We start from the raw sequence: 141,388 nt of genomic DNA on the forward strand, positions 1-141,388 counted from the left end.
GTTAAAAGAAGAAGAATTGAAGAAGCTACAGTGTGGACTGTTTAACAGCGTGGTCTTGGTCTAGCCAGTATTGTCTCAGAATGACACCTAGTGAGCAGAATAAACAGTTGAAATATTGGTTGAGTTTTTCCTGACCCAATGAATGCCATAGTAGCCTTTTAATCCACCCAGTGGTAGACGTGTGCTGACACACTGCACTCATATAAAAATAGGCGTGTTTTTTTTATTTTTTATTGTATTTATTTATCCTTTATTTAACTAGACAAGTCAGTTAAGCACAAGTTCTTATTTACAACGACAGCCTACTGTGTGTTAGAGAGCATCAAAGCTGTAATGTATCATGGGTAAATTGTGACTGACTGATCTACAAATAATAATGAGCAGTTATTTATGATGCAAGGTTCTTTGTAGATCTGTCAGTCGGCTGTCGCCTGCACTTTCGGCTGCAATGTCGAACAAACCCAATATTTAACATTTAAATAGGCCTGTGTGACGTGTGTTGAAGAGTGCCCATTACCTCAGACAGTTCACTCCTTTATTTTCATGGAACAACAAAAATATGAGGGCGCGTTGGAGCGGATCACTTTTGTCAAGTCAGTGACCATCATTGATCACCGCTTGTCAGTGTGTTGCATTATGGGGATTTATACTTGAAAAAAAAAAAAAAAGAATGGTCCCACATATCGATTGCATGAACTTTGCAACAACCATGTGATTAAAGGTCATGACGTTTTGACTGTAGTCGATTTACATTTTCTGCAGTATGTTGCGTTTCATATGGCATGTATTAATTTGTCATAGGTTACAAATTTCCAAAACGTATATGTTACGAATTCTAGCTAGCTTGCTAACGTTAGCTAGGCTAGGGGTTAGGGATTAGGGTTAAGTTTAGGCGTTAGGTTAAAGGGTTATGGTTAGGGGTATTTTTCTAATGTCTATTTGTTGAATGTTTATGTGATATGTTGAAGGGTAGGCCTATTACTGTACATACAGTTCTGGCCAGTAATATGATAACTATTTAGAAATATTGATTATAGAGGGGGGATATTCATATTAATTAAATACCTGTTTATGTTCATTTTTGGGCTGTTCATGTTGTTCATGAACGCTGAACTCAGACCCCTTCAAAGGAGCCCCGAACTGAGACCATCTCCAGAGGTGGTCTGAGTTCGGTTTGCTTGAATTCCGCCGGTCCAGTTCCCTTTTTTTAAGGGCAATGTTCAAGTGGATTTTTCCCCAGTCGTATGTGATAAATTCCCACTTGGTTACGAACGTAGCATTACATGTGGTCCCAGAGCTCTCTTTAAATGAAATAAACTGTGTGAATTGTTCAAAGTTAGGAGCCCATTGAATCGTCAGTTATTGGCTATTTGGATGAATGTTTTTGAAGTGTAAATCAGCTGTGTAGTAGTGTTAGGGAAAAAACCAAAACGTGCAGCATTACACAGCTGATTCCAATAACCAACTCTTTATGAAGCTTTGTTTCAGCTGTGGGGTGCTAGGGCAAAACGTGCAGAATTACACAGCTGATTCCAATAACCAACTCAGTATGAAGCTTTTATTCAGCTGTGGGGTGCTAGGGAAAACCGTGCAGAATTACACAGCTGATTCAAATAACCAACTCAGTATGAAGCTTTTATTCAGCTGTGGGGTGCTAGGGAAAACCGTGCAGAATTACACAGCTGATTCCAATAACCAATTCATTATCAAGCGTTGATGATTTGATTCCGCTGTGGGGTGCTAGGGAAAAACGTGCGGGGCTCCAGGACAGAGTTTGTTTACGTATCTTAATAATTAGAGAAATTGCTCAGAAAACCAGGTGTTTTAATCAGCATATGCTTACTTCGATTTTGACCTTACACCGATTAAGATAATGTATTTAAATGACTATTTCCATAAATCAGTTTAATATTTAATAATATTGTTTCATTATTAGTGTTCGTGTAAACGTACTCACTAAAGCATGGTTACATCTATTGCCACTTGCGGTATCAGTTCGAGTCGCAAAACAAATCTTTGAAATGTGGACTCACATTTATTGCGGTATTCTGTTGGGAAGTAAAGTGCAATCATCACCTTAAATTAAGATTAGAGGCTCAAATCCATCCAACCCTCATTAGTGTGTACGCAGTAGGTATTTTTTTCCCCCCAATGATCAAATGAACACAGATTGGTATTGAGTAGCCTACTGAATGTAAACGTACAAATACAACCAGCGCGACCCCTCTCACAGGTAAATTTATCCGCATGTGGGATTAGAATTATTGAACTAAAAATTAAACTGTTTTAGCGGACTGCGCCGCCAATCAGTCGTAACAGATAAACAATACAAGTAGTTGACATGATCATCATAGTTATCTAATGCTTGTTACGATGGATGTAGCTATACAAATACATGAGTCACACTAAAATATATATATATATATATATATATCCCAGTAATGTATTGGGTAAACATTCAGGGTGACCCTGAAGAAAGCACAGTGATGCGAAAACGTAGTCTACATGTTTTTTTTCTTCTTCGTAAAAACACATAGATGTGAAGCAAATAAACGGTAAGCAAATACGATACATTTGGTCATATGCAGAAATGTGCCTTACTTTTGAATGTAGGGGTCGGTAAGGAGTCTAGTAAGCATCACGCAAAATATACTGAGTGTACAAAACATTAAGAACACCTTCCTAATATTGAGTTTGCCTCAGGACAGCCAATTCGTCGGAGCGTGGACTGACTACATGGTCTCAAAAGCGTTCCACAGGTATACTTGGCCCATGTTGACTCCAATAGTTCCCACAGTTGGGTCAAATTGGCTGGATGTCCTTTGGGTGGTGGTGGAGCATTCTTGATAAACACGGGAAACTGTTGAACGTGGGGGGAAAAAATCCAGCAGCGTTGCAGTTCTTGACACAAACCGGTCCGCCTGGCACCTACCATACCCTGTTCAAAGGCACTTAAATATTTTGTCTTCCCCATTCACCCTCTGAATGACACACACACAATCCATGTCTGAAGTCTTTAAAAAAAATCCTTATTTAACCTGTCTCCTCCCTTTCATCTACACTGAATAAAGTGGATTTATTAACAAGTGACATCAATAAGGGATAATAGTTTTCACCTGGTCAAGTCTGTCATGGAAAGAGCACGTGTTCCTAATGTTTTGTTAAACTCAGTTTATATTGGCACACTCCACTTAGCAAAACCATTGTGAAATAATAAACCGTGCAGTAATCTTTGAGATGGTACCACGCACCAGCACATCTAGAGGTGAGTGTACTGTATACCGAACCCCGTCCTAGAGATGACGTAGCAGCAGGCACCCCATATCACGATTTCAATGGTGGAGTTGAACCACTTGGGGCAAAAATAGCTCGATTTACTACTGAATGACCAAAATCACTCTTGTAACGGAGCTGTCAAAATGAAGACGAGACTTGACGTGTTTCACTATAACTAAGCCTAAAATTATGGTTTACGATAAATAAAATAAAAAAACATGTTTCTCCATGAAAGTGACTCTTTCGTTCTCCAAAGGGTAGGCTAGAGAGACCAATAACCCAACCAATCCAGAAAAAAAAGTGTTTTCTGTGGATGATTTTCGGCGATATGTCATGCCATTGTTTATTTCTATGTCCTTGCTATAACCGAGCCTATATCAAAGGAGCACTCCCACTTGCAATACAGCTTGTTCATTTTAATATCGTCATGTCATATAATTATCCATGGGTTTTAGAATAGGCTACATAGCCGGGATAAAGGGATTATTCTGAGGTGTTCTGCATTTTTCTAAGCCATAGCAGTTATTTGAACCATCCCCTCTATCCTACTAACCTATGCTCCCACTCGTCCGCGGTGAGGGACTCCTCTCATTTGTTCCCTTCCCACTACCCAGCATGCTAGTCGGTGCGTGGTGAGGGACTCCTCTCATTTGTTCCCTTCCCACTACCCAGCATGCTAGTCGGTGCGCGGTGAGGGACTCCTCTCATTTGTTCCCTTCCCACTACCCAGCATGCTAGTCGGTGCGCGGTGAGGGACTCCTCTCATTTGTTCCCTTCACACTACCCAGCATGCTAGTCGGTGCGCACTTGGTCCACTGATACTGTAGGTAATATGGCGGCGGTCAGTAAATACTTGACAGCTAAAAACTCTTCGATAGCTGGTGGAGTCCTACTCGTTTTATACATCCTGAAGCAACGAAGAAGAGGCAAGTCAAGCGGGTATGTTGCTGAAAACAAAACTGGAATCGAGTCTCTGTTGTACTTTAATTATGCGTAGCTAGACTGCCCATGCTATGGGTTACTGTTTCACAGAACTTGTGGCCAGCAAGCCAAGAAACCTTGTCCCATTTGACGGGTGTAAAGTCTGAAAGTCAGTGAGATATTGTAGTTGTTTTATATCGCAGGTATCTATAAGAAACAGGAGTTGATGGCTGTGCATATCGCATGTTGTAACAATAAGTTTGTGTTGTTATATCTCTGTCAATGTAAATTTCCAGCCTCATTAGCAAACAATAGAGGTCTTTATGCCCCGGTGCAGCGGGAATAGTCGCAATGATGTGTATAAACCCTGAATAGCTAGTTTTACTTCATATTAATGAGGCGTTGATGCCACCTGCAGCCATATTGGTACTCCTCAGAAGGAGCAGTCCTTCCAATGAGCTCTGTCTTATATCAGAGTTAGACGTTCATCCATCTTTCTCAAACGTCGAAGTGTTTTATGGGTAAGTTTAGGTAGGCATTAACTCTGAAATCGTACAGTTAGGCATTAACTCTGAATGGTTAATGTTTGGGATAGGCTTAAAACAAAAATCTCAAAAACAACTTTCTAACACTGGATTTGAACTTGCAGCCTTTGGAGTCAGAGACAGATGCTTACTCCCATCCCCATATCGAATACTGCCTTGTATCACAGGTGACCTGGCTGGTCCTCCATTGGATAATTTTTTTTTGAATTCTACAGTATTTCAATGAAAATGTTTTAAGAACAAAATTACATGCATTTAAGTATGTCTTTGTTGTAGTGTGGATAGTAACATAGTACTTTAACAAATGTTTTTATATATATTTTTGTATGTTCTGTTCACATAATATAACTTAAGTATGTAATAAGATGTAATATATAACTGTAATATATAATATACTTTTCAAAAATGAATATAGATGTTGATAAATGCATTTCTATAATTTTCAGATTTTTTTTTTTTACAAAGGAGGGAGGAGTACCAAAATGGCTGTGTGGCGGTTTCAATACCGCCCCCCCAGTCAGTCATCTAGGGTTAAACCTCGATATATCATTGGCTAATCAGGGCTAATATTGCAACAATGTAACAGACGTCACTATTTCTTATTAGCAGCTTGCTGCCCTTTTGATGCAATTTTTGAAAAGGTTCTTGGGACAGTTTAAAAATAGCACATTCCTTAGAAGTGAAATGCTATGCCAAGACTACATGTGATCTCTTTTTACATTCAACCTACACACCATACACTCGATTTTATGACGATAATGAAACTAAATCAATTTTGCCTTTGGTATTGTGTTCATTGCATGACGTTGCACTTGTTCTAATTGGAACATTGTACCTGACTATGTGCCGTTTGTATATCGTTTACAGTAAAAAAGGGGGCTCTGAACTGGTGTTGAGAAATGACGTAAGTATACAAGCACATACATCCAACAAATGTATAAAATGTCCAACTACATGCCACATTTATCCCCTGACGCCTGCATTTGGCTCTGTTATTTGTGCAGGACAAAGCAGCTAAGAAAGACCGTGCGGCGGTGGACTATGTCTTCTTCCTCAGAATCAGCAAGATCATCCGGATCATGGTGCCTCGATGGTTCTGCAAAGAGGTGGGCCTTGTGGTTGGGTTGTTGTTGTTGTTTACAGACCAATATTGTCACATATTGAGCAAAAAAAAACAAAACAAAAAAACAAGCTCAGAGTAGTTCCCAGTGGCATTTTATAAGTCTGTTATTATGTAATGTGAATAATATTATTAAAGGGGAAGTTCCCCTATTTTTACATGTGGCCTTATTTTCATTCTGTGCTCGTAGCAGATCCCCCCCCACCCATTTAGAATTTTTTTTAATGTATGTTTTGTTACATCGGAAATTGGTTGTCACATTTTGCTGAGTCATCAGTTGCGATTGACTACAATGCATTATGAAAATGTGTCTAAGCATGTTATAAAACACTCTAAACCAACTCCTATTACATCAGAATCTCATTCTGGATAATGTCTCTGCACAAAATGTTAGAATTTTTTTTTTTTTCCCCCTCCTGTGCCATAAATCCATGTTTGAATGATGCTGTTTACAACAACAACAAAAAAATCTGGATTTATGAGACAGAGGAATTTCTTTTCAAGAATTGAGTGCAGAGACATTATCCAGAATGAGATTCTGATGTAATATAAGTTGGTTTGGAGTGTTTTATAACATGCTTAGATACATTTTCATAATGCATTGCAGTCAATCGCAAGTGAGGACTCTAACAAAACAAAATATATTTATAAAATAATAACGGTTTGGGGATCAACTACATGCACAGAAAGAGTGCAAATAAGGCCACATGTAAAACTGGATGAACTTCCCTGGTAAGTAGATGTCTAGGACGATAAGTTGTGTTCTGTAGCACCACATGATAAGCATTAAACCTTGAAGTAATTAGTCTCTGTGGTAATCGGCCATGGCCTTTGTGTTCCTTCATTGCGTCACTTTTATGGCCACAACTTATCTCTTCCTCTATGCACGTGTGTGTCTCTCAACAGATATTTAGTTCGTTAAGTGTGATCATTGACAATTTTAATTTGCGAAGGTTGTTCTAGTTTACATGTTCTATAATATTGCCTGAGTTTGTGTGTTGTATAAAAACCAAACCAGCCACAGAGCCCAAGCAGACCTGTCATACTGATCAGTTTGTTTGATAAGCCAAGGTCTCGATGACATGAAGTCTGTTGGTGTAACAGAGTTCATCCTCTACTGAATTAACTCTAAAATGACTGAATTAACTCTAAAATGACGAGTTGTTAGTTAAGGACAGGTCTATTCTACTGGTCATGTTGTTAGTTAAGGACAGGTCTATTCTACCGGTCATGTTGTTAGTTATTAAGGACAGGTCTATTCTACTGGTCATGTTGTTAGTTATTAAGGACAGGTCTATTCTACTGGTCATGTTGTTAGTTAAGGACAGGTCTATTCTACCGGTCATGTTGTTAGTTAAGGACAGGTCTATTCTACCGGTCATGTTGTTGGTTATTAAGGACAGGTCTATTCTACCGGTCATGTTGTTAGTTAAGGACAGGTCTATTCTACCGGTCATGTTGTTAGTTATTAAGGACAGGTCTATTCTACCGGTCATGTTGTTAGTTATTAAGGACAGGTCTATTCTACCGGTCATGTTAGTTAAGGACAGGTCTATTCTACCGGTCATGTTGTTAGTTATTAAGGACAGGTCTATTCTACCGGTCATGTTAGTTAAGGACAGGTCTATTCTACCGGTCATGTTGTTGGTTATTAAGGACAGGTCTATTCTACCGGTCATGTTGTTAGTTATTAAGGACAGGTCTATTCTACCGGTCATGTTGTTAGTTATTAAGGACATGTCTATTCTACCGGTCATGTTGTTAGTTAAGGACAGGTCTATTCTACCGGTCATGTTAGTTAAGGACAGGTCTATTCTACCGGTCATGTTGTTAGTTATTAAGGACAGGTCTATTCTACCGGTCATGTTAGTTAAGGACAGGTCTATTCTACCGGTCATGTTAGTTAAGGACAGGTCTATTCTACCGGTCATGTTAGTTAAGGACAGGTCTATTCTACCGGTCATGTTGCTAGTTAAGGACAGGTCTATTCTACCGGTCATGTTGTTAGTTATTAAGGACAGGTCTATTCTACCGGTCATGTTGTTAGTTATTAAGGACAGGTCTATTCTACCGGTCATGTTGCTAGTTAAGGACAGGTCTATTCTACCGGTCATGTTGTTAGTTAAGGACAGGTATATTCTACCGGTCATGTTGTTAGTTAAGGACAGGTCTATTCTACTGTTCATGTTGTTAGTTATTAAGGACAGGTCTATTCTACCGGTCATGTTGTTAGTTATTAAGGACAGGTCTATTCTACCGGTCATGTTGTTAGTTATTAAGGACAGGTCTATTCTACCGGTCATGTTGTTAGTTATTAAGGACAGGTCTATTCTACCGGTCATGTTGCTAGTTAAGGACAGGTCTATTCTACCGGTCATGTTAGTTAAGGACAGGTCTATTCTACCGGTCATGTTAGTTAAGGACAGGTCTATTCTACCGGTCATGTTGTTAGTTATTAAGGACAGGTCTATTCTACCGGTCATGTTGTTAGTTATTAAGGACAGGTCTATTCTACCGGTCATGTTGTTAGTTATTAAGGACAGGTCTATTCTACCGGTCATGTTGTTAGTTATTAAGGACAGGTCTATTCTACCGGTCATGTTGTTAGTTAAGGACAGGTCTATTCTACCGGTCATGTTGTTAGTTATTAAGGACAGGTCTATTCTACCGGTCATGTTAGTTAGTTAAGGACAGGTCTATTCTACCGGTCATGTTAGTTATTAAGGACAGGTCTATTCTACCGGTCATGTTAGTTAAGGACAGGTCTATTCTACCGGTCATGTTGTTAGTTAAGGACAGGTCTATTCTACCGGTCATGTTAGTTAAGGACAGGTCTATTCTACCGGTCATGTGTAGTTAAGGACAGGTCTATTCTACCGGTCATGTTGCTAGTTAAGGACAGGTCTATTCTACCGGTCATGTTGTTAGTTAAGGACAGGTCTATTCTACCGGTCATGTTGTTGGTTATTAAGGACAGGTCTATTCTACCGGTCATGTCGTTAGTTATTAAGGACATGTCTATTCTACTGGTCATGTTGTTAGTTATTAAGGACAGGTCTATTCTACCGGTCATGTTAGTTAAGGACAGGTCTATTCTACCGGTCATGTTGTTGGTTATTAAGGACAGGTCTATTCTACCGGTCATGTTGTTAGTTATTAAGGACAGGTCTATTCTACCGGTCATGTTGTTAGTTAAGGACAGGTCTATTCTACCGGTCATGTTGTTGGTTATTAAGGACAGGTCTATTCTACCGGTCATGTTAGTTAAGGACAGGTCTATTCTACCGGTCATGTTGTTGGTTATTAAGGACAGGTCTATTCTACCGGTCATGTTAGTTAAGGACAGGTCTATTCTACCGGTCATGTTGTTAGTTATTAAGGACAGGTCTATTCTACCGGTCATGTTGTTAGTTATTAAGGACATGTCTATTCTACTGGTCATGTTGTTAGTTAAGGACAGGTCTATTCTACCGGTCATGTTAGTTAAGGACAGGTCTATTCTACCGGTCATGTTAGTTAAGGACAGGTCTATTCTACCGGTCATGTTGTTAGTTAAGGACAGGTCTATTCTACCGGTCATGTTGTTAGTTATTAAGGACAGGTCTATTCTACTGGTCATGTTGTTAGTTATTAAGGACAGGTCTATTCTACCGGTCATGTTGTTAGTTATTAAGGACAGGTCTATTCTACTGGTCATGTTGTTAGTTATTAAGGACAGGTCTATTCTACCGGTCATGTTAGTTAAGGACAGATCTATTCTACCGGTCATGTTGTTAGTTATTAAGGACAGGTCTATTCTACCGGTCATGTTAGTTAAGGACAGGTCTATTCTACCGGTCATGTTGTTAGTTAAGGACAGGTCTATTCTACTGGTCATGTTGTTAGTTAAGGACAGGTCTATTCTACCGGTCATGTTGTTAGTCAAGGACAGGTCTATTCTACCGGTCATGTTGTTAGTTAAGGACAGGTCTATTCTACCGGTCATGTTGTTAGTTAAGGACAGGTCTATTCTACCGGTCATGTTGTTAGTTAAGGACAGGTCTATTCTACCGGTCATGTTGTTAGTTAAGGACAGGTCTATTCTACCGGTCATGTTGTTAGTTAAGGACAGGTCTATTCTACCGGTCATGTTGTTAGTTAAGGACAGGTCTATTCTACCGGTCATGTTGTTGGTTATTAAGGACAGGTCTTTTCTACCGGTCATGTTGTTAGTTATTAAGGACATGTCTATTCTACCGGTCATGTTAGTTAAGGACAGGTCTATTCTACCGGTCATGTTGTTAGTTAAGGACAGGTCTATTCTACCGGTCATGTTGTTGGTTATTAAGGACAGGTCTATTCTACCGGTCATGTTAGTTAAGGACAGGTCTATTCTACCGGTCATGTTGTTGGTTATTAAGGACAGGTCTATTCTACCGGTCATGTTAGTTAAGGACAGGTCTATTCTACCGGTCATGTTGTTAGTTATTAAGGACAGGTCTATTCTACCGGTCATGTTGTTAGTTATTAAGGACATGTCTATTCTACTGGTCATGTTGTTAGTTAAGGACAGGTCTATTCTACTGGTCATGTTGTTAGTTATTAAGGACAGGTCTATTCTACCGGTCATGTTAGTTAAGGACAGATCTATTCTACCGGTCATGTTGTTAGTTATTAAGGACAGGTCTATTCTACCGGTCATGTTAGTTAAGGACAGGTCTATTCTACCGGTCATGTTGTTAGTTAAGGACAGGTCTATTCTACTGGTCATGTTGTTAGTTAAGGACAGGTCTATTCTACCGGTCATGTTGTTAGTTAAGGACAGGTCTATTCTACCGGTCATGTTGTTACTTAAGGACAGGTCTATTCTACCGGTCATGTTGTTAGTTAAGGACAGGTCTATTCTACCGGTCATGTTGTTAGTTAAGGACAGGTCTATTCTACCGGTCATGTTGTTAGTTATTAAGGACAGGTCTATTCTACCGGTCATGTTGTTAGTTATTAAGGACAGGTCTATTCTACCGGTCATGTTGTTAGTTATTAAGGACAGGTCTATTCTACCGGTCATGTTGTTAGTTATTAAGGACAGGTCTATTCTACCGGTCATGTTGTTAGTTAAGGACAGGTCTATTCTACCGGTCAGTGTTAGTTATTAAGGACAGGTCTATTCTACCGGTCATGTTGTTAGTTAAGGACAGGTCTTTTCTACCGGTCATGTTGTTAGTTATTAAGGACATGTCTATTCTACTGGTCATGTTGTTAGTTAAGGACAGGTCTATTCTACCGGTCATGTTGTTAGTTATTAAGGACAGGTCTATTCTACCGGTCATGTTGTTAGTTAAGGACAGGTCTATTCTACCGGTCATGTTGTTAGTTATTAAGGACAGGTCTATTCTACCGGTCATGTTGTTAGTTAAGGACAGGTCTATTCTACCGGTCATGTTAGTTAAGGACAGGTCTATTCTACCGGTCATGTTAGTTAAGGACAGGTCTATTCTACCGGTCAGTGTTAGTTAAGGACAGGTCTATTCTACCGGTCATGTTGCTAGTTAAGGACAGGTCTATTCTACCGGTCATGTTGTTAGTTATTAAGGACAGGTCTATTCTACCGGTCATGTTGTTAGTTATTAAGGACAGGTCTATTCTACCGGTCATGTTGTTAGTTAAGGACAGGTCTATTCTACCGGTCATGTTGTTAGTTATTAAGGACAGGTCTATTCTACCGGTCATGTTAGTTAGTTAAGGACAGGTCTATTCTACCGGTCATGTTAGTTATTAAGGACAGGTCTATTCTACCGGTCATGTTAGTTAAGGACAGGTCTATTCTACCGGTCATGTTGTTAGTTAAGGACAGGTCTATTCTACCGGTCATGTTAGTTAAGGACAGGTCTATTCTACCGGTCATGTTAGTTAAGGACAGGTCTATTCTACCGGTCATGTTGCTAGTTAAGGACAGGTCTATTCTACCGGTCATGTTGTTAGTTAAGGACAGGTCTATTCTACCGGTCATGTTGTTGGTTATTAAGGACAGGTCTATTCTACCGGTCATGTTAGTTAAGGACAGGTCTATTCTACCGGTCATGTTGTTAGTTATTAAGGACAGGTCTATTCTACCGGTCATGTCGTTAGTTATTAAGGACAGGTCTATTCTACTGGTCATGTTGTTAGTTAAGGACAGGTCTATTCTACTGGTCATGTTGTTAGTTATTAAGGACAGGTCTATTCTACCGGTCATGTTAGTTAAGGACAGGTCTATTCTACCGGTCATGTTGTTAGTTATTAAGGACAGGTCTATTCTACCGGTCATGTTGTTAGTTAAGGACAGGTCTATTCTACCGGTCATGTTGTTAGTTATTAAGGACAGGTCTATTCTACCGGTCATGTTGTTAGTTATTAAGGACAGGTCTATTCTACCGGTCATGTTGTTAGTTATTAAGGACAGGTCTATTCTACCGGTCATGTTGTTAGTTATTAAGGACAGGTCTATTCTACCGGTCATGTTGTTAGTTACGGACAGGTCTATTCTACCGGTCATGTTAGTTAAGGACAGGTCTATTCTACCGGTCATGTTGTTAGTTATTAAGGACAGGTCTATTCTACCGGTCATGTTAGTGAAGGACAGGTCTATTCTAACGGTCATGTTGTTAGTTATTAAGGACAGGTCTATTCTACCGGTCATGTTGCTAGTTAAGGACAGGTCTATTCTACCGGTCATGTTGTTAGTTAAGGACAGGTCTATTCTACCGGTCATGTCGTTAGTTAAGGACAGGTCTATTCTACCGGTCATGTTAGTTAAGGACAGGTCTGTTCTACCGGTCATGTTAGTTAAGGACAGGTCTGTTCTACCGGTCATGTTAGTTAAGGACAGGTCTGTTCTACCGGTCATGTTAGTTAAGGACAGGTCTATTCTACCGGTCATGTTGTTAGTTAAGGACAGGTCTATTCTACCGGTCATGTTGTTAGTTAAGGACAGGTCTATTCTACCGGTCATGTTGTTAGTTAAGGACAGGTCTGTTCTACCGGTCATGTTAGTTAAGGACAGGTCTATTCTACCGGTCATGTTGTTAGTTAAGGACAGGTCTATTCTACCGGTCATGTTGTTAGTTAAGGACAGGTCTATTCTACCGGTCATGTTGTTAGTTAAGGACAGGTCTATTCTACCGGTCATGTTGTTAGTTAAGGACAGGTCTATTCTACCGGTCATGTTGTTAGTTAAGGACAGGTCTATTCTACCGGTCATGTTAGTTAAGGACAGGTCTATTCTACCGGTCATGTTGTTAGTTAAGGACAGGTCTATTCTACCGGTCATGTTAGTTAAGGACAGGTCTATTCTACCGGTCATGTTAGTTAAGGACAGGTCTATTCTACCGGTCATGTTGTTACTTAAGGACAGGTCTATTCTACCGGTCATGTTGTTAGTTAAGGACAGGTCTATTCTACCGGTCATGTTGTTAGTTAAGGACAGGTCTATTCTACCGGTCATGTTGTTAGTTATTAAGGACAGGTCTATTCTACCGGTCATGTTGTTAGTTAAGGACAGGTCTATTCTACCGGTCATGTTGTTAGTTATTAAGGACAGGTCTATTCTACCGGTCATGTTAGTTAGTTAAGGACAGGTCTATTCTACCGGTCATGTTAGTTAAGGACAGGTCTATTCTACCGGTCATGTTGTTAGTTAAGGACAGGTCTATTCTACCGGTCATGTTAGTTAAGGACAGGTCTATTCTACCGGTCATGTTGTTACTTAAGGACAGGTCTATTCTACCGGTCATGTTGTTAGTTAAGGACAGGTCTATTCTACCGGTCATGTTGTTAGTTAAGGACAGGTCTATTCTACCGGTCATGTTGTTAGTTAAGGACAGGTCTATTCTACCGGTCATGTTGTTAGTTATTAAGGACAGGTCTATTCTACCGGTCATGTTGTTAGTTATTAAGGACAGGTCTATTCTACCGGTCATGTTAGTTAGTTAAGGACAGGTCTATTCTACCGGTCATGTTAGTTAAGGACAGGTCTATTCTACCGGTCATGTTGTTAGTTAAGGACAGGTCTATTCTACCGGTCATGTTAGTTAAGGACAGGTCTATTCTACCGGTCATGTTAGTTAAGGACAGGTCTATTCTACCGGTCATGTTGTTAGTTATTAAGGACAGGTCTATTCTACCGGTCATGTGTTAGTTAAGGACAGGTCTATTCTACCGGTCATGTCGTTAGTTATTAAGGACAGGTCTATTCTACCGGTCATGTTGTTAGTTAAGGACAGGTCTATTCTACCGGTCATGTTGTTAGTTATTAAGGACAGGTCTATTCTACCGGTCATGTTGTTAGTTAAGGACAGGTCTATTCTACCGGTCATGTTGTTAGTTATTAAGGACAGGTCTATTCTACCGGTCATGTTGTTAGCTTAAGGACAGGTCTATTCTACCGGTCATGTTGTTAGTTAAGGACAGGTCTATTCTACCGGTCATGTTGTTAGTTAAGGACAGGTCTATTCTACCGGTCATGTTGTTAGTTAAGGACAGGTCTATTCTACCGGTCATGTTGTTAGTTAAGGACAGGTCTATTCTACCGGTCATGTTGTTGGTTATTAAGGACAGGTCTATTCTACCGGTCATGTTGTTAGTTAAGGACAGGTCTATTCTACCGGTCATGTTGTTAGTTATTAAGGACAGGTCTATTCTACCGGTCATGTTGTTAGTTAAGGACAGGTCTATTCTACCGGTCATGTTGTTAGTTATTAAGGACAGGTCTATTCTACCGGTCATGTTGTTAGTTAAGGACAGGTCTATTCTACCGGTCATGTCGTTAGTTAAGGACAGGTCTATTCTACCGGTCATGTTAGTTAAGGACAGGTCTGTTCTACCGGTCATGTTAGTTAAGGACAGGTCTGTTCTACCGGTCATGTTAGTTAAGGACAGGTCTGTTCTACCGGTCATGTTGTTAGTTATTAAGGACAGGTCTATTCTACCGGTCATGTTAGTTAAGGACAGGTCTATTCTACCGGTCATGTTGTTAGTTATTAAGGACAGGTCTATTCTACCGGTCATGTTAGTTAAGGACAGGTCTATTCTACCGGTCATGTTGTTGGTTATTAAGGACAGGTCTATTCTACCGGTCATGTTGTTAGTTATTAAGGACAGGTCTATTCTACCGGTCATGTTGTTAGTTATTAAGGACATGTCTATTCTACCGGTCATGTTGTTAGTTAAGGACAGGTCTATTCTACCGGTCATGTTAGTTAAGGACAGGTCTATTCTACCGGTCATGTTGTTAGTTATTAAGGACAGGTCTATTCTACCGGTCATGTTAGTTAAGGACAGGTCTATTCTACCGGTCATGTTGTTAGTTAAGGACAGGTCTATTCTACCGGTCATGTTGTTACTTAAGGACAGGTCTATTCTACCGGTCATGTTGTTAGTTAAGGACAGGTCTATTCTACCGGTCATGTTGTTAGTTAAGGACAGGTCTATTCTACCGGTCATGTTGTTAGTTAAGGACAGGTCTATTCTACCGGTCATGTTGTTAGTTAAGGACAGGTCTATTCTACCGGTCATGTTGTTAGTTATTAAGGACAGGTCTATTCTACCGGTCATGTTAGTTAGTTAAGGACAGGTCTATTCTACCGGTCATGTTAGTTAAGGACAGGTCTATTCTACCGGTCATGTTGTTAGTTAAGGACAGGTCTATTCTACCGGTCATGTTAGTTAAGGACAGGTCTATTCTACCGGTCATGTTAGTTAAGGACAGGTCTATTCTACCGGTCATGTTGTTGGTTATTAAGGACAGGTCTATTCTACCGGTCATGTTAGTTAAGGACAGGTCTATTCTACCGGTCATGTCGTTAGTTATTAAGGACAGGTCTATTCTACTGGTCATGTTGTTAGTTAAGGACAGGTCTATTCTACTGGTCATGTTGTTAGTTATTAAGGACAGGTCTATTCTACCGGTCATGTGTTAGTTAAGGACAGGTCTATTCTACCGGTCATGTTGTTAGTTATTAAGGACAGGTCTATTCTACCGGTCATGTTGTTAGTTAAGGACAGGTCTATTCTACCGGTCATGTTGTTAGTTATTAAGGACAGGTCTATTCTACCGGTCATGTTGTTAGTTATTAAGGACAGGTCTATTCTACCGGTCATGTTGTTAGTTACGGACAGGTCTATTCTACCGGTCATGTTAGTTAAGGACAGGTCTATTCTACCGGTCATGTTGTTAGTTATTAAGGACAGGTCTATTCTACCGGTCATGTTAGTGAAGGACAGGTCTATTCTAACGGTCATGTTGTTAGTTATTAAGGACAGGTCTATTCTACCGGTCATGTTAGTTAAGGACAGGTCTATTCTACTGGTCATGTTGTTAGTTACGGACAGGTCTATTCTACCGGTCATGTTAGTTAAGGACAGGTCTATTCTACCGGTCATGTTGCTAGTTAAGGACAGGTCTATTCTACTGGTCATGTTGTTAGTTATTAAGGACAGGTCTATTCTACCGGTCATGTTGTTAGTTATTAAGGACAGGTCTATTCTACTGGTCATGTTGTTAGTTATTAAGGACAGGTCTATTCTACCGGTCATGTTGTTAGTTATTAAGGACAGGTCTATTCTACCGGTCATGTTGCTAGTTAAGGACAGGTCTATTCTACCGGTCATGTTGTTAGTTAAGGACAGGTCTATTCTACCGGTCATGTCGTTAGTTAAGGACAGGTCTATTCTACCGGTCATGTTAGTTAAGGACAGGTCTGTTCTACCGGTCATGTTAGTTAAGGACAGGTCTGTTCTACCGGTCATGTTAGTTAAGGACAGGTCTGTTCTACCGGTCATGTTAGTTAAGGACAGGTCTATTCTACCGGTCATGTTGTTAGTTATTAAGGACAGGTCTATTCTACCGGTCATGTTAGTTAAGGACAGGTCTATTCTACCGGTCATGTTGTTGGTTATTAAGGACAGGTCTATTCTACCGGTCATGTTGTTAGTTATTAAGGACAGGTCTATTCTACCGGTCATGTTGTTAGTTATTAAGGACATGTCTATTCTACCGGTCATGTTGTTAGTTAAGGACAGGTCTATTCTACCGGTCATGTTAGTTAAGGACAGGTCTATTCTACCGGTCATGTTGTTAGTTATTAAGGACAGGTCTATTCTACCGGTCATGTTAGTTAAGGACAGGTCTATTCTACCGGTCATGTTAGTTAAGGACAGGTCTATTCTACCGGTCATGTTAGTTAAGGACAGGTCTATTCTACCGGTCATGTTGCTAGTTAAGGACAGGTCTATTCTACCGGTCATGTTGTTAGTTATTAAGGACAGGTCTATTCTACCGGTCATGTTGTTAGTTATTAAGGACAGGTCTATTCTACCGGTCATGTTGCTAGTTAAGGACAGGTCTATTCTACCGGTCATGTTGTTAGTTAAGGACAGGTCTATTCTACCGGTCATGTTGTTAGTTAAGGACAGGTCTATTCTACCGGTCATGTTGTTAGTTAAGGACAGGTCTATTCTACCGGTCATGTTGTTAGTTAAGGACAGGTCTATTCTACCGGTCATGTTGTTACTTAAGGACAGGTCTATTCTACCGGTCATGTTGTTACTTAAGGACAGGTCTATTCTACCGGTCATGTTGTTAGTTAAGGACAGGTCTATTCTACCGGTCATGTTGTTGGTTATTAAGGACAGGTCTATTCTACCGGTCATGTTGTTAGTTAAGGACAGGTCTATTCTACCGGCCATGTTGTTAGTTATTAAGGACAGGTCTATTCTACCGGTCATGTTGTTAGTTAAGGACAGGTCTATTCTACTGGTCATGTTGTTAGTTATTAAGGACAGGTCTATTCTACCGGTCATGTTGTTAGTTAAGGACAGGTCTATTCTACCGGTCATGTCGTTAGTTAAGGACAGGTCTATTCTACCGGTCATGTTGTTAGTTATTAAGGACAGGTCTGTTCTACCGGTCATGTTGTTAGTTAAGGACAGGTCTATTCTACCGGTCAGTGTTAGTTAAGGACAGGTCTATTCTACCGGTCATGTTGTTAGTTAAGGACAGGTCTATTCTACCGGTCATGTTAGTTAAGGACAGGTCTATTCTACCGGTCATGTTGTTAGTTATTAAGGACAGGTCTATTCTACCGGTCATGTTAGTTAAGGACAGGTCTATTCTACCGGTCATGTTGTTAGTTATTAAGGACAGGTCTATTCTACCGGTCATGTTGTTAGTTATTAAGGACAGGTCTATTCTACCGGTCATGTTGTTGGTTATTAAGGACAGGTCTATTCTACCGGTCATGTTAGTTAAGGACAGGTCTATTCTACCGGTCATGTTGTTAGTTAAGGACAGGTCTATTCTACCGGTCATGTTAGTTAAGGACAGGTCTATTCTACCGGTCATGTTGTTAGTTATTAAGGACAGGTCTATTCTACCGGTCATGTTGTAGTTAAGGACAGGTCTATTCTACCGGTCATGTTGTTAGTTAAGGACAGGTCTATTCTACCGGTCATGTTGTTAGTTATTAAGGACAGGTCTATTCTACCGGTCATGTTGCTAGTTAAGGACAGGTCTATTCTACCGGTCATGTTGTTAGTTAAGGACAGGTCTATTCTACCGGTCATGTTGTTAGTTAAGGACAGGTCTATTCTACCGGTCATGTTGTTAGTTAAGGACAGGTCTATTCTACCGGTCATGTTGTTAGTTATTAAGGACAGGTCTATTCTACCGGTCATGTTGTTAGTTATTAAGGACAGGTCTATTCTACCGGTCATGTTGTTAGTTAAGGACAGGTCTATTCTACCGGTCATGTTGTTAGTTAAGGACAGGTCTATTCTACCGGTCATGTTGTTACTTAAGGACAGGTCTATTCTACCGGTCATGTTGTTACTTAAGGACAGGTCTATTCTACCGGTCATGTTGTTAGTTAAGGACAGGTCTATTCTACCGGTCATGTTGTTAGTTAAGGACAGGTCTATTCTACCGGTCATGTTGTTAGTTAAGGACAGGTCTATTCTACCGGCCATGTTGTTAGTTATTAAGGACAGGTCTATTCTACCGGTCATGTTGTTAGTTAAGGACAGGTCTATTCTACCGGTCATGTTGTTAGTTATTAAGGACAGGTCTATTCTACCGGTCATGTTGTTAGTTATTAAGGACAGGTCTATTCTACCGGTCATGTTGTTAGTTAAGGACAGGTCTATTCTACCGGTCATGTTGTTAGTTATTAAGGACAGGTCTATTCTACCGGTCATGTTGTTAGTTAAGGACAGGTCTATTCTACCGGTCATGTTGTTAGTTAAGGACAGGTCTATTCTACCGGTCATGTTGTTAGTTAAGGACAGGTCTATTCTACCGGTCATGTTGTTAGTTAAGGACAGGTCTATTCTACCGGTCATGTTGTTAGATTAAGGACAGGTCTATTCTACCGGTCATGTTGTTAGTTATTAAGGACAGGTCTTTTCTACCGGTCATGTTGTTAGTTATTAAGGACAGGTCTATTCTACCGGTCATGTTGTTAGTTATTAAGGACAGGTCTATTCTACCGGTCATGTTGTTAGTTAAGGACAGGTCTATTCTACCGGTCATGTTGTTAGTTAAGGACAGGTCTATTCTACCGGTCATGTTGTTAGTTATTAAGGACAGGTCTATTCTACCGGTCATGTTGTTAGTTAAGGACAGGTATATTCTACCGGTCATGTTGTTAGTTAAGGACAGGTCTATTCTACCGGTCATGTTAGTTAAGGACAGGTCTATTCTACCGGTCATGTTGTTAGTTATTAAGGACAGGTCTATTCTACCGGTGATGTTGCTAGTTAAGGACAGGTCTATTCTACCGGTCATGTTAGTTAAGGACAGGTCTATTCTACCGGTCATGTTGTTAGTTATTAAGGACAGGTCTATTCTACTGGTCATGTTAGTTAAGGACAGGTCTATTCTACCGGTCATGTTAGTTAAGGACAGGTCTATTCTACCGGTCATGTTAGTTAAGGACAGGTCTATTCTACCGGTCATGTTGTTAGTTATTAAGGACAGGTCTATTCTACCGGTCATGTTGTTAGTTATTAAGGACAGGTCTATTCTACCGGTCATGTTAGTTAAGGACAGGTCTATTCTACTGGTCATGTTGTTAGTTAAGGACAGGTCTATTCTACCGGTCATGTTGTTAGTTATTAAGGACAGGTCTATTTTACCGGTCATGTTGTTAGTTAAGGACAGGTCTATTCTACCGGTCATGTTGTTAGTTAAGGACAGGTCTATTCTACCGGTCATGTTGTTACTTAAGGACAGGTCTATTCTACCGGTCATGTTGTTAGTTAAGGACAGGTCTATTCTACCGGTCATGTTGTTAGTTAAGGACAGGTCTATTCTACCGGTCATGTTGTTAGTTATTAAGGACAGGTCTTTTCTACCGGTCATGTTGTTAGTTATTAAGGACAGGTCTATTCTACCGGTCATGTTGTTAGTTATTAAGGACAGGTCTATTCTACCGGTCATGTTGTTAGTTAAGGACAGGTCTATTCTACCGGTCATGTTGTTAGTTATTAAGGACATGTCTATTCTACCGGTCATGTTGTTAGTTAAGGACAGGTCTATTCTACCGGTCATGTTGTTAGTTAAGGACAGGTCTATTCTACCGGTCATGTTGTTAGTTAAGGACAGGTCTATTCTACCGGTCATGTTGTTAGTTAAGGACAGGTCTATTCTACCGGTCATGTTGTTAGTTAAGGACAGGTCTATTCTACCGGTCATGTTGTTAGTTAAGGACAGGTCTATTCTACCGGTCATGTTGTTAGTTAAGGACAGGTCTATTCTACCGGTCATGTTGTTGGTTATTAAGGACAGGTCTTTTCTACCGGTCATGTTGTTAGTTATTAAGGACAGGTCTATTCTACCGGTCATGTTGTTAGTTATTAAGGACATGTCTATTCTACCGGTCATGTTGTTAGTTAAGGACAGGTCTATTCTACCGGTCATGTTGTTAGTTATTAAGGACAGGTCTATTCTACCGGTCATGTTGTTAGTTATTAAGGACAGGTCTATTCTACCGGTCATGTTAGTTAAGGACAGGTCTATTCTACCGGTCATGTTAGTTAAGGACAGGTCTATTCTACCGGTCATGTTGTTAGTTAAGGACAGGTCTATTCTACCGGTCATGTTAGTTATTAAGGACAGGTCTATTCTACCGGTCATGTTAGTTAAGGACAGGTCTATTCTACCGGTCATGTTGTTAGTTAAGGACAGGTCTATTCTACCGGTCATGTTAGTTAAGGACAGGTCTATTCTACCGGTCATGTTAGTTAAGGACAGGTCTATTCTACCGGTCATGTTGCTAGTTAAGGACAGGTCTATTCTACCGGTCATGTTGTTACTTAAGGACAGGTCTATTCTACCGGTCATGTTGTTAGTTGTTAAGGACAGGTCTATTCTACCGGTCATGTCGTTAGTTATTAAGGACAGGTCTATTCTACTGGTCATGTTGTTAGTTAAGGACAGGTCTATTCTACTGGTCATGTTGTTAGTTATTAAGGACAGGTCTATTCTACCGGTCATGTTGTTAGTTATTAAGGACAGGTCTATTCTACCGGTCATGTTGCTAGTTAAGGACAGGTCTATTCTACTGGTCATGTTGTAAATTAAGGACAGGTCTATTCTACCGGTCATGTTGTTAGTTAAGGACAGGTCTATTCTACCGGTCATGTTAGTTAAGGACAGGTCTATTCTACCGGTCATGTTGTTAGTTATTAAGGACAGGTCTATTCTACCGGTGATGTTAGTTAAGGACAGGTCTATTCTACCGGTCATGTTGTTAGTTAAGGACAGGTCTATTCTACCGGTCATGTTGTTAGTTAAGGACAGGTCTATTCTACCGGTCATGTTAGTTATTAAGGACAGGTCTATTCTACCGGTGATGTTAGTTAAGGACAGGTCTATTCTACCGGTCATGTTGTTAGTTAAGGACAGGTCTATTCTACCGGTCATGTTAGTTAAGGACAGGTCTATTCTACCGGTCATGTTGTTAGTTATTAAGGACAGGTCTATTCTACCGGTCATGTTAGTTAAGGACAGGTCTATTCTACCGGTCATGTTGTTACTTAAGGACAGGTCTATTCTACCGGTCATGTTGTTAGTTAAGGACAGGTCTATTCTACCGGTCATGTCGTTAGTTATTAAGGACATGTCTATTCTACTGGTCATGTTGTTAGTTAAGGACAGGTCTATTCTACTGGTCATGTTGTTAGTTATTAAGGACAGGTCTATTCTACCGGTCATGTTGTTAGTTATTAAGGACAGGTCTATTCTACCGGTCATGTTGTTAGTTATTAAGGACAGGTCTATTCTACCGGTCATGTTAGTGAAGGACAGGTCTATTCTACCGGTCATGTTGTTAGTTATTAAGGACAGGTCTATTCTACCGGTCATGTTGCTAGTTAAGGACAGGTCTATTCTACTGGTCATGTTGTTAGTTAAGGACAGGTCTATTCTACCGGTCATGTTGTTAGTTAAGGACAGGTCTATTCTACCGGTCATGTTGTTAGTTAAGGACAGGTCTATTCTACCGGTCATGTTGTTAGTTAAGGACAGGTCTATTCTACCGGTCATGTTGTTAGTTAAGGACAGGTCTATTCTACCGGTCATGTTGTTAGTTAAGGACAGGTCTATTCTACCGGTCATGTTGTTAGATTAAGGACAGGTCTATTCTACCGGTCATGTTGTTAGTTATTAAGGACAGGTCTATTCTACCGGTCATGTTGTTAGTTAAGGACAGGTCTATTCTACCGGTCATGTTGTTAGTTATTAAGGACAGGTCTATTCTACCGGTCATGTTAGTTAAGGACAGGTCTATTCTACCGGTCATGTTAGTTAAGGACAGGTCTATTCTACCGGTCATGTTGTTAGTTAAGGACAGGTCTATTCTACCGGTCATGTTGTTAGTTATTAAGGACAGGTCTATTCTACCGGTCATGTTGTTAGTTATTAAGGACAGGTCTATTCTACCGGTCATGTTAGTTAAGGACAGGTCTATTCTACCGGTCATGTTGTTAGTTAAGGACAGGTCTATTCTACCGGTCATGTTGTTAGTTAAGGACAGGTCTATTCTACCGGTCATGTTAGTTATTAAGGACAGGTCTATTCTACCGGTCATGTTGTTAGTTAAGGACAGGTCTATTCTACCGGTCATGTTGTTAGTTAAGGACAGGTCTATTCTACCGGTCATGTTGTTAGTTAAGGACAGGTCTATTCTACCGGTCATGTTGTTAGTTAAGGACAGGTCTATTCTACCGGTCATGTGTAGTTAAGGACAGGTCTATTCTACCGGTCATGTTGTTAGTTAAGGACAGGTCTATTCTACCGGTCATGTTGTTAGTTAAGGACAGGTCTATTCTACCGGTCATGTTGTTAGTTATTAAGGACAGGTCTATTCTACCGGTCATGTTGTTAGTTATTAAGGACAGGTCTATTCTACCGGTCATGTTGTTAGTTAAGGACAGGTCTATTCTACCGGTCATGTTGTTAGTTAAGGACAGGTCTATTCTACCGGTCATGTTGTTAGTTAAGGACAGGTCTATTCTACCGGTCATGTTGTTAGTTAAGGACAGGTCTATTCTACCGGTCATGTTGTTAGTTAAGGACAGGTCTATTCTACCGGTCATGTTGTTAGTTAAGGACAGGTCTATTCTACCGGTCATGTTGTTAGTTAAGGACAGGTCTATTCTACCGGTCATGTTGTTAGTTAAGGACAGGTCTATTCTACCGGTCATGTTGTTAGTTATTAAGGACAGGTCTATTCTACCGGTCATGTTGTTAGTTATTAAGGACAGGTCTATTCTACCGGTCATGTTGTTAGTTAAGGACAGGTCTATTCTACCGGTCATGTTGTTAGTTAAGGACAGGTCTATTCTACCGGTCATGTTGTTAGTTAAGGACAGGTCTATTCTACCGGTCATGTTGTTAGTTAAGGACAGGTCTATTCTACCGGTCATGTTGTTAGTTATTAAGGACAGGTCTATTCTACCGGTCATGTTGTTAGTTAAGGACAGGTCTATTCTACCGGTCATGTTGTTAGTTATTAAGGACAGGTCTATTCTACCGGTCATGTTGTTAGTTATTAAGGACAGGTCTATTCTACCGGTCATGTTGTTAGTTAAGGACAGGTCTATTCTACCGGTCATGTTGTTAGTTATTAAGGACAGGTCTATTCTACCGGTCATGTTGTTAGTTAAGGACAGGTCTATTCTACCGGTCATGTTGTTAGTTAAGGACAGGTCTATTCTACCGGTCATGTTGTTAGTTAAGGACAGGTCTATTCTACCGGTCATGTTGTTAGTTAAGGACAGGTCTATTCTACCGGTCATGTTGTTAGTTAAGGACAGGTCTATTCTACCGGTCATGTTGTTAGTTATTAAGGACAGGTCTATTCTACCGGTCATGTTGTTAGTTAAGGACAGGTCTATTCTACCGGTCATGTTGTTAGTTATTAAGGACAGGTCTATTCTACCGGTCATGTTGTTAGTTAAGGACAGGTCTATTCTACCGGTCATGTTGTTAGTTAAGGACAGGTCTATTCTACCGGTCATGTTGTTAGTTAAGGACAGGTCTATTCTACCGGTCATGTTGTTAGTTAAGGACAGGTCTATTCTACCGGTCATGTTGTTAGTTAAGGACAGGTCTATTCTACCGGTCATGTTGTTAGTTAAGGACAGGTCTATTCTACCGGTCATGTTGTTAGTTAAGGACAGGTCTATTCTACCGGTCATGTTGTTAGTTAAGGACAGGTCTATTCTACCGGTCATGTTGTTAGTTAAGGACAGGTCTATTCTACCGGTCATGTTGTTAGTTAAGGACAGGTCTATTCTACCGGTCATGTTGTTAGTTATTAAGGACAGGTCTATTCTACCGGTCATGTTGTTAGTTAAGGACAGGTCTATTCTACCGGTCATGTTGTTAGTTATTAAGGACAGGTCTATTCTACCGGTCATGTTGTTAGTTAAGGACAGGTCTATTCTACCGGTCATGTTGTTAGTTATTAAGGACAGGTCTATTCTACCGGTCATGTTGTTAGTTAAGGACAGGTCTATTCTACCGGTCATGTTGTTAGTTAAGGACAGGTCTATTCTACCGGTCATGTTGTTAGTTAAGGACAGGTCTATTCTACCGGTCATGTTGTTAGTTAAGGACAGGTCTATTCTACCGGTCATGTTGTTAGTTATTAAGGACAGGTCTATTCTACCGGTCATGTTGTTAGTTAAGGACAGGTCTATTCTACCGGTCATGTTGTTAGTTAAGGACAGGTCTATTCTACCGGTCATGTTGTTAGTTAAGGACAGGTCTATTCTACCGGTCATGTTGTTAGTTAAGGACAGGTCTATTCTACCGGTCATGTTGTTAGTTAAGGACAGGTCTATTCTACCGGTCATGTTGTTAGTTAAGGACAGGTCTATTCTACCGGTCATGTTGTTAGTTAAGGACAGGTCTATTCTACCGGTCATGTTGTTAGTTATTAAGGACAGGTCTATTCTACCGGTCATGTTGTTAGTTAAGGACAGGTCTATTCTACCGGTCATGTTGTTAGTTAAGGACAGGTCTATTCTACCGGTCATGTTGTTAGTTATTAAGGACAGGTCTATTCTACCGGTCATGTTGTTAGTTAAGGACAGGTCTATTCTACCGGTCATGTTGTTAGTTAAGGACAGGTCTATTCTACCGGTCATGTTGTTAGTTATTAAGGACAGGTCTATTCTACCGGTCATGTTGTTAGTTAAGGACAGGTCTATTCTACCGGTCATGTTGTTAGTTAAGGACAGGTCTATTCTACCGGTCATGTTGTTAGTTAAGGACAGGTCTATTCTACCGGTCATGTTAGTTAAGGACAGGTCTATTCTACCGGTCAGTGTTAGTTAAGGACAGGTCTATTCTACCGGTCATGTTGCTAGTTAAGGACAGGTCTATTCTACCGGTCATGTTGTTAGTTATTAAGGACAGGTCTATTCTACCGGTCATGTTGTTAGTTAAGGACAGGTCTATTCTACCGGTCATGTTGTTAGTTAAGGACAGGTCTATTCTACCGGTCATGTTGTTAGTTATTAAGGACAGGTCTATTCTACCGGTCATGTTGTTAGTTATTAAGGACAGGTCTATTCTACCGGTCATGTTGTTAGTTAAGGACAGGTCTATTCTACCGGTCATGTTGTTAGTTAAGGACAGGTCTATTCTACCGGTCATGTTGTTAGTTAAGGACAGGTCTATTCTACCGGTCATGTTGTTAGTTAAGGACAGGTCTATTCTACCGGTCATGTTGTTAGTTAAGGACAGGTCTATTCTACCGGTCATGTTGTTAGTTAAGGACAGGTCTATTCTACCGGTCATGTTGTTAGTTAAGGACAGGTCTATTCTACCGGTCATGTTGTTAGTTATTAAGGACAGGTCTATTCTACCGGTCATGTTGTTAGTTAAGGACAGGTCTATTCTACCGGTCATGTTGTTAGTTATTAAGGACAGGTCTATTCTACCGGTCATGTTGTTAGTTATTAAGGACAGGTCTATTCTACCGGTCATGTTGTTAGTTAAGGACAGGTCTATTCTACCGGTCATGTTGTTAGTTAAGGACAGGTCTATTCTACCGGTCATGTTGTTAGTTAAGGACAGGTCTATTCTACCGGTCATGTTGTTAGTTAAGGACAGGTCTATTCTACCGGTCATGTTGTTAGTTAAGGACAGGTCTATTCTACCGGTCATGTTGTTAGTTATTAAGGACAGGTCTATTCTACCGGTCATGTTGTTAGTTAAGGACAGGTCTATTCTACCGGTCATGTTGTTAGTTATTAAGGACAGGTCTATTCTACCGGTCATGTTGTTAGTTATTAAGGACAGGTCTATTCTACCGGTCATGTTGTTAGTTAAGGACAGGTCTATTCTACCGGTCATGTTGTTAGTTAAGGACAGGTCTATTCTACCGGTCATGTTGTTAGTTAAGGACAGGTCTATTCTACTGGTCATGTTGTTAGTTAAGGACAGGTCTATTCTACCGGTCATGTTGTTAGTTAAGGACAGGTCTATTCTACCGGTCATGTTAGTTAAGGACAGGTCTATTCTACCGGTCATGTTGTTAGTTAAGGACAGGTCTATTCTACCGGTCATGTTGTTAGTTAAGGACAGGTCTATTCTACCGGTCATGTTGTTAGTTAAGGACAGGTCTATTCTACCGGTCATGTTGTTAGTTAAGGACAGGTCTATTCTACCGGTCATGTTGTTAGTTAAGGACAGGTCTATTCTACCGGTCATGTTGTTAGTTAAGGACAGGTCTATTCTACCGGTCATGTTAGTTAAGGACAGGTCTATTCTACCGGTCATGTTGTTAGTTAAGGACAGGTCTTTCTACGGTCATGTTGTTAGACAGGTCTATTCTACCGGTCATGTTGTTAGTTATTAAGGACAGGTCTATTCTACCGGTCATGTTGTTAGTTAAGGACAGGTCTATTCTACCGGTCATGTTGTTAGTTATTAAGGACAGGTCTATTCTACCGGTCATGTGTTAGTTAAGGACAGGTCTATTCTACCGGTCATGTTGTTAGTTAAGGACAGGTCTATTCTACCGGTCATGTTGTTAGTTAAGGACAGGTCTATTCTACCGGTCATGTTAGTTATTAAGGACAGGTCTATTCTACCGGTCATGTTAGTTAAGGACAGGTCTATTCTACCGGTCATGTTGTTAGTTAAGGACAGGTCTATTCTACCGGTCATGTTGTTAGTTAAGGACAGGTCTATTCTACCGGTCATGTTAGTTAAGGACAGGTCTATTCTACCGGTCATGTTGTAGTTAAGGACAGGTCTATTCTACCGGTCATGTTGTTAGTTAAGGACAGGTCTATTCTACCGGTCATGTTGTTAGTTAAGGACAGGTCTATTCTACCGGTCATGTTGTTAGTTATTAAGGACAGGTCTATTCTACCGGTCATGTTGTTAGTTAAGGACAGGTCTATTCTACCGGTCATGTTGTTAGTTAAGGACAGGTCTATTCTACCGGTCATGTTGTTAGTTAAGGACAGGTCTATTCTACCGGTCATGTTGTTAGTTAAGGACAGGTCTATTCTACCGGTCATGTTGTTAGTTAAGGACAGGTCTATTCTACCGGTCATGTTGTTAGTTAAGGACAGGTCTATTCTACCGGTCATGTTGTTAGTTAAGGACAGGTCTATTCTACCGGTCATGTTGTTAGTTAAGGACAGGTCTATTCTACCGGTCATGTTAGTTAAGGACAGGTCTATTCTACCGGTCATGTTGTTAGTTATTAAGGACAGGTCTATTCTACCGGTCATGTTGTTAGTTAAGGACAGGTCTATTCTACCGGTCATGTTGTTAGTTATTAAGGACAGGTCTATTCTACCGGTCATGTTGTTAGTTATTAAGGACAGGTCTATTCTACCGGTCATGTTGTTAGTTAGGACAGGTCTATTCTACCGGTCATGTTGTTAGTTATTAAGGACAGGTCTATTCTACCGGTCATGTTGTTAGTTATTAAGGACAGGTCTATTCTACCGGTCATGTTGTTAGTTATTAAGGACAGGTCTATTCTACCGGTCATGTTGTTAGTTAAGGACAGGTCTATTCTACCGGTCATGTTGTTAGTTATTAAGGACAGGTCTATTCTACCGGTCATGTTGTTAGTTAAGGACAGGTCTATTCTACCGGTCAGTGTTAGTTAAGGACAGGTCTATTCTACCGGTCATGTTGTTAGTTATTAAGGACAGGTCTATTCTACCGGTCATGTTAGTTAAGGACAGGTCTATTCTACCGGTCATGTTGTTAGTTAAGGACAGGTCTATTCTACCGGTCATGTTGTTAGTTAAGGACAGGTCTATTCTACCGGTCATGTTGTTAGTTAAGGACAGGTCTATTCTACCGGTCATGTTGTTAGTTAAGGACAGGTCTATTCTACCGGTCATGTGTAGTTAAGGACAGGTCTATTCTACCGGTCATGTTGTTAGTTAAGGACAGGTCTATTCTACCGGTCATGTTGTTAGTTAAGGACAGGTCTATTCTACCGGTCATGTGTAGTTATTAAGGACAGGTCTATTCTACCGGTCATGTTGTTAGTTAAGGACAGGTCTATTCTACCGGTCATGTTGTTAGTTAAGGACAGGTCTATTCTACCGGTCATGTTGTTAGTTATTAAGGACAGGTCTATTCTACCGGTCATGTTGTTAGTTAAGGACAGGTCTATTCTACCGGTCATGTTGTTAGTTAAGGACAGGTCTATTCTACCGGTCATGTTGTTAGTTAAGGACAGGTCTATTCTACCGGTCATGTTGTTAGTTAAGGACAGGTCTATTCTACCGGTCATGTTGTTAGTTAAGGACAGGTCTATTCTACCGGTCATGTTGTTAGTTAAGGACAGGTCTATTCTACCGGTCATGTTGTTAGTTAAGGACAGGTCTATTCTACCGGTCATGTTGTTAGTTATTAAGGACAGGTCTATTCTACCGGTCATGTTGTTAGTTAAGGACAGGTCTATTCTACCGGTCATGTTGTTAGTTAAGGACAGGTCTATTCTACCGGTCATGTTGTTAGTTAAGGACAGGTCTATTCTACCGGTCATGTTGTTAGTTAAGGACAGGTCTATTCTACCGGTCATGTTGTTAGTTAAGGACAGGTCTATTCTACCGGTCATGTTGTTAGTTATTAAGGACAGGTCTATTCTACCGGTCATGTTGTTAGTTATTAAGGACAGGTCTATTCTACCGGTCATGTTGTTAGTTAAGGACAGGTCTATTCTACCGGTCATGTTGTTAGTTAAGGACAGGTCTATTCTACCGGTCATGTTAGTTATTAAGGACAGGTCTATTCTACCGGTCATGTTAGTTAAGGACAGGTCTATTCTACCGGTCATGTTGTTAGTTAAGGACAGGTCTATTCTACCGGTCATGTTAGTTAAGGACAGGTCTATTCTACCGGTCATGTGTAGTTAAGGACAGGTCTATTCTACCGGTCATGTTGCTAGTTAAGGACAGGTCTATTCTACCGGTCATGTTGTTAGTTAAGGACAGGTCTATTCTACCGGTCATGTTGTTGGTTATTAAGGACAGGTCTATTCTACCGGTCATGTTAGTTAAGGACAGGTCTATTCTACCGGTCATGTTGTTAGTTAAGGACAGGTCTATTCTACCGGTCATGTTGTTAGTTAAGGACAGGTCTATTCTACCGGTCATGTTGTTAGTTAAGGACAGGTCTATTCTACCGGTCATGTTGTTACTTAAGGACAGGTCTATTCTACCGGTCATGTTGTTAGTTAAGGACAGGTCTATTCTACCGGTCATGTTGTTAGTTAAGGACAGGTCTATTCTACCGGTCATGTTGTTAGTTATTAAGGACAGGTCTATTCTACCGGTCATGTTGTTAGTTAAGGACAGGTCTATTCTACCGGTCATGTTGTTAGTTATTAAGGACAGGTCTATTCTACCGGTCATGTTGTTAGTTATTAAGGACAGGTCTATTCTACCGGTCATGTTGTTAGTTAAGGACAGGTCTATTCTACCGGTCATGTTGTTAGTTAAGGACAGGTCTTTTCTACCGGTCATGTTGTTAGTTATTAAGGACAGGTCTATTCTACCGGTCATGTTGTTAGTTAAGGACAGGTCTATTCTACCGGTCATGTTGTTAGATTAAGGACAGGTCTATTCTACCGGTCATGTTGTTAGTTAAGGACAGGTCTATTCTACCGGTCATGTTGTTAGTTATTAAGGACAGGTCTATTCTACCGGTCATGTTGTTAGTGAAGGACAGGTCTATTCTACTGGTCATGTTGTTAGTTATTAAGGACAGGTCTATTCTACCGGTCATGTTGTTAGTTAAGGACAGGTCTATTCTACCGGTCATGTTAGTTAAGGACAGGTCTATTCTACCGGTCATGTTAGTTAAGGACAGGTCTATTCTACCGGTCATGTTAGTTAAGGACAGGTCTATTCTACCGGTCATGTTGTTAGTTAAGGACAGGTCTATTCTACCGGTCATGTTGTTAGTTATTAAGGACAGGTCTATTCTACCGGTCATGTTGTTAGTTATTAAGGACAGGTCTATTCTACCGGTCATGTTGTTAGTTAAGGACAGGTCTATTCTACCGGTCATGTTGTTAGTTAAGGACAGGTCTATTCTACCGGTCATGTTGTTAGTTAAGGACAGGTCTATTCTACCGGTCATGTTAGTTATTAAGGACAGGTCTATTCTACCGGTCATGTTAGTTAAGGACAGGTCTATTCTACCGGTCATGTTGTTAGTTAAGGACAGGTCTATTCTACCGGTCATGTTAGTTAAGGACAGGTCTATTCTACCGGTCATGTTAGTTAAGGACAGGTCTATTCTACCGGTCATGTTGTTAGTTAAGGACAGGTCTATTCTACCGGTCATGTTGTTAGTTAAGGACAGGTCTATTCTACCGGTCATGTTGTTGGTTATTAAGGACAGGTCTATTCTACCGGTCATGTTGTTAGTTAAGGACAGGTCTATTCTACCGGTCATGTTGTTAGTTATTAAGGACAGGTCTATTCTACCGGTCATGTTAGTTAAGGACAGGTCTATTCTACCGGTCATGTTGTTAGTTAAGGACAGGTCTATTCTACCGGTCATGTTAGTTATTAAGGACAGGTCTATTCTACCGGTCATGTTAGTTAAGGACAGGTCTATTCTACCGGTCATGTTGTTAGTTAAGGACAGGTCTATTCTACCGGTCATGTTGTTAGTTAAGGACAGGTCTATTCTACCGGTCATGTTGTTAGTTAAGGACAGGTCTATTCTACCGGTCATGTTGTTACTTAAGGACAGGTCTATTCTACCGGTCATGTTGTTACTTAAGGACAGGTCTATTCTACCGGTCATGTTGTTAGTTAAGGACAGGTCTATTCTACCGGTCATGTTGTTAGTTAAGGACAGGTCTATTCTACCGGTCATGTTGTTAGTTATTAAGGACAGGTCTATTCTACCGGTCATGTTGTTAGTTAAGGACAGGTCTATTCTACCGGTCATGTTGTTAGTTATTAAGGACAGGTCTATTCTACCGGTCATGTTGTTAGTTATTAAGGACAGGTCTATTCTACCGGTCATGTTGCTAGTTAAGGACAGGTCTATTCTACCGGTCATGTTGTTAGTTAAGGACAGGTCTATTCTACCGGTCATGTTGTTAGTTAAGGACAGGTCTATTCTACCGGTCATGTGTTAGTTATTAAGGACAGGTCTATTCTACCGGTCATGTTGTTAGTTAAGGACAGGTCTATTCTACCGGTCATGTTGTTAGTTATTAAGGACAGGTCTATTCTACCGGTCATGTTGTTAGTTATTAAGGACAGGTCTATTCTACCGGTCATGTTGTAGTTAAGGACAGGTCTATTCTACCGGTCATGTTGTTAGTTATTAAGGACAGGTCTATTCTACCGGTCATGTTGTTAGTTAAGGACAGGTCTATTCTACCGGTCATGTTAGTTAAGGACAGGTCTATTCTACCGGTCATGTTGTTAGTTATTAAGGACAGGTCTATTCTACCGGTCATGTTGTTAGTTAAGGACAGGTCTATTCTACCGGTCATGTTGTTAGTTATTAAGGACAGGTCTATTCTACTGGTCATGTTGTTAGTTAAGGACAGGTCTATTCTACCGGTCATGTTGTTAGTTAAGGACAGGTCTATTCTACCGGTCATGTTGTTAGTTAAGGACAGGTCTATTCTACCGGTCATGTTGTTACTTAAGGACAGGTCTATTCTACCGGTCATGTTGTTACTTAAGGACAGGTCTATTCTACCGGTCATGTTGTTAGTTAAGGACAGGTCTATTCTACCGGTCATGTTGTTAGTTAAGGACAGGTCTATTCTACCGGTCATGTTGTTAGTTATTAAGGACAGGTCTATTCTACCGGTCATGTTGTTAGTTAAGGACAGGTCTATTCTACCGGTCATGTTGTTAGTTATTAAGGACAGGTCTATTCTACCGGTCATGTTGTTAGTTAAGGACAGGTCTATTCTACCGGTCATGTTAGTTATTAAGGACAGGTCTATTCTACCGGTCATGTTAGTTAAGGACAGGTCTATTCTACCGGTCATGTTGTTAGTTAAGGACAGGTCTATTCTACCGGTCATGTTAGTTAAGGACAGGTCTATTCTACCGGTCATGTTAGTTAAGGACAGGTCTATTCTACCGGTCATGTTGTTAGTTAAGGACAGGTCTATTCTACCGGTCATGTTGTTAGTTAAGGACAGGTCTATTCTACCGGTCATGTTGTTGGTTATTAAGGACAGGTCTATTCTACCGGTCATGTTAGTTAAGGACAGGTCTATTCTACCGGTCATGTTGTTAGTTATTAAGGACAGGTCTATTCTACCGGTCATGTTGTTAGTTAAGGACAGGTCTATTCTACCGGTCATGTTGTTAGTTAAGGACAGGTCTATTCTACCGGTCATGTTGTTAGTTAAGGACAGGTCTATTCTACCGGTCATGTTGTTAGTTAAGGACAGGTCTATTCTACCGGTCATGTTGTTAGTTAAGGACAGGTCTATTCTACCGGTCATGTTGTTAGTTATTAAGGACAGGTCTATTCTACCGGTCATGTTGTTAGTTATTAAGGACAGGTCTATTCTACCGGTCATGTTGTTAGTTAAGGACAGGTCTATTCTACCGGTCATGTTGTTAGTTATTAAGGACAGGTCTATTCTACCGGTCATGTTGTTAGTTAAGGACAGGTCTATTCTACCGGTCATGTTGTTAGTTATTAAGGACAGGTCTATTCTACCGGTCATGTTAGTTAAGGACAGGTCTATTCTACCGGTCATGTTGTTAGTTAAGGACAGGTCTATTCTACCGGTCATGTTAGTTAAGGACAGGTCTATTCTACCGGTCATGTTAGTTAAGGACAGGTCTATTCTACCGGTCATGTTGCTAGTTAAGGACAGGTCTATTCTACCGGTCATGTTGTTAGTTAAGGACAGGTCTATTCTACCGGTCATGTTGTTAGTTATTAAGGACAGGTCTATTCTACCGGTCATGTTGTTAGTTAAGGACAGGTCTATTCTACCGGTCATGTTGTTAGTTAAGGACAGGTCTATTCTACCGGTCATGTTGTTAGTTAAGGACAGGTCTATTCTACCGGTCATGTTGTTAGTTAAGGACAGGTCTATTCTACCGGTCATGTTGTTAGTTAAGGACAGGTCTATTCTACCGGTCATGTTGTTAGTTAAGGACAGGTCTATTCTACCGGTCATGTTGTTAGTTAAGGACAGGTCTATTCTACCGGTCATGTTGTTAGTTAAGGACAGGTCTATTCTACCGGTCATGTTGTTAGTTAAGGACAGGTCTATTCTACCGGTCATGTTGTTAGTTAAGGACAGGTCTATTCTACCGGTCATGTTGTTAGTTATTAAGGACAGGTCTATTCTACTGGTCATGTTGTTAGTTAAGGACAGGTCTATTCTACCGGTCATGTTGTTAGTTAAGGACAGGTCTATTCTACCGGTCATGTTGTTAGTTATTAAGGACAGGTCTATTCTACCGGTCATGTTGTTAGTTAAGGACAGGTCTATTCTACCGGTCATGTTGTTAGTTATTAAGGACAGGTCTATTCTACCGGTCATGTTGTTAGTTAAGGACAGGTCTATTCTACCGGTCATGTTGTTAGTTATTAAGGACAGGTCTATTCTACCGGTCATGTTGTTAGTTAAGGACAGGTCTATTCTACCGGTCATGTTGTTAGTTAAGGACAGGTCTATTCTACCGGTCATGTTGTTAGTTAAGGACAGGTCTATTCTACCGGTCATGTTAGTTAAGGACAGGTCTATTCTACCGGTCATGTTAGTTAAGGACAGGTCTATTCTACCGGTCATGTGTTAGTTAAGGACAGGTCTATTCTACCGGTCATGTTAGTTAAGGACAGGTCTATTCTACCGGTCATGTTGTTAGTTAAGGACAGGTCTATTCTACCGGTCATGTTGTTAGTTAAGGACAGGTCTATTCTACCGGTCATGTTGTTAGTTAAGGACAGGTCTATTCTACCGGTCATGTTGTTAGTTAAGGACAGGTCTATTCTACCGGTCATGTTGTTAGTTAAGGACAGGTCTATTCTACCGGTCATGTTGTTAGTTAAGGACAGGTCTATTCTACCGGTCATGTTGTTAGTTAAGGACAGGTCTATTCTACCGGTCATGTTGTTAGTTAAGGACAGGTCTATTCTACCGGTCATGTTGTTAGTTATTAAGGACAGGTCTATTCTACCGGTCATGTTGTTAGTTAAGGACAGGTCTATTCTACCGGTCATGTTGTTAGTTAAGGACAGGTCTATTCTACCGGTCATGTTGTTAGTTAAGGACAGGTCTATTCTACCGGTCATGTTGTTAGTTAAGGACAGGTCTATTCTACCGGTCATGTTGTTAGTTAAGGACAGGTCTATTCTACCGGTCATGTTGTTAGTTAAGGACAGGTCTATTCTACCGGTCATGTTGTTAGTTAAGGACAGGTCTATTCTACCGGTCATGTTGTTAGTTAAGGACAGGTCTATTCTACCGGTCATGTGTTAGTTAAGGACAGGTCTATTCTACCGGTCATGTTGTTAGTTATTAAGGACAGGTCTATTCTACCGGTCATGTTGTTAGTTAAGGACAGGTCTATTCTACCGGTCATGTTGTTAGTTATTAAGGACAGGTCTATTCTACCGGTCATGTTGTTAGTTAAGGACAGGTCTATTCTACCGGTCATGTTGTTAGTTATTAAGGACAGGTCTATTCTACCGGTCATGTTGTTAGTTAAGGACAGGTCTATTCTACCGGTCATGTTAGTTAAGGACAGGTCTATTCTACCGGTCATGTTGTTAGTTATTAAGGACAGGTCTATTCTACCGGTCATGTTAGTTAAGGACAGGTCTATTCTACCGGTCATGTTGTAGTTAAGGACAGGTCTATTCTACCGGTCATGTTGTTAGTTAAGGACAGGTCTATTCTACCGGTCATGTTGCTAGTTAAGGACAGGTCTATTCTACCGGTCATGTTGTTAGTTAAGGACAGGTCTATTCTACCGGTCATGTTGTTAGTTATTAAGGACAGGTCTATTCTACCGGTCATGTTAGTTAAGGACAGGTCTATTCTACCGGTCATGTTGTTAGTTAAGGACAGGTCTATTCTACCGGTCATGTGTAGTTAAGGACAGGTCTATTCTACCGGTCATGTTGTTAGTTAAGGACAGGTCTATTCTACCGGTCATGTTGTTAGTTAAGGACAGGTCTATTCTACCGGTCATGTTGTTAGTTAAGGACAGGTCTATTCTACCGGTCATGTTGTTAGTTAAGGACAGGTCTATTCTACCGGTCATGTTGTTAGTTAAGGACAGGTCTATTCTACCGGTCATGTTGTTAGTTAAGGACAGGTCTATTCTACCGGTCATGTTGTTAGTTAAGGACAGGTCTATTCTACCGGTCATGTTGTTAGTTATTAAGGACAGGTCTATTCTACCGGTCATGTTGTTAGTTATTAAGGACAGGTCTATTCTACCGGTCATGTTGTTAGTTAAGGACAGGTCTATTCTACCGGTCATGTTGTTAGTTATTAAGGACAGGTCTATTCTACCGGTCATGTTGTTAGTTAAGGACAGGTCTATTCTACCGGTCATGTTGTTAGTTAAGGACAGGTCTATTCTACCGGTCATGTTGTTAGTTAAGGACAGGTCTATTCTACCGGTCATGTTGTTAGTTAAGGACAGGTCTATTCTACCGGTCATGTTGTTAGTTAAGGACAGGTCTATTCTACCGGTCATGTTGTTAGTTATTAAGGACAGGTCTATTCTACCGGTCATGTTGTTAGTTATTAAGGACAGGTCTATTCTACCGGTCATGTTGTTAGTTAAGGACAGGTCTATTCTACCGGTCATGTTGTTAGTTAAGGACAGGTCTATTCTACCGGTCATGTTGTTAGTTAAGGACAGGTCTATTCTACCGGTCATGTTGTTACTTAAGGACAGGTCTATTCTACCGGTCATGTTGTTAGTTAAGGACAGGTCTATTCTACCGGTCATGTTGTTAGTTAAGGACAGGTCTATTCTACCGGTCATGGTTAGTTAAGGACAGGTCTATTCTACCGGTCATGTTGTTAGTTATTAAGGACAGGTCTATTCTACCGGTCATGTTGTTAGTTAAGGACAGGTCTATTCTACCGGTCATGTTGTTAGTTAAGGACAGGTCTATTCTACCGGTCATGTTGTTAGTTATTAAGGACAGGTCTATTCTACCGGTCATGTTGTTAGTTATTAAGGACAGGTCTATTCTACCGGTCATGTTAGTTAAGGACAGGTCTATTCTACCGGTCATGTTGTTAGTTAAGGACAGGTCTATTCTACCGGTCATGTTGTTAGTTATTAAGGACAGGTCTATTCTACCGGTCATGTTGTTAGTTAAGGACAGGTCTATTCTACCGGTCATGTTGTTAGTTAAGGACAGGTCTATTCTACCGGTCATGTTGTTAGTTAAGGACAGGTCTATTCTACCGGTCATGTTGTTAGTTAAGGACAGGTCTATTCTACCGGTCATGTTGTTAGTTAAGGACAGGTCTATTCTACCGGTCATGTTGTTAGTTAAGGACAGGTCTATTCTACCGGTCATGTTGTTAGTTAAGGACAGGTCTATTCTACCGGTCATGTTGTTAGTTATTAAGGACAGGTCTATTCTACCGGTCATGTTGTTAGTTATTAAGGACAGGTCTATTCTACCGGTCATGTTGTTAGTTAAGGACAGGTCTATTCTACCGGTCATGTTGTTAGTTAAGGACAGGTCTATTCTACCGGTCATGTTGTTAGTTAAGGACAGGTCTATTCTACCGGTCATGTTGTTAGTTAAGGACAGGTCTATTCTACCGGTCATGTTGTTAGTTAAGGACAGGTCTATTCTACCGGTCATGTTGTTAGTTATTAAGGACAGGTCTATTCTACCGGTCATGTTGTTAGTTAAGGACAGGTCTATTCTACCGGTCATGTTGTTAGTTATTAAGGACAGGTCTATTCTACCGGTCATGTTGTTAGTTAAGGACAGGTCTATTCTACCGGTCATGTTGTTAGTTAAGGACAGGTCTATTCTACCGGTCATGTTGTTAGTTAAGGACAGGTCTATTCTACCGGTCATGTTGTTAGTTAAGGACAGGTCTATTCTACCGGTCATGTTGTTAGTTAAGGACAGGTCTATTCTACCGGTCAGTGTTAGTTAAGGACAGGTCTATTCTACCGGTCATGTGTAGTTAAGGACAGGTCTATTCTACCGGTCATGTTGTTAGTTATTAAGGACAGGTCTATTCTACCGGTCATGTTGTTAGTTAAGGACAGGTCTATTCTACCGGTCATGTTGTTAGTTATTAAGGACAGGTCTATTCTACCGGTCATGTTGTTAGTTAAGGACAGGTCTATTCTACCGGTCATGTTGTTAGTTAAGGACAGGTCTATTCTACCGGTCATGTTGTTAGTTAAGGACAGGTCTATTCTACCGGTCATGTTAGTTAAGGACAGGTCTATTCTACCGGTCATGTTGTAGTTAAGGACAGGTCTATTCTACCGGTCATGTTGTTAGTTAAGGACAGGTCTATTCTACCGGTCATGTTGTTAGTTAAGGACAGGTCTATTCTACCGGTCATGTTGTTAGTTAAGGACAGGTCTATTCTACCGGTCATGTTGTTAGTTAAGGACAGGTCTATTCTACCGGTCATGTTGTTAGTTAAGGACAGGTCTATTCTACCGGTCATGTTGTTAGTTATTAAGGACAGGTCTATTCTACCGGTCATGTTGTTAGTTAAGGACAGGTCTATTCTACCGGTCATGTTGTTAGTTAAGGACAGGTCTATTCTACCGGTCATGTTGTTAGTTAAGGACAGGTCTATTCTACCGGTCATGTTGTTAGTTAAGGACAGGTCTATTCTACCGGTCATGTGTAGTTAAGGACAGGTCTATTCTACCGGTCATGTTGTTAGTTATTAAGGACAGGTCTATTCTACCGGTCATGTTGTTAGTTAAGGACAGGTCTATTCTACCGGTCATGTTGTTAGTTATTAAGGACAGGTCTATTCTACCGGTCATGTTGTTAGTTATTAAGGACAGGTCTATTCTACCGGTCATGTTGTTAGTTAAGGACAGGTCTATTCTACCGGTCATGTTGTTAGTTAAGGACAGGTCTATTCTACCGGTCATGTTGTTAGTTAAGGACAGGTCTATTCTACCGGTCATGTTGTTAGTTAAGGACAGGTCTATTCTACCGGTCATGTTGTTAGTTAAGGACAGGTCTATTCTACCGGTCATGTTGTTAGTTAAGGACAGGTCTATTCTACCGGTCATGTTGTTAGTTATTAAGGACAGGTCTATTCTACCGGTCATGTTGTTAGTTAAGGACAGGTCTATTCTACCGGTCATGTTGTTAGTTATTAAGGACAGGTCTATTCTACCGGTCATGTTGTTAGTTAAGGACAGGTCTATTCTACCGGTCATGTTGTTAGTTATTAAGGACAGGTCTATTCTACCGGTCATGTGTTAGTTAAGGACAGGTCTATTCTACCGGTCATGTTGTTAGTTAAGGACAGGTCTATTCTACCGGTCATGTTGTTAGTTAAGGACAGGTCTATTCTACCGGTCATGTTGTTAGTTAAGGACAGGTCTATTCTACCGGTCATGTTGTTAGTTAAGGACAGGTCTATTCTACCGGTCATGTTGTTAGTTAAGGACAGGTCTATTCTACCGGTCATGTTGTTAGTTAAGGACAGGTCTATTCTACCGGTCATGTTGTTAGTTATTAAGGACAGGTCTATTCTACCGGTCATGTTGTTAGTTATTAAGGACAGGTCTATTCTACCGGTCATGTTGTTAGTTAAGGACAGGTCTATTCTACCGGTCATGTTGTTAGTTAAGGACAGGTCTATTCTACCGGTCATGTTGTTAGTTAAGGACAGGTCTATTCTACCGGTCATGTTGTTAGTTAAGGACAGGTCTATTCTACCGGTCATGTTGTAGTTAAGGACAGGTCTATTCTACCGGTCATGTTGTTAGTTAAGGACAGGTCTATTCTACCGGTCATGTTAGTTAAGGACAGGTCTATTCTACCGGTCATGTTGTTAGTTATTAAGGACAGGTCTATTCTACCGGTCATGTTGTTAGTTAAGGACAGGTCTATTCTACCGGTCATGTTAGTTATTAAGGACAGGTCTATTCTACCGGTCATGTTGTTAGTTAAGGACAGGTCTATTCTACCGGTCATGTTGTTAGTTATTAAGGACAGGTCTATTCTACCGGTCATGTTAGTTAAGGACAGGTCTATTCTACCGGTCATGTTGTTAGTTATTAAGGACAGGTCTATTCTACCGGTCATGTTGTTAGTTAAGGACAGGTCTATTCTACCGGTCATGTTAGTTAAGGACAGGTCTATTCTACCGGTCATGTTATTAGGACAGGTCTACTCCGTCTGTTAGTTAAGGACAGGTCTATTCTACCGGTCATGTTAGTTAAGGACAGGTCTATTCTACCGGTCATGTTGTTAGTTATTAAGGACAGGTCTATTCTACCGGTCATGTTAGTTAAGGACAGGTCTATTCTACCGGTCATGTTGTTAGTTATTAAGGACAGGTCTATTCTACCGGTCATGTCGTTAGTTATTAAGGACAGGTCTATTCTACCGGTCATGTTGTTAGTTAAGGACAGGTCTATTCTACCGGTCATGTTGTTAGTTAAGGACAGGTCTATTCTACCGGTCATGTTGTTAGTTAAGGACAGGTCTATTCTACCGGTCATGTTGTTACTTAAGGACAGGTCTATTCTACCGGTCATGTTGTTACTTAAGGACAGGTCTATTCTACCGGTCATGTTGTTAGTTAAGGACAGGTCTATTCTACCGGTCATGTTGTTAGTTAAGGACAGGTCTATTCTACCGGTCATGTTGTTAGTTATTAAGGACAGGTCTATTCTACCGGTCATGTTGTTAGTTAAGGACAGGTCTATTCTACCGGTCATGTTGTTAGTTATTAAGGACAGGTCTATTCTACCGGTCATGTTGTTAGTTATTAAGGACAGGTCTATTCTACCGGTCATGTTGTTAGTTATTAAGGACAGGTCTATTCTACCGGTCATGTTAGTTAAGGACAGGTCTATTCTACCGGTCATGTTAGTTAAGGACAGGTCTTTTCTACCGGTCATGTTGTTAGTTATTAAGGACAGGTCTTTTCTACCGGTCATGTTGTTAGTTAAGGACAGGTCTATTCTACCGGTCATGTTAGTTAAGGACAGGTCTATTCTACCGGTCATGTTAGTTAAGGACAGGTCTATTCTACCGGTCATGTTAGTTAAGGACAGGTCTATTCTACCGGTCATGTTGCTAGTTAAGGACAGGTCTATTCTACCGGTCATGTTGTTAGTTAAGGACAGGTCTATTCTACCGGTCATGTTGTTAGTTAAGGACAGGTCTATTCTACCGGTCATGTTGTTACTTAAGGACAGGTCTATTCTACCGGTCATGTTGTTAGTTAAGGACAGGTCTATTCTACCGGTCATGTTGTTAGTTAAGGACAGGTCTATTCTACCGGTCATGTTGTTAGTTAAGGACAGGTCTATTCTACCGGTCATGTTGTTAGTTATTAAGGACAGGTCTATTCTACCGGTCATGTTGTTAGTTATTAAGGACAGGTCTATTCTACCGGTCATGTTGTTAGTTATTAAGGACAGGTCTATTCTACCGGTCATGTTGTTAGTTAAGGACAGGTCTATTCTACCGGTCATGTTGTTAGTTATTAAGGACAGGTCTATTCTACCGGTCATGTTGTAGTTAAGGACAGGTCTATTCTACCGGTCATGTTGTTAGTTAAGGACAGGTCTATTCTACCGGTCATGTTAGTTAAGGACAGGTCTATTCTACCGGTCATGTTAGTTAAGGACAGGTCTATTCTACCGGTCATGTTGTTAGTTAAGGACAGGTCTATTCTACCGGTCATGTTAGTTATTAAGGACAGGTCTATTCTACCGGTCATGTTAGTTAAGGACAGGTCTATTCTACCGGTCATGTTGTTAGTTAAGGACAGGTCTATTCTACCGGTCATGTTGTTAGTTAAGGACAGGTCTATTCTACCGGTCATGTTAGTTAAGGACAGGTCTATTCTACCGGTCATGTTAGTTAAGGACAGGTCTATTCTACCGGTCATGTTGCTAGTTAAGGACAGGTCTATTCTACCGGTCATGTTGTTAGTTAAGGACAGGTCTATTCTACCGGTCATGTTGTTAGTTATTAAGGACAGGTCTATTCTACCGGTCATGTTGTTAGTTAAGGACAGGTCTATTCTACCGGTCATGTTGTTAGTTAAGGACAGGTCTATTCTACCGGTCATGTTGTTAGTTATTAAGGACAGGTCTATTCTACCGGTCATGTTGTTAGTTATTAAGGACAGGTCTATTCTACCGGTCATGTTGTTAGTTAAGGACAGGTCTATTCTACCGGTCATGTTGTTAGTTAAGGACAGGTCTATTCTACCGGTCATGTTGTTAGTTAAGGACAGGTCTATTCTACCGGTCATGTTGTTAGTTATTAAGGACAGGTCTATTCTACCGGTCATGTTGTTAGTTAAGGACAGGTCTATTCTACCGGTCATGTTGTTAGTTATTAAGGACAGGTCTATTCTACCGGTCATGTTGTTAGTTAAGGACAGGTCTATTCTACCGGTCATGTTGTTAGTTAAGGACAGGTCTATTCTACCGGTCATGTTGTTAATTAAGGACAGGTCTATTCTACCGGTCATGTTGTTAGTTAAGGACAGGTCTATTCTACCGGTCATGTTAGTTAAGGACAGGTCTATTCTACCGGTCATGTTGTTAGTTATTAAGGACAGGTCTATTCTACCGGTCATGTTGTTAGTTAAGGACAGGTCTATTCTACCGGTCATGTTGTTAGTTATTAAGGACAGGTCTATTCTACTGGTCATGTTGTTAGTTATTAAGGACAGGTCTATTCTACCGGTCATGTTAGTTAAGGACAGGTCTATTCTACCGGTCATGTTAGTTAAGGACAGGTCTATTCTACCGGTCATGTTGTTAGTTAAGGACAGGTCTATTCTACCGGTCATGTTAGTTATTAAGGACAGGTCTATTCTACCGGTCATGTTAGTTAAGGACAGGTCTATTCTACCGGTCATGTTGTTAGTTAAGGACAGGTCTATTCTACCGGTCATGTTGTTAGTTAAGGACAGGTCTATTCTACCGGTCATGTTAGTTAAGGACAGGTCTATTCTACCGGTCATGTTAGTTAAGGACAGGTCTATTCTACCGGTCATGTTGCTAGTTAAGGACAGGTCTATTCTACCGGTCATGTTGTTACTTAAGGACAGGTCTATTCTACCGGTCATGTTGTTAGTTGTTAAGGACAGGTCTATTCTACCGGTCATGTCGTTAGTTATTAAGGACATGTCTATTCTACTGGTCATGTTGTTAGTTAAGGACAGGTCTATTCTACTGGTCATGTTGTTAGTTATTAAGGACAGGTCTATTCTACCGGTCATGTTGTTAGTTATTAAGGACAGGTCTATTCTACCGGTCATGTTGTTAGTTATTAAGGACAGGTCTATTCTACCGGTCATGTTAGTTAAGGACAGGTCTATTCTACCGGTCATGTTGTTAGATTAAGGACAGGTCTATTCTACCGGTCATGTTGCTAGTTAAGGACAGGTCTATTCTACTGGTCATGTTGTAAATTAAGGACAGGTCTATTCTACCGGTCATGTTGTTAGTTAAGGACAGGTCTATTCTACCGGTCATGTTGTTAGTTAAGGACAGGTCTATTCTACCGGTCATGTTGTTAGTTATTAAGGACAGGTCTATTCTACCGGTGATGTTAGTTAAGGACAGGTCTATTCTACCGGTCATGTTGTTAGTTAAGGACAGGTCTATTCTACCGGTCATGTTGTTAGTTAAGGACAGGTCTATTCTACCGGTCATGTTAGTTATTAAGGACAGGTCTATTCTACCGGTCATGTTAGTTAAGGACAGGTCTATTCTACCGGTCATGTTGTTAGTTAAGGACAGGTCTATTCTACCGGTCATGTTGTTAGTTATTAAGGACAGGTCTATTCTACCGGTCATGTTGTTAGTTAAGGACAGGTCTATTCTACCGGTCATGTTGTTAGTTATTAAGGACAGGTCTATTCTACCGGTCATGTTGTTAGTTATTAAGGACAGGTCTATTCTACCGGTCATGTTGTTAGTTATTAAGGACAGGTCTATTCTACCGGTCATGTTAGTTGAAGGACAGGTCTATTCTACCGGTCATGTTGTTAGTTATTAAGGACAGGTCTATTCTACCGGTCATGTTGCTAGTTAAGGACAGGTCTATTCTACCGGTCATGTTGTTAGTTAAGGACAGGTCTATTCTACCGGTCATGTTGTTAGTTAAGGACAGGTCTATTCTACCGGTCATGTTAGTTAAGGACAGGTCTATTCTACCGGTCATGTTGTTAGTTATTAAGGACAGGTCTATTCTACCGGTCATGTTGCTAGTTAAGGACAGGTCTATTCTACCGGTCATGTTGTTAGTTAAGGACAGGTCTATTCTACCGGTCATGTTGTTAGTTAAGGACAGGTCTATTCTACCGGTCATGTTAGTTAAGGACAGGTCTATTCTACCGGTCATGTTGTTAGTTATTAAGGACAGGTCTATTCTACCGGTCATGTTAGTTAAGGACAGGTCTATTCTACCGGTCATGTTGTTAGTTAAGGACAGGTCTATTCTACCGGTCATGTTGTTAGTTAAGGACAGGTCTATTCTACCGGTCATGTTGTTAGTTAAGGACAGGTCTATTCTACCGGTCATGTTAGTTAAGGACAGGTCTATTCTACCGGTCATGTTGTTAGTTATTAAGGACAGGTCTATTCTACCGGTCATGTGTTAGTTAAGGACAGGTCTATTCTACCGGTCATGTTGTTAGTTAAGGACAGGTCTATTCTACCGGTCATGTTGTTAGTTAAGGACAGGTCTATTCTACCGGTCATGTTGTTAGTTATTAAGGACAGGTCTATTCTACCGGTCATGTTGTTAGTTAAGGACAGGTCTATTCTACCGGTCATGTTGTTAGTTATTAAGGACAGGTCTATTCTACCGGTCATGTTGTTAGTTAAGGACAGGTCTATTCTACCGGTCATGTTGTTAGTTATTAAGGACAGGTCTATTCTACCGGTCATGTTAGTTAAGGACAGGTCTATTCTACCGGTCATGTTGTTAGTTATTAAGGACAGGTCTATTCTACCGGTCATGTTGTAGTTAAGGACAGGTCTATTCTACCGGTCATGTTGTTAGTTATTAAGGACAGGTCTATTCTACCGGTCATGTTGCTAGTTAAGGACAGGTCTATTCTACCGGTCATGTTAGTTAAGGACAGGTCTATTCTACCGGTCATGTTGTTAGTTATTAAGGACAGGTCTATTCTACCGGTCATGTTAGTTAAGGACAGGTCTATTCTACCGGTCATGTTAGTTAAGGACAGGTCTATTCTACCGGTCATGTTGTTAGTTATTAAGGACAGGTCTATTCTACCGGTCATGTTGTTAGTTAAGGACAGGTCTATTCTACCGGTCATGTTAGTTAAGGACAGGTCTATTCTACCGGTCATGTTAGTTAAGGACAGGTCTATTCTACCGGTCATGTTAGTTAAGGACAGGTCTATTCTACCGGTCATGTTGTTAGTTAAGGACAGGTCTATTCTACCGGTCATGTTAGTTAAGGACAGGTCTATTCTACCGGTCATGTTGTTAGTTATTAAGGACAGGTCTATTCTACCGGTCATGTTGTTAGTTAAGGACAGGTCTATTCTACCGGTCATGTTGTTAGTTATTAAGGACAGGTCTATTCTACCGGTCATGTTGTTAGTTAAGGACAGGTCTATTCTACCGGTCATGTTGTTAGTTAAGGACAGGTCTATTCTACCGGTCATGTTGTTAGTTAAGGACAGGTCTATTCTACCGGTCATGTTGTTAGTTAAGGACAGGTCTATTCTACCGGTCATGTTGTTAGTTAAGGACAGGTCTATTCTACCGGTCATGTTGTTAGTTATTAAGGACAGGTCTATTCTACCGGTCATGTTGTTAGTTATTAAGGACAGGTCTATTCTACCGGTCATGTTGTTAGTTAAGGACAGGTCTATTCTACCGGTCATGTTAGTTATTAAGGACAGGTCTATTCTACCGGTCATGTTAGTTAAGGACAGGTCTATTCTACCGGTCATGTTGTTAGTTAAGGACAGGTCTATTCTACCGGTCATGTTAGTTAAGGACAGGTCTATTCTACCGGTCATGTTAGTTAAGGACAGGTCTATTCTACCGGTCATGTTGCTAGTTAAGGACAGGTCTATTCTACCGGTCATGTTGTTAGTTAAGGACAGGTCTATTCTACCGGTCATGTTGTTGGTTATTAAGGACAGGTCTATTCTACCGGTCATGTTGTTAGTTAAGGACAGGTCTATTCTACCGGTCATGTTGTTAGTTAAGGACAGGTCTATTCTACCGGTCATGTTGTTAGTTAAGGACAGGTCTATTCTACCGGTCATGTTGTTAGTTAAGGACAGGTCTATTCTACCGGTCATGTTGTTAGTTAAGGACAGGTCTATTCTACCGGTCATGTTGTTACTTAAGGACAGGTCTATTCTACCGGTCATGTTGTTACTTAAGGACAGGTCTATTCTACCGGTCATGTTGTTAGTTAAGGACAGGTCTATTCTACCGGTCATGTTGTTGGTTATTAAGGACAGGTCTATTCTACCGGTCATGTTGTTAGTTAAGGACAGGTCTATTCTACCGGTCATGTTGTTAGTTATTAAGGACAGGTCTATTCTACCGGTCATGTTGTTAGTTAAGGACAGGTCTATTCTACCGGTCATGTTGTTAGTTATTAAGGACAGGTCTATTCTACCGGTCATGTTGTTAGTTATTAAGGACAGGTCTATTCTACCGGTCATGTTGTTAGTTAAGGACAGGTCTATTCTACCGGTCATGTTGTTAGTTATTAAGGACAGGTCTATTTTACCGGTCATGTTGTTAGTTAAGGACAGGTCTATTCTACCGGTCATGTTGTTAGTTAAGGACAGGTCTATTCTACCGGTCATGTTGTTAGTTAAGGACAGGTCTATTCTACCGGTCATGTTGTTAGTTAAGGACAGGTCTATTCTACCGGTCATGTTGTTAGTTATTAAGGACAGGTCTATTCTACCGGTCATGTTGTTAGTTATTAAGGACAGGTCTTTTCTACCGGTCATGTTGTTAGTTATTAAGGACAGGTCTATTCTACCGGTCATGTTGTTAGTTATTAAGGACAGGTCTATTCTACCGGTCATGTTGTTAGTTAAGGACAGGTCTATTCTACCGGTCATGTTGTTAGTTAAGGACAGGTCTATTCTACCGGTCATGTTGTTAGTTATTAAGGACAGGTCTATTCTACCGGTCATGTTAGTTAAGGACAGGTCTATTCTACCGGTCATGTTGTTAGTTAAGGACAGGTCTATTCTACCGGTCATGTTGTTAGTTAAGGACAGGTCTATTCTACCGGTCATGTTGTTAGTTAAGGACAGGTCTATTCTACCGGTCATGTTGTTAGTTAAGGACAGGTCTATTCTACCGGTCATGTTGTTAGTTAAGGACAGGTCTATTCTACCGGTCATGTTGTTAGTTAAGGACAGGTCTATTCTACCGGTCATGTTGTTAGTTAAGGACAGGTCTATTCTACCGGTCATGTTGTTAGTTAAGGACAGGTCTATTCTACCGGTCATGTTGTTAGTTAAGGACAGGTCTATTCTACCGGTCATGTTGTTAGTTAAGGACAGGTCTATTCTACCGGTCATGTTGTTAGTTAAGGACAGGTCTATTCTACCGGTCATGTTGTTAGTTAAGGACAGGTCTATTCTACCGGTCATGTTGTTAGTTAAGGACAGGTCTATTCTACCGGTCATGTTGTTAGTTATTAAGGACAGGTCTATTCTACCGGTCATGTTGTTAGTTAAGGACAGGTCTATTCTACCGGTCATGTTGTTAGTTATTAAGGACAGGTCTATTCTACCGGTCATGTTAGTTAAGGACAGGTCTATTCTACCGGTCATGTTGTTAGTTAAGGACAGGTCTATTCTACCGGTCATGTTAGTTAAGGACAGGTCTATTCTACCGGTCATGTTAGTTAAGGACAGGTCTATTCTACCGGTCATGTTGCTAGTTAAGGACAGGTCTATTCTACCGGTCATGTTGTTAGTTAAGGACAGGTCTATTCTACCGGTCATGTTGTTAGTTAAGGACAGGTCTATTCTACCGGTCATGTTGTTAGTTATTAAGGACAGGTCTATTCTACCGGTCATGTTGTTAGTTAAGGACAGGTCTATTCTACCGGTCATGTTAGTTATTAAGGACAGGTCTATTCTACCGGTCATGTTAGTTAAGGACAGGTCTATTCTACCGGTCATGTTAGTTAAGGACAGGTCTATTCTACCGGTCATGTTGTTAGTTAAGGACAGGTCTATTCTACCGGTCATGTTAGTTATTAAGGACAGGTCTATTCTACCGGTCATGTTAGTTAAGGACAGGTCTATTCTACCGGTCATGTTGTTAGTTAAGGACAGGTCTATTCTACCGGTCATGTTGTTAGTTAAGGACAGGTCTATTCTACCGGTCATGTTAGTTAAGGACAGGTCTATTCTACCGGTCATGTTAGTTAAGGACAGGTCTATTCTACCGGTCATGTTGCTAGTTAAGGACAGGTCTATTCTACCGGTCATGTTGTTACTTAAGGACAGGTCTATTCTACCGGTCATGTTGTTAGTTGTTAAGGACAGGTCTATTCTACCGGTCATGTCGTTAGTTATTAAGGACAGGTCTATTCTACCGGTCATGTTGTTAGTTAAGGACAGGTCTATTCTACTGGTCATGTTGTTAGTTATTAAGGACAGGTCTATTCTACCGGTCATGTTGTTAGTTATTAAGGACAGGTCTATTCTACCGGTCATGTTGTTAGTTATTAAGGACAGGTCTATTCTACCGGTCATGTTAGTGAAGGACAGGTCTATTCTACCGGTCATGTTGTTAGTTATTAAGGACAGGTCTATTCTACCGGTCATGTTGCTAGTTAAGGACAGGTCTATTCTACTGGTCATGTTGTTAATTAAGGACAGGTCTATTCTACCGGTCATGTTGTTAGTTAAGGACAGGTCTATTCTACCGGTCATGTTAGTTAAGGACAGGTCTATTCTACCGGTCATGTTGTTAGTTATTAAGGACAGGTCTATTCTACCGGTGATGTTAGTTAAGGACAGGTCTATTCTACCGGTCATGTTGTTAGTTAAGGACAGGTCTATTCTACCGGTCATGTTGTTAGTTAAGGACAGGTCTATTCTACCGGTCATGTTAGTTATTAAGGACAGGTCTATTCTACCGGTGATGTTAGTTAAGGACAGGTCTATTCTACCGGTCATGTTGTTAGTTAAGGACAGGTCTATTCTACCGGTCATGTTAGTTAAGGACAGGTCTATTCTACCGGTCATGTTGTTAGTTATTAAGGACAGGTCTATTCTACCGGTCATGTTAGTTAAGGACAGGTCTATTCTACCGGTCATGTTGTTACTTAAGGACAGGTCTATTCTACCGGTCATGTTGTTAGTTAAGGACAGGTCTATTCTACCGGTCATGTCGTTAGTTATTAAGGACATGTCTATTCTACTGGTCATGTTGTTAGTTAAGGACAGGTCTATTCTACTGGTCATGTTGTTAGTTATTAAGGACAGGTCTATTCTACCGGTCATGTTGTTAGTTATTAAGGACAGGTCTATTCTACCGGTCATGTTGTTAGTTATTAAGGACAGGTCTATTCTACCGGTCATGTTAGTGAAGGACAGGTCTATTCTACCGGTCATGTTGTTAGTTATTAAGGACAGGTCTATTCTACCGGTCATGTTGCTAGTTAAGGACAGGTCTATTCTACTGGTCATGTTGTTAATTAAGGACAGGTCTATTCTACCGGTCATGTTGTTAGTTATTAAGGACAGGTCTATTCTACCGGTGATGTTGCTAGTTAAGGACAGGTCTATTCTACCGGTCATGTTAGTTAAGGACAGGTCTATTCTACCGGTCATGTTGTTAGTTATTAAGGACAGGTCTATTCTACCGGTCATGTTGCTAGTTAAGGACAGGTCTATTCTACCGGTCATGTTAGTTAAGGACAGGTCTATTCTACCGGTCATGTTGTTAGTTATTAAGGACAGGTCTATTCTACTGGTCATGTTAGTTAAGGACAGGTCTATTCTACCGGTCATGTTAGTTAAGGACAGGTCTATTCTACCGGTCATGTTAGTTAAGGACAGGTCTATTCTACCGGTCATGTTAGTTAAGGACAGGTCTATTCTACCGGTCATGTTAGTTAAGGACAGGTCTATTCTACCGGTCATGTTAGTTAAGGACAGGTCTATTCTACTGGTCATGTTGTTAGTTATTAAGGACAGGTCTATTCTACCGGTCATGTTGTTAGTTATTAAGGACAGGTCTATTCTACCGGTCATGTTGTTAGTTATTAAGGACAGGTCTATTCTACCGGTCATGTTGTTAGTTAAGGACAGGTCTATTCTACCGGTCATGTTAGTTAAGGACAGGTCTATTCTACCGGTCATGTTGCTAGTTAAGGACAGGTCTATTCTACCGGTCATGTTGTTAGTTAAGGACAGGTCTATTCTACCGGTCATGTTGTTAGTTAAGGACAGGTCTATTCTACTGTTCATGTTGTTAGTTATTAAGGACAGGTCTATTCTACCGGTCATGTTGTTAGTTATTAAGGACAGGTCTATTCTACCGGTCATGTTGTTAGTTATTAAGGACAGGTCTATTCTACCGGTCATGTTGCTAGTTAAGGACAGGTCTATTCTACCGGTCATGTTAGTTAAGGACAGGTCTATTCTACCGGTCATGTTAGTTAAGGACAGGTCTATTCTACCGGTCATGTTGTTAGTTATTAAGGACAGGTCTATTCTACCGGTCATGTTGTTAGTTATTAAGGACAGGTCTATTCTACCGGTCATGTTGTTAGTTAAGGACATGTCTATTCTACCGGTCATGTTGTTAGTTAAGGACATGTCTATTCTACTGGTCATGTTGTTAGTTATTAAGGACAGGTCTATTCTAACGGTCATGTTAGTTAAGGACAGGTCTATTCTACCGGTCATGTTGTTAGTTAAGGACAGGTCTATTCTACCGGTCATGTTGTTAGTTAAGGACAGGTCTATTCTACCGGTCATGTTGTTAGTTAAGGACAGGTCTATTCTACCGGTCATGTTGTTAGTTAAGGACAGGTCTATTCTACCGGTCATGTTGTTACTTAAGGACAGGTCTATTCTACCGGTCATGTTGTTAGTTAAGGACAGGTCTATTCTACCGGTCATGTTGTTAGTTAAGGACAGGTCTATTCTACCGGTCATGTTGTTGGTTATTAAGGACAGGTCTTTTCTACCGGTCATGTTGTTAGTTATTAAGGACAGGTCTATTCTACCGGTCATGTTGTTAGTTATTAAGGACATGTCTATTCTACCGGTCATGTTGTTAGTTAAGGACAGGTCTATTCTACCGGTCATGTTGTTAGTTATTAAGGACAGGTCTATTCTACCGGTCATGTTAGTTAAGGACAGGTCTATTCTACCGGTCATGTTAGTTAAGGACAGGTCTATTCTACCGGTCATGTTAGTTAAGGACAGGTCTATTCTACCGGTCATGTTGCTAGTTAAGGACAGGTCTATTCTACCGGTCATGTTGTTAGTTAAGGACAGGTCTATTCTACCGGTCATGTTGTTAGTTAAGGACAGGTCTATTCTACCGGTCATGTTAGTTATTAAGGACAGGTCTATTCTACCGGTCATGTTAGTTAAGGACAGGTCTATTCTACCGGTCATGTTGTTAGTTAAGGACAGGTCTATTCTACCGGTCATGTTGTTAGTTAAGGACAGGTCTATTCTACCGGTCATGTTAGTTAAGGACAGGTCTATTCTACCGGTCATGTTAGTTAAGGACAGGTCTATTCTACCGGTCATGTTGTTACTTAAGGACAGGTCTATTCTACCGGTCATGTTGTTAGTTAAGGACAGGTCTATTCTACCGGTCATGTCGTTAGTTATTAAGGACATGTCTATTCTACTGGTCATGTTGTTAGTTAAGGACAGGTCTATTCTACCGGTCATGTTGTTAGTTAAGGACAGGTCTATTCTACTGGTCATGTTGTTAGTTATTAAGGACAGGTCTATTCTACCGGTCATGTTGTTAGTTATTAAGGACAGGTCTATTCTACCGGTCATGTTAGTGAAGGACAGGTCTATTCTACCGGTCATGTTGTTAGTTATTAAGGACAGGTCTATTCTACCGGTCATGTTGCTAGTTAAGGACAGGTCTATTCTACTGGTCATGTTGTTAATTAAGGACAGGTCTATTCTACCGGTCATGTTGTTAGTTAAGGACAGGTCTATTCTACCGGTCATGTTAGTTAAGGACAGGTCTATTCTACCGGTCATGTTGTTAGTTATTAAGGACAGGTCTATTCTACCGGTCATGTTGTTAGTTATTAAGGACAGGTCTATTCTACCGGTCATGTTAGTTATTAAGGACAGGTCTATTCTACCGGTCATGTTAGTTAAGGACAGGTCTATTCTACCGGTCATGTTGTTAGTTAAGGACAGGTCTATTCTACCGGTCATGTTGTTAGTTAAGGACAGGTCTATTCTACCGGTCAGTGTTGGCGGCTCTACCGGTCTGAGTTAAGGACAGGTCTATTCTACCGGTCATGTTGTTAGTTAAGGACAGGTCTATTCTACCGGTCATGTTGTTAGTTAAGGACAGGTCTATTCTACCGGTCATGTTAGTTAAGGACAGGTCTATTCTACCGGTCATGTTAGTTAAGGACAGGTCTATTCTACCGGTCATGTTGTTACTTAAGGACAGGTCTATTCTACCGGTCATGTTGTTAGTTAAGGACAGGTCTATTCTACCGGTCATGTCGTTAGTTATTAAGGACATGTCTATTCTACTGGTCATGTTGTTAGTTAAGGACAGGTCTATTCTACCGGTCATGTCGTTAGTTATTAAGGACATGTCTATTCTACTGGTCATGTTGTTAGTTAAGGACAGGTCTATTCTACTGGTCATGTTGTTAGTTATTAAGGACAGGTCTATTCTACCGGTCATGTTGTTAGTTATTAAGGACAGGTCTATTCTACCGGTCATGTTGTTAGTTATTAAGGACAGGTCTATTCTACCGGTCATGTTAGTGAAGGACAGGTCTATTCTACCGGTCATGTTGTTAGTTATTAAGGACAGGTCTATTCTACCGGTCATGTTGCTAGTTAAGGACAGGTCTATTCTACTGGTCATGTTGTTAATTAAGGACAGGTCTATTCTACCGGTCATGTTGTTAGTTAAGGACAGGTCTATTCTACCGGTCATGTTAGTTAAGGACAGGTCTATTCTACCGGTCATGTTGTTAGTTATTAAGGACAGGTCTATTCTACCGGTGATGTTGCTAGTTAAGGACAGGTCTATTCTACCGGTCATGTTAGTTAAGGACAGGTCTATTCTACCGGTCATGTTGTTAGTTATTAAGGACAGGTCTATTCTACTGGTCATGTTAGTTAAGGACAGGTCTATTCTACCGGTCATGTTAGTTAAGGACAGGTCTATTCTACCGGTCATGTTAGTTAAGGACAGGTCTATTCTACTGGTCATGTTGTTAGTTATTAAGGACAGGTCTATTCTACCGGTCATGTTGTTAGTTATTAAGGACAGGTCTATTCTACCGGTCATGTTAGTTAAGGACAGGTCTATTCTACTGGTCATGTTGTTAGTTAAGGACAGGTCTATTCTACCGGTCATGTTGTTAGTTATTAAGGACAGGTCTATTTTACCGGTCATGTTGTTAGTTAAGGACAGGTCTATTCTACCGGTCATGTTGTTAGTTAAGGACAGGTCTATTCTACCGGTCATGTTGTTACTTAAGGACAGGTCTATTCTACCGGTCATGTTGTTAGTTAAGGACAGGTCTATTCTACCGGTCATGTTGTTAGTTAAGGACAGGTCTATTCTACCGGTCATGTTGTTAGTTATTAAGGACAGGTCTTTTCTACCGGTCATGTTGTTAGTTATTAAGGACAGGTCTTTTCTACCGGTCATGTTGTTAGTTATTAAGGACAGGTCTATTCTACCGGTCATGTTGTTAGTTATTAAGGACATGTCTATTCTACCGGTCATGTTGTTAGTTAAGGACATGTCTATTCTACCGGTCATGTTGTTAGTTAAGGACAGGTCTATTCTACCGGTCATGTTGTTAGTTAAGGACAGGTCTATTCTACCGGTCATGTTGTTAGTTAAGGACAGGTCTATTCTACCGGTCATGTTGTTAGTTAAGGACAGGTCTATTCTACCGGTCATGTTGTTGGTTATTAAGGACAGGTCTTTTCTACCGGTCATGTTGTTAGTTATTAAGGACAGGTCTATTCTACCGGTCATGTTGTTAGTTATTAAGGACATGTCTATTCTACCGGTCATGTTGTTAGTTAAGGACAGGTCTATTCTACCGGTCATGTTGTTAGTTATTAAGGACAGGTCTATTCTACTGGTCATGTTGTTAGTTATTAAGGACAGGTCTATTCTACCGGTCATGTTAGTTAAGGACAGGTCTATTCTACCGGTCATGTTAGTTAAGGACAGGTCTATTCTACCGGTCATGTTGTTAGTTAAGGACAGGTCTATTCTACCGGTCATGTTAGTTATTAAGGACAGGTCTATTCTACCGGTCATGTTAGTTAAGGACAGGTCTATTCTACCGGTCATGTTGTTAGTTAAGGACAGGTCTATTCTACCGGTCATGTTGTTAGTTAAGGACAGGTCTATTCTACCGGTCATGTTAGTTAAGGACAGGTCTATTCTACCGGTCATGTTGTTAGTTAAGGACAGGTCTATTCTACCGGTCATGTTGTTAGTTAAGGACAGGTCTATTCTACCGGTCATGTTAGTTAAGGACAGGTCTATTCTACCGGTCATGTTAGTTAAGGACAGGTCTATTCTACCGGTCATGTTGCTAGTTAAGGACAGGTCTATTCTACCGGTCATGTTGTTACTTAAGGACAGGTCTATTCTACCGGTCATGTTGTTAGTTAAGGACAGGTCTATTCTACCGGTCATGTCGTTAGTTATTAAGGACATGTCTATTCTACTGGTCATGTTGTTAGTTAAGGACAGGTCTATTCTACTGGTCATGTTGTTAGTTATTAAGGACAGGTCTATTCTACCGGTCATGTTGTTAGTTATTAAGGACAGGTCTATTCTACCGGTCATGTTGTTAGTTATTAAGGACAGGTCTATTCTACCGGTCATGTTAGTGAAGGACAGGTCTATTCTACCGGTCATGTTGTTAGTTATTAAGGACAGGTCTATTCTACCGGTCATGTTGCTAGTTAAGGACAGGTCTATTCTACTGGTCATGTTGTTAATTAAGGACAGGTCTATTCTACCGGTCATGTTGTTAGTTAAGGACAGGTCTATTCTACCGGTCATGTTAGTTAAGGACAGGTCTATTCTACCGGTCATGTTGTTAGTTATTAAGGACAGGTCTATTCTACCGGTGATGTTAGTTAAGGACAGGTCTATTCTACCGGTCATGTTGTTAGTTAAGGACAGGTCTATTCTACCGGTCATGTTGTTAGTTAAGGACAGGTCTATTCTACCGGTCATGTTAGTTATTAAGGACAGGTCTATTCTACCGGTGATGTTAGTTAAGGACAGGTCTATTCTACCGGTCATGTTGTTAGTTAAGGACAGGTCTATTCTACCGGTCATGTTAGTTAAGGACAGGTCTATTCTACCGGTCATGTTGTTAGTTATTAAGGACAGGTCTATTCTACCGGTCATGTTAGTTAAGGACAGGTCTATTCTACCGGTCATGTTGTTACTTAAGGACAGGTCTATTCTACCGGTCATGTTGTTAGTTAAGGACAGGTCTATTCTACCGGTCATGTCGTTAGTTATTAAGGACATGTCTATTCTACTGGTCATGTTGTTAGTTAAGGACAGGTCTATTCTACTGGTCATGTTGTTAGTTATTAAGGACAGGTCTATTCTACCGGTCATGTTGTTAGTTATTAAGGACAGGTCTATTCTACCGGTCATGTTGTTAGTTATTAAGGACAGGTCTATTCTACCGGTCATGTTAGTGAAGGACAGGTCTATTCTACCGGTCATGTTGTTAGTTATTAAGGACAGGTCTATTCTACCGGTCATGTTGCTAGTTAAGGACAGGTCTATTCTACTGGTCATGTTGTTAATTAAGGACAGGTCTATTCTACCGGTCATGTTGTTAGTTATTAAGGACAGGTCTATTCTACCGGTGATGTTGCTAGTTAAGGACAGGTCTATTCTACCGGTCATGTTAGTTAAGGACAGGTCTATTCTACCGGTCATGTTGTTAGTTATTAAGGACAGGTCTATTCTACCGGTGATGTTGCTAGTTAAGGACAGGTCTATTCTACCGGTCATGTTAGTTAAGGACAGGTCTATTCTACCGGTCATGTTGTTAGTTATTAAGGACAGGTCTATTCTACTGGTCATGTTAGTTAAGGACAGGTCTATTCTACCGGTCATGTTAGTTAAGGACAGGTCTATTCTACCGGTCATGTTAGTTAAGGACAGGTCTATTCTACCGGTCATGTTAGTTAAGGACAGGTCTATTCTACCGGTCATGTTAGTTAAGGACAGGTCTATTCTACCGGTCATGTTAGTTAAGGACAGGTCTATTCTACTGGTCATGTTGTTAGTTATTAAGGACAGGTCTATTCTACCGGTCATGTTGTTAGTTATTAAGGACAGGTCTATTCTACCGGTCATGTTAGTTAAGGACAGGTCTATTCTACTGGTCATGTTGTTAGTTAAGGACAGGTCTATTCTACCGGTCATGTTGTTAGTTATTAAGGACAGGTCTATTTTACCGGTCATGTTGTTAGTTAAGGACAGGTCTATTCTACCGGTCATGTTGTTACTTAAGGACAGGTCTATTCTACCGGTCATGTTGTTAGTTAAGGACAAGTCTATTCTACCGGTCATGTTGTTAGTTAAGGACAGGTCTATTCTACCGGTCATGTTGTTAGTTATTAAGGACAGGTCTTTTCTACCGGTCATGTTGTTAGTTATTAAGGACAGGTCTTTTCTACCGGTCATGTTGTTAGTTATTAAGGACAGGTCTATTCTACCGGTCATGTTGTTAGTTATTAAGGACAGGTCTATTCTACCGGTCATGTTAGTTAAGGACAGGTCTATTCTACCGGTCATGTTAGTTAAGGACAGGTCTATTCTACCGGTCATGTTGTTAGTTAAGGACAGGTCTATTCTACCGGTCATGTTAGTTATTAAGGACAGGTCTATTCTACCGGTCATGTTAGTTAAGGACAGGTCTATTCTACCGGTCATGTTGTTAGTTAAGGACAGGTCTATTCTACCGGTCATGTTGTTAGTTAAGGACAGGTCTATTCTACCGGTCATGTTGTTAGTTAAGGACAGGTCTATTCTACCGGTCATGTTAGTTAAGGACAGGTCTATTCTACCGGTCATGTTGCTAGTTAAGGACAGGTCTATTCTACCGGTCATGTTGTTACTTAAGGACAGGTCTATTCTACCGGTCATGTTGTTAGTTAAGGACAGGTCTATTCTACCGGTCATGTCGTTAGTTATTAAGGACATGTCTATTCTACTGGTCATGTTGTTAGTTAAGGACAGGTCTATTCTACCGGTCATGTTGTTAGTTAAGGACAGGTCTATTCTACTGGTCATGTTGTTAGTTATTAAGGACAGGTCTATTCTACTGGTCATGTTGTTAGTTATTAAGGACAGGTCTATTCTACCGGTCATGTTGTTAGTTATTAAGGACAGGTCTATTCTACCGGTCATGTTGTTAGTTATTAAGGACAGGTCTATTCTACCGGTCATGTTAGTGAAGGACAGGTCTATTCTACCGGTCATGTTGTTAGTTATTAAGGACAGGTCTATTCTACCGGTCATGTTGCTAGTTAAGGACAGGTCTATTCTACTGGTCATGTTGTTAATTAAGGACAGGTCTATTCTACCGGTCATGTTGTTAGTTAAGGACAGGTCTATTCTACCGGTCATGTTAGTTAAGGACAGGTCTATTCTACCGGTCATGTTGTTAGTTATTAAGGACAGGTCTATTCTACCGGTGATGTTAGTTAAGGACAGGTCTATTCTACCGGTCATGTTAGTTAAGGACAGGTCTATTCTACCGGTCATGTTGTTAGTTATTAAGGACAGGTCTATTCTACTGGTCATGTTAGTTAAGGACAGGTCTATTCTACCGGTCATGTTAGTTAAGGACAGGTCTATTCTACCGGTCATGTTAGTTAAGGACAGGTCTATTCTACCGGTCATGTTGTTAGTTATTAAGGACAGGTCTATTCTACCGGTCATGTTGTTAGTTATTAAGGACAGGTCTATTCTACGGGTCATGTTAGTTAAGGACAGGTCTATTCTACTGGTCATGTTGTTAGTTAAGGACAGGTCTATTCTACCGGTCATGTTAGTTAAGGACAGGTCTATTCTACCGGTCATGTTAGTTAAGGACAGGTCTATTCTACCGGTCATGTTGTTAGTTAAGGACAGGTCTATTCTACCGGTCATGTTGTTAGTTATTAAGGACAGGGCTATTCTACCGGTCATGTTAGTTAAGGACAGGTCTATTCTACCGGTCATGTTAGTTAAGGACAGGTCTATTCTACCGGTCATGTTAGTTAAGGACAGGTCTATTCTACCGGTCATGTTAGTTAAGGACAGGTCTATTCTACCGGTCATGTTAGTTAAGGACAGGTCTATTCTACCGGTCATGTTAGTTAAGGACAGGTCTATTCTACCGGTCATGTTGTTAGTTAAGGACAGGTCTATTCTACCGGTCATGTTGTTAGTTAAGGACAGGTCTATTCTACCGGTCATGTTAGTTAAGGACAGGTCTATTCTACTGGTCATGTTAGTTAAGGACAGGTCTATTCTACTGGTCATGTTAGTTAAGGACAGGTCTATTCTACCGGTCATGTTAGTTAAGGACAGGTCTATTCTACCGGTCATGTTAGTTAAGGACAGGTCTATTCTACCGGTCATGTTAGTTAAGGACAGGTCTATTCTACCGGTCATGTTAGTTAAGGACAGGTCTATTCTACCGGTCATGTTAGTTAAGGACAGGTCTATTCTACCGGTCATGTTAGTTAAGGACAGGTCTATTCTACTGGTCATGTTAGTTAAGGACAGGTCTATTCTACCGGTCATGTTGTTAGTTAAGGACAGGTCTATTCTACCGGTCATGTTGTTAGTTAAGGACAGGTCTATTCTACCGGTCATGTTGTTAGTTAAGGACAGGTCTATTCTACCGGTCATGTTGTTAGTTAAGGACAGGTCTATTCTACCGGTCATGTTGTTAGTTAAGGACAGGTCTATTCTACCGGTCATGTTGTTAGTTAAGGACAGGTCTATTCTACCGGTCATGTTGTTAGTTAAGGACAGGTCTATTCTACCGGTCATGTTGTTAGTTAAGGACAGGTCTATTCTACTGGTCATGTTAGTTAAGGACAGGTCTATTCTACCGGTCATGTTAGTTAAGGACAGGTCTATTCTACCGGTCATGTTAGTTAAGGACAGGTCTATTCTACCGGTCATGTTAGTTAAGGACAGGTCTATTCTACCGGTCATGTTAGTTAAGGACAGGTCTATTCTACCGGTCATGTTAGTTAAGGACAGGTCTATTCTACTGGTCATGTTAGTTAAGGACAGGTCTATTCTACATTTGAACTGCCATGTATTAGTCATTCATCTAGTTTACTCATATTATTTACAATACAACATGACATTGATTTGCTTAAGAACTGTCCATTGTATTGTTTAACCTGTGTATTTAATCTGCTAGATTTGCTCATCTGGTCTGTTCCACTTCTCTATTCCCTTCGTTGTCATCACAGACAGGATACCTTGTCCTCATAGCTGCCATGTTGGTGGCCAGGACATACTGTGATGTATGGATGATCCAGAACGGAACCATGATTGAAAGGTGAGAATCACTGAGGTAGAATACAGCGTTCTGATTCTGTGGTTAGAACACTGACTTGCCATGTGACCTGTGATTCTTCACACTAGCTAGATGACCAATGAGTTTGGTGGTAGTGTTGACAGGGTGTTAAGATATGATGTTCAGGTTCCCCATACACAGATTCAGCCTAATACTGGACTATGACACATGTTCAATGGAGATAATCATTTTAAAGTGTGTTTTAGTCCAGGATGAGGCTTATTCCAGGTCCGGGATATCAGCCCCATATCATATGTCTTTTCCTGTGCAGGAATTGATTGATGTCTTTCAATCTCCCACAGTGGTATCATTAGTAGACATATCAATCTGTTCAAGAAGCACTTTTATTCCTACATTGCTGTCATACCTGGGGTAACTCTCCCCCCACGTGGTGGTTCACACAACTCAAACCCATATAATTCGTTTTTTAATGTTTCTGATTGTTTTAACATAGCACATGACTAGGCTCATCAGGCCATAACACTTACCCTGTATGGCTATTTATGATTGGTTATTCCAATGGCGCAGCGGTCTAAGGCACTGCATCTCAGTGCTAGAGGCGTCACTACAGTCCCTGGTTCGAATCCAGGCTGTGTCACATCCGGCCGTGATTGGAGTACCATAGGGTTGGCGCACAATTGGACCAGCGTCACTCTGGTTTGACCGGGGTTGGCCATCATTGGGAATAAGAATTTGTTCTTAACTGACTTGCCTTTAGTATAATCAGAAATCGCTCATATCAGCGCTCCTCTGCTTCCACACATCTCATGGCCAATACAGCAACACTAGGCTGTAAAGGGGAATAATCAAAGTCCTCTATCTAAATTTCCCGCTCTCCATGACTGCTAGCCTGGTCACCTGCTATGTACAGTGCCAGTCAAAAGTTTAGACACACCTACTCATTCCAGGGTTTCTTTATTTTTACTATTTTCTACATTGTAGAATAATAGTGAAGACATCAAAACTATGAAATAACACATATGGAATCATGAAGGAACCAAAAAAGTGTTAAACAATGTATTTTATATTTTATATTCTTCAAAGTAGCCACCCTTTGCCTTGATGACAGCTTTGCGCACTCTTGGCATTCTCTCAACCAGCTTCATAAGGAATGCTTTTCCAACAGTCTTGAAGGAGTTCCCAACATATGCTGAGCACTTGTTGGCTGCCAACTCATCCCAAACCATCTCAATTGGGTTGAGTTCGGGTGGTTGTGGAGGCCAGGTCATCTGATGCAGCACTCCATCACTCTCCTTGGTCAAATAGCCCTTACACAGCCTGGAGGTGTGTTTTGGGTCATTGTCCTGTTGGAAAAACAAATTATAGTCCCACTAAGTGTAAGCCAGATGGGATGATGTATCGCTGCAGAATGCTGTGGTATCCATGGTGTTTAAGTGTGCCTTGAATTCTAAATAAATCACAGACTGTGTCACCAACAAAGCACCGCCACACCACCTCCTCCATGCTTCACGGTGGGAACCACACATGAAGATCATCCGTTCACCTACTCTGTGTCTCACAGACACGGCGGTGACTCATCAGACCAAAGGACAGATTTCCACCGGTCTAATGTCCATTGTTTCTTGGCCCAAGCAAGTCTCTTTGCAGCAATTCGACCATAAAGGCGTTATTATCCTCTGAACAGTTGATGTTGAGATGTGTCTGTTACTTGAACTCTGTGAAGCATTTATTTGGGCTGCAATCTGAGGCTGGTAACTCTAATGAACTTATCCTCTGCAGCAGAGGTAACTCTGGGTCTTCCTTTCCTGTGGCGGTCCTCATGAGAGCCAGTTTCATCATAGTGCTTGATGGTTTTTGCGACTGCACTTGAAGGAACTTTCAAAGTTCTTGACATTTTCTGGATTGACTGACCTTCATGTCTTAAAATAATGATGGACTGTCATTTCTCTTTGCTTATTTGAGCTGTTGTTGCCATAATATGGACTTGGTCTTTTACCAAATAGGGCTATCTTCTGTATACCACCCCTACCTTGTCACAACACAACAGTTTGGTTCAAACGCATTAAGAAGGAAATAAATTCCAAAAATTAACTTTTAACAAGGCACACCTGTTAAGTGAAATGCATTCCAGGTGACTACCTCATGAAGCTGGTTGAGAGAATGCCAAGAGTGTTCAAAGCTGTCATCAAGGCAGAGGGTGGCTATGTTGAAGAATCTCAAATATAAAGTATATTTTGATTTGTTGAACACTTTTTTTTTTTTTTTTTTTGGTTACTACATGATTCTATGTGTTATTTCATAGTTTTGATGTCTTCACTATTATTCTACAATATAAAGAAATACCCTGGAATGAGTACGTGTGTCCAGACTTTTGACTGGTACTGTATGTGCTTGAGTTGACGTGTTTTTCCATGACCATCATGGCAGAGGAGTTGGCTGAAGCATAGACAGATCTGACTGAGGCTAGTACCTAGGCACTACTGTTACAGGTGAAATTCATTAATCTGCCAATATCTTGCCTAGCTTTGTGTCCCATTCACTGACCAAGTTGGTTCGTTCTTGTGCATGTTTTGGTCTGCAGCGCAATTATCGGTCGTTCCAACACCGATTTCAAGAACTACTTGTTCAACTTTTGCAAAGTCATGCCACTTGTAAGTGTGTTTTCGGTATTTCATTGCATCCAATATTGACTCGTTTTATAGATGTCTGTTGATTTTATTTTCCTCCTGATTATAAATGTCATACTACAGTAGTTTGTTGGTTGTACAGCGACGACTACAGTAGCCTTCCTAATTTCTCTTTTGTTGTGAATTCTCAGAGGAGGTCTGATATTATTAGCATGATGATAATATTGACTGAATATTATTCGTAACGTCCCTTTACACTGAAACTCATCACTTCCCAATATAATTTTGCAATAACCATATAACACGATCGATCATACATTACCTGGAAAACTGGAGAATATTATGTTTATATGTACATTTTTACAGAATGTATCTTATCCTCTAGACAATTGGTATTTAATTTTCTCTGCATGCTTTGTATTAAACCGTCCCTTTGCTCATGGGTTGAACAAATCCAGATTTCATCTGTGTTTGGACAGTAGACTAAGCTTGTAGGTTGTGTTTTGATGAAGAGCTGATTTGTGTATGTTTTGTGACTGACAGATTGCATTGGTGAATAACTTCTTGAAGCTGGGTCTGAATGAGCTGAAGCTGAGGTTCAGAGTGAGGCTAACCAAACACCTCTACGACGAGTACCTCAAGTAAGCACTGTCTACCGCACTGTCTACCGCACTGTCTACCGCACTGTCTACCGCACTGTCTACCGCACTGTTTACCGCACTGTTTACCGCACTGTCTACCGCACTGTTTACCGCACTGTCTACCGCACTGTCTACCGCACTGTCTACCGCACTGTTTACCGCACTGTTTACCGCACTGTCTACCGTCTGCAGCACTGTTTACCGTCTGCAGCACTGTTTACCGTCTGCAGCACTGTTTACCGTCTACCGCACTGTTTACCGTCTACTGCACTATTTACCGTCTACCGCACAGTAGACGGCAGACGGCGCAGCAGACAGCGCAGTAGACAGCGCGGTAGTAGGTCTACCGCACTGTCTACCGTCTACCGCGCTGTCTACCGCGCTGTCTACCGTCTACCGCGCTGTCTACCGTCTACCGCGCTGTCTACCGTCTTCCGCGCTGTCTACCGTCTTCCGCGCTGTCTACCGTCTACTGTCTACCGCACCGTCTACTGTCTGCCGCGCTGTCTGCTGCGCTGTCTACCGTCTGCCGCGCTGTCTGCCGCGCTGCCTACCGAGCGCGCTGTCTACCACGCGCAGCACTGTCTACAGTCTACTGTCTACCGCACCGTCTACCATCTACTGTCTGCCGCACTGTCTACCGCGCCGTCTACTGCCTACCGCATCGTCTGTCTACCGCATCGTCTGTCTACCGCATCGTCTGTCTACCGCATCGTCTGTCTGCCGCACTGTCTACTGTCTACCGCACCGTCTACTGCGCTGTCTACTGTCTACCGCACTGTCTACTGTCTACCGCGCTGTCTACTGTCTACCGCGCTGTCTACTGTCTACCGCGCTGTCTTCCGCGCTGTCTACTGTCTGCCACACTGTCTACCGCACCGTCTACTGTCTGCCGCGCTGTCTGCTGCGCGCTGTCTACCGTCTGCCGCACTGTCTACCACGCTGCCTACCGCGCTGCCTACCGAGCGCGCTGCCTACCGAGCGCGCTGCCTACCGAGCGCGCTGTCTACCGCGCGCCGCACTGTCTACTGTCTGCCGCAACGTCTACTGTCTACTGCACCGTCTGCTGCACTGTCTGCCGCGCCGTCTACTGCCTACCGCGCCGTCTACTGTCTACCGCATCGTCTGTCTACCGCACCGTCTGTCTGCCGCACTGTCTACCGTCTACTGTCTACCGCACCGTCTATTGCACCGTCTACTGTCTACCGCGCTGTCTACTGTCTACCGCGCTGTCTACCGTCTGCCGCGCTGTCTACTGTCTACCACGCTGTCTACTGTCTACCACGCTGTCTACCATCTACTGTCTGCCGTGCTGTCTGCCCCGTTGTACTGTCTCCCGCGCTGTCTCCCGCGCTGTCTCCCGCGCTGTCTCCCGCGCTGTCTCCCGCGCTGTCTCCCGCGCTGTCTCCCGCGCTGTCTACCGCACTGTTTACCGCACTGTTTACCGTCTGCAGCACTGTTTACCGTCTACCGCACTGTTTACCGTCTACCGCACTGTTTACCGTCTACTGCACTGTTTACCGTCTACCGCACAGTAGACGGCAGACGGCGCAGCAGACAGCGCAGTAGACAGCGCGGTAGTAGGTCTACCGCACTGTCTACCGTCTACCGCGCTGTCTACCGTCTACCGCGCTGTCTACCGCGCTGTCTACCGTCTACCGCGCTGTCTACCGTCTACCGCGCTGTCTACCGCGCTGTCTACCGTCTACCGCGCTGTCTACCGTCTGCCACACTGTCTACCGTCTACTGTCTACCGCACCGTCTACTGTCTGCCGCGCTGTCTGCTGCGCTGTCTACCGTCTGCCGCACTGTCTGCCGCGCTGTCTGCCGCGCTGCCTACCGAGCGCGCTGTCTACCGCGCGCAGCACTGTCTACAGTCTACTGTCTGCCGCACTGTCTACCGCGCCGTCTACTGCCTACCGCATCGTCTGTCTACCGCATCGTCTGTCTACCGCATCGTCTGTCTACCGCATCGTCTGTCTGCCGCACTGTCTACTGTCTACCGCACCGTCTACCGCACTGTCTACTGTCTACCGCACTGTCTACTGTCTACCGCGCTGTCTACTGTCTACCGCGCTGTCTACTGTCTACCGCGCTGTCTACTGTCTACCGCGCTGTCTTCCGCGCTGTCTACTGTCTGCCACACTGTCTACCGCACCGTCTACTGTCTGCCGCGCTGTCTGCTGTGCTGTCTACCGTCTGCCGCACTGTCTGCCGCGCTGTCTGCTGCGCGCTGTCTACCGTCTGCCGCACTGTCTACCACGCTGCCTACCGCGCTGCCTACCGAGCGCGCTGCCTACCGAGCGCGCTGCCTACCGAGCGCGCTGTCTACCGCGCGCCGCACTGTCTACTGTCTGCCGCAACGTCTACTGTCTACTGCACCGTCTACCGCACTGTCTACTGTCTACCGCACTGTCTACTGTCTACCGCGCTGTCTACTGTCTACCGCGCTGTCTACTGTCTACCGCGCTGTCTACTGTCTACCGCGCTGTCTTCCGCGCTGTCTACTGTCTGCCACACTGTCTACCGCACCGTCTACTGTCTGCCGCGCTGTCTGCTGTGCTGTCTACCGTCTGCCGCACTGTCTGCCGCGCTGTCTGCTGCGCGCTGTCTACCGTCTGCCGCACTGTCTACCACGCTGCCTACCGCGCTGCCTACCGAGCGCGCTGTCTACCGCGCGCCGCACTGTCTACTGTCTGCCGCAACGTCTACTGTCTACTGCACCGTCTGCTGCACTGTCTGCCGCGCCGTCTACTGCCTACCGCGCCGTCTACTGTCTACCGCATCGTCTGTCTACCGCACCGTCTGTCTGCCGCACTGTCTACCGTCTACTGTCTACCGCACCGTCTATTGCACCGTCTACTGTCTACCGCGCTGTCTACTGTCTACCGCGCTGTCTACCGTCTGCCGCGCTGTCTACTGTCTACCACGCTGTCTACTGTCTACCACGCTGTCTACCATCTACTGTCTGCCGTGCTGTCTGCCCCGTTGTACTGTCTCCCGCGCTGTCTCCTGCGCTGTCTCCCGCGCTGTCTACCGCACCGTCTGCCACACTGTCTACTGTCTGCCGCACCGTCTACTGTCTGTTTACCGCACCGTCTGTCTACCGCACTGTCTACTGTCTACCGCGCTGTCTACTGTCTACCGCGCTGTCTACTGTCTGCCGCGCTGTCTACCGTCTACTGTCTGCCGCGCCGTCTACTGTCTGCCGCGCCGTCTACTGTCTGCCGCGCCGTCTACTGCACGGTCTACCGCGCTGTCTACTGCACGGTCTACCGCGCTGTCTACTGCACGGTCTACCGCGCTGTCTACTGTACCGCGCTGTCTACCGTCTACTGTCTGCCGCACGGTCTACCGCGCTGTCTACTGTACCGCGCTGTCTACCGTCTACTGTCTGCCGCACTGTCTACCGTCTACTGTCTACCGCACTGTCTACCGTCTACTGTCTACCGCGCTGTCTGCCGTCTACTGTCTGCCGCGCCGTCTACTGTCTGCCGCGCCGTCTACTGTCTGCCGCGCCGTCTACTGTCTACCGTGCCGTCTACCGCGCTGTGTACTGTCTACCGCGCTGTCTACCGTCTACCGCGTTGTCTACTGTACCGCGCTGTCTACTGTCTGCCGCGCTGTCTACCGCGCTGTCTGCCGCACTGTCTACTGTCTGCCGCGCTGTCTGCCGCGCTGTCTGCCGCACCGTCTACTGTCTGCCGCACCGTCTACTGTCTGCCGCGCCGTCTACTGTCTGCCGCGCCGTCTACCGTCCACTGTCTGCCGCACCGTCCACTGTCTGCCGCGCTGTCTACCGTCTATCACGCTTTCTACTGTCTACCGCGCTGTCTACCGTCTACTGTCTGCCGCACTGTCTACCCACGCGCCGCGCGCTGCCCCGTACTGTCTCCCGCACTGCCTGCCGCGCTGCCTGTCTGCTGCACCGTCTACTGTCTGCTGCGCCGTCTGCTGCGCCGTCTACTGCGCCGTCTACTGCGCCGTCTACTGTGCCGTCTACCGCGCCGTCTGTCTACCGCGCCGTCTGTCTACCGCGCCGTCTGTCTACCGCGCCGTCTGTCTACCGCGCCGTCTGTCTACCGCGCCGTCTGTCTACCGCGCCGTCTGTCTACCGCGCCGTCTACTGTCTACCGCGCTGTCTGCTGCGCTGTCTACCGTCTACTGTCTGCTGCGCTGTCTACCGTCTACCGCACCGTCTACTTTCTGCCTTGCTGTCTGCCGCGTTGTCTGCCGCACCGTCTACCGTCTACTGTCTACCGCGCTGTCTACCGTCTACCACGCTGTCTACCGTCTACCGCGCTGTCTACCGCACGGTCTACCGCGCTGTCTACTGTCTACCGCGCTGTCTACTGCACTGTCTACCGCGCTGTCTACTGTCTACCGCGATCTCTACTGTCTGCCGCGCCATCTGTCTGCCGCACTGTCTACCGCACCGTCTACCATCTACTGTCTACCGCGCTGTCTGCCGCACCGTCTACTGTCTGCCGCACCGTCTACTGTCTGCCGCACCGTCTACTGTCTGCCGCGCCGTCTACTGTCTGCCGCGCCGTCTACTGTCTGCCGCGCCGTCTTCTGTCTACCGCACCGTCTACTGCCTACCGTCTACTATCTACTGTCTACCATCTACTATCTACTGTCTACCGCGCTGTCTACTGTCTACCGCGCTGTCTACTGTCTACCGCACCGTCTACTGCCTACCGTCTACTATCTACTGTCTACTATCTACTGTCTACCGCGCTGTCTACTGTCTACCGCGCTGTCTACTGCACTGTCTACCGTCTACTGCACCGTCTGCTGCACCGTCTGCTGCACTGTCTGCCGCGCTGTCTACCATGCTGTCTACTGTCTACCGCACTGGTTACCGTCTACTGTCTACCGCACCGTCTACTGTCTGCCGCGCTGTCTACCGTCTGTCTGCTGCACTGTCTACCGCACTGGTTACCGTCTACTGTCTACCGCACCGTCTGTCTGCCGCACTGTCTACTGTCTGCCTACCGCACCGTCTGTCTACCGCACCGTCTGTCTACCGCACCGTCTGTCTACCGCACCGTCTGTCTACCGCACCGTCTGTCTACCGCACCGTCTGTCTACCGCACCGTCTGTCTACCGCACCGTCTGTCTACCGCACCGTCTGTCTACCGCACCGTCTGTCTACCGCGCCGTCTGTCTACCGCGCTGTCTGTCTACCGCGCTGTCTGTCTACCGCGCTGTCTACCGTCTACTGTCTACCGCGCTGTCTACCATCTACTGTCTACCACGCTGTCTACTGTCTACCGCGTTGTCTACCGTCTACTGTCTGCCGCGCTGTCTACCATCTACTGTCTGCCGTGCTGACTGCCCCGTTGTACTGTCTCCCGCACTGTCTGCCGCGCTGCCTACCGTGCTGTCTGCTGTCTACCGCACTGGTTACCGTCTACTGTCTGCCGCACCGTCTACTGTCTGCCGCACCGTCTACTGTCTGCCGCGCTGTCTACCGTCCACTGTCTGCCGCACCGTCTACTGTCTACCGCGCTGTCTACCGTCTATCACGCTTTCTACTGTCTACTGTGCTGTCTACCGTCTACTGTCTGCCGCACTGTCTAACATCTACTGTCTGCCGCGCTGTCTGCCCCATTGTACTGTCTCCCGCACTGCCTGCCGCGCTGCCTACCGCGCTGCCTACCGCACTGGTTACCGTCTACTGTCTACCGCGCCGTCTACCGCGCCGTCTACCGCGCCGTTTACTGTCTACCGCGCCGTCTACTGTCTACCACACTGTCTACTGCACTGTCTACTGTCTACCGCGCTGTCTACTGCGCTGTCTACCGCTACCGCGCTGTCTACTGTCTACCGCGTTGTCTACCGTCTACTGTCTGCCGCGCTGTCTACCATCTACTGTCTGCCGTGCTGACTGCCCCGTTGTACTGTCTCCCGCACTGTCTGCCGCGCTGCCTACCGCGCTGTCTACCGCGCTGTCTACTGTCTACCGCACTGGTTACCGTCTACTGTCTACCGCACCGTCTACTGTCTGCCGCACCGTCTACTGTCTGCCGCACCGTCTACTGTCTGCCGCACCGTCTACTGTCTGCCGCACCGTCTACTGTCTGCCGCACCGTCTACTGTCTGCCGCGCTGTCTACCGTCCACTGTCTGCCGCACCGTCTACTGTCTACCGCACTGGTTACCGTCTACTGTCTACCGCACCGTCTACTGTCTGCCGCACCGTCTACTGTCTGCCGCACCGTCTACTGTCTGCCGCACCGTCTACTGTCTGCCGCACCGTCCACTGTCTGCCGCGCTGTCTACCGTCCACTGTCTGCCGCACCGTCTACTGTCTACCGCGCTGTCTACCGTCTATCACGCTTTCTACTGTCTACTGTGCTGTCTACCGTCTACTGTCTGCCGCACTGTCTAACATCTACTGTCTGCCGCGCTGTCTGCCCCATTGTACTGTCTACCGCGCTGCCTACCGCGCTGCCTACCGCACTGGTTACCGCCGTCTACCGCGCCGCTCCGCGCCGTCTACCGCGCCGCGTCTACCGCGCGCGTCTACCGCGCCGTTTACTGTCTACCGCGCCGTTTACTGTCTACCGCGCCGTCTACTGTCTTTCCGCGCTGTCTACCACACTGTCTACTGCACTGTCTACTGTCTACCGCGCTGTCTACTGCACTGTCTACTGTCTACCGCGCTGTCTACTGTCTACCGCGCTGTCTACTGTCTGCTGCGCTGTCTACCGTCTACCACACTGTCTACTGCACTGTCTACTGTCTACCACACTGTCTACTGCACTGTCTACTGTCTACCGCGCTGTCTACTGCACTGTCTACTGTCTACCGCGCTGTCTACTGCGCTGTCTACCGTCTACCGCACCGTCTACTTTCTGCCTTGCTGTCTGCCGCGCTGTCTGCCGCACCGTCTACCGTCTACTTTCTACCGCACCGTCTACCGTCTACCGCGCTGTCTACCGCGCTGTCTACCGCGCTGTCTATCGTCTACCGTCTACCGCGCTGTCTACTGCACGGTCTACCGCGCTGTTTCCCGTCTACCACGCTGTCTACCGCGCTGTCTACTGTCTACCGCGCTGTCTACTGCACTGTCTACCGCGCTGTCTACTGTCTACCGCGATCTCTACTGTCTGCCGCGCTGTCTGCTGTACTGTCTACCGTCTACTGTCTACCGCGCTGTCTACCGCGCCATCTACTGTCTACTGCACTGGTTACCGTCTACCGCACCGTCTACCGTCTACTGTCTACCGCACCGTCTACCGTCTACTGCACCGTCTACCGTGCCGTCTACTGTTTGCCGCACTGTCTACCGTCTACTGTTTGCCGCACTGTCTACCGTCTACTGTTTGCCGCACCGTCTGCCGCACTGTCTACCGTCTACGGCCTCTTCTCATAACCTTACATTCCCATAGTCAGTCTGTCTGTAAATGAACTCACTCAAAATGTCTGTCATCCCCAGAGGATACACGTACTACAAAATGGGCAACCTGGATAACCGCATCGCTAACGCTGACCAGCTGCTGACTCAGGACGTGGAGAGGTTCTGTAACAGCGTGGTGGATCTCTACTCCAACCTCAGCAAGGTACTTTAGCGTACACCTAAACTATCATGCTGACTACTGTTTAAGACCAAAGTATACATTCTTGTCTATAGCTTCTTGTGTGTGTGTGTGTGTGTGTGTGTGTGTGTGTGTGTGTGTGTGTGTGTGTGTGTGTGTGTTTCCAAGGTGTCCGTTAGGAATTTGTATGGTTGTTGTAGTACACCTTAGTCGATCATTAACTTGTTGTGTAAATCATGATATTGCTGAAAGCTGCTATTTGTATTTATTATTGATCCCCATTGGTTCCTGCCAAGGCAGCAGCAACTCCTCCTGAAATCCAGCAAAATGAAGGCAGTTTATATCATTTCACAATATATTGCCAGATTTCACAACACACTGTGCCCTCAGGCCCTTACTCCACCAGGGAGGTCAGGGAGGTCTACACATGTTAACACTACTGCATATCCCCTTTAGCCTCTCTTGGACATTGGACTGTACATCTTCAAGCTGACGTCTGCCATCGGTGCCCAGGTGAATACGAATTCAGATTCCAGAAGCAACCAATAGATTCCATTCAGGTTTTAGAATGTTCTGAAATACTATCTCTCTCTCCCTCTATCTCTCTATCTATCTATCTATCTATCTATCTATCTATCTATCTTCTATCTATATTTGCGCATTGGCATTAACAGGATGTGATGTCACTGTTTCCCCTCAGGGCCCTGCGAGTATGATGGCCTACCTGCTGGTCTCAGGCCTGTTCCTGACCAGACTGCGGCGGCCCATCGGTAAGATGACGGTGACAGAGCAGCGCTACGAGGGAGAGTACCGATATGTCAACTCACGACTCATCACCAACAGGTGTGAAGGCCTGGATCTGAGTACATCATGGCTTGGCAATACAGTGCTTTTTGATTTTGAAGTTAAGACTTGTTAAATCACCTCTGCCATGGTGTTTAAAAAGACAACTAAATGATGTTTAACATGTTATGTCTTAGTGAGGAGATTGCCTTCTACAACGGGAACATGAGAGAAAAACAGACGATTCACTCGACATTTAAGAAACTGGTGAGTGCTGTTTGTCAGTCCAAGGTACATTAAAGATCCGTGTTCACTTCTGTCTACACGGACAAACTGCTGATTTGTGAGTTTAAAAGTGTTTATTAATGCTGTGATACCTTCTGTCTTCTCAGGTCGACCATTTGCACAAGTTTATCTTCTTCCGGTTCTCCATGGGCTTCGTGGACAGCCTGATCGCCAAGTGTAAAATCTGACTTTTCAACCCTACAGATTAATATGGTGATATCATCAGTTACATAGACAGAGATCTGATGTTTTAACCCTACAGATTAATATGGTGATATCATCAGTTACATAGACAGAGATCTGATGTTTTAACCCTACAGATTAATATGGTGATATCATCAGTTACATAGACAGAGATCTGATGTTTTAACCCTACAGATTAATATGGTGATATCATCAGTTACATAGACAGAGATCTGATGTTTTAACCCTACAGATTAATATGGTGATATCATCAGTTACATAGACAGAGATCTGATGTTTTAACCCTACAGATTAATATGGTGATATCATCAGTTACATAGACAGAGATCTGTAAATGGTGGTCAGTTTGGTTTCTGCACTTCTCCAACTTGCCACTGTGTCCAGCCGCCACATTTTATTGTTGCTTGGCCAGGCGAACATAATAACATTGTTCAATGTATCACCTCTATACTTAACCCAGTGCTTGGGTCTCTTCCTTCCCTCAGACATAGCCACTGTGGTGGGCTACCTGGTGGTGAGTAGACCCTTCCTCAACCTAGCCGACCCCCGCCACATGAACAGCAGCCAACCTGAGCTGCTGGAAGACTACTACCAGAGTGGCAGGATGCTGCTGAGAATGTCCCAGGCTCTGGGAAGGATCGTACTGGCTGGTAGAGAGATGACCAGGCTTTCTGGGTGAGACTTCTCTCTTCCCAAAACACTTTATGTTCCCATCACATATTCAATTTCATTTTTATTCAGTTCCATTTATAATTCAAAGTAGTAGCCTGCTCTAGCCATAGATGACAAAACTCCCTTATCTTTCCATGACCACTTCATTCTTCCATCAGCGCTGTCCATGCTTTCCCTCCGTAGTGCTTTGGGTAGGAGGTGTTCTGAGCTAGGCTTGGTCTCCCTTCTTCTCCCAGGTTCACCATGCGTATCACTGAACTCATGAAGGTCCTGAAGGAACTGAACTCTGGGAAGTACGAGCGCACCATGGTCTCTCATCAGGACAAGGAATCAGAAGCCGTAGAAAGAGTCCCGCTGGTCCCGGGCGGCGGACAGATCATCAACGTTGACCACATCATCAAGTATGTGTGACAAGCCTCAGGTCATTTCTGTACATAATATTGGCTGCATATAATCTCTTTTAATATGTTTACCTCACTGAAGTTGTCCACGGCCAAACCGCCAAGGGGTTTTCTGAGGATGAGTGGTCAGTAAGAGAAGTGTCTTGACTGTTTTGGTGCTGCAGGTTTGAACACACACCACTAGCAACACCCAACGGAGATATCCTGATCAAGGACCTGACCTTTGAAGTAGGCATCTCTTTCATTTCTTTATCCTAGTTAGTCTCACTGAGAACATCTGGTTAGCAAAATAAACGTGTGTGTGGGTGTGTGTTACCAAGATCATTTTAACTAACATAACAGTGGAGTCCCTCTCTAATGAATGTGTGCCACTAGTTTAGTCATTCAGTCAGTTTGACATAAAGAACATTTTGTATTTTAAAGTTGGGAATGTTCACACCACTTTGATTTTAATGAGTGATGTTGACGTTCAAAGTTTGAAAGGTCACACCGGATGTTACAATGAGGTTATTCTCTCTCTTTCTCTCTTTTTATTTTTTTTTTTTTTTTTTACCCCCCCAGGTGAGGTCTGGTACCAATGTGTTAGTGTGTGGGCCCAATGGCTGTGGCAAGAGTTCACTCTTCAGAGTCCTGGGAGAGGTGAAGAATGTTCCGTTTTATGTTCTATTGATATGACTGTGCCAGTGGGAATGGAAGTACTGCAACAAAATCAATTATTTTGGTTTTAGTAAGTTAAGAGTAAACCCTGGAGATAATAACATTGTGTGTTTCTCCATAGCTCTGGCCTCTGTTTGGAGGACAGCTGACCAAGCCTGAGAGAGGGAAGCTTTTCTATGTTCCTCAGGTAACTAAATGGACACCTTGAGTATTTTATATTACCAATAACGTATTTGTACCAAACCGTTTGGTATGGAACCTCGGTTTGGTCCGCACTGTGAACCCAACTGCGTCGTAGGCCTATGCCTGTTGAGTAAAACCGAGCTGGGAAAAAAACCTTTTTCGAACTTTACCGTTAAAACAACTAGAGCCTATGCACACGTTATCAAAATTCAAATATCAACTGGCACATTTCAAACTGCCGGGAAGTAGTTCTGTACTATGGTGAGTGGTGGGGTCGATCCTCAATCTTCGTTTAAATTTCCATTTTAGGAACATTTTGTCTTCCCAGTAGATTAGAACCGCGATGGACAGAGAGTGGTGGATGAAATGTTAACAGTATGTCGCCACGCTCTAAAAGAATAGCCAATGCAACTGCCAACACTACAAATATGTTGACACATTTTACACCGACATCAGCCCAGTATACCAGAACAAGACGGAAACGCAAAGAAACAACAACACAACATGGTCTCCCTCTGCATTCAAGCAGCCCTTGGCAGCTGATTCTGACCGGCCCAAAGAAATTACAAGAGTGATAGGCTATGTTTTATATTTTTTACAGTCTTTGGGTTTATAGCCGCGGATATACGCCCATTCTCGGTGGTTGAGAATACGGGATTTTCAGCACCTCGTGAAAGAGACTCACTCATTTCAGTAAAACGGGTCATACCCGCTCTATATAAGCAACCCAAAGCCAAAGTTTTCAATGAATTGGCTAATGCACCCTGTGTTACACTTACTTAAGCGACAGCCCGTCACATGACCCCGGAGTGGGGGATTTACTGTGCTACAGACACGCCCCGTTTATGAGAGTCACAAGTGTGAATCTGGCACTGAAGAAGGTAGTGTCATGGTGCGTTTTAACCAAGTGGGAAGTGGGAATTTACCACATGCTACTGGGAAAAATCCACTTGAACGGCCCTCCAACTGGTAGTTACTAGTGGGAAACTCATCTATCATGCAGAGCACGCACTCCTCCACACATGGTGACCTCTGACATCACCTACTAAGGAAATGGTCCCTATAACAGCATTTTCGGCAGTTTAAATGCAACAACACATTATTTATAAAAAGCAATCTATTAAATACATTTTTGAACTCTGTCGTTTTTTTTTGTTTACGAGCTTGACAGCTGTACTTTTAGTTTACGGTTGACACAGCTTGTTGGCCATTAGCCAATCGGCGTTTCTCAACTAGTTCAATCACATGAATGCGTCCAACTAGTATTTACGACTTCAAAACCGGTAAATTCCCACATAGTTACAAACGCAGCATCAGAGTGAAAACTTGAGAAGCCCAAAATGACAATCCTGTCACAACAGACGATGGAAGGAACGCTGAACGTTGTGAACGCTGAACGTTGTGAATGGCATTTAATTCCCCTGCTGTACTGAAACCGAACCGTGGGTTTGGTGAACCGTTACACCTATTACCATATTCTATTCCATGTTTTGGCAAATTGTGAATTGGCAGCCAACTCTAGTCTGTCTATTAAGATGCATCTCATTGTAGAGACCCTCCATGACCCCTGACCTCTTCCATCTTATTGCACAGACCCTACATGAACTTTGACTTATTGAATCCTATTATAGAGACCGTACATGACCCTTGGCACGCTGAGGGATCAGGTGATTTACCCTGACACCTATGAGGAACAGAAGAGAAAAGGAATCTCTGACCAGGTGTTGAAGGAGTACCTGGACAATGTCCAGCTGGGTCACATCCTGGACAGGGAGGGGACCTGGGACACTGTACAGGACTGGATGGACGTCCTCAGTGGAGGAGAAAAGCAGAGGATGGCGGTAAGATGGATGAGAGGAATACTTCTTCCTGAATGGAATAGTTTTCTTAATAATAATTACAATCAAAATGGTTTCTCATACCTCATTGGAGATACTTTACCATCTATTAGTTCACACGCTCCTATGTTATCACAGAGTGCCACCCATACTGGCCTTCTAATAGTAGGCATTTAGGGGATATGAACAGAACGTTTTATAGGATGTGACATTTCAAATGTAGGAGGAGCCTAGTATGTGTTGCTTATTGCATTAGATTAAACTAAATAGTACCATTAGTACTTAGTATGTACACTGAACAAAAATATAAACGCAACATGTAAAGTGTTGGTTTCATGACTAGAAATTTTCCATACGCACAAAAAAGCTTATTTTTCACAAAATTTGGGCACAAATTTGTTTACGTCCCTGTTAGTGAGTATTTCTCCTTTGCCAAGATAATCCATTCACCTGACAGGTGTGGTATATCAAGAAGCTGATTAAACAGCATGATCATTACACATGTGCACCTTGTGCTGGGGGGACAATAAAAGGCCACTCTAAAATGTGCAGTTTTGTCACACAACACAATGCCACAGATGTCACCAAGTTTTGAAGGAGCGTGTAATTGGCATGCTGACTGTAGGAATGTTCACCAGAGCTGTTGCCAGATAATTGAATGTTAATTTCTCTACCATAAGCCGCCTCCAACGTCATTTTAGAGAATTTGGCCGTACATCCAACCGGCCTCAACCACGTGTATGACGTCGTGTGGGCGAGCGGTTTGCTGATGTCCTTGTTGTGAACAGAGAGCCCCATGGTGGGGTTATGGTATGGGCAGGCATAAGCTATGGACAACGAACACAATTGCATTTTATCGATAGCAATTTGAATGCACAGAGATACCGTAACGAGATCCTTAGGCCCATTATTTAATTTTTTTATGTATCTGTGACAGACAGATGGATGTCTGTATTCCCAGTCATGTGAAATCCATAGATTAGGGCCTAATTTTTATTTTTTTTAATTTTTTAATTTCAATTGAACCATTTCCTGATATGAACTGTAACTCAGTAAAATCTTTGAAATTGTTGCTTTTTATTTTTGTTCAGTGTAGTTTTAGTAAGTAGTAGGCAAGACAGATTTGGGACATAAACATTGACTTTGTTTGGTTTGCTTCACGTGTGTCTGTATATGGCCATTGACTTTGTTTGGTGTTATGTGAATTTAAGTTATCAATGTTCTTAAACCGAACTTCAATTAAACTACTCAGTCTGCCCCCTCCAGAGTGTGTAAGATTCTGGTTGAATGACGCAGACGGAAAACCAGCCAACAAGGGTCAAAATGTTTATTTATGAGAGCTCTGCCCTCCTTACAATGTACAAAGCCTTTTATATTAACACACACACACACACACACACACACACACACCAGTAGAGAACTCCACCCCGATTTAGACGGCTGTACTTTTCCACAGTACACATACATTCCTTATCAACCTTGCTACCTGTCTTCTAATCTCCTGCCAACTAGCCGTTCCCAGGCCGTTGTTACTCTCCCTAACTGAGGGAGACCTCTTCTGTTTCTTTCCCAAGGCTGTCTTATCAACTCTGCCCTGCTCATTTTAACTGTCTTATTCACACACAGTATTGGAATATAGTTTTTTAACCCATTATTATAGCCTTATTTCCAATACATTTCAACAGGTTATAAGGTTTCTGAGTGAAATCATTTAGTCAAACCTTTAATCATATAATTTCCGTTACATTTGGTCTGCTTCACCGTGTGTCTGTAGATGGCCCGGTTGTTCTACCACAAGCCCCAGTTTGCCATCCTGGATGAGTGCACCAGTGCTGTAAGCGTTGATGTGGAGGACTTCATCTACAGCCACTGCAGAACGGTACGGACTCCAGCCTTTAGCCTGGACTCGTAGCATATACTGCTATATGCCTGAGTGTTTACTTCTAAATCCGTCTTTCTAATTCTCCAGTTTTAATAAATAATAATACAGGTTACGTACAAGTTGTTTGGTGTGGTTGTCTAGCTGCTAATGCCTGGTCTGTTTCAATAGGTTGGCATCAGTCTGTTCACTGTCTCTCACAGAAAGTCTTTGTGGAAACACCATGAGGTAAGATCGCAACCTTTTCTGGAAACACTGGGACATGGGGAATTGTGTCTATTGATGTGTCCGTATACTGTTGGGAGTCCTCTGGGAGATTATTGTGGGGAAACTCCTTCTGGCAGTTTTTTTTTAAAATATGTATCTTTTTGTTGAATTTGTGGCATGTAAGCAATGGTTTATTAAAGTTCCCATGGTGCAGCTGCAACCATGCACTTTCTACCGAATGTGCTTTTTTTTTTTTACTTATTGTTGCACGTGATCAACAATTCAAGAAGTGAATCCTGTTTGGCTGAAATGAGACTGAGCTTTTTTTCTTCTTTTTCTTTCAATTTTTCCAGTACTACCTTCACATGGACGGGAGAGGGAACTACGACTTCAAACCCATCACCGAGGAGACCATTGAGTTTGGCTCCTAGACGAACAACAACAACACACACACTATCATTTGGCCTAGAGAAAGTTGCTCACTAATTCTGCACTTAAAACAAGTTTTTGAAATAACCCTCTTTTTGTTAGTTTTCTTTTTGACAAAGCTGTATTTAAAATATCTTGTTAGTCTGATCGAGAAAGCATTTGTCCACGGTGATTGTATATAACTTGTCATTTATGGTCCAAATTGGTCCAAACTCAATCAGATTACAGAATGGGCTAATCCAATCCAGATGAATTATGTTTGTTATACAACTGTGAACTGAATCATGCTTCATAATGATTAAGATGAGTTAGCCCCTACAGAGGACTCTTATGTGATGAATTAAAACAGGGAGGTGGAGCCCAGCTGATGGTTTAGTGGTCTCTTAGACAAGTCACTGAGGGCAGGTAACAGTATAACTGTTATCTTGTCTTTTTTTTTTTTAAGGTATATGTATAATATGCAAATGAAGCTGCTCGTTTCCTCTGTTGGGGTGAAATCCTTCCATGTGCTTTCCTAGTCTGGTCCCAGAGTTGGCAGCGTTGACCAGGATCTGTCTAGGACCAGGATCTGTCTAGGACCAAGCTAGTACATCTAGGCCTTTTGTATCTTGGTCCCTGATATGTTTGTACTGTCTGGGACGAGGCTAGTCCTATGCCTTTTCGTATAGTGGTCCCTGGTGTTTGTACTGGCTGGGAACCGGCTAGTCTATCTAGGCCTTTCGTATCCTGGTCCCTGATCTGTTTGTACTGTCTAGGACCAGGCTCGTCCATCTAGGCCTTTCCTAGCCTGATCCCTGATCTGTTTGTACTGTCTGGGACCAGGCTAGTACTATGCCTTTCATAGCCTGCTCCCTGATCTGTTTGTACTGTCTGGGACCAGGCTAGTACTATGCCTTTCATAGCCTGGTCCCATGATCAGATTGTACTGTCTAGGACCAGGCTAGTCTTCCTAGGCCTTGGGTTATGAAGCCTGACCTACTGTAGAGTAAAGAGGAAGTGTTGCCTGAAGCTGGAGAATCCCTGTCCCCAGGTGCTTCCTCTGTGGCTTTTTCTCAGTTTGTCTTTTCAGCGTGTCCTCTCCTCACCTCCCTCTGAAAACGCATTGAAAGAGAAGGTCTGAGGAGAGGGTCCTTGGATCTTCTCCAATGCAGTTTGAGAAAGAGATGAGGAAAGGGCCAATGAGAAAGGGATCCAGCAAGGCTCTGATTTCCCTCATTTACAAATCATCTATCACAAATAAGTATCTGCACAGCACTTGGTGGAATCCCCTGGACCAGGTCTCCTGTCTTAAGCATTACATCCATAATCAGTCATTCTCCAGCTGCTTATAGCAGTATGTGGATTTGGCACTAGATAACTGATCATTTGATGTATGAAATGTGACACGTGTTGCTCTTCCTTGGATCAGGGTGGTGCAGTCGCTCTGCAGACACCAGAAGGCTTCCTTCTTTTATCACAGCAGTAACTACTGCTATAATATACTGACTGTAGCAATGGTGTCCGTCTCTTGTTGTTTTAAAAACTGAACTGTAAAGAACAGGCTCTGTAGAACTGGTTATATAGGACAGAGAATGTAATATAGTGATTTGACTCTAAAAAGTGCATGCACCTACAATAAACTGTATCAACAATGCATTTTCATTAAAACAGAGCGACTGCAGTGTGTTTATTACCACAGGGTTACCTGTGGGGAACAGGGACTCTTTCAGTTGTTGAATGTTGTTGCAGGTGGAAATGCTGTGAATAGAGACAACGTAATTCCTCGTTCTAGCTGTCGGATAGGCATGTTTGTTCTACATAACGTTTTGGAACATTCCAGATAACATATTTCTATGTTCTGCAAACAGTGTTTAGTGGGCTTCTGGTTTATGTCCTTTAAAATCCCTGAAGGATTCAGTATCAAATAGAAAATAACACAATGTGAAGGGTAGGGAGGGAGAGAGGTAACTGAGGTAAGTAGCTAACATGAGGTAGGTGGGTAGGTAACACTGTAGTGGGTACAGTTGAAGTCAGTAGTTTACATACACTTAGGTTGGAGTCATTAAAACTCGTTTTTCAACCACTCCACAAATGTCTTTTTACAAACTATAGTTTTGGCAAGTCAGTTAGGACATCTACTTCGTGCATGACACAAGTAATTTTTCCAACAATTGTTTACAGACAGATTACTTCACTTTATAACAATTCCAGTGGGTCAGAAGTTTACATACACCAAGTTGACTGTGCCTTTTAACAGCTTGGAAAATTCCAGAAAATTGTCATGCCTTTAGAAGCTTCTGATAGGCTAATTGACATAATTTGAGTCAATTGGAGGTGTACCTGCGGATGTATTTCAAGGCCTACCTTCAAACTCAGTGCCTCTTTGCTTGACATCATGGGAAAATCAAAAGAAATCAGCCAAGACCTCTGACAAAATTGTAGACCTTCACAAGTCTGGTTCATCCTTGGGAGGAATTTCTAAAGACCTGAAGGTACCACGTTAATCTGTACAAACGATAGTACGCAAGTATAAACACCATGGGACCACGCAGCCATCATACCGCTCAGGAAGGAGACGCGTTCTGTCTCCTAGAGATGAACATACTTTGGTGCGAAAAGTGCAAATCAATCCCAGAACAACAGCAAAGGACTTTGTGAAGATGCTGGAGGAAACAGGTACAAAAGTATCTATATCCACAGTAAAACGAGTCCTATATCGACATAACCTGAAAGGCCGCTCAGCAAGGAAGAAGCCACTGCTCCAAAAACGCCATAAAAAAAGCCAGACTACGATTTGCAACTGCACATGGGGACAAAGATCATACTTTTTGAAGAAATGTCCTCTGGTCTGATGAAACAAAAATAGAACTGTTTTGCCATAATGACCATCGTTATGTTTGGAGGAAAAAGGGGGAGGCTTGCAAGCCAAAAAACACAATCCCAACTGTGAAGCACTGGGGTGGCAGCATCATGTTGTGGGGGTGCTTTGCTGCAGGAGGGACTGGTGCACTTCACAAAATAGATGGCATCGTGAGGTAGGAAAATTATGTGGATATATTGAAGCAACATCTCAAGACATCAGTCAGGAAGTTAAAGCTTGGTCGCAAATTGGTCTTCCAAATGGACAATGACTCCAAGCATACTTCCAAAGTTGTGGTAAAATGGCTTAAGGACAACAACGTCAAGGTATTGGAGTGGCCGTCACAAAGCCCTGACCTCAATCCTATAGAAAATTTGTGGGCAGAACTGAAAAAGTGTGTGCGAGCAAGGAGGCCTACAAACCTGACTCAGTTACACCAGCTCTGTCAGGAGGAATGGGCCAAAATTCACCCAACTTATTGTGGGAAGCTTGTGGAAGGCTTCCCGAAACGTTTGACCCAAGTTAAACAATTTAAAGGCAATGCTACCAAATACTAATTGAGTGTATGTAAACTTCTTACCCACTGGGAATGTGATGAAAGAAATAAAAGCTGAAATAAATCATTCTCTCTACTATTATTCTGACATTTCACATTGTTAAAATAAAGTGGTGATCCTAACTGACCTAAGACAGGACATTTTTACTAGGATTAAATATCAGGAATTGTGAAAAACTGAGTTTAAATGTATTTGGCTGAGGTGTATGTAAACTTCCGACTTCAACTGTAGATAGGTAACACTGTGCTAGGTAGATAGCACTGTGGTAAGTATAGGTAGTTGTAATTGAACCCTGAGCTTGGGTCACATGATGGGAGGACAGAAACACACCTCCCTGAAGAATGATTGGATATTGAGCTTGACGCCCCCTGAATAATGATTAGATATTGAGCATGACACCTCCCTGAATAATGATTTGATTTTGAGGATGACGCCTCCCTGAATGATGATTAGATATTGAGCATGACACCTCCCCGAAGGGTAAAGGTTAAAAATGCACCTCTTCAAACAATACCTGTGTTCTGTTCTCTGTGACATGTCACCGCTCTGAATGAACTCCATAGACTTTGTTATCCTTCATAGATTTAGCTTGATGAGAGCTGTGACTTCACAGTATATATTTGCTTTATGAGGACACTTGAGTAGCTCATAGATTTGTTTCATACAGGGACATAATGTAATGTAACTAAGGACTTTGCAGCAAGGACTTTTCTAATTCCAAATTTGAACCTTGGCGCAGAGTCATAAAGAAAAAGTAACCTGAGTCGTAAAAATGTTTGTTTTTTGTTGCCTTGAACACGGCCTTTCTTCGTACGCTTCTCGGTCTTACTGGGTGAAAGGTCAATGATATCCACTACAGACTTTTGGGGCGTAGAACTAAAGTACACACATGATGTGGCCTGACCATTCTTTCCATCAAAATCATTAGATCAAGAGACATACTGAGTGAACCCTTATAGTCAGGCTATAGATTAAGTCAGGTGTTAAAGTTCAGGTGAAAAAAAAAATCTGTTTTTTATTTATTTATGTACTAAATTTCTTGTTTTCATGTAATTGTATTCATTCCAGGGCTTTCCTTTATTTTTACTATTTTCTACATTGTAGAATAATAGTGAAGACATCAAAACTATGAAATAACACATATGGAATCATGTAGTAACCAAAACAGTGTTAAACAAATTAAAATATATTTTCTATTTGTTATTCTTCAAAGTAGCCACCCTTTGTCTTGATGACAGCTTTGCACACTCTTAGCATTCTCTCAACCAGCTTCACCTGGAATGCTTTTCCAACCTATGCTGAGCACTTGTTTGTAGCTCATTTATTTACATTCCAAATATACTATTGCATTCTTATACACCCCCATTGTATGCTACTTTGATCACTTAAATTGATTGTCTATACTGGTCGGCATTGGTTTCTAGTTTTAAAGGTAACTCAAAGTTCCTGTTTGCAGAGTAGATCGACATTGCTTAGCCAATCAGCTGTTGTTCTGAGTCTTTTCTTCTCAGATGGCTCAATGCAGGAAGTTATTCTGAAACCACAATACTGCTTCCTCTTTATAAACAGTTCTAAAGAGAACCATAAAGAAAGTTGTTTCTGTTACAGCGTGTGCCACTTTGACTGACTGCTCAACCGAATCATAGTCTTTGTTGGTAGGTCTACACGTCTCCATACTGGTGGAATGGATCACCTTCAGCTGCTGCCTCTGCTGTGCCTACTTTCATTCTGGCCACACTGCCAGCCACTGGAACAAGGTACACTTTTCTATCTTACCAGATCTCAATCAACTTCATTACTTTATTACTGTGTGGTTGTTTCCTGATATCCATTTAAATTCAGGCCGTAATGTAATTATACCAAAGAGTGTCTTTCGTTCAAGCACATGAGATGGTATGAAATAGAAAAGAAAATAAGAATTGAGATTTTGGTTCTGCTGTGTATATATGTGTCACCTGTCCTTTAGCATCGCTGCGGTTTGTTGGGCTGGGGGACTGGGGAGGCATTCCGTTATTCCCCTACTACACCCCTCACGAGAAGGCCATCGCTAAAGAGCTCTCCTGGACGGCCCAGACTCTGGGATTGGACTTTGTGCTCAGTCTGGGAGATCATTTCTACTACCATGGAGTGAAGGACGTGAATGACCACCGCTTCAAGGTCACTTCACATTACAGTTTGCAATACAGTCGCTCTGCAACACTGTTCACACTGCAACACATAGGCTGCGTTTACACAGGCAGCCCAGATCTGATTTGTTTGCTCAAAATACCAATTATTGGCAATGTACTACCTGTGTAAACGCAGCCATAGGCGTGGGTTGAAACGCCACACGACAGCAAACATTATTGTGATGACAAACTCATCAACTGTTGTGACAACAGCTAGTAAACATATCTTACCATAGGCAGTTAGATTGTAACTTAACATCTCAACATATCTAACCTATCTGTCGTGTGTGGCATTGTGAAGAACACGCATACAACAGTCATACTGAAGGACTTTGAAAATTGCAAGAAAGCAAACTAAATATCTAATGCTCCAGACTGTGAAATATGCGGTGAGATAAGAAGTGTTGCATCACAGTTGTTCCCTGTTTCTAGGCAGCTAGCCAACTTTGTGAGAGAGAGAGAATGTGTTTTAAAAAAAAAACCTAGGCAAGTCAGTTAAGAACAAATTCTTATTTACAATGGCGGTCTACCCAGGCCAAACCCTAACCCAGAAGACTCTGGGTCCAATTGTGCGTCGCCCTATGGGACTCCTAATAACGGCCGGTTGTGATACAGCCTGGAATCGAACCCAGGGTCTGTAGTGACGCCTCTTGTTAGTTGAAGGACAAAGTGATGTAACACAAACTGACAGATGGAGCTGTGTTCAGATCACCCGTGTTCTTGTATAGTGAAGAGGACACTTTCTTTTCTCACTCCTAGAGCATGTGATTCTCATTTTCTTTCTGAAATAAAGTGAAGCACTATGCCCTCTTGTGGTAGAATATTGTAGATCAACTGTTTCTTCAGAGGATTCAGAATGTATCAGTGTTGCAGCACACAGAATGTTATGCATTATAACATGACTATTGATGTGTTATATATATCAGTTATATATAATATCGCTCTAGTTTTTCATCCTTCAGTCATTTTCCTGGGTTGGTAATTATCTTTTTCTTTTCTTTCTTTTTTCTCATGCAGTGTACCTTTGAGGGTGTCTTCTCTCAAGCCTCACTGGTTGACATCCCTTGGTACTTGGTGGCGGGGAATCATGACCACCATAGCAACGTTTCCGCTCAGATCGCTTACTCCAGCAGATCGAAGAGATGGTGAGCATCTCAGTAAAGATCTTTTAACTATGCGTTTTAATTGTTTACGCCACGCATCCTGAATACAACATTCATACGCCAATTAGGCAGATGCTTTCATTCAAATAGTGTATACATTTAGAGTATGTGATCTCTGTTGGAATTCAACCCACAACCTTCTTGTTGTTGCTAGCGACACGCTCTTACCAACTGAGCCACACAAAACAGGACCTTCTGGTGTTGTTCTCTCCTCTTGTTACCTCAGGAGGTTCCCGGAGTTATACTATGAGCTCCAGTTCAAGGTTCCCCAGAGTAACGCGTCGATGACCGTCCTGATGATTGACACAGTGGTGCTATGTGGGAACACCTATGAGGGGACCCAGCCCAAAGGAGAGGAAGACCTGGAGGCTTCTGCCAAGCAGTTAGACTGGATCAACTCCAGACTGGCAAACAGCAAGTACGTCCATATGGTCCAGTTTCCTGGAACCAGATTAAGCATAGATAGTCTAGGACTATGCTTAATCTGGGTTTGAGAAACTGGCCCTGAAAGACAAAAGGTCAAACACAGCCTCTCATTAAGTATACACTGTTCAAGCACATCGGTGAAACATCAGACAACTTGTTCTGTGAATAAATAATGGCTTGGATGGATTAAATGTTTTTCAAGGTTGAGGAAAATAAAATTATTTGATCTAATAAGTTGAAAAAAGAATGTGAAGATTTCAGACCATGAAGAAATCCCCGACTGACCACACCCTTCTTTTAGAGATCCCTGACTGGTCACACCCTTCTTTTAGAGATCCCCGACTGGCCACACCCCTCTTTTAGAAATCCCTGACTGACCACACCCCTCTTTTAGAAATCCCTGACTGACCACACCCCTCTTTTAGAGATCCCCGACTGACCACACCCTTCTTTTAGAGATCCCTGACTGGCCACACCCTTCTTTTAGAGATCCGTGACTGGCCACACCCCTCTTTTAGAGATCCCTGACTGGTCACACCCCTCTTTTAGAGATCCCTGACTGGTCACACCCCTCTTTTAGAAATCCCTGACTGACCACACCCCTCTTTTAGAGATCCCTGACTGGTCACACCCCTCTTTTAGAAATCCCTGACTGACCACACCCCTCTTTTAGAGATCCCTGACTGGTCACACCCCTCTTTTAGAAATCCCTGACTGACCACACCCCTCTTTTAGAAATCCCTGACTGACCACACCCCTCTTTTAGAGATCCCTGACTGACCACACCCCTCTTTTAGAGATCCCTGACTGGTCACACCCCTCTTTTAGAGATCCCTGACTGGCCACACCCCTCTTTTAGAGATCCCTGACTGGTCACACCCCTCTTTTAGAGATCCCTGACTGGTCACACCCCTCTTTTAGAAATCCCTGACTGACCACACCCCTCTTTTAGAGATCCCTGACTGGCCACACCCCTCTTTTAGAGATCCCTGACTGACCACACCCCTCTTTTAGACTCCTCGACTCTCATCACTATTTGAATCAACAAATACCTTCACACTGCTACACACACATTCCTCAACTATTACTGAATGTGGAATGAAAACTCCTGTAACAGAGTTGGTTTGTTGAACCACACGAGCATGATGAGTAAACTTGCCTGAGACATGAAGACTTGTGCTAGCTCCCAGAAGATAATATCTTTGCTTTAGCTCAGGTGGCTAACACAGTCTTGTATCTGTCCTTCTCTCCCAGGTCAGAGTTCATTGTGGTGGCTGGTCACTATCCTGTGTGGTCCATTGGTCATCATGGCCCTACAAAGTGTCTTGTGCGTAGACTACGGCCTCTGCTGAAGAAGTATGACGTCACAGTCTACCTGAGTGGCCATGACCACAGCATACAGGTGGTTATTATACATGTTATGACCATACATATACATACAATAACAAAGTGACCGTTTGAATAGACAAATGTTACCTTTTTTTACAGTCACTTATATGAACAACTGATGTTGACCTGACTCTCTGTACTCTCACCAGTTTATCAGAGAGGGCGATGGGAGTTCCTATGTGGTCAGCGGGAGCGGGAACTTTGAAGACATATCCACCAAAAACGCCAAGACCTTCCCGTCATCATGGCAACGGTTCTCCAACGCTGTCGACCGTACATACGGAGGATTCGCTTACTTTGTAGTCACAGAGCACAGTATGACTATCAGCTACATTCAGACTGATGGGAAATGTGTTTACCAAACAGCACTGGCAAAACGCAAGGTCTGACAGACACAGAGGCATCGCCAGATAGTCAACAATGAACTACTATAGGTCTAATATGCTGTCTGTTTTTAACCTCTTACACTCTGACATTGTTGACCAAACCAACGCGTAATATTGTATACTACCTTCATAAAGTACATTTCAGTTTCAGAACTGTAAGTCCTACAAAACACATGCTTAGTACTGTTAGAAAGGTAGGAACTGATAAAGGTGTCAGAAACTGTGACTACAACAGAGCCTGAGGTGCAGCAGGCCAAAACAACTGAAATTCATATTCCTATTAAAAAAAATCAGGGAGTGGGGGAGGGGTCCCCCAATTGTCCCCATGTTAGTGAATAAGAGACTTAAAATGTCTAAATTTCAAATAAAATACGTCACCAATTACTGGTCTAAAAGATAACACTTTTTTTTATTAGATATTTTACCTAATGGTGGCCCTCTACACATTTACAAATACCCATTTGAACACAGCCATTGTAAAAGCGCAGCTGTTTTTCAACTTGCCAAGCTGAAGTCTATCCATTGATTTAAATGTATATATCCCCTGTCTGATAGCCAGTTTGTCCCCTAGATGGCAGTAAGAGATCACATGACGTCTCTTGGCCACTTGGAAACCAGTTGGTCTGGTTTGGGTAGTGAGTCACTGTACCAAAATGGTTTAATGTTTTTCTCGATTGTTTACACACATTTTCTGAAAGCATGCCTCATATTCTCAGAACTCTACACACAAATCAAAAAACACACACACAATGGGCAAAACCCCTCAATTCTCCAGCAAAATGAAACTTTACATTCAAAACAATGTTATTTCTTATCAAAATGGTATTTTGTTTTCAAATGACACACACAAACCATCATATGAATAGACATAAGAACCAATTGAACACTGATGTGCTCAATGTAAAACACTATGATGAATGGAAAACACTTCTTCTCCATTCATCATAATGACTTAGGCCATTTTTTGGTTCAGTGTTGCCATCACTACAGACAGTACATTACATAAGTGTGTTGTAAAATATTTGAGAATATTGTTTTTATACTCAGAACACACAAATACACGGTAACAAATATATTTCATTTTCCCCAGAAAAACAATGTACACAGTGTACATCCCATTCCCAACCAACACAAAGTTGCACATACAGTGGTCTACATACAAAACAGAAGAATTTAATGTACACAGAAAACTATGCTGCATCCTCTATTCTGTTGCGGTCTGGCCACAGCACCTCATCCACATCACAAGCGACGTTTTCCCTGGCCAAGCAGCGGGGGAAATATGGCCTAGCATGGCGATTCCAGCCATGAAAAGCATCAGCTGCTACATCTTCACATGCGTCTTTCATAGCTTGGAGAAGAGGTATACGCGTTTGTGGATTTCGGTCATACACTTTCCATCTCCAGGCAGAAAAAACAATGCCTCAATAGGATGTAGGAATGGAGAATATGGAGGGAGATAAACAACTAAAGAGCGTAGCTGGGCAGTGAACCAGTTACGAACCAGAGCAGCCCTGTGGAAACTTACCTTGTCCCAAATGACAACGTACCTGAGCTGCTCTGGGCCATCTACCTGATCTGGTGGAATGAGTGTGTTGTGTAGGGTGTCCAGGAATGTGATCAGATGGGCGGTGTTGTAGGGGCCAAGGATAGCATGGTGATGGATGACGCCGTGGTGGGTAATCGCTGCACACATTGTGATGTTCCCTCCTTGCTGGCCAGGGACTTGAACAATGGCACGCTGGCCGATGATATTCCTTCCCCTCTTTCGTCTTTTTGTGAGGTTGAATCCAACCTCATCAATGAAGATGAACTGGTGCTCCACTGCAGCCACCTCTAGCTCAAGGACTCTCTGAAACACACATGACAATATCAGAAATAGACATGGAGTGGTCACTATTGTGAAGCACAATCATTATGATTACAATACCGAAGTATGTATAATTTATACAGTGTCGAGAGTATGCATCAATGGTGGGATTGTATAGGACTCACTTGCACATAGTTATATCGCAATTCTTTGACTCTTTCTGAATTGCGTTGAAATGGCACCCTGTAGACCTGCTTCATCCTGAGATTATTTCTGCGCAAGACACGGTCCAGTGTTGAAAAGTTTACCCTATCAATATTTTGAAATATCTCATTGTTTTCTATTATTTTTCTTTGTATTTGCCGTAATGTTATGGCGTTATTTTCTAGGACCATGTTGATGATTTCAGTTTCCTGTTCAGGAGACAGAACACGTTCCCGACCACCTTGTGTTGGTAATCTTTCAGTTCTGCCAAACAAATAGTAAAATACTGTAAATACAAAGTAGGAATACATTTCCCAAATACTTGAAACATACTTTAATTTTTACAGTCCTACAGAACAGTCCACAGGCAATACTGTACTACTGTACTCATTGAGTACTGTATTGATATGCAGTACTGCAATTTTCTAGTGAGAGTAGATTTCTTACCTATTCTCATTTCGGAATGTCCGGATGATGGATGCTACAGTGTACCTGCTCAAATTTGTCTGTACTCTTTGCCCAGCCTCCCTCATTGTTAGACCATGGTTGACCACATGATCAACCAAAGTGGCTCGGATCTCATCAGAGATTACGGTCCTTGGCCTTCCTCGTCCTTGTCCTCCCCGTCCTCCTCCTCTTACTCTCACTCCTCTGGCTCTGCCTCTGTTTCCAATGTTGGCATCCATTGTTCCAAAACAGAAGAGCTCACCTGTTGCCCGTTTATGCTAAAGGTCTGATTGCTAATTGTAAAACTGTGTGACGGGTGTTTGCCCATGTGATGAGTCAGTGTGCATATTTGAATGGCAGTGTGTTCATTGTGAAAAACAAGAGATTTTCTGCATGAAAATTGTGCCAAATGCAAAGAATTGTGTATAGTGTTTTGAAAAAAGTCTGTTTTACAACTGCAATTTGAGTGTAAAGCAGGAATTGTGCTTGTAGTTTAGCAGAATTGGTTCAGGGGGTTGGTGCATGAGTTACATGTTGTGGTCATTGTGTCTCAAGTACCAGTATTTGTGTGTAAACAATTGAGAAAAACTGTAATGTATTTTCAAGCCTGACATCTTAAAATGAACCTAGCAATCAGGCCTTTCATGTTATATAGTTTATTTATTGAAGTAAAACACAGACAGATGAGGAAACTTCAAATGTAAACGAGTGAGCTATCTAAATGGAGCATACAAAGTCATTTGGAAGTAAATGCAGTGTTTTACAATGACCATCAGGATGTACCCTTTTCCACGCAGTGGTAGTGGTAGTGTTTTACAATGACCATCAGGATGTACCCTTTCCAAGCATACTACATGTTTGGAATTTTGGTGACTTGACCTACATCGCATACTCTATGAATTTGACCATAGTGTATGATTTATGGCTTTTACTTTTAAGTATTTGCCTAACTGTTTGGTATAAATATATATTAAATCTCCAGACAATACTATTTACTGATCACTCAAACCTCTAAACCAGGGTTCCCCAACTGGTGGCACGCGGGCCGAATTTGGCCTGTGGGTGTTTTTCTGAGCAAAATAACAAATAAAAAAATTATTTTATTTTGTGGACATAATAGACTGTAAAAACACCAGGAAATCAGCTCCTAGTGATTTTAATTTAAGAAATCTGTTCCCAAGTATTCCCACGCATAATAGAGAGAAATGTGATCTTATACCAATGTAAGCAAGGTTTGAAATGACTATCTGTTTGGGCTTCTTGTGGTCAATTTACAGTCTTCAAATTATTTGTAATTATGTTCCAGCCCCCCGACCATCCGCTCAAGAAAGGAAATCAGCCGGCGGCTGAATCTAGTTGTTGATCCCTGCTCTACAACATAAATATATATTAAAATAACCTAATGAACAATAAGTACTTCCAGAATGACTACACATAATACATTAGGGATCTTCATAAAACATGATATATCCTACTAATCATCATTTCCCATATCATTTCGTTTTCAGCTGTCTCCCAATATCAAGATATATTTTCCCAAAGATAATATCAAGTTAAAAAACGATATAAAACACAATAAAATACGTTGGTAGTGGTATTGGTAGTGTTATTGGTAGTGGTAGTGTTATTGGTAGTGGTATTGGTAGTGGTAGTGTTATTGGTAGTGGTATTGGTAGTGGTAGTGTTATTGGTAGTGGTAGTGGTAGTGTTATTGGTAGTGGTAGTGTTATTGGTAGTGGTAGTGGTAGTGTTATTGGTATTGGTAGTGTTATTGGTAGTGTTATTGGTAGTGGTATTGGTAGTGGTAGTGGTATTGGTAGTGGTAGTGGTATTGGTAGTGGTAGTGGTAGTGTTATTGGTAGTGGTATTGGTAGTGTTATTGGTAGTGGTAGTGTTATTGGTAGTGGTAGTGGTAGTGTTATTGGTAGTGGTAGTGTTATTGGTAGTGGTATTGGTAGTGGTAGTGTTATTGGTAGTGGTATTGGTAGTGGTAGTGTTATTGGTAGTGGTAGTGTTATTGGTAGTGTTATTGGTAGTGGTAGTGGTATTGGTAGTGGTAGTGGTAGTGGTAGTGTTATTGGTAGTGTTATTGGTAGTGGTAGTGGTATTGGTAGTGGTAGTGGTAGTGTTATTGGTAGTGGTATTGGTAGTGGTAGTGTTATTGGTAGTGGTATTGGTAGTGGTAGTGTTATTGGTAGTGGTATTGGTAGTGTTATTGGTAGTGGTAGTGGTAGTGTTATTGGTAGTGGTATTGGTAGTGGTAGTGGTATTAGTAGTGGTATTGGTAGTGGTAGTGGTAGTGGTAGTGGTATTGGTAGTGTTATTGGTAGTGGTAGTGGTAGTGTTATTGGGTAGTGGTAGTGTTATTGGTAGTGGTAGTGTTATTGGTATTGGTAGTGGTAGTGGTATTGGTAGTGGTAGTGGTATTGGTAGTGGTAGTGTTATTGGTAGTGGTAGTGGTAGTGTTATTGGTAGTGGTATTGGTAGTGGTAGTGTTATTGGTAGTGGTAGTGGTAGTGTTATTGGTAGTGGTAGTGGTAGTGGTAGTGGTAGTGGTAGTGTTATTGGTAGTGGTAGTGTTATTGGTAGTGGTAGTGTTATTGGTAGTGTTATTGGTAGTGGTAGTGTTATTGGTAGTGTTATTGGTAGTGGTAGTGTTATTGGTAGTGGTAGTGTTATTGGTAGTGGTATTGGTAGTGTTATTGGTAGTGTTATTGGTAGTGGTAGTGGTAGTGGTAGTGGTAGTGTTATTGGTAGTGGTAGTGTTATTGGTAGTGGTAGTGTTATTGGTAGTGGTAGTGTTATTGGTAGTGTTATTGGTAGTGGTAGTGTTATTGGTAGTGGTAGTGTTATTGGTAGTGGTATTGGTAGTGGTAGTGTTATTGGTAGTGTTATTGGTAGTGGTATTGGTAGTGGTAGTGTTATTGGTAGTGGTATTGGTAGTGGTAGTGGTATTGGTAGTGGTATTGGTATTGGTAGTGTTATTGGTAGTGGTAGTGGTAGTGGTATTGGTAGTGGTAGTGGTAGTGGTATTGGTATTGGTAGTGTTATTGGTAGTGGTAGTGTTATTGGTAGTGGTAGTGTTATTGGTAGTGTTATTGGTAGTGGTATTGGTATTGGTAGTGTTATTGGTAGTGTTATTGGTAGTGGTAGTGTTATTGGTAGTGGTAGTGTTATTGGTAGTGGTAGTGTTATTGGTAGTGTTAGTGGTAGTGGTAGTGTTATTGGTAGTGTTATTGGTAGTAGTAGTGTTAGTGGTAGTGGTAGTGGTAGTGTTATTGGTAGTGGTATTGGTAGTGGTAGTGTTATTGGTATTGGTAGTGGTAGTGGTAGTGGTAGTGTTATTGGTAGTGGTAGTGTTATTGGTAGTGTTATTGGTAGTGGTAGTGTTATTGGTTGTAGTGGTAGTGTTATTGGTAGTGGTATTGGTAGTGGTAGTGTTATTGGTAGTGTTATTGGTAGTGGTATTGGTAGTGGTAGTGGTATTGGTAGTGGTAGTGGTATTGGTAGTGGTATTGGTATTGGTAGTGTTATTGGTAGTGGTAGTGGTATTGGTAGTGGTAGTGGTATTGGTAGTGGTAGTGGTATTGGTAGTGGTATTGGTATTGGTAGTGTTATTGGTAGTGGTAGTGGTAGTGGTATTGGTAGTGGTAGTGGTAGTGGTATTGGTATTGGTAGTGTTATTGGTAGTGGTAGTGTTATTGGTAGTGGTAGTGGTAGTGGTAGTGTTATTGGTAGTGTTATTGGTAGTGGTATTGGTATTGGTAGTGTTATTGGTAGTGTTATTGGTAGTGGTAGTGTTATTGGTAGTGGTAGTGTTATTGGTAGTGGTAGTGTTATTGGTAGTGTTAGTGGTAGTGGTAGTGTTATTGGTAGTGTTATTGGTAGTAGTAGTGTTAGTGGTAGTGGTAGTGGTAGTGGTATTGGTAGTGGTAGTGGTAGTGGTAGTGGTATTGGTAGTGGTAGTGGTAGTGGTATTGGTAGTGGTATTGGTAGTGGTAGTGGTAGTGGTAGTGTTATTGGTAGTGTTATTGGTAGTGTTATTGGTAGTGTTATTGGTAGTGGTAGTGGTAGTGGTATTGGTAGTGTTATTGGTAGTGGTATTGGTAGTGTTATTGGTAGTGGTAGTGGTAGTGTTAGTGGTAGTGGTATTGGTAGTGTTATTGGTAGTGGTAGTGGTAGTGGTATTGGTAGTGGTATTGGTAGTGTTATTGGTAGTGTTATTGGTAGTGGTAGTGGTAGTGTTAGTGGTAGTGTTTCTGAAAGCTAATATTCACAGCAGTAGAAGTGCCACTCAACAAATAAAAAGGGAAATATTTGCAGCATTGCACGGAAACAAAATATACACTCCAGTATGTGTAACATATTCCCTGTGCGATTTCACAACAGAATGTTGACCTGCAGCCTCCATTTCAAAGTCCAGTTTAGCTGTACATTGTGTTCCCGATTCTGTGTCGACGATACATTTTTTACACACTTCTTAGTGGCACTCCTTCTTTCCCACTTGTGTGGGCTTTCCTTGTGCGTTGGCAGCACACCACTGGGACTACGATAGCCACTACTATGATCGTAATGACGAGGAGGATGAACCCAGCGATAACACCGATTCCAAACTCTGGAGAGAAAACGGGATAGTGGAGTGTTATTGGGCTGCATGATGATTCACATATGCACACACACACAATCACACACGGGCGCACGCACACACACACACACACGAACGCACGTACACACACGAGCGCACACGCACTCAGGAATTTTTGCAGTGTTGTGAGTCTAAACAAGAGTCAATAATATTTATTTCACCCTTTGCATCCCATACACATCGACTCACTATGACAAATGATAAGCACCGAAAACCCTCTTCTCCTCATCACTCACAGTGAGTAATGATAAGCACCGAAAACCCTCTTCTCCTCATCACTCACAGTGAGTAATGATAAGCACCGAAAACCCTCTTCTCCTCATCACTCACAGTGAGTAATGATAAGCACCGAAAACCCTCTTCTCCTCATCACTCACAGTGATTAATGATAAGCACCTAAAACCCTCTTCTCCTCATCACTCACAGTGAGTAATGATAAGCACCTAAAACCCTCTTCTCCTCATCACTCACAGTGAGTAATGATAAGCACCGAAAACCCTCTTCTCCTCATCACTCACAGTGATTAATGATAAGCACCTAAAACCCTATTCTCCTCATCACTCACAGTGAGTAATGATAAGCACCGAAAACCCTCTTCTCCTCATCACTCACAGTGAGTAATGATAAGCACCTAAAACCCTCTTCTCCTCATCACTCACAGTGAGTAATGATAAGCACCGAAAACCCTCTTCTCCTCATCACTCACAGTGAGTAATGATAAGCACCTAAAACCCTATCTCCTCTCACTCACAGTGAGTAATGATAAGCACCGAAAACCCTCTTCTCCTCATCACTCACAGTGAGTAATGATAAGCACCTAAAACCCTATTCTCCTCATCACTCACAGTGAGTAATGATAAGCACCGAAAACCCTCTTCTCCTCATCACTCACAGTGAGTAATGATAAGCACCTAAAACCCTCTTCTCCTCATCACTCACAGTGAGTAATGATAAGCACCTAAAACCCTCTTCTCCTCATCACTCACAGTGAGTAATTCTATATTTGTAATACCAGGTCTTGGCATTAGCTAAGTGTTCCATATTCTCAGTAGCACAGATGCATATCAACTCCCTTCATTATAATGTCCAACATGAATTATGGAGTTACAGAATATATTAAAACAGGGCCAGATTTCCTTAATGAATGCAGTAACATGCTACTTAACAGATACAAAGCCACCTACAGTACAGTGACAGCACAGGAGGTTGGTGGAACCTTAATTGGGGAGGACGGGCTCGTCCAATGACGGGAGCGGTATAAGTGGAATGGTTTCATTCCATTTGCTCCGTTCCAGCCATTATTATGAGCTGTCCTCCCCTCACCAGCCACCTGTGAGTGACAGCATCCATTATTATTAGCATGTGATCCCTGTGGGACTTGAACCGATAACCTTGGCATTGCTAGTATCCTTACCTTCAAAGAAGGACTTATTGGCACCCGGTGAACACTGTGTTTGACTGAGCTCTCCCAGCTGTTTGTCTGTGCTGCGGGAGGGGATGTAGGCCTGGACGTTGAAGCAGTAGCTCACCCCAGGATCTATATCCCTCCTGTCTAGCTCTATCTCACTGCTGGCAGAAATCCTGGTTTTCTAGAGGGACGATTACATAAAGAAGGGCTTGTATTAGCTCTATCTCACTGCTGGCAGACATCTTGGTTTTCTAGAGGGACGATTACATAAAGAAGGGCTTGTATTAACTCTATCTCACTGCTGGCAGACATCTTGGTTTTCTAGAGGGACGATTACATAAAGAAGGGCTTGTATTAGCTCTGTCTCACTGCTGGCAGAAATCTTGGTTTTCTAGAGGGACGATTACATAAAGAAGGGCTTGTATTATGTCTTCTTCTGTAGTTCAATTTCTATTACTTGTTCAATACTGTTGTAACGTCATTAAAATGGTATATATTAATGACACACATGGAGAGATTTCCCATGCAATATAATCAGAAGTTTCACGTTTGCCAAACTCATATCATCCACTGCATTTTATTTCATTACATTCCTTGACTTGCTCAATTTAAAGGAGCCTACACCATTGAGAAATGTCCTCTATCTCACTGGGTTCAGCCCCAGTGTCACGGCTTTCTGAAGGATCGGACCAAAACGCAGCGTGTTCATAGTTCCACATCTTTTTATTTAATCGTGAAACTAGATGCAATACAACAACCACTTTAACCAACAAAACAACAACGCCGTAACGCAGAGCAGGCAAACACTACTCAAAAATTAACAACCCACACAAGGAAAACAGGCTACCTAAGTATGGCTTCCAATCAGAGACAACGATAGACAGCTGCCTCTGATTGGAAACCATACCTGGCCAACGCATAGAAAAGGAAAAACATAGAAATAGAAATCTAGAAACTCCACAATGAAACAGAAACCCCAAAAACACCCAAAACACCCCCCCCTGTCACGCCCTGACCACTCTACTATGGAAAATGACATCTTACAAGGGTCAGGATGTGACACCCAGGCCCTAGAGTACTCTGAGGAACTGTAAATATTACTCTAGTGTAGATCTGTCCTCCCGTTTGAGCTTACCTTGCCCGTGCTTGTTGCTTTCCCAAAGGTGACTTTGTACTGCAGCTCATCAGCGAAGACATCCCGCATGGTCTTTAGTTTGTTCTGCTCGTTGAACAGGGCTATGGGAGGGTCTTCTACATACAGGGTGATCTTCCTCTTATCTTTGCTCACCTCAATCTTGAACTCAGGCCTGCCTATAAGAGCTGGAAGGGAAATACCATGAGACGTTGACATGCTTCCTTGTCACACCTGGCGCCCACTTGGTGACACTGACATGCTGTTGAACTACAAAATAAAGTATTTTCCCAGTGATTTATAGAAGAACCCTCTTTTCCCAGTGATTTTAAAGAAGAACCAATATTTTGACACTGGCATGTGGAAAATATGTCACTGTATGACTGTAGTCAGGTGGTTGTTACAGCTGGAGTACCTACTGTCTTGGTAAGGGGTAAACCCTTCCGAACTGGTGTGGGGGAAATCTGTGAGGTCAGAGTTTACTCTGTGTAGGGGTTCTGAGAGGACATCCGCTGAGTATGTGGCCTTCAGGTCAGTCAGAACGTTGGACAGGTCACACTCAGTCTCCATGGTCCGAATACAGTGTTGGTTCCACTCTCTTATCTGACCAACACTTAAATAGACGTAATGGTAGGGTTATCATTATCTTCAAACATGTTTGTTTTGTTGCATTAGGTCATTCATTGGGTCTGAATTAGCATCTCAAATCAAGTTGTATTTGTCACATGCTTCGTAGACAACAGGTGTAAACTAACAGTTAAATGCTTAGTTGAACACTAAGAAAAGTACAAAATTGCAATCTTTCAACTTGAGTTATATTCTTGATCTCAATGCACCACGTCACACACATTGTACTTCAATTAAACAGAAACTAGTATTCCTTCTCCCTCCTACTGCCCTCCAACACATCGACCTGAGTCTTCAAGGTCAGAGACTGAGTCTCCAACACATCGACCTGACTCTTCAGAGACTGAGTCTCCAACACATCAACCTGACTCTTCAGAGACTGAGTCTCCAACACATCAACCTGACTCTTCAGAGACTGAGTCTCCAACACATCGACCTGACTCTTCAGAGACTGAGTCTCCAACACATCGACCTGACTCTTCAAGGTCAGAGACTGAGTCTCCAACACATCGACCTGACTCTTCAAGGTCAGAGACTGAGTCTCCAACACATCAACCTGACTCTTCAAGGTCAGAGACTGAGTCTCCAACACATCGACCTGACTCTTCAGAGACTGAGTCTCCAACACATCGACCTGACTCTTCAAGGTCAGAGACTGAGTCTCCAACACATCGACCTGACTCTTCAGAGACTGAGTCTCCAACACATCGACCTGACTCTTCAAGGTCAGAGACTGAGTCTCCAACACATCGACCTGACTCTTCAGAGACTGAGTCTCCAACACATCGACCTGACTCTTCAGAGACTGAGTCTCCAACACATCGACCTGACTCTTCAAGGTCAGAGACTGAGTCTCCAACACATCAACCTGACTCTTCAAGGTCAGAGACTGAGTCTCCAACACATCGACCTGACTCTTCAAGGTCAGAGACTGAGTCTCCAACACATCGACCTGACTCTTCAAGGTCAGAGACTGAGTCTCCAACACATCGACCTGACTCTTCAGAGACTGAGTCTCCAACACATCGACCTGACTCTTCAAGGTCAGAGACTGAGTCTCCAACACATCAACCTGACTCTTCAGAGACTGAGTGTCCAACACATCGACCTGACTCTTCAAGGTCAGAGACTGAGTCTCCAACACATCGACCTGACTCTTCAAGGTCAGAGACTGAGTCTCCAACACATCGACCTGACTCTTCAAGGTCAGAGACTGAGTCTCCAACACATCGACCTGACTCTTCAAGGTCAGAGACTGAGTCTCCAACACATCGACCTGACTCTTCAAGGTCAGAGACTGAGTCTCCAACACATCGACCTGACTCTTCAAGGTCAGAGACTGAGTCTCCAACACATCGACCTGACTCTTCAAGGTCAGAGACTGAGTCTCCAACACATCGACCTGACTCTTCAAGGTCAGAGACTGAGTCTCCAACACATCGACCTGACTCTTCAGAGACTGAGTCTCCAACACATCGACCTGACTCTTCAAGGTCAGAGACTGAGTCTCCAACACATCGACCTGACTCTTCAAGGTCAGAGACTGAGTCTCCAACACATCGACCTGACTCTTCAGAGACTGAGTCTCCAACACATCGACCTGACTCTTCAGAGACTGAGTCTCCAACACATCGACCTGACTCTTCAAGGTCAGAGACTGAGTCTCCAACACATCAACCTGACTCTTCAAGGTCAGAGACTGAGTCTCCAACACATCGACCTGACTCTTCAAGGTCAGAGACTGAGTCTCCAACACATCGACCTGACTCTTCAAGGTCAGAGACTGAGTCTCCAACACATCGACCTGACTCTCAGGTCAGAGACTGAGTCTCCAACACATCGACCTGACTCTTCAAGGTCAGAGACTGAGTCTCCAACACATCAACCTGACTCTTCAGAGACTGAGTCTCCAACACATCGACCTGACTCTTCAAGGTCAGAGACTGAGTCTCCAACACATCGACCTGACTCTTCAAGGTCAGAGACTGAGTCTCCAACACATCGACCTGACTCTTCAAGGTCAGAGACTGAGTCTCCAACACATCGACCTGACTCTTCAAGGTCAGAGACTGAGTCTCCAACACATCGACCTGACTCTTCAAGGTCAGAGACTGAGTCTCCAACACATCGACCTGACTCTTCAAGGTCAGAGACTGAGTCTCCAACACATCGACCTGACTCTTCAAGGTCAGAGACTGAGTCTCCAACACATCGACCTGACTCTTCAAGGTCAGAGACTGAGTCTCCAACACATCGACCTGACTCTTCAAGGTCAGAGACTGAGTCTCCAACACATCGACCTGACTCTTCAAGGTCAGAGACTGAGTCTCCAACACATCGACCTGACTCTTCAAGGTCAGAGACTGAGTCTCCAACACATCGACCTGACTCTTCAGAGACTGAGTCTCCAACACATCGACCTGACTCTTCAAGGTCAGAGACTGAGTCTCCAACACATCGACCTGACTCTTCAAGGTCAGAGACTGAGTCTCCAACACATCGACCTGACTCTTCAGAGACTGAGTCTCCAACACATCGACCTGACTCTTCAGAGACTGAGTCTCCAACACATCGACCTGACTCTTCAAGGTCAGAGACTGAGTCTCCAACACATCAACCTGACTCTTCAAGGTCAGAGACTGAGTCTCCAACACATCGACCTGACTCTTCAAGGTCAGAGACTGAGTCTCCAACACATCGACCTGACTCTTCAAGGTCAGAGACTGAGTCTCCAACACATCGACCTGACTCTTCAAGTCAGACTGAGTCTCCAACACATCGACCTGACTCTTCAAGGTCAGAGACTGAGTCTCCAACACATCGACCTGACTCTTCAGAGACTGAGTCTCCAACACATCGACCTGACTCTTCAAGGTCAGAGACTGAGTCTCCAACACATCGACCTGACTCTCGGTCAGAGACTGAGTCTCCAACACATCGACCTGACTCTTCAAGGTCAGAGACTGAGTCTCCAACACATCGACCTGACTCTTCAAGGTCAGAGACTGAGTCTCCAACACATCGACCTGACTCTTCAAGGTCAGAGACTGAGTCTCCAACACATCGACCTGACTCTTCAAGGTCAGAGACTGAGTCTCCAACACATCGACCTGACTCTTCAAGGTCAGAGACTGAGTCTCCAACACATCGACCTGACTCTTCAAGGTCAGAGACTGAGTCTCCAACACATCGACCTGACTCTTCAAGGTCAGAGACTGAGTCTCCAACACATCGACCTGACTCTTCAGAGACTGAGTCTCCAACACATCGACCTGACTCTTCAAGGTCAGAGACTGAGTCTCCCACACACCGACCTCGGCGAGCCCCCACCTGACTCTTCAAGGTCAGAGACTGAGTCTCCAACACATCGACCTGACTCTTCAAGGTCAGAGACTGAGTCTCCAACACATCGACCTGACTCTTCAAGGTCAGAGACTGAGTCTCCAACACATCGACCTGACTCTTCAAGGTCAGAGACTGAGTCTCCAACACATCGACCTGACTCTTCAAGGTCAGAGACTGAGTCTCCAACACATCGACCTGACTCTTCAGAGACTGAGTCTCCAACACATCGACCTGACTCTTCAAGGTCAGAGACTGAGTCTCCAACACATCGACCTGACTCTTCAAGGTCAGAGACTGAGTCTCCAACACATCGACCTGACTCTTCAGAGACTGAGTCTCCAACACATCGACCTGACTCTTCAGAGACTGAGTCTCCAACACATCGACCTGACTCTTCAAGGTCAGAGACTGAGTCTCCAACACATCAACCTGACTCTTCAAGGTCAGAGACTGAGTCTCCAACACATCGACCTGACTCTTCAAGGTCAGAGACTGAGTCTCCAACACATCGACCTGACTCTTCAAGGTCAGAGACTGAGTCTCCAACACATCGACCTGACTCTTCAAGGTCAGAGACTGAGTCTCCAACACATCAACCTGACTCTTCAGAGACTGAGTCTCCAACACATCGACCTGACTCTTCAAGGTCAGAGACTGAGTCTCCAACACATCAACCTGACTCTTCAGAGACTGAGTCTCCAACACATCGACCTGACTCTTCAAGGTCAGAGACTGAGTCTCCAACACATCAACCTGACTCTTCAAGGTCAGAGACTGAGTCTCCAACACATCGACCTGACTCTTCAAGGTCAGAGACTGAGTCTCCAACACATCGACCTGACTCTTCAAGGTCAGAGACTGAGTCTCCAACACATCGACCTGACTCTTCAAGGTCAGAGACTGAGTCTCCAACACATCGACCTGACTCTTCAAGGTCAGAGACTGAGTCTCCAACACATCGACCTGACTCTTCAAGGTCAGAGACTGAGTCTCCAACACATCGACCTGACTCTTCAAGGTCAGAGACTGAGTCTCCAACACATCGACCTGACTCTTCAAGGTCAGAGACTGAGTCTCCAACACATCGACCTGACTCTTCAAGGTCAGAGACTGAGTCTCCAACACATCGACCTGACTCTTCAAGGTCAGAGACTGAGTCTCCAACACATCGACCTGACTCTTCAGAGACTGAGTCTCCAACACATCGACCTGACTCTTCAAGGTCAGAGACTGAGTCTCCAACACATCAACCTGACTCTTCAAGGTCAGAGACTGAGTCTCCAACACATCGACCTGACTCTTCAGAGACTGAGTCTCCAACACATCGACCTGACTCTTCAGAGACTGAGTCTCCAACACATCGACCTGACTCTTCAAGGTCAGAGACTGAGTCTCCAACACATCGACCTGACTCTTCAAGGTCAGAGACTGAGTCTCCAACACATCGACCTGACTCTTCAAGGTCAGAGACTGAGTCTCCAACACATCGACCTGACTCTTCAAGGTCAGAGACTGAGTCTCCAACACATCAACCTGACTCTTCAAGGTCAGAGACTGAGTCTCCAACACATCGACCTGACTCTTCAGAGACTGAGTCTCCAACACATCGACCTGACTCTTCAAGGTCAGAGACTGAGTCTCCAACACATCGACCTGACTCTTCAGAGACTGAGTCTCCAACACATCGACCTGACTCTTCAGAGACTGAGTCTCCAACACATCGACCTGACTCTTCAGAGACTGAGTCTCCAACACATCGACCTGACTCTTCAGAGACTGAGTCTCCAACACATCGACCTGACTCTTCAAGGTCAGAGACTGAGTCTCCAACACATCGACCTGACTCTTCAGAGACTGAGTCTCCAACACATCGACCTGACTCTTCAGAGACTGAGTCTCCAACACATCGACCTGACTCTTCAGAGACTGAGTCTCCAACACATCGACCTGACTCTTCAAGGTCAGAGACTGAGTCTCCAACACATCGACCTGACTCTTCAGAGACTGAGTCTCCAACACATCGACCTGACTCTTCAGAGACTGAGTCTCCAACACATCGACCTGACTCTTCAGAGACTGAGTCTCCAACACATCGACCTGACTCTTCAAGGTCAGAGACTGAGTCTCCAACACATCGACCTGACTCTTCAGAGACTGAGTCTCCAACACATCGACCTGACTCTTCAAGGTCAGAGACTGAGTCTCCAACACATCGACCTGACTCTTCAGAGACTGAGTCTCCAACACATCGACCTGACTCTTCAAGGTCAGAGACTGAGTCTCCAACACATCGACCTGACTCTTCAAGGTCAGAGACTGAGTCTCCAACACATCGACCTGACTCTTCAAGGTCAGAGACTGAGTCTCCAACACATCGACCTGACTCTTCAAGGTCAGAGACTGAGTCTCCAACACATCGACCTGACTCTTCAGAGACTGAGTCTCCAACACATCGACCTGACTCTTCAGAGACTGAGTCTCCAACACATCGACCTGACTCTTCAGAGACTGAGTCTCCAACACATCGACCTGACTCTTCAGAGACTGAGTCTCCAACACATCGACCTGACTCTTCAAGGTCAGAGACTGAGTCTCCAACACATCGACCTGACTCTTCAGAGACTGAGTCTCCAACACATCGACCTGACTCTTCAAGGTCAGAGACTGAGTCTCCAACACATCGACCTGACTCTTCAAGGTCAGAGACTGAGTCTCCAACACATCGACCTGACTCTTCAAGGTCAGAGACTGAGTCTCCAACACATCGACCTGACTCTTCAAGGTCAGAGACTGAGTCTCCAACACATCGACCTGACTCTTCAGAGACTGAGTCTCCAACACATCGACCTGACTCTTCAAGGTCAGAGACTGAGTCTCCAACACATCGACCTGACTCTTCAGAGACTGAGTCTCCAACACATCGACCTGACTCTTCAAGGTCAGAGACTGAGTCTCCAACACATCGACCTGACTCTTCAGAGACTGAGTCTCCAACACATCAACCTGACTCTTCAAGGTCAGAGACTGAGTCTCCAACACATCGACCTGACTCTTCAGAGACTGAGTCTCCAACACATCGACCTGACTCTTCAGAGACTGAGTCTCCAACACATCGACCTGACTCTTCAAGGTCAGAGACTGAGTCTCCAACACATCGACCTGACTCTTCAAGGTCAGAGACTGAGTCTCCAACACATCGACCTGACTCTTCAAGGTCAGAGACTGAGTCTCCAACACATCGACCTGACTCTTCAGAGACTGAGTCTCCAACACATCGACCTGACTCTTCAAGGTCAGAGACTGAGTCTCCAACACATCGACCTGACTCTTCAGAGACTGAGTCTCCAACACATCGACCTGACTCTTCAAGGTCAGAGACTGAGTCTCCAACACATCGACCTGACTCTTCAAGGTCAGAGACTGAGTCTCCAACACATCGACCTGACTCTTCAAGGTCAGAGACTGAGTCTCCAACACATCGACCTGACTCTTCAAGGTCAGAGACTGAGTCTCCAACACATCGACCTGACTCTTCAAGGTCAGAGACTGAGTCTCCAACACATCGACCTGACTCTTCAAGGTCAGAGACTGAGTCTCCAACACATCGACCTGACTCTTCAAGGTCAGAGACTGAGTCTCCAACACATCGACCTGACTCTTCAGAGACTGAGTCTCCAACACATCGACCTGACTCTTCAGAGACTGAGTCTCCAACACATCGACCTGACTCTTCAAGGTCAGAGACTGAGTCTCCAACACATCGACCTGACTCTTCAGAGACTGAGTCTCCAACACATCGACCTGACTCTTCAAGGTCAGAGACTGAGTCTCCAACACATCGACCTGACTCTTCAGAGACTGAGTCTCCAACACATCGACCTGACTCTTCAAGGTCAGAGACTGAGTCTCCAACACATCGACCTGACTCTTCAGAGACTGAGTCTCCAACACATCGACCTGACTCTTCAAGGTCAGAGACTGAGTCTCCAACACATCGACCTGACTCTTCAGAGACTGAGTCTCCAACACATCGACCTGACTCTTCAGAGACTGAGTCTCCAACACATCGACCTGACTCTTCAAGGTCAGAGACTGAGTCTCCAACACATCGACCTGACTCTTCAAGGTCAGAGACTGAGTCTCCAACACATCGACCTGACTCTTCAAGGTCAGAGACTGAGTCTCCAACACATCGACCTGACTCTTCAGAGACTGAGTCTCCAACACATCGACCTGACTCTTCAAGGTCAGAGACTGAGTCTCCAACACATCGACCTGACTCTTCAGAGACTGAGTCTCCAACACATCGACCTGACTCTTCAAGGTCAGAGACTGAGTCTCCAACACATCGACCTGACTCTTCAAGGTCAGAGACTGAGTCTCCAACACATCGACCTGACTCTTCAAGGTCAGAGACTGAGTCTCCAACACATCGACCTGACTCTTCAAGGTCAGAGACTGAGTCTCCAACACATCGACCTGACTCTTCAAGGTCAGAGACTGAGTCTCCAACACATCGACCTGACTCTTCAAGGTCAGAGACTGAGTCTCCAACACATCGACCTGACTCTTCAAGGTCAGAGACTGAGTCTCCAACACATCGACCTGACTCTTCAGAGACTGAGTCTCCAACACATCGACCTGACTCTTCAGAGACTGAGTCTCCAACACATCGACCTGACTCTTCAGAGACTGAGTCTCCAACACATCGACCTGACTCTTCAGAGACTGAGTCTCCAACACATCGACCTGACTCTTCAAGGTCAGAGACTGAGTCTCCAACACATCGACCTGACTCTTCAGAGACTGAGTCTCCAACACATCGACCTGACTCTTCAAGGTCAGAGACTGAGTCTCCAACACATCGACCTGACTCTTCAAGGTCAGAGACTGAGTCTCCAACACATCGACCTGACTCTTCAAGGTCAGAGACTGAGTCTCCAACACATCGACCTGACTCTTCAGAGACTGAGTCTCCAACACATCGACCTGACTCTTCAAGGTCAGAGACTGAGTCTCCAACACATCGACCTGACTCTTCAGAGACTGAGTCTCCAACACATCGACCTGACTCTTCAAGGTCAGAGACTGAGTCTCCAACACATCGACCTGACTCTTCAAGGTCAGAGACTGAGTCTCCAACACATCGACCTGACTCTTCAAGGTCAGAGACTGAGTCTCCAACACATCGACCTGACTCTTCAAGGTCAGAGACTGAGTCTCCAACACATCGACCTGACTCTTCAGAGACTGAGTCTCCAACACATCGACCTGACTCTTCAAGGTCAGAGACTGAGTCTCCAACACATCGACCTGACTCTTCAGAGACTGAGTCTCCAACACATCGACCTGACTCTTCAAGGTCAGAGACTGAGTCTCCAACACATCGACCTGACTCTTCAAGGTCAGAGACTGAGTCTCCAACACATCGACCTGACTCTTCAAGGTCAGAGACTGAGTCTCCAACACATCGACCTGACTCTTCAAGGTCAGAGACTGAGTCTCCAACACATCGACCTGACTCTTCAGAGACTGAGTCTCCAACACATCGACCTGACTCTTCAAGGTCAGAGACTGAGTCTCCAACACATCGACCTGACTCTTCAGAGACTGAGTCTCCAACACATCGACCTGACTCTTCAAGGTCAGAGACTGAGTCTCCAACACATCGACCTGACTCTTCAGAGACTGAGTCTCCAACACATCGACCTGACTCTTCAAGGTCAGAGACTGAGTCTCCAACACATCGACCTGACTCTTCAGAGACTGAGTCTCCAACACATCGACCTGACTCTTCAAGGTCAGAGACTGAGTCTCCAACACATCGACCTGACTCTTCAGAGACTGAGTCTCCAACACATCGACCTGACTCTTCAGAGACTGAGTCTCCAACACATCGACCTGACTCTTCAAGGTCAGAGACTGAGTCTCCAACACATCGACCTGACTCTTCAAGGTCAGAGACTGAGTCTCCAACACATCGACCTGACTCTTCAAGGTCAGAGACTGAGTCTCCAACACATCGACCTGACTCTTCAGAGACTGAGTCTCCAACACATCGACCTGACTCTTCAAGGTCAGAGACTGAGTCTCCAACACATCGACCTGACTCTTCAGAGACTGAGTCTCCAACACATCGACCTGACTCTTCAAGGTCAGAGACTGAGTCTCCAACACATCGACCTGACTCTTCAAGGTCAGAGACTGAGTCTCCAACACATCGACCTGACTCTTCTCAGAGACTGAGTCTCCAACACATCGACCTGACTCTTCAAGGTCAGAGACTGAGTCTCCAACACATCGACCTGACTCTTCAGAGACTGAGTCTCCAACACATCGACCTGACTCTTCAGAGACTGAGTCTCCAACACATCGACCTGACTCTTCAAGGTCAGAGACTGAGTCTCCAACACATCGACCTGACTCTTCAAGGTCAGAGACTGAGTCTCCAACACATCGACCTGACTCTTCAAGGTCAGAGACTGAGTCTCCAACACATCGACCTGACTCTTCAGAGACTGAGTCTCCAACACATCGACCTGACTCTTCAAGGTCAGAGACTGAGTCTCCAACACATCGACCTGACTCTTCAGAGACTGAGTCTCCAACACATCGACCTGACTCTTCAAGGTCAGAGACTGAGTCTCCAACACATCGACCTGACTCTTCAAGGTCAGAGACTGAGTCTCCAACACATCGACCTGACTCTTCAAGGTCAGAGACTGAGTCTCCAACACATCGACCTGACTCTTCAAGGTCAGAGACTGAGTCTCCAACACATCGACCTGACTCTTCAGAGACTGAGTCTCCAACACATCGACCTGACTCTTCAAGGTCAGAGACTGAGTCTCCAACACATCGACCTGACTCTTCAGAGACTGAGTCTCCAACACATCGACCTGACTCTTCAAGGTCAGAGACTGAGTCTCCAACACATCGACCTGACTCTTCAGAGACTGAGTCTCCAACACATCGACCTGACTCTTCAAGGTCAGAGACTGAGTCTCCAACACATCGACCTGACTCTTCAGAGACTGAGTCTCCAACACATCGACCTGACTCTTCAAGGTCAGAGACTGAGTCTCCAACACATCGACCTGACTCTTCAGAGACTGAGTCTCCAACACATCGACCTGACTCTTCAGAGACTGAGTCTCCAACACATCGACCTGACTCTTCAAGGTCAGAGACTGAGTCTCCAACACATCGACCTGACTCTTCAGGTCAGAGACTGAGTCTCCAACACATCGACCTGACTCTTCAGAGACTGAGTCTCCAACACATCGACCTGACTCTTCAAGGTCAGAGACTGAGTCTCCAACACATCGACCTGACTCTTCAGAGACTGAGTCTCCAACACATCGACCTGACTCTTCAAGGTCAGAGACTGAGTCTCCAACACATCGACCTGACTCTTCAGGTCGAGACTGAGTCTCCAACACATCGACCTGACTCTTCAAGGTCAGAGACTGAGTCTCCAACACATCGACCTGACTCTTCAAGGTCAGAGACTGAGTCTCCAACACATCGACCTGACTCTTCAAGGTCAGAGACTGAGTCTCCAACACATCGACCTGACTCTTCAAGGTCAGAGACTGAGTCTCCAACACATCGACCTGACTCTTCAAGGTCAGAGACTGAGTCTCCAACACATCGACCTGACTCTTCAAGGTCAGAGACTGAGTCTCCAACACATCGACCTGACTCTTCAAGGTCAGGACTGAGTCTCCAACACATCGACCTGACTCTTCAAGGTCAGAGACTGAGTCTCCAACACATCGACCTGACTCTTCAAGGTCAGAGACTGAGTCTCCAACACATCGACCTGACTCTTCAAGGTCAGAGACTGAGTCTCCAACACATCGACCTGACTCTTCAGAGACTGAGTCTCCAACACATCGACCTGACTCTTCAGAGACTGAGTCTCCAACACATCGACCTGACTCTTCAAGGTCAGAGACTGAGTCTCCAACACATCGACCTGACTCTTCAGAGACTGAGTCTCCAACACATCGACCTGACTCTTCAAGGTCAGAGACTGAGTCTCCAACACATCGACCTGACTCTTCAAGGTCAGAGACTGAGTCTCCAACACATCGACCTGACTCTTCAGAGACTGAGTCTCCAACACATCGACCTGACTCTTCAGAGACTGAGTCTCCAACACATCGACCTGACTCTTCAAGGTCAGAGACTGAGTCTCCAACACATCGACCTGACTCTTCAAGGTCAGAGACTGAGTCTCCAACACATCGACCTGACTCTTCAAGGTCAGAGACTGAGTCTCCAACACATCGACCTGACTCTTCAAGGTCAGAGACTGAGTCTCCAACACATCGACCTGACTCTTCAAGGTCAGAGACTGAGTCTCCAACACATCGACCTGACTCTTCAGAGACTGAGTCTCCAACACATCGACCTGACTCTTCAAGGTCAGAGACTGAGTCTCCAACACATCGACCTGACTCTTCAGAGACTGAGTCTCCAACACATCGACCTGACTCTTCAGAGACTGAGTCTCCAACACATCGACCTGACTCTTCAGAGACTGAGTCTCCAACACATCGACCTGACTCTTCAGAGACTGAGTCTCCAACACATCGACCTGACTCTTCAAGGTCAGAGACTGAGTCTCCAACACATCGACCTGACTCTTCAGAGACTGAGTCTCCAACACATCGACCTGACTCTTCAGAGACTGAGTCTCCAACACATCGACCTGACTCTTCAAGGTCAGAGACTGAGTCTCCAACACATCGACCTGACTCTTCAGAGACTGAGTCTCCAACACATCGACCTGACTCTTCAAGGTCAGAGACTGAGTCTCCAACACATCGACCTGACTCTTCAGAGACTGAGTCTCCAACACATCGACCTGACTCTTCAAGGTCAGAGACTGAGTCTCCAACACATCGACCTGACTCTTCAGAGACTGAGTCTCCAACACATCGACCTGACTCTTCAAGGTCAGAGACTGAGTCTCCAACACATCGACCTGACTCTTCAGAGACTGAGTCTCCAACACATCGACCTGACTCTTCAAGGTCAGAGACTGAGTCTCCAACACATCGACCTGACTCTTCAAGGTCAGAGACTGAGTCTCCAACACATCGACCTGACTCTTCAAGGTCAGAGACTGAGTCTCCAACACATCGACCTGACTCTTCAAGGTCAGAGACTGAGTCTCCAACACATCGACCTGACTCTTCAGAGACTGAGTCTCCAACACATCGACCTGACTCTTCAGAGACTGAGTCTCCAACATATCGACCTGACTCTTCAGAGACTGAGTCTCCAACACATCGACCTGACTCTTCAGAGACTGAGTCTCCAACACATCGACCTGACTCTTCAAGGTCAGAGACTGAGTCTCCAACACATCGACCTGACTCTTCAGAGACTGAGTCTCCAACACATCGACCTGACTCTTCAAGGTCAGAGACTGAGTCTCCAACACATCGACCTGACTCTTCAAGGTCAGAGACTGAGTCTCAAACACATCGACCTGACTCTTCAAGGTCAGAGACTGAGTCTCCAACACATCGACCTGACTCTTCAAGGTCAGAGACTGAGTCTCCAACACATCGACCTGACTCTTCAAGGTCAGAGACTGAGTCTCCAACACATCGACCTGACTCTTCAGAGACTGAGTCTCCAACACATCGACCTGACTCTTCAAGGTCAGAGACTGAGTCTCCAACACATCGACCTGACTCTTCAGAGACTGAGTCTCCAACACATCGACCTGACTCTTCAAGGTCAGAGACTGAGTCTCCAACACATCGACCTGACTCTTCAGAGACTGAGTCTCCAACACATCAACCTGACTCTTCAAGGTCAGAGACTGAGTCTCCAACACATCGACCTGACTCTTCAGAGACTGAGTCTCCAACACATCGACCTGACTCTTCAAGGTCAGAGACTGAGTCTCCAACACATCGACCTGACTCTTCAGAGACTGAGTCTCCAACACATCGACCTGACTCTTCAGAGACTGAGTCTCCAACACATCGACCTGACTCTTCAGAGACTGAGTCTCCAACACATCGACCTGACTCTTCAAGGTCAGAGACTGAGTCTGGGAAGAATAGATTAGTGCAGACCCCCCATGATCATGGGATTATTGGCACCGTCTTTTTTATATTTCATGGAGACATTTCATTTCATGAATAGCAGTAGGAAGTAATAAAAGCATTTGGTAATTACCTGATATGTAGGAAACTGAGTTTTTTCAATGTTTAGTTAATAATAATTGAAGTGGCAGATAAATACACTACTTGGCAATTGAATGGAATGATTGGAATTGTTCGGTCTTCCTATAAGTGCAAAACATTGTAATATCAGCATGTAAATGATTTACTTACACAGAATATTCAACAGTGTATGAATAGTTGAAAGGTTTAGGATCCCACATAAGCAGTGTTTTGAAGTTGATAGACAACCAGGAAACGTTCTGTGCCTTGGGATAGTTACCTACATGAAGAACAAGATCAGTTACCTACACGAAGAACAAGATCAGTTACCTACATGAAGAACAAGATCAGTTAACTACATGAAGAACAAGATCAGTTACCTACATGAAGAACAAGATCAGTTACCTACATGAAGAACAAGATCAGTTACCTACATGAAGAACAAGATCAGTTAACTACACGAAGAACAAGATCAGTTAACTACATGAAGAACAAGATCAGTTACCTACATGAAGAACAAGATCAGTTACCTACATGAAGAACAAGATCAGTTACCTACATGAAGAACAAGATCAGTTACCTACATGAAGAACAAGATCAGTTAACTACATGAAGAACAAGATCAGTTAACTAACTACATGTAATGTTAGACAATGACAATGAGTGAAAGTGAAATAATTAGGACAGTGTGCCTTTCCATAAGAGCATCACATGGGACACTCCCTGTACTAAGCCAGCCTGATCCAAGAAGTTGCCAACAAAAAGTTAGGAAATTGTGGCTTTTAAATACAGTACGTGATTTATCCATATAGGCTGGTGTGTTGTTTAGCAACAAAACCAACAGGTGTGCAAAACAGACAGGATTGGCTTAGGTTGTTGACAACATGTAAACTATATTTAGTCTCCTATGTTTATTGAAAACATAAATACATTTGCACAATGAGCACTTGTCTCTCAAATACATCGTTACAGTTGTTGGTTAGCTAGCTAGCGAATTTTTTTGACACATTAGCATAGATATGACATCAGTCAAAACACATCAAAACAAGACATGGTATCAAGAACAACAAGATAAAACTATCTGAATTGAGACACCTGATTCTCCACAAGGCAGTTTCTTGTCATTGACCCGTTTACATGCACACCAATATCCCGTTGTTATTATTATTATTATTCAGGATACTCAAGTATTCCGTTTCACATGTCATGTGTGTTGTGTGATGTCTCTGTCTGAATGTCAATCAAATTACTTCAAAAAGTAGGTTACCTGAGCATTTCAATCCTCCATAATAATTCCATAATAATGTTTTTATTTTTTTGCCGAGACTCTGTACTGGACATTGTAGCCTAACATTACTTGCCCCTAATTTAGACAAGTTTCTGCTTATAATTTCCGACATTTGGTATGCCCTATTATAATTTCCCACATTTGGTATGCCCTATTATAATTTCCGACATTTGGTATGCCCTATTATAATTTCCCACATTTGGTATGCCCTATAATAATTTCCGACATTTGGTATGCCCTATTATAATTTCCCACATTTGGTATGCCCTATTATAATTTCCCACATTTGGTATGCCCTATTATAATTTCCCACATTTGGTATGCCCTATTATAATTTCCCACATTTCGTATGCCCTATTATAATTTCCCACATTTGGTAGAACATTTGTTTGTCAGCTATAGTTAGATACAGGTAGCTTCTCTTCTGTCATAACTTGTTGCCCCAGAAGACTAAATACAGTAGTGCTCACCAGGATAATGTCTTACATTGATAGAATGAATGCATTAGTAATCAATTTAACACTGCTAAAGTTGTCTGTTTCATTTAGGGACCGGGGGAAAAATGCAAGAACTCCAAAAACAGTGGAAAGATTGATCCTGTGCAAAATGTACAAATGTCATCAGTTTGACCCGTTTTAAGGAAATGAAAAGTTGAGAAAACTTATGAAACACATTTCTGATAAGACTTCAGTTCATCTTGGGTGCATATTTGATCTGGTTGAAATACTGTCTGCTTGCATAACAGTGTTAAAGATAACATGTTACACTCACATTCCTATTTTCTCAAGAGATGCTGAAAGAAAGAAATCATAAGTAGCTCTGGATAAGAGTGTTTGTTAAATGACTCGAATGTAAAAAATATTTATCCGCTGCTGTTCCCGAGACAAAATTAACCTTTATTGTACCAATTCACTGCAAGAAATACATATTTCTGCAGGAGTTAATATTATATTATACATGTGAGAGGTTATAGGCCTAGAGTCATTGTCCAGATTTGAGTTACTATTCCATGTAACCCATATGAATTTAAATTAGGAATTGTCTTGATTTATGGTACTGGGATACTCGTGAGAGGGATTTTAAAAGTGCATGTTAACAGTTTATCCCGAATAAAATCTTAAACGGGATATGAGCTACTATCCCGGATACTGTGCGCATGTAAACATGTTCATTGTTGCTAACTATTTGAACATCCAGAATCACAACAACACATGGACTTCTGCCCCGTTGAAGGGTGAGTATCGTGTTCGTGATGTAGTCAGCTAAACCCGTATATACTATTTGTCTAGTGTACAGCTTTTAGGTTTGTAGGCTAGTTTTATATTTTAATTGCACGTGATGTTTTTGACTCACCTGAAACACAGTTTGTAAAAAATAGTACAGTACACAATCTCCTACAAAAAGTTGTCCTTTCCATTTTCAACATGCTATATTCCAACAGGTCCGTGTGAAAACAGTAATCCAGTGGAGGAAGAAGTGAAAAGTGACTCGGGTCTCGGCCAGCTACAGTCTGTCAGTGCTTCAACCTGCTGCCGAAAAAAGAAGAACAAGACGCGTGTAACGTGCAAATAAGGTTGTGGTTTATTACCCGGTGGGATGGGCTTCTGATACTAGTGTATGCAACTTGCTTAACTTTTTGTGATGACAAAAAAAACATCGTAGCCTACTGTATTACGAACAAGCTGGTGTATAGCTTCTTGTATGTAGCCTAGTAAAATGTGTCATTCATTTCAAAAAAAGTTGTATGCACATATAGTCAAAGAATAAGTCAAAGAATAATATTACATTTGCGCACAAGCATACGACATCATGCGAGAAAAAAACGATTTTAGTGGCCCCCTGTTGACAGCGGAGAGCAAATGTTATTTTTAAAGTTAATTTCCTGCAATTCTACACATTTTCCCCATGGGGTGTAGAGAAAATGTTGTAGTTTTAACACTAGAACCGCTAAAGAAGTCATTTCGACTGCCGATGAATGAATTAATCTGTCATTTGTTTTATCATGCCCACCTTCCGTCCACGAGTCTTCTTAAATAAGTCTATAAAACACACTATAAAACACATTAGAATCTTAATATCACATTCAGAACTGGATTTATAACCAGGTTTAGGAGGGCATGTCATTTTTTGAATGGATTTCCCTCGTCGGCTCTTCTTCTCCCGACAGTTGAAAGTGCAGTACCCCTAGCTGATAACCGAAACGAATTTCACACATATAACAACAGATGAGATAAATTAGGTAACCTATGATGGGGAGAAAGGATGCGAACGGGTGAGTTGATGAGTGAGGGGGAGGCGAAAGATGCATAATTACGTAATCATTGTGAATGAAGAACAGTGCTGGTCTTTCTATTGTATTGATCGTTTCTAATTCCACCGAACAAAAATATGAACGCAACATGCAACAATTTCAAAGATATTACTGAGTTACAGTTCATATAAGGAAATCAGTCAATTTAAATAAATTATTTAAGGCCTAATCAATGGATTTCACATGACTGGGAATACAGATATGCATCTGTTGGTCACAGATACAGGGTCAGTTAATACCATACTACATACAGGGTCAGTTAATACCATACTATATACGGGGTCAGTTAATACCATACTATATACAGGGTCAGTTAATACCATACTATATACAGAATCAGTTAATACCATACTATATACAGGGTCAGATAATACCATACTATATACAGGGTCAGTTAATACCATACTATATACAGGGTCAGTTCATACCATACTATATACAGGATCAGTTAATACCATACTATATACAGTTAATACCATACTATATACAGGGTCAGTTCATACCATACTATATACAGGGTCAGGTAATACCATACTATATACAGGATCAGTTAATACCATACTATATACAGGGTCAGTTTAATACCATACTATATACAGGGTCAGTTAATACCATACTATATACAGGGTCAGTTAATACCATACTATATACAGGGTCAGTTAATACCATACTATATACAGGGTCAGTTAATACCATACTATATACAGGGTCAGATAATACCATACTATATACAGGGTCAGTTCATACCATACTATATACAGGGTCAGTTGATACCATACTATATACAGGGTCAGTTCATACCATACTATATACAGGGTCAGTTCATACCATACTATATACAGGATCAGTTGATACCATACTATATACAGGATCAGTTAATACCATACTATATACAGGGTCAGTTAATACCATACTATATACAGGATCAGTTGATACCATACTATATACAGGGTCAGTTAATACCATACTATATACAGGATCAGTTGATACCATACTATATACAGGGTCAGTTAATACCATACTATATACAGGATCAGTTAATACCATATTATATAGAGGATCAGTTATTACCATACTATATACAGTTAATAACATACTATATACAGGGTCAGTTAATACCATACTATGTGCAGGGTCAGTTCAATACCATATTGACAATATGCAGGGATACTGGAGTGATGGAGGTAGATATGTATAGGGGTAAGGTGACTATATACAGGATATAAAATAAACAGAGTAGCAGCAGCTTGTATGTAAGTGGGTGTGCGTGTGTTTAGTAAAAGGTCAATAAAGATACAAGATTAACTCAGATAGTCCATGTAGCTATTTTGGTAACTATATATCAGTCGTATTGCTTGGGGATAAAAGCTGTTCAAGAGCCTGTTAGTGTCAGACTTGATGCACCGGTACCGCCTGCCGTGTGAAAACAGAGAGAATAGTCCACGGCTTGGGTGGTTGGAGTCTTTAACGATTTTCCGGGCCTTCCTTCCACACCGCCTTATATTGATGTCCTGGATGGCAGGGAGCTCAGCCCCAGTGATGTACTGGGCTGTCCGCACCACCCTGTTTAGCACCATGCGATCGAGGGCGGTGCTATTGCCATACCAGGCAGTGATGCAGCCAGTCAAATGCTCTCAATGGTACAGCTGTAGAACTTTCTGAGGATTTGTGTGCCCATGACAAACTTTTTCAATCTCCCGAGGGGGAAGAGGTGCTGTTGCCCCTTCTTCACTACTGTGTGTGTGTGTGTGTTTGGACCATTTGGAGTCGTGTGTGGCCACGCAGTCGTGGGTGAACAGGGAGTACAGGAGGGGAATAAGCACACACCCTTGTGGAGCCCCTGTGTTGAGGGTCAGCGTTGGGGAGGTGATGTTGCCTACCCTCACCACCTGTGGTCAGCACGTCAGGAAGTCCAGGATCCAGTTGCAGAGGGAGGTGTTCAGACCCAGAGTCCTAAGCTCGGTGACGAGCTTTGAGGGGACAATGGTGTTGAAAGCTGAGCTGTAGTCAATGAACAACATTCTCACTTCAAATCAAATCAAATGTTATTTGTCACATGCTCCGAATACAACAGGTATAGACCTTACAGTGAAATGCTGAATACAACAGGTGTAGACCTTACCGTGTAATGCTGAATACAACAGATGTAGACCTTACCGTGAAACGCTGAATACAACAGGTGTAGACCTTACAGTGAAATGCTGACTAACAAGCCCTTAACCAACAATGCAGTTCAAGAAATAGAGTAAAGAAAATGTTTACTAAATAAACTAAAGTAAAAAAGAAAATGACATAGCAATAACGAGGCTATATACTTGGGGTACCAAGTCAAAGTGCTGGGGTACAGGATTGGTCGAGGCAATTTGTAAAATGACTATGCATAGATAATAAACAGCGAGTAGCAGCAGTGTAAAAACAAAGGGGAGAGGTGGGGGTGGTGTCAATTTAAATAATCCTGGTGGCCATTTGATTAGCTGTTCAGGAGTCTTATGGCTTTTGGGTAGGAGCCTTTTGGACCTAGACTTGGTGCTCCGGTACCGCTTGCTGTGCAGTAGGAGAGAGAACAGTCTATGAGTAGGGTGGCTGGAGTCTTTGGCAATATTTAGGGCCTTCCTCTGACACCGCCTGGTATAGAGGTCCTGGATGGCAGGAAGCTTGGCCTCAGTAATGTACTGGGTCATATGCACTACCCTCTGTAGTGCCTTGCGGTCGGACGCTGAGCAGTTGCCATACCAGGCGGTGATGCAACCAGTCCGGATGCTCTCGATGGTGCAGCTGTAGAACTTTTTGAGGATCTGAGGACCCATGCCAAATATTTCCAGTCACCTGAGGGGGAATAGGCATTGTCATGGCCTCTTCACAACTGTCTTGTGTTTGGATCATGATAGTTTGTTGGTGATGTGGACACCAAGGAACTTGAAGCGCTCAACCTGCTCCACTACAGCCCCGTCGATGAGAATGGGAGCGGGCTCGGCCCTCCTTTTCCTGTAGTCCACAATCATCTCCTTTGTCTTGATCACGTTGAGGGAGAGGTTGTTATCCTGGTACCACACTGCCAGGTCTCTGACCTCCTCCCTATAGGTTGTCTCATCGTTGTCGGTTATCAGGCCTACCACTGTTGTGTCATCGGCAAACTTAATGATGATGTTGGAGTTGGGCTTGGACATGCAGTCATGGATGAACAGGGAGTACAGGAGGGGACTGAGCACGCAGATGTGTTATTACCTCCCCTTACCACCTGGGGGTCATCCGTCAGGAAGTCCAGGATCCAGTTGCAGAGGGAGGTGTTTAGTCCCAGGGTCCTTAGCTTAGTGATGAGCTTTGAAGGCACTTCATGGCTACAGACATGAGTACTACAGGTCAGTAGTCATTTGGGCATGTTACCTTGGTGTTCTTGGGCACAGGGAATATGGTGGTCTGCTTGAAACATGCTGGTATTACGGACTCGGTCAGGGAGAGGTTAAAAATGTCAGTGAAGACACTTGCCAGTTGGTCAGCGCATGCTCGGAGTACACGTCCTGGTAATCCGTCTGGCCCTGTGGCCTTGTGAATGTTGACCTGTTTAAAGTTCTTCCTCACATCGGCTACGGAGAGCTTGATCACACAGTCGTCTGAAACAGCTGGTGCTTTCATGCATGTTTCAGTGTTGCTTGCCTCAAAGTGTGCATAGAAGTCTTGTAGCTTGTCTGGTAGACTCGTGTCACTGGGCAGCTCGCGGCTGTGCTTCCCTTTGTAGTCCATAATAGTTTGCAAGCCCTGCCACATCCGAAGAGCGTCGGAGCCGGTGTAGTAGGATTCAATCTTAGTCTTGTATTGACACTTTGCCTGTTTGATGGTTCGTCGGAGGGCATAGCGGGATTTCTTATAAGCGTCCGGGTTAGAGTCCCGCTCCTTGAAAGCGACAGCTCTACCCATTAGCTCAGTGCGGATGTTGCCTGTAATCCATGACTTCTGGTTGGGGTATGCACGTACAGTTACTGTGGGGACGACGTCATTGATGGACTTATTGATGAAGCCAGTCACTGATGTGGTGTACTCCTCCATGAAATCAGAAGAATCCTGGAACATATTCAAGTCTGTGCTAGCAAAACAGTAGCTTAGAATCTGCATCATCTGACAACTTCCGTATTGAGCGAGTCACTGGAACTTCCTGCTTTAGTTTTTGCTTGTAAGCAGGAATCAGGAGGATAGAGTTATGGTCAGATTTGCCAAATGGAGGGCGAGGGAGAGCTTTGTACGCGTCTCTGTGTGTGGAGTAAAGGTGAGCTAGAGTTTCTTTCCTCTGGTTGCTCATGTAACATGCTGGTAGAAATTAGGAAAAACAGATTTGAGTTTCCCTGCATTAAAGTCCCAGGTCACATGGAGCGCCAATCCTGGATGTGCATTTTCTTGTTTACTTATGTCTTTATACAGCTCATTGAATGTGGTCTTAGTGCCAGCATCGGTTTGGGGTGGTAAATAGACAGCTACGAAGAATATAGATGAAAACTCTTTTGGTAGATATTGTGGTCTACAGCTTATCATGAGAGACTCTACCTCGAGCGATCAAAACCTTGAGACTTCCTTAGTATTAGATTTTGTGCACCAGCTGTTATTTACAAATAGACACAGACCGCCACCCCTTGTCTTAACAGAGGCAGCTGTGCTGTCTTCCCGATGGACTGAAAACCCAGCCAGCTGTATGTTATCCATTTCGTCGTTCAGCCACGACTCGGTGAAACATGAGATATTACAGTTTTTAATGTCCCGTTGGTAGGATAGTCTTGATTGGACCTCATCCAGTTAATAGGACGGATGGTAGAGGCAGATTATCCACTCGCCGTTGGATCCACGTTGGCTAATAGGATGGATGGTAGAGGCAGATTACCCACTCGCCGTTGGATCCACGTTGGCTAATAGGACGGATGGTAGAGGCAGATTACCCACTCGCCATCGGATCCACGTTGGCTAATAGGACGGATGGTAGAGGCAGATTACCCATTCGCCGTTGGATCCACGTTGGCTAATAGGACGGATGGTAGGGGCAGATTACCCACTCGCTGTCGGATCCACATTGGCCAATAGGAAGGATGGTAGAGGCAGATTACCCACTCGCTGTCGGATCCTTACAAGGCACCCTACTACTTTGAAGAATCTCAAATCTCAAATATATTTTGATTTGTTTAACCCTTTTTTGATTACTAAATGATTCCATATGTGTTATTTCATAGTTTTGATGTCTTCACTATTATTCTACAATGTAGAAAATAGTAAAAGATAAAGAAAAGCCCTTGAATGAGTAGGTGTCTCTTCTTCATGCGAATGACGGGGATTTGGGCCTTGCCCGGTGTCTGAAGTAAATCCTTTGCATCCGACTCGTTAAGAAACCTTCATCCAGTTTGAGATGAGTAATCTCTGTCCTGATGTCCAGAAGCTCTTTTCGGTCATAAGAGACGGGGGCAGAAACATTATGTACAAAATAAGTTACAAATAACGCAACCAAAACACACACACAGTAGCAGAATTGGTTAGGAGCCCGTTAAACGGCAGCCATCTCCTTCGGCGCCGTCCTTCATTATGGGGTATTGTGATGTCATTATGGGGTATTGTGATGTCATTATGGGGTATTGTGATGTCATTATGGGGTATTGTGTGTAGACTGATGAGAAAAAACAACAAATAATTAATTCATTTTAGAATAAGGCTGTAACGTAACAAAATGTGGAAAAAGTCAAGGGATCTGAATACTTTCCAAATGCCTTGTATGGCCAATATACCACGGCTAAGGGCTGTTGTTGGGCACGACGCGACATGGAGTGCCTGGACACAGCCCTTAGCCGTGGTATATTGGCCATATATCACAAACCCCTGAGGTGCCTTATTGCTATTAGAAACTGTTTATCAAGAGCAGTAAAAATAAATGTTTTGTCATACCCATGTTATACGGTCTGATATAACATTGCTGTCAGCGCATCAACATTCAGGGCTCTAACCACCCAGTTTATAATTGTGTGTATATACAGACATAGTTCTTTTTTTCCCCCCACAATCCTCTGGCTGTACAACGTGTCCAGAAGATGATACCTGATATCTCGATGTAGCCCACTAGACTTCTGGAACATCTCTTAAATGTCCCAATGAGTAATATCTGAAGTTACATGATATAATGATACATGATATGTACACACTATGCTGTTACAGCAACAAGACACATGTTAACTGTACATCCTGCCAAATCAAGCAAACACCGCTATCTTACTGATCTCAACTTTGATAACATTGTTCCACAGCCAAATGAATGTTATGATAACAAACATGACTGATGAATAATGTCACAAGAGTAAACTGGGTGTGGGAAAACATACACACTATTGTCTCAACTATCATGTTCACCAATTGGGAATCCACACAGACGTCCACACCTCTGCTTACGCTGACTGCTCGTCTGAAATCCGACATACTATACAGTCTGACCGGGACCAGGAGTTTCCCCAACCACTGCTGTGTGTGTGTGTGTGTGTGTGTGTGTGTGTGTGTGTGTGTGTGTGTGTGTGTGTGTGTGTGTGTGTGTGTGTGTGTGTGTGTGTGTGTGTGTGTGTGTGTGTGTGTGTGTGTGTGTGTGTGTGTGTGTGTGTGTGTGCGTGTGCGTGCGTGGACGTGTTTAACTATTCTTGACCTTCCGAATACTGCCCCCTAGCCCTAAGAAGTTTTAAACACCACATACTGTAACACCTACTTACTGTAGGCTATATCATAGAAACCAAAAGCTATTTCCATGTGAAAATGTTCTGGTATTTGCTCAATTGGCTTTGTTGGTACACCCACATTATGCTCAAATAGTTCAGTCAACACACTCTGTGTTGTGACTTCTGTATACCCTCTATGTTGTGACTGCTGTATATCCTCTGTGTTGACTGCTGTATATCCTCTGTGTTGACTGCTGTATACCCTCTGTGTTGTGACTGCTGTATACCCTCTGTGTTGTGACTGCTGTATACTCTCTGTGTTGTGACTGCTGTATACCCTCTGTGTTGTGACTGCTGTATACCCTCTGTGTTGTGACTGCTGTATACCCTCTGTGTTGTGACTGCTGTATATCCTCTGTGTTGACTGCTGTATACCCTCTGTGTTGTGACTGCTGTATACCCTCCATGTTGTGACTGCTGTATACCCTCTGTGTTGTGACTGCTGTATACCCTCTGTGTTGTGACTGCTGTATACCCTCTGTGTTGTGACTGCTGTATACCCTCTGTGTTGTGACTGCTGTATACCCTCTGTGTTGTGACTGCTGTATACCCTCTGTGTTGTGACTGCTGTATACCCTCTGTGTTAACTGCTGTATACCCTCTGTGTTGTGAATGCTGTATACCCTCTGTGTTAACTGCTGTATACCCTCTGTGTTGTGAATGCTGTATACCCTCTGTGTTAACTGCTGTATACCCTCTGTGTTGTGACTGCTGTAGACCCTCTGTGTTGTGACTGCTGTAGACCCTCTGTGTTGTGACTGCTGTATACCCTCTGTGTTAACTGCTGTATACCCTCTGTGTTGTGAATGCTGTATACCCTCTGTGTTAACTGCTGTATACCCTCTGTGTTGTGAATGCTGTATACCCTCTGTGTTAACTGCTGTATACCCTCTGTGTTGTGACTGCTGTATACCCTCTGTGTTGTGACTGCTGTATACCCTCTGTGTTGTGACTGCTGTAGACCCTTTGTGTTGTGACTGAAACCATATACAGTTGAAGTCAGAAGTTTACATACACCTTAGGTTGGAGTCATTAAAACTCGTTTTTCAACCACTCCACAAATGTCTTGTTAACAAACTATAGTTTTGGCAAGTCGGTTAGGACATCTTGAAGCAACATCTCAGTCAGGAAGTTAAAGCTTGGTCGCAAATGGGTCTTCCAAATGGACAATGACCCCAAGCATACTTCCAAAGTTGTGGCAAAATGGCTTAAGGACAACAAAGTCAAGGTATTGGAGTCGCCATCACAAAGCCCTGACCTCAATCCCATAGAAAATTTGTGGGCAGAACTGAAAAAGCATGTGCGAGCAAGGAGGCCTACAAACCTGACTCAGTTACACGAGCTCTGTCAGGAGGAATGGGCCAAAATTCACCCAACTTATTGTGGGAAGCTTGTAGAAGGCTACCCTAAACGTTTGACCCAAGTTAAACAATTTAAAGGCAATGCTACCAAATACTAATTGAGTGTATGTAAACTTCTGACCCACTGGGAATGTGATGAAAGAATTAAAAGCTGAAATAAATCATTCTCTCTGCTATTATTCTGACATTTCACATTGTTAAAATCAAGTGGTGATCCTAACTGACCTAAGACATTTTTACTAGGATTAAATGTCAGGAATTGTTACAAACTAAATGTATTTGGCTAAGGTGTATGTAAACGTCCGACTTCAACTGTAAGTTAAACCTTCTTATCTCTACATTGATTCTCTGATTCTCTGGGTGGGACACGCCGTGGGGAGATGCCCCTCCTTTTCTTCTCATCGTCACTGCAGTGTGACTTCCTTTTATGCATATGTGAATCTCTGAGGGAGGTGGAGGAGAGCCCCCTCCTTACCTCGATGATACACCCAGGAAACAATGCCCCCTGCCAGGGCCCCATCCTGCCAGGGCCCCATCCTGCCAGGGCCCCATCCTGCCAGGGACCCATCCTGCCAGGGCCCCATTCCTGCCAGGGCCCCATGCCCCTGCCAGGGCTCCATCCTGCCAGGGCCCCATGCCCCCTGCCAGGGCTCCATGCTGCCAGGGCCCCATGCCCCCTGCCAGGGCCCCATGCCCCCTGCCAAGGCCCCTTGCTTGAAGGGGGATGGGTGTGTCAGGCAGGTGTCACTGAATGCACGATGGATAGGCTTCTTTCCTGCTGGGACAGGTCGATTTTATTATTTGTAAATATTTAGTAAATGCTTTAGTGCGTTAGTCTGCCGGCATTGTGACAGGGACATTTTTTTTTAAAGGTAAGGTCATGACAGATACTCCAACCTATAATATCACTCATACTGTCATGGCCATGGTTTTATCCATATAGACCTATTCTAGATGACTAGACTACACTTAGTCAGTAACAGATGTAATAATCTAACAAATTATTAACCTCCTGCTACGTAAATTCCAATATTTCACCACATTTATGACTACCATTGTTTAAGCTCTTACGGTCATAGTCGTAGGATTTGTCTTTACAACACAAACAGATCTGGGACAAGGTCTGAGTTTGTCCCAATGAGATTGGGTACCTGGCATGTCACATGGCTGTGTCTGCTTTGCCAAGACTGTAGAACAATACGGGGCTTTGTTCCTGTGGTGAGTGTCACCACCTCCCAGGAAGTAGCCAACCTGGTGCTTCTAGCCTGGTCTCAGATCTGTTTGTGCTGTCTTGTCCAGCTCCTATACAACGACCACAGGAGTTGACAAAACAGCACAAACAGATCGGGGAGCAGGCTATTGTAAATGTTCTATGGTCACAAGACGCAGGCCTCCTAATTGTCCCTAGAATTTCTAAGCAAACAGCTGAAGGCAGGGCTTTCTCCTATAGAGCTCCATTTTTATGGAATGGTCTGCCTATCCATGTGAGAGACGCAAACTCGGTCTCAACCTTTAAGTCTTTACTGAAGACTCATCTCTTCAGTAGGTCCTATGATTGAGTGTAGTCTGGCCCAGGAGTGTGAAGGTGAACGGAAAGGCTCTGGAGCAACGAACCGCCCTTGCTGTCTCTGCCTGGCCGGTTCCCCTCTCTCCACTGGGATTCTCTGCCTCTAACCCTATTACAGGGGCTGAGTCACTGGCTTACAGGTGTTCTTCCATGCCGTCCCTAGGAGGGGTGCGTCACTTGAGTGGGTTGAGTCACTGACGTGGTCTTCCTGTCTGGGTTGGCGACCCCCCCTTGGGTTGTGCCGTGGCGGAGATCTTTGTGGGCTATACTCGGCCTTGTCTCAGGATGGTAAGTTGGTGGTTGAAGATATCCCTCTAGTGGTGTGGGGGCTGTGCTTTGGCAAAGTGGGTGGGGTTATATCCTGCCTGTTTGGCCCTGTCCGGGGGTATCATCGGATGGGGTCACAGTGTCTCCTGACCGCTCCTGTCTCAGCCTCCAGTATTTATGCTGCAGTAGTTTATGTGTCGGGGGGCTAGGGTCAGTCTGTTATATCTGGAGTATTTCTCCTGTCTTATCTGGTGTCCTGTGTGAATTTAAGTATGCTCTCTCTCTTTCTCTCTCTCGGAGGACCTGAGCCCTAGGACCATGCCCCAGGACTACCTGGCATGATGACTCCTTGCTGTCCCCAGTCCACCTGGCCATGCTGCTGCTCCAGTTTCAACTGTTCTGCCTGCGGCTATGGAACCCTGACCTGTTCACCGGACGTGCTACCTGTCCCAGACCTGCTGTTTTCAACTCTCTAGAGACAGCTCTTATTTGACCATGCTGGTCATTTATGAACATTTGAACATCTTGGCCATGTTCTGTTATAATCTCTACCCGGTACAGCCAGAAGAGGACTGGCCACCCCTCATAGCCTGGTTCCTCTCTAGGTTTCTTCCTGGGTTTTGGCCTTTCTAGGGAGTTTTTCCTAGCCACCGTGCTTCTACACCTGCATTACTTGCTGTTTGGGGTTTTAGGCTGGGTTTCTGTACAGCACTTATATCAGCTGATGTAAGAAGGGCTATATAAATGCATTTGATTTGATTTGATTAGAAAAGAGAGGGACTGAGTTCATTCACAACACACTGTAGAAAGGAGAGGGACTGAGTTCATTCACAACACACTGTAGAAAGGAGAGGGACTGAGTTCATTCAGACACTGTCTGCTATCCGCCCGGTACAATTTAAACCGGGATTGATCTATGAAGAATCACACTTCTCCAGCGTGCCAGTGGCCACCGAAGGTGAACATTTGCCCACTGAAGTCGGTTACGACGCCGAACGGCAGTCAGGTCAAGATCCTGGTGAGGACAACGAGCACGCAGATGTGCTTGTTGACCAGTAAGGGTTATTAAGAAGGTAGGGGCAGATATTGTTGAGCGGTTGTCATACCGCTGATAATAAAAGTTGATCAGGTGACCTGAAACACCTTGGAAAACCCTGGTCTAGAGGAGGATGATCTGGCCAATCAGCGGTCTACTCTCATGAATATTTTGAACGACTGGTATACGCCCACAACATTCCAACACATAAAATCTGCTTTTTAACATACAATAAAAGTTAAATGGTAATTAAGTAATTAATTATAGGTAATATTTCATAGAAATCTGGAAACACTGGACAGTAGCTTCGGGGTGGCAGGTAGCCTAGCGGTTAGCGCGTTGGGCCAGTAACCAAAAGGTTGCAAGATCAAATCCCTGAGCTGACAAGGTAAAAATCTGTTGTTCTGCCCCTGAACAAGTCAGTTAACCCACGGTTCCTAGGCTGTCATTGTAAATAAGAACTGGTTCTTAACAGACTTGCCTAGTTAAATAAAGGTCAAATAAAAATACATCTGAATGGAATGACAGCAAGAATAAGACAACCCCTGAAGGTGACAAGTCAAACCTCAATGATGAGATCAGAGGATTTAACAAACTGAAGTCAACTGAGGACATTCAGTTGTTTTCTTTCTCAATTTCCACCCTTGTCTCCCACAGTCATCTGCCCCCTTGTGGCCGGCTTGGGAACAGCTTGGATCTTCTTGTCCCATGAGTGACCTTTGAGCGCTGCTGGACTTCCAGCACAAGAACTTCACATGTCCACTTGATGAGGACTCAGTTAACTGGAGCCTTTACCCATGATATAAACCACAGAGCCAGTCTAAAACCCATGATATAAACCACAGAGCCAGTCTAAAACCCATGATGCAATAGAGAACAATAAAATAAACACCTATTAAACACATCTCTGTCCAAACATGTCTCTGACTAATGGAACTGGGAAAAGATGGTAATGGGAGGGACACTATGATGAAGAATCCATTTGAGATGAGTCAGTTCTGTCACAGCAGTTGTTAGATTTTCTCACAGTTATCAGAGACCAAACAGTAAATCAATGTGAACCTCAGTGTGATACCTGAAACGGATGTGGTTACACAATCTGCTGGCTGTCAGAAACTTGGCAGAAACTATGGATTAACAAGTAGAACTGTGTTATGTAACGCTCCCTCCATACCAGAATATAATGCCCCCTCCATACCAGAATATAATGCTCCCTCCATACCAGAATATAATGCCCCCTCCATACCAGAATATAATACCCCCTCCATACCAGAATATAATACCCCCTCCCTACCAGAATATAATGCTCCCTCCATACCAGAATATAATGCCCCCTCCATACCATAATATAATGCCCCCTCCATACCAGAATATAATACCCCCCCATACCAGAATATAATGCTCCCTCCATACCAGAATATAATGCCCCCTCCATACCAGAATATAATACTCCCTCCATACCAGAATATAATACCCCCTCCATACCAGAATATAATGCCCCCTCCATACCATAATATAATGCCCCCTCCATACCAGAATATAATACCCCCTCCATACCAGAATATAATACTCCCTCCATACCAGAATATAATGCCCCCTCCATACCAGAATATAATGCCCCCTCCATACCAGAATATAATGCCCCCTCCATACCAGAATATAATGCTCCCTCCATACCAGAATATAACACCCCCTCCATACCAGAATATAATGCCCCCTCCATACCAGAATATAATGCCCCCTCCATACCAGAATATAATGCCCCCTCCATACCAGAATATAATACTCCCTCCATACCAGAATATAATGCCCCCTCCATACCATAATATAATGCCCCCTCCATACCAGAATATAATACTCCCTCCATACCAGAATATAATACTCCTCCATACCAGAATATAATACCCCCTCCATACCAGAATATAATGCCCCCTCCATACCATAATATAATGCCCCCTCCATACCAGAATATAATACCCCCTCCATACCAGAATATAATGCTCCCTCCATACCAGAATATAATACCCCCTTCCATACCAGAATATAATACCCCCTCCATACCAGAATATAATACTCCTCCATACCAGAATATAATACCCCCTCCATACCAGAATATAATGCCCCCTCCATACCAGTAATATAATGCTCCCTCCATACCAGAATATAATGCCCCCTCCATACCAGAATATAATGCTCCCTCCATACCAGAATATAATGGTCCCCTCCATACCAGAATATAATGCTCCCTCCCTACCAGAATATAATGCCCCCTCCATACCAGAATATAATGCCCCCTCCATACCAGAATATAATGCCCCCTCCATACCAGAATATAATGCTCCCTCCATACCAGAATATAATTCCCCCTCCATACCAGAATATAATGCTCCCCCTCCATACCAGAATATAATGCTCCCTCCATACCAGAATATAATGCCCCCTCCATACCAGAATATAATGCCCCCTCCATACCAGAATATAATGCTCCCTCCATACCAGAATATAACGCCCCCTCCATACCAGAATATAATACCCCCTCCATACCAGAATATAATGCCCCCCTCCATACCAGAATATAATACCCCCTCCATACCAGAATATAATGCCCCCCCTCCACTACCAGAATATAATACCCCCTCCCTACCAGAATATAATGCCCCCTCCATACCAGAATATAATGCCCCCTTCATACCAGAATATAATGCCCCCTCCATACCAGAATATAATGCCCCCTCCCTACCAGAATATAATACCCCCTCCATACCAGAATATAATGCCCCCCCTCCATACCAGAATATAATGCCCCCCTCCATACCAGAATATAACACCCCCTCCATACCAGAATATAATGCCCCCTCCATACCAGAATATAATGCTCCCTCCATACCAGAATATAATACCCCCTCCCTACCAGAATATAATGCCCCCTCCATACCAGAATATAATGCCCCCTCCATACCAGAATATAATACCCCCTCCATACCAGAATGTAATGCCCCCTCCATACCAGAATATAATGCCCCCCCTCCATACCAGAATATTATACCCCCCCTCCATACCAGAATATAATACCCCCTCCCTACCAGAATATAATGCCCCCTCCATACCAGAATATAATGCCCCCCTCCATACCAGAATATAATGCCCCCTCCATACCAGAATATAATGCCTCCCCTCCATACCAGAATATAATGCTCCCTCCATACCAGAATATAATACCCCCTCCATACCAGAATATAATGCCCCCTCCATACCAGAATATAATGCCCCCTCCATACCAGAATATAATGCCCCCTCCATACCAGAATATAACACCCCCTCCATACCAGAATATAACGCCCCCCTCCATACCAGAATATAATGCCCCCCTCCATACCAGAATATAATGCCCCCCTCCATACCAGAATATAATGCCCCCTCCATACCAGAATATAATGCCCCCTCCATACCAGAATATAATGCCCCCTCCATACCAGAATATAATGCCCCCCCTCCATACCAGAATATAATGCCCCCTCCATACCAGAATATAATACCCCCTCCCTACCAGAATATAATGCCCCCTCCATACCAGAATATAATGCCCCCTCCATACCAGAACTTAATACCCCCTCCCTACCAGAATATAATACCCCCTCCATACCAGAATATAATACCCCCTCCATACCAGAATATAATGCCCCCTCCATACCAGAATATAATACTCCCTCCATACCAGAATATAATACTCCTCCATACCAGAATATAATACCCCCTCCATACCAGAATATAATGCCCCCTCCATACCATAATATAATGCCCCCTCCATACCAGAATATAATACCCCCTCCATACCAGAATATAATGCTCCCTCCATACCAGAATATAATACCCCCTTCCATACCAGAATATAATACCCCCCTCCATACCAGAATATAATACTCCTCCATACCAGAATATAATACCCCCTCCATACCAGAATATAATGCCCCCTCCATACCAGAATATAATGCCCCCTCCATACCAGAATATAATACCCCCTCCATACCAGAATATAATGCTCCCTCCATACCAGAATATAATGCTCCCTCCATACCAGAATATAATGCCCCCCTCCATACCAGAATATAATGCCCCCTCCATACCAGAATATAATGCCCCCTCCATACCAGAATATAATGCTCCCTCCCTACCAGAATATAATGCCCCCTCCATACCAGAATATAATGCCCCCTCCATACCAGAATATAATGCCCCCTCCATACCAGAATATAATGCTCCCTCCATACCAGAATATAATACCCCCTCCATACCAGAATATAATGCCCCCCTCCATACCAGAATATAATGCTCCCTCCATACCAGAATATAATGCCCCCTCCATACCAGAATATAATGCCCCCTCCATACCAGAATATAATGCTCCCTCCATACCAGAATATAATGCCCCCTCCATACCAGAATATAATACCCCCTCCATACCAGAATATAATGCCCCCTCCATACCAGAATATAATACCCCCTCCATACCAGAATATAATGCCCCCTCCATACCAGAATATAATACCCCCTCCCTACCAGAATATAATGCCCCCTCCATACCAGAATATAATGCCCCCTCCATACCAGAATATAATGCCCCCTCCATACCAGAATATAATGCCCCCTCCATACCAGAATATAATGCCCCCTCCATACCAGAATATAATGCCCCCCTCCATACCAGAATATAATGCCCCCCTCCATACCAGAATATAATGCCCCCTCCATACCAGAATATAATGCCCCCTCCATACCAGAATATAATGCCCCCTCCATACCAGAATATAATACCCCCTCCCTACCAGAATATAATGCCCCCTCCATACCAGAATATAATGCTCCCTCCATACCAGAATATAATACCCCCTCCATACCAGAATATAATGCCCCCTCCATACCAGAATATAATGCCCCCCTCCATACCAGAATATAATACCCCCCTCCATACCAGAATATAATACCCCCTCCCTACCAGAATATAATGCCCCCTCCATACCAGAATATAATGCCCCCCTCCATACCAGAATATAATGCCCCCTCCATACCAGAATATAATGCCTCCCCTCCATACCAGAATATAATGCTCCCTCCATACCAGAATATAATGCCCCCTCCATACCAGAATATAATGCCCCCTCCATACCAGAATATAATGCCCCCTCCATACCAGAATATAATGCCCCCTCCATACCAGAATATAACACCCCCTCCATACCAGAATATAACGCCCCCCTCCATACCAGAATATAATGCCCCCCTCCATACCAGAATATAATGCCCCCCTCCATACCAGAATATAATGCCCCCTCCATACCAGAATATAATGCCCCCTCCATACCAGAATATAATGCCCCCTCCCTACCAGAATATAATACCCCCTCCATACCAGAATATAATGCCCCCTCCATACCAGAATATAATACCCCCTCCATACCAGAATATAATGCCCCCTCCATACCAGAATATAATGCCCCCTCCATACCAGAATATAATGCCCCCTCCATACCAGAATATAATACCCCCTCCATACCAGAATATAATACCCCCTCCATACCAGAATATAATGCCCCCTCCATACCAGAATATAATACCCCCTCCATACCAGAATATAATGCCTCCTCCATACCAGAATATAATGCCCCCTCCATACCAGAATATAATGCCCCCTCCATACCAGAATATAATGCCCCCTCCATACCAGAATATAATACCCCCTCCATACCAGAATATAATGCCCCCTCCATACCAGAATATAATGCCCCCTCCATACCAGAATATAATGCCCCCTCCATACCAGAATATAATGCCCCCTCCATACCAGAATATAATGCCCCCTCCATACCAGAATATAATACCCCCTCCATACCAGAATATAATGCCCCCTCCATACCAGAATATAATGCCCCCTCCATACCAGAATATAATGCCCCCTCCATACCAGAATATAATGCCCCCCTCCATACCAGAATATAATGCCCCCTCCATACCAGAATATAATGCCCCCTCCATACCAGAATATAATGCCCCCTCCATACCAGAATATAATGCCCCCTCCATACCAGAATATAATGCCCCCTCCATACCAGAATATAATGCCCCCTCCATACCAGAATATAATGCCCCCCTCCATACCAGAATATAATGCCCCCTCCATACCAGAATATAATGCCCCCTCCATACCAGAATATAATGCCCCCTCCATACCAGAATATAATGCCCCCTCCATACCAGAATATAATGCCCCCTCCATACCAGAATATAATGCCCCCTCCATACCAGAATATAATGCCCCCTCCATACCAGAATATAATGCCCCCTCCATACCAGAATATAATGCCCCCTCCATACCAGAATATAATGCCCCCTCCATACCAGAATATAATGCCCCCTCCATACCAGAATATAATGCCCCCTCCATACCAGAATATAATGCCCCCTCCATACCAGAATATAATGCCCCCTCCATACCAGAATATAATGCTCCCTCCATACCAGAATATAATACCCCCTCCATACCAGAATATAATGCCCCCTCCATACCAGAATATAATGCCCCCTCCATACCAGAATATAATGCCCCCTCCATACCAGAATATAATGCCCCCTCCATACCAGAATATAATGCCCCCTCCATACCAGAATATAATACCCCCTCCATACCAGAATATAATGCCCCCTCCATACCAGAATATAATGCCCCCTCCATACCAGAATATAATGCCCCCTCCATACCAGAATATAATGCCCCCTCCATACCAGAATATAATGCCCCCTCCATACCAGAATATAATACCCCCTCCATACCAGAATATAATGCCCCCTCCATACCAGAATATAATGCCCCCTCCATACCAGAATATAATGCCCCCTCCATACCAGAATATAATGCCCCCTCCATACCAGAATATAATACCCCCTCCATACCAGAATATAATACCCCCTCCATACCAGAATATAATGCCCCCTCCATACCAGAATATAATGCCCCCTCCATACCAGAATATAATGCCCCCTCCATACCAGAATATAATGCCCCCTCCATACCAGAATATAATGCCCCCTCCATACCAGAATATAATACCCCCTCCATACCAGAATATAATACCCCCTCCATACCAGAATATAATGCCCCCTCCATACCAGAATATAATGCCCCCTCCATACCAGAATATAATGCCCCCTCCATACCAGAATATAATGCCCCCTCCATACCAGAATATAATGCCCCCTCCATACCAGAATATAATGCCCCCTCCATACCAGAATATAATGCCCCCTCCATACCAGAATATAATGCCCCCTCCATACCAGAATATAATGCCCCCTCCATACCAGAATATAATGCCCCCTCCATACCAGAATATAATGCCCCCTCCATACCAGAATATAATGCCCCCTCCATACCAGAATATAATGCCCCCTCCATACCAGAATATAATGCCCCCTCCATACCAGAATATAATGCCCCCTCCATACCAGAATATAATGCCCCCTCCATACCAGAATATAATGCCCCCTCCATACCAGAATATAATGCCCCCTCCATACCAGAATATAATGCCCCCTCCATACCAGAATATAATGCCCCCTCCATACCAGAATATAATGCCCCCTCCATACCAGAATATAATGCCCCCTCCATACCAGAATATAATGCCCCCTCCATACCAGAATATAATGCCCCCTCCATACCAGAATATAATGCCCCCTCCATACCAGAATATAATGCCCCCTCCATACCAGAATATAATGCCCCCTCCATACCAGAATATAATGCCCCCTCCATACCAGAATATAATGCCCCCTCCATACCAGAATATAATGCCCCCTCCATACCAGAATATAATGCTCCCTCCATACCAGAATATAATGCCCCCTCCATACCAGAATATAATACCCCCTCCATACCAGAATATAATGCCCCCTCCATACCAGAATATAATGCCCCCCTCCATACCAGAATATAATGCCCCCTCCATACCAGAATATAATGCCCCCTCCATACCAGAATATAATGCCCCCTCCATACCAGAATATAATGCCCCCTCCATACCAGAATATAATACCCCCTCCATACCAGAATATAATGCCCCCTCCATACCAGAATATAATGCCCCCTCCATACCAGAATATAATACCCCCTCCATACCAGAATATAATGCCCCCTCCATACCAGAATATAATGCCCCCTCCATACCAGAATATAATGCCCCCTCCATACCAGAATATAATACCCCCTCCATACCAGAATATAATGCCCCCTCCATACCAGAATATAATGCCCCCTCCATACCAGAATATAATGCCCCCTCCATACCAGAATATAATACCCCCTCCATACCAGAATATAATGCCCCCTCCATACCAGAATATAATGCCCCCTCCATACCAGAATATAATGCCCCCTCCATACCAGAATATAATGCCCCCTCCATACCAGAATATAATGCCCCCTCCATACCAGAATATAATGCCCCCTCCATACCAGAATATAATACCCCCTCCATACCAGAATATAATGCCCCCTCCATACCAGAATATAATGCCCCCTCCATACCAGAATATAATGCCCCCTCCATACCAGAATATAATGCCCCCTCCATACCAGAATATAATGCCCCCTCCATACCAGAATATAATGCCCCCTCCATACCAGAATATAATGCCCCCTCCATACCAGAATATAATGCCCCCTCCATACCAGAATATAATACCCCCTCCATACCAGAATATAATGCTCCCTCCATACCAGAATATAATGCCCCCTCCATACCAGAATATAATGCCCCCTCCATACCAGAATATAATGCCCCCTCCATACCAGAATATAATGCCCCCTCCATACCAGAATATAATGCCCCCTCCATACCAGAATATAATACCCCCTCCATACCAGAATATAATGCCCCCTCCATACCAGAATATAATGCCCCCTCCATACCAGAATATAATACCCCCTCCATACCAGAATATAATGCCCCCTCCATACCAGAATATAATGCCCCCTCCATACCAGAATATAATGCCCCCTCCATACCAGAATATAATACCCCCTCCATACCAGAATATAATGCCCCCTCCATACCAGAATATAATGCCCCCTCCATACCAGAATATAATACCCCCTCCATACCAGAATATAATGCCCCCTCCATACCAGAATATAATGCCCCCTCCATACCAGAATATAATGCCCCCTCCATACCAGAATATAATGCCCCCTCCATACCAGAATATAATACCCCCTCCATACCAGAATATAATGCCCCCTCCATACCAGAATATAATGCCCCCTCCATACCAGAATATAATGCCCCCTCCATACCAGAATATAATGCCCCCTCCATACCAGAATATAATGCCCCCTCCATACCAGAATATAATACCCCCTCCCTACCAGAATATAATGCTCCCTCCATACCAGAATATAATGCCCCCCTCCATACCAGAATATAATGCCCCCTCCATACCAGAATATAATGCCCCCTCCATACCAGAATATAATGCTCCCTCCATACCAGAATATAATGCCCCCTCCATACCAGAATATAATGCCCCCTCCATACCAGAATATAATACCCCCTCCATACCAGAATATAATGCCCCCTCCATACCAGAATATAATGCCCCCTCCATACCAGAATATAATGCCCCCTCCATACCAGAATATAATGCCCCCTCCATACCAGAATATAATGCCCCCTCCATACCAGAATATAATGCCCCCTCCATACCAGAATATAATGCCCCCTCCATACCAGAATATAATGCCCCCTCCATACCAGAATATAATGCCCCCTCCATACCAGAATATAATGCCCCCTCCATACCAGAATATAATGCCCCCTCCATACCAGAATATAATGCCCCCTCCATACCAGAATATAATGCCCCCTCCATACCAGAATATAATGCCCCCTCCATACCAGAATATAATACCCCCTCCATACCAGAATATAATGCCCCCTCCATACCAGAATATAATGCCCCCTCCATACCAGAATATAATGCCCCCTCCATACCAGAATATAATGCCCCCTCCATACCAGAATATAATGCCCCCTCCATACCAGAATATAATACCCCCTCCATACCAGAATATAATGCCCCCTCCATACCAGAATATAATGCCCCCTCCATACCAGAATATAATGCCCCCTCCATACCAGAATATAATGCCCCCTCCATACCAGAATATAATGCCCCCTCCATACCAGAATATAATGCCCCCTCCATACCAGAATATAATGCCCCCTCCATACCAGAATATAATGCCCCCTCCATACCAGAATATAATACCCCCTCCATACCAGAATATAATGCCCCCTCCATACCAGAATATAATGCCCCCTCCATACCAGAATATAATGCCCCCTCCATACCAGAATATAATGCCCCCTCCATACCAGAATATAATGCCCCCCCTCCATACCATAATATAATGCTCCCTCCATACCAGAATATAATGCCCCCCCTCCATACCAGAATATAATGCTCCCTCCATACCAGAATATAACGCTCCCCCCATACCAGAATATAATGCCCCATCCATACCAGAATATAATACCCCCACCATACCAGAATATAATGCCCCCCTCCATACCAGAATATAATGCCCCCCTCCATACCAGAATATAATGCCCCCTCCATACCAGAATATAATGCCCCCTCCATACCAGAATATAATGCCCCCTCCCTACCAGAATATAATACCCTCTCCATACCAGAATATAATACAACCTCCATACCAGAATATAATGCCCCCTCCATACCAGAATATAATGCCCCCTCCATACCGGAATATAATACCCCCTCCATACCGGAATATAATGCCCCCTCCATACCAGAATATAATGCCCCCTCCATACCGGAATATAATACCCCCTCCATACCAGAATATAATGCTCCCTCCATACCAGAATATAATTCCCCCCTCATACCAGAATATAATACCCCCTCCATACCAGAATATAATGGTCCCCTCCATACCAGAATATAATGCTCCCTCCATACCAGAATATAATGCCCCCCCTCCATACCAGAATATAATGCTCCCTCCATACCAGAATATAATGCTCCCTCCATACCAGAATATAACACCCCCTCCATACCAGAATATAATGCTCCATACATACCAGAATATAATGCCCCCTCCATACCAGAATATAATGCCCCCTCCATACCAGAGTATAATGCTCCCTCCATACCAGAATATAATACCCCCTCCATACCAGAATATAATGCCCCCTCCATACCAGAATATAATGCCCCCTCCCTACCAGAATATAATACCGCCTCCATACCAGAATATAATACCCCCCTCCATACCAGAATATAATGCCCCCCCTCCATACCAGAATATAATACCCCCCTCCATACCAGAATATAATGCCCCCCGTCCATACCAGAATATAATGCCCCCTCCATACCAGAATATAAAGCCCCCTCCATATCAGAATATAATGCCCCGTCCATACCAGAATATATATTCCCCTCCATACCAGAATATAACACCCCCTCCATACCAGAATATAATACCCCCCTCCATACCAGAATATAACACCCCCTCCATACCAGAATATAATGCCCCCTCAATACCAGAATATAATACCCCCTCCATACCAGAATATAATACCCCCTCCATACCAGAATATAATACCCCCTCCATACCAGAATATAATGCCCCCTCCATACCAGAATATAATGCCCCCTCCCTACCAGAATATAATACCCCCTCCATACCAGAATATAATACCCCTCCATACCAGAATATAATGCCCCCCTCCATACCAGAATATAATACCCCCCTCCATACCAGAATATAATGCCCCCCGTCCATACCAGAATATAATGCCCCCTCCATACCAGAATATAATGCCCCCTCCATACCAGAATATAATGCTCCCTCCATACCAGAATATAATGCCCCCTCCATACCAGAATATAATGCCCCCTCCATACCAGAATATAAAGCCCCCTCCATACCAGAATATAATGCCCCCTCCATACCAGAATATAATGCCCCCTCCATACCAGAATATAATGCCCCCTCCATACCAGAATATAATGCCCCCTCCATACCAGAATATAATACCCCTTCCATACCAGAATATAATGCCCCCCCTCCATACCAGAATATAATACCCCCTTCCATACCAGAATATAACACCCCCTCCATACCAGAATATAATGCCCCCCCTCCATACCAGAATATAATACCCCGTCCATACCAGAATATAACACCCCCTCCATACCTGTAGGTAGCTAGCTAGGTAAGACTGGGGACCGCTCTTTTCTATAACCTGTAGGTCAGTACAGTAGGTAGGTAGGTAGGTAGGTAGGTAGGTAGGTAGGTAGGTAGGTAGGTAGGTAGGTAGGTAGGTAGGTAGGTAGGTAGGTAGGTAGGTAGGTAGGTAGGTAGGTAGGTAGGTAGGTAGGTAGGTATCTAGTTAGGTAGCTAGATAGATAGATTGGTAAGACTGGGGTCTGAATGGATAGTTCAAAGCTTCTGCTCTTTTCTATAACCTGTAGGGAACATAATATATGCCCTATACTCGGCATGTACGTTTCTCACTTAACTGTCTGGTGGGTTCAAGGGGCCACAGACAGACTGGTCCCATGTAGGGGAACGTGGGAAGGCAGCATCTTAAGTGTGTTTCTGCTATTTTCAAGAGGGTGGATGTGGAAGAGGAAGTAGGAGACAAACAGACATGCCAGACTGTTTATTGGATCCATCTTCCCATGGACAGGATTTGTGGGTATTTAAACTATGCAATCAGTCCAATCTGGACATTCAGCGTCATTTTTAAAACAGGAAACAACCCATTAATGATGACCATATTAATGCCACCCATCCCCCAAAACAGCAGAAAGGAATGTATAAACAAATCAGAGTTTCCCTCATACCCAGATCTATGGTCACTAACATCACAAAGTGTGAACCTGTAATAATAAAAGTAACAATAAATACAGAATGAGTAACAATGCCTTGGCTATATACACTGGGTACCAGTACTGAGTCGATGTGCAGGGGTATGAGGTAATAACTTGGATATATACACTGGGTACCAGTACTGAGTCGATGTGCAGGGGTATGAGGTAATAACTTGGATATATACACTGGGTACCAGTACTGAGTCGATGTGCAGGGGTATGAGGTAATAACTTGGATATATACACTGGGTACCAGTACTGAGTCGATGTGCAGGGGTACGAGGTAATAACTTGGCTATATACACTGGGTACCAGTACTGAGTCGATGTGCAGGGGTACGAGGTAATAACTTGGCTATATACACTGGGTACCAGTACTGAGTCGATGTGCAGGGGTATGAGGTAATAACTTGGCTATATACACTGGGTACCAGTACTGAGTCGATGTGCAGGGGTATGAGGTAATAACTTGGATATATACACTGGGTACCAGTACTGAGTCGATGTGCAGGGGTATGAGGTAATAACTTGGATATATACACTGGGTACCAGTACTGAGTTGATGTACAGGGGTATGAGGTAATAACTTGGATATATACACTGGGTACCAGTACTGAGTCGATGTGCAGGGGTACGAGGTAATAACTTGGCTATATACACTGGGTACCAGTACTGAGTCGATGTGCAGGGGTACGAGGTAATAACTTGGCTATATACACTGGGTACCAGTACTGAGTCGATGTGCAGGGGTATGAGGTAATGCCTTGGCTATATACACTGGGTACCAGTACTGAGTCGATGTGCAGGGGTATGAGGTAATAACTTGGATATATACACTGGGTACCAGTACTGAGTCGATGTGCAGGGGTATGAGGTAATAACTTGGATATATACACTGGGTACCAGTACTGAGTCGATGTGCAGGGGTATGAGGTAATAACTTGGCTATATACACTGGGTACCAGTACTGAGTCGATGTGCAGGGGTATGAGGTAATAACTTGGCTATATACACTGGGTACCAGTACTGAGTCGATGTGCAGGGGTATGAGGTAATAACTTGGATATATACACTGGGTACCAGTACTGAGTCGATGTGCAGGGGTATGAGGTAATAACTTGGATATATACACTGGGTACCAGTACTGAGTCGATGTGCAGGGGTATGAGGTAATAACTTGGCTATATACACTGGGTACCAGTACTGAGTCCATGTGCAGGGGTATGAGGTAATAACTTGGATATATACACTGGGTACCAGTACTGAGTCGATGTGCAGGGGTATGAGGTAATAACTTGGCATATATACACTGGGTACCAGTACTGAGTCGATGTGCAGGGGTATGAGGTAATAACTTGGATATATACACTGGGTACCAGTACTGAGTCGATGTGCAGGGGTATGAGGTAATAACTTGGATATATACACTGGGTACCAGTACTGAGTCGATGTGCAGGGGTATGAGGTAATAACTTGGCATATATACACTGGGTACCAGTACTGAGTCGATGTGCAGGGGTATGAGGTAATAACTTGGATATATACACTGGGTACCAGTACTGAGTCGATGTGCAGGGGTATGAGGTAATAACTTGGATATATACACTGGGTACCAGTACTGAGTCGATGTGCAGGGGTATGAGGTAATAACTTGGATATATACACTGGGTACCAGTACTGAGTCGATGTGCAGGGGTATGAGGTAATAACTTGGCTATATACACTGGGTACCAGTACTGAGTCCATGTGCAGGGGTATGAGGTAATAACTTGGATATATACACTGGGTACCAGTACTGAGTCGATGTGCAGGGGTATGAGGTAATAACTTGGCTATATACACTGGGTACCAGTACTGAGTCCATGTGCAGGGGTATGAGGTAATAACTTGGCACACGGGTCCAGTACTGAGTCGATGTGCAGGGTATGAGGTAATAACTTGGTATATACACTGGGTACCAGTACTGAGTCGATGTGCAGGGGTATGAGGTAATAACTTGGATATATACACTGGGTACCAGTACTGAGTCGATGTGCAGGGGTATGAGGTAATAACTTGGCTATATACACTGGGTACCAGTACTGAGTCGATGTGCAGGGGTATGAGGTAATAACTTGGATATATACACTGGGTACCAGTACTGAGTCGATGTGCAGGGGTATGAGGTAATAACTTGGATATATACACTGGGTACCAGTACTGAGTCGATGTGCAGGGGTATGAGGTAATAACTTGGATATATACACTGGGTACCAGTACTGAGTCGATGTGCAGGGGTATGAGGTAATAACTTGGATATATACACTGGGTACCAGTACTGAGTCGATGTGCAGGGGTATGAGGTAATAACTTGGATATATACACTGGGTACCAGTACTGAGTCGATGTGCAGGGGTATGAGGTAATAACTTGGCTATATACACTGGGTACCAGTACTGAGTCCATGTGCAGGGGTATGAGGTAATAACTTGGATATATACACTGGGTACCAGTACTGAGTCGATGTGCAGGGGTATGAGGTAATAACTTGGATATATACACTGGGTACCAGTACTGAGTCGATGTGCAGGGGTATGAGGTAATAACTTGGATATATACACTGGGTACCAGTACTGAGTCGATGTGCAGGGGTATGAGGTAATAACTTGGATATATACACTGGGTACCAGTACCGAGTCCATGTGCAGGGGTACGAGGTAATAACTTGGATATATACACTGGGTACCAGTACTGAGTCGATGTGCAGGGGTATGAGGTAATAACTTGGCTATATACACTGGGTACCAGTACTGAGTCGATGTGCAGGGGTATGAGGTAATAACTTGGCTATATACACTGGGTACCAGTACTGAGTCGATGTGCAGGGGTATGAGGTAATAACTTGGATATATACACT

The 141,388-nt window shown here is 43.5% G+C and overlaps 4 protein-coding genes across 4 annotated transcripts; 2 read left to right on the plus strand and 2 right to left on the minus strand.

Annotated features, from left to right (window-relative positions):
* Positions 1–3,924: 3,924 nt before the first annotated feature.
* On the plus strand, positions 3,925–79,892 carry abcd3a (ATP binding cassette subfamily D member 3a). Its single transcript, XM_045710587.2, has 20 exons — positions 3,925–4,215; positions 5,610–5,646; positions 5,747–5,848; positions 59,826–59,914; positions 62,475–62,544; positions 63,064–63,161; positions 70,608–70,731; positions 71,164–71,220; positions 71,408–71,550; positions 71,688–71,757; positions 71,883–71,952; positions 72,465–72,654; positions 72,888–73,052; positions 73,217–73,280; positions 73,614–73,691; positions 73,831–73,896; positions 75,524–75,733; positions 77,505–77,609; positions 77,781–77,837; positions 78,170–79,892. Exons 1-20 carry the CDS (start codon positions 4,109–4,111, stop codon positions 78,245–78,247), a joined length of 1,980 nt encoding a protein of 659 aa, XP_045566543.1. The 5' UTR covers positions 3,925–4,108; the 3' UTR covers positions 78,248–79,892.
* A 3,208-nt stretch (positions 79,893–83,100) lies between these two features.
* Positions 83,101–87,557, plus strand: LOC106590648 (tartrate-resistant acid phosphatase type 5). Its single transcript, XM_014181784.3, has 6 exons — positions 83,101–83,398; positions 83,608–83,798; positions 84,827–84,954; positions 85,199–85,390; positions 86,653–86,800; positions 86,937–87,557. Exons 1-6 carry the CDS (start codon positions 83,326–83,328, stop codon positions 87,174–87,176), a joined length of 972 nt encoding a protein of 323 aa, XP_014037259.3. The 5' UTR covers positions 83,101–83,325; the 3' UTR covers positions 87,177–87,557.
* Positions 87,558–93,739: 6,182 nt separating this feature from the next.
* Positions 93,740–113,835, minus strand: LOC106590649 (tissue factor). Its single transcript, XM_014181785.3, has 6 exons — positions 113,626–113,835; positions 111,156–111,264; positions 97,239–97,432; positions 96,823–97,007; positions 95,694–95,868; positions 93,740–94,249 (listed from the first exon to the last, which is right to left on the minus strand). Exons 1-6 carry the CDS (start codon positions 113,696–113,698, stop codon positions 94,104–94,106), a joined length of 882 nt encoding a protein of 293 aa, XP_014037260.2. The 5' UTR covers positions 113,699–113,835; the 3' UTR covers positions 93,740–94,103.
* Positions 100,733–110,901, minus strand: LOC145865681 (uncharacterized). Its single transcript, XM_082970621.1, has 4 exons — positions 110,895–110,901; positions 103,837–107,060; positions 101,760–103,794; positions 100,733–100,782 (listed from the first exon to the last, which is right to left on the minus strand). The coding sequence occupies exons 1-4, from the start codon at positions 110,899–110,901 to the stop codon at positions 100,733–100,735; spliced, it is 5,316 nt and encodes a 1,771-aa protein (XP_082826747.1).
* Positions 113,836–141,388: the final 27,553 nt, after the last annotated feature.

Source organism: Salmo salar, chromosome 29 (assembly GCF_965601325.2).
Source record: "Salmo salar chromosome 29, fSalSal1, whole genome shotgun sequence".
NCBI classification, from domain to species: Eukaryota; Metazoa; Chordata; class Actinopteri; order Salmoniformes; family Salmonidae; genus Salmo; species Salmo salar.

Excerpts from the sequence above, each read along its gene's own strand:
- abcd3a (XM_045710587.2), top strand. The coding sequence starts at position 4,109 with ATGGCGGCGGTCAGTAAATACTTGACAGCTAAAAACTCTTCGATAGCT. Across the intron at positions 5,849-59,825 it reads CTCGATGGTTCTGCAAAGAG|ACAGGATACCTTGTCCTCAT; the intron begins GTGGGCCTTGTG and ends TTGTCATCACAG. Across the intron at positions 70,732-71,163 it reads TCTACTCCAACCTCAGCAAG|CCTCTCTTGGACATTGGACT; the intron begins GTACTTTAGCGT and ends TATCCCCTTTAG.
- LOC106590648 (XM_014181784.3), top strand. The coding sequence starts at position 83,326 with ATGGATCACCTTCAGCTGCTGCCTCTGCTGTGCCTACTTTCATTCTGG. Across the intron at positions 83,799-84,826 it reads TGAATGACCACCGCTTCAAG|TGTACCTTTGAGGGTGTCTT; the intron begins GTCACTTCACAT and ends TTTCTCATGCAG. Across the intron at positions 86,801-86,936 it reads GCCATGACCACAGCATACAG|TTTATCAGAGAGGGCGATGG; the intron begins GTGGTTATTATA and ends TACTCTCACCAG.
- LOC145865681 (XM_082970621.1), bottom strand. Across the intron at positions 103,795-103,836 it reads CTCAGTCTCTGAAGAGTCAG|GTTGATGTGTTGGAGACTCA; the intron begins GTCGATGTGTTG and ends TTGAAGAGTCAG. Across the intron at positions 100,783-101,759 it reads TCAGTCTCTGACCTTGAAGA|AGTCAGGTGGGGGCTCGCCG; the intron begins GTCAGGTCGATG and ends CTGACCTTGAAG.
- LOC106590649 (XM_014181785.3), bottom strand. The coding sequence starts at position 113,698 with ATGTTGAAAATGGAAAGGACAACTTTTTGTAGGAGATTGTGTACTGTA. Across the intron at positions 111,265-113,625 it reads TTTTACAAACTGTGTTTCAG|GTAACTATCCCAAGGCACAG; the intron begins GTGAGTCAAAAA and ends TTCTTCATGTAG. Across the intron at positions 94,250-95,693 it reads CAATAAGTCCTTCTTTGAAG|AGTTTGGAATCGGTGTTATC; the intron begins GTAAGGATACTA and ends TTTTCTCTCCAG.